Below are 144,179 nucleotides of genomic sequence, written 5' to 3' on the forward strand. Positions count from 1 at the left end.
ATACAGGTCCCTGGTGTAACCCCTCAATACCAACTACTTTTGGACTGACTCAGTCCAAAAGTAGTCAAAGCCAAAGTTCTTCTGATTTGCTTTCCCACAAAAAAAGAAGATTTGAACAGCAGGTAGGTTTCTGCTTGAGATACAGTAACATCCCCTTTTGTTGGTAACACACAGAGCTAGTATTAAAAAAAAGTGTTTGAAGCTGCTTTAGCTTTAAGCTCGAGGGATTGTTTTTGCATATTATGTCATTACTGGAATCTTTGCCCATCTTTAAGTGGAGCTATTATGGAAAAAAACAATCATATTTGAGTTGTGAACACTACGTTTAAGATACTTTTGTTAAACCTTTAATAACTAAAAGGATTTACTGCTTGGTAAATCCTTTTAGTTATGAAACCCTGAACCAAATTGCTGGCTTACGTCATCATCAGAGGTCCATGTGTGACAAGAAATGTTCTAATGCTTTTATCCAGTGTTCTCAGTAAAAATATGCTAACGTATAAAACCAATGTGTAAAATTAGCTGATTGCCCTGAATGCTGTCATTCAGGTTGCTGGGTAGAAGAATTTCCTGCTATCACTGGCAAACTCACATCAGAGTGTATCACATGTGTTTTGTAGTTTCATGTGATTCCAATTTCGTATCAAAATATAAACGAATAAGAGGTGATTTAAGACTTTTGCACAATATTGTAACTGAGATTTAGTTATTCAGCCCATTACCCATAATGAGAGAAGAAAGTAGCTACACAACAAATAAGATCCACTCCATACAAAATTTCACTAGTGGATGTAAGAGCTAATACAAAATTACACTAGAATGATAAGATGCAAGCTTAAAGTTGCTTTTTATGTTTTTCCATTCGTCCGTCAGAAAGTCCACCAGCAGCTGATTTGTTTGGAGAGTTCCAAGAGCAACACCACGTGATCGTCGATTAGCGACATGACCACTAGATGGTGCACGGTGCGTTACAAATAACCGAGTGTAACACCCTGAACAGAAGCTCTGCTTGTACACTGACATTGTTTATAAGGGATTCAAAAAATTGAAAACCTTACATGAAATTATTATATATAATTATTATATATATATTATTATATATAATTTTCAGTGAAATTATTATATAAAATTTCACGTATCTATATATATATATGTATATATATATTCTAAACCCAGTATAGTAGTTATTTAATTCACGTTTGCTTATTTTGTTCAATTCGCAAAATCCACTTTTCTCTAATTCATTAATTCACTTTAAACAAAAACACATCAAACACCCGCTGGTGAGCTGAAGAGCACTCCCTCGTGGTTTACGTGGAAAGATAAATGGGCGGAGCTGTTCTGTATAGCCCCTCTTGGATAACATGACACTTCTGATACCTGAATCTTGTAACAACTCCTGTAGTGTAAACACTACGCAGGGCTTCCCCCGCATGTCACTGCAAGTTCACACCGTGCGGGTTCTCTCTCGTGTAGACTCGTTTACTCGCACTTCACTGGAAAGGCTATCCATCTTATCGTGAGCAGGAAAGAATCCGCCTGTAGGCCAAGGTCAGGCCTTCTCAGTACATAGGAAGAGAACAGAAGGGCTTAAGATCTAGTAATCAGATCCCTGGCTGGAGAAGGAGGAGTGACATCTGCAAGCAGGAGACTTAAGAAAGCTTTACAGCCCATACCTCACAAACTTAACAGTAGTTAAGTCAGTGCTGCTGTTTGCGGAACAATTAAAAATGCCTTTACTACACACAAATCTCCCTTTCTTTCACTATCTCCAAAGCAGTGCTATGAGCCAAAATAAAGCAGAGCTCTGGGCTTATGTTGACTCTGACGTCTATAATTTGACCAGAACTGACCTGCTGGAAATACACTGCATGACTCTGGTATTTTAATCAGTTTTGACAAAAACATTAGCTTACACAGCTTAATCAGAGGTGCCACTAGCAGAATTCATATATTACTGAGTGGAAAAAAACTAAACTGAAGTTGGCTGTGTCTGATGTGGTGTGCACATTTAAACACGGGATCCAAAGGGCTGAGACAATTAAGGATAATTTGGTAAACAAAAAGGGTGGATGGATTGACAGCTAGTTGTTTTTCTATAAAGGTTGCAAAAAGTTTAAATTAAAGATTTTAATTTATTACAGTGTGGAGTTACATATACTCCTGGGTGTGTTCAACAGATTGACAGGTGACAGGAATTGATGTATGCTGGTGGTTTTAACAGAGAACTTCACAGCTCAGTATCTCAGCATGACCAAACACTACAAATTTTAAACAAGAGACTCGTGTGACTTTTTCCATCATAGTGGTACATTTTCATGCTGCAGTATTTTGTTTTGTTGTTTTTTGATTTTATCTTTCTTTACTTTTTTTTTTTTTTTTTTACAGTGTAAGAAAAACTCTTGTTGTAAAGACAGTTGGGAGTAATGAACACTGTTTCAAAAAAAACTTTCAACCATAGGTAGCTCTTACAAATATTCAGAGGCAATAAAAGCCACCTGGCCACGCTGAAATGCCGTTGAGTGGGTTGCCATGACAACACCAGAAGCTGGTATGTGAAATCGTCATTTTGATTTCTGCTTATTTTCTTTTTGTTTATTTTACATTTGTGTACAATTATAGTGAAACACCACAAGATAATTTACAAGTTTATTGATGCATTTCTTTAAATAAATTTTTTCTGATAAAATTGTTGTCGAATAGTCCCCGCCTCCGTGATTCACAGGAACCGGAAGTTGTGAGCGGGAGAGACAGATAACGCGGCAGACTTCAACAGTAGAATTGTGCGCATTAACTTTGCTAAGCACTTACGTACTCTGTTAAAGGGAATACGTTTCTGAGATGGATGTCATATGTAAAATTGAAATGATTTTATTTGTCTCTGTTTTTCACGATGCTCGAAGGCGGTCGCACTTTCTCCTCTCCTGTCTTTATCTTCTCTGCTTAGCTTCTTGTGTCCTTGTCTTGTGTTTTTACTTCCTTTCCAAACGCCTTCGATGCTTGTGCCCTACCGGGGAAGATGGCAGTCGACCAGCGCAGACATGCTGCAGGACCGGATGCGCTGTGTACACCGGCTCTCTCTTACCCTTTACCCGCCCGTTGCTTGTCTTGTGTTTCTATGGTGTATTGATAGTCATGTGCTTTTTGTGCTGAGGTGTTTTTTCTGTTATCAAACTGTTCTCCCACTAGGAGCTCAGTCTGAGTGGAGTTTTTTTTTCTCCTCCTCTTACCTCATGTTATGTATTTTCGTTGTTTTTTTCCTATCAGCCTACCTTTCTGACATGTCTCCCCAATGTGATGTTTGTGTAAAGTTGGTCAGAAGGTTCCTTTGTAAGTGCGCATGCGCCATTAGCGTGCTGCCTGCTGTAACCCTAATTTCCTTCGGGATTAATAAAGTATTCTGATTCTGATTAGTATGAAGCGTGTTTTTTTTTGTGTGTGTTTTTTTTTTTTTTTTTTTTTACCAGAGTAGATACACTAGCAGTGTTTGATTCTGAGGTCAATTCTTAAGGCACAGAGGTGCATCTATTTTTATGTGGCGAACCAAATGTTGGCGTGGAGTGGATATTCTGAAGCAAAATCTAGGCTCTGATTGTTCACACACAGCAACACTGAGCAGCAGAGGAAATATTCAGGCATGCTCAGTAGCTGTACTTCTGCAAGGAGCCTGCTTTTTTGGTACGTATTTGTTAAAGCTTTGATTCCTGTAAATAAGATAACTGCAATATTCAGTAAAAGTATTTTGACTTTCACTTTCCTTTCTTTGACTTGGCTCAGAATGCAGAAATCCGCAAATGAGCAGAGTGTAACTGCACAGAAGGGACGTTCAATTCATTTTTGTGTAGCTAACGCTGAATCGCACCAGCAGTTGCTTCAAGCTGCTACGTACTTTAAGGTAAAGAGTATACTTGAGAAAATTCCAGCAATCAGTTGGCCCCTTATGAGCAAGCACTTTGTCACGGTAAGAAGGAAAAACTCCCTTTTTACAGGAATAAACATCAGGCAGAACCAGGCTCGGGGATGGGCATTCATCTGCTATGACTGTTTGGGGAGTGAGGGGAAAAAGAAAAGAAGAAAGCAAGAACATTCTGTACTGATACAGAAACCACATGGCAGTGGTATTGAAACCACATCAGAGTACCACAGGAGCACCCACAGCAGTGTGAGCCTATAGTGCTAAGGGACGATTCAGGGATACCCAAGTCAGCCAAAGCTGTATCAGACTGTTAGGTACAAGTATGCACTGTGCACATAATTTAACTGACGCTGAACCACTCTTGATATACAGTACATGCAGTAACGCAATCAGACAGACAAACTGATAAATAATGTGGTATGCTTCAGATCATGAACCATTTCTCTGGCCTTTTTGTGTGTGTGTGTAATCAGTGCTTTGCAGCTTGTTCTAAATCCTCAGGAAGTATCTGTGGAGTTGGACAATGAAGCAATCACGCTTCAAACGAGTTTTATAAGAGAACATTTGAAGACATTATGTCCCAGGTGGTTTATACAGAGCTTGACATGTTTGCCAACAGCTGCATACTCCATCACAGGGCCATACATAGGTAAAGCTGAAACACTTTTCGAGATTGTCTACCTTTCAGTTCATTTAACAACAGGAAGAACATCCTTTTAACAAGAAGGCCTTCAACAGAACCAGGCTTAGGAAAGTGCAGCCATGTGCCATATCCGGTTGGAGATCAGAAGAAATGTGAGAATGACAGAATACACTGTAAAATCGAATTAGTTCCCAGAACTCAAAAAAATTGAGGAAACTCGTTGCCTCAAAAAAATTGAGTAAAGCTTAGCTAAAAATGACTAAATTAGGATAACTTATTTATTTTGAGTACTCTGTACAAGCTCATTTGTTCCCAGAACTCAAGAAAATTGGATCAAGTTTACGTAAGATGACCAGGTTAGGGAAACTTACTCATTTTGAGTACACTGTACGGCCTTGTTAGTTCCCAGAACTCAAAAAAATTAAGGAAACTCGTTGCCTCAAAAAAACTAAGTAAAGCTTACTTAAGATGACTGTTAGGACAACAGCCATCATTGCAAGTCTGCAGTATTAAGAATAACTTGATCTTTCTGACTGTACAGTACTAATTGTTTACTTACTGACAAACATTTCAAGTTCAACTAAATGAAAAAACAATTTGTGGTAACCTGAATGTGATTAAAAATAATTAACAACACTTTTTGTAATGATGTTAAAATCAGCCCAACTTTTATTTTCAAACACAACAAAGTATAACAGCCAACATACTGGACACTGTTCTGCTGAACAACAAACAATTATATTGCCATCACGGTTATAATCTCACAATGAACCAAAGTCTCAGATGTAATTATTCTGAAAATAAGTTTAGGCCTACCACAAGTTTGTTTTGTACTTACTTATATAATCAAAATAAAACATTTGTTGTTCTGTCACAAGTGCAGTCTCTGATTTAAACAACACATTTGTTTTGCATTCCAACACAGGAGCTGGAATGTTGTAATGTTTTAAGGATGGCTTGTTTACAGTCCAGGCATTACTGCCTGAATGACTGTCATGGATCGAGGTGATCCAAATGTAGGTGCAGAAGAAAGTCTTTAACTTCCCTTAAGTACAGTGGCAGTGGATGTGGGTTGGAGATGCAATGAGCTTGAACCTGCAGGCGACCATCTTCACTGACCACACCATCTGTGACGGAGGACTCATCTCTCCTGGTGTCCTGCAAGCAAACAATCATATTTTTTGGAACATGAACTTAATTGCTTTCTTAAAACATTTTTTCTGCATTTGGCATAAAACAGACTCCAATTTAGACAATCTCAGGCCCACTCCCCACCAGAGAGGTGACATTCAATGTCCCACTTGTCAGTCTGGATAGCCGTGACCACCACCCAACATACAATAATGTCATGAAAGCATCATTTTAAAAAGGGCTGTGCAAACATGGCCAATAACTTTCATTCTAATGATGTGCAAAATGATTTGGGCACAAAACAAATTTTGTTGTTAGAAAACTTGCAGACTTCACTATATACAGTGTAGACCCTCTAAACTAAGTTTGGGGGATGTGATCTTTCAAGAAATGTAGACAAACTGTTATTGTTTGTTTACTTACACAGCATGTCTTGTAGAATTAACTGGAGTCAACAGCAACAGCATCGCACAGTCATATCAACTTCCCCAAACCAAAGCACAAATAAAACAATAAGTAAAACAGGCTGATCTAAAGTATGATTAAAGTTCAGCCTGATTAATATAAATGTCACTGACAGTTGCTAATATATTGGAAAACCAAAATACTTACTGATGTCTTTCTGTCCAACAACAGGAGTGCTGGTCCCGAGCCTCAAAGGCAGTAAGAAGCAAGCAGAGGGAGAAAAAGCAGAACATTTTTCAGAAACTGATTTGATCCTTAATGGCTGTGCAATTATTGTAACATAGAGTTTGCTTATGTTGTTAAATAAAGACTAGATTTGACATTAATAGATGCCACAGATGTTCAAAAGCTGCCACAAAAACAAAAATGGATGACTCTGAAAACGTTGGAGCATTTTTGCAAATATGTGATGTCTTGATAAATTGAGCAGATATTTGAACTTTACACAGCTACATTGTCGCCTGAAAATATCTTAAAAGTTTATTTTGTGACCCAGAAAAAGTAATACCTTTTTAGCCGCGCTCCGCCATCGCTGCGCTTACAAGTATGCACAGGCTCCGACAACCAAGATCCTCCTTTCCCCCAGACTACCCTTTCTGGGTCACAAAATAACCTTTTAAGATATGTTCAGGCGAGAATGTAGCTGTGTAATGCTCAAATATCTACTTAATTTATCAAAATATCACATATTTGCAAAAGTGCTTCCACGTTTTCGGAGAGCTCTGTTATCCACCAGCGCGATAGCTGACCGGGAGGTCAGGGCTTGATAGAGTCCACGAGCACAGCTAACTCCTGGCTTATTGTTTTCAACCCCCTGCGGTCTTTTGCTACTCAGGTTAAACACACCACACCCCTAACGGCTGCACCTCCTGAAGAATTTCGTCTGGGCTCTTATTTCACTTTTTTATTTCAAACAATCAACAGAAAATTTCACAGACATAGTGTTATGTAAGGTTTTTAAGGCTGTGGTGTTAATTTTTAACTAACATGAGCCCAGCGGCAGCAACGCTAGGCTAACACTAACTAGCTAGCAAGATTATAAACCTGGTGCTAAACTAAGAGAAGCCACAAAATCAGTTTGAATAAGAGTAAACATTTACTCACCAAGTCAGTGTATGAGGTAAAGATTCACAGCAATGAAAACAATAATATCTTGAGCTGACACTTTTCCAGGTTTGCTCAACATATTCCATAACAAATACTGGCGCCATGAACATGCGGACTGATCCGAGAGGGAGGAGGACAGTAGTGACGGGGCATTTTCAAAACACATCTTTCATCCTTCCGCACTAAGAAGCAAAACTTCCAGCTTACTTAGTTTCTCTAAGTTAAGACAACTCAAATAAATTGAGTTTATCAGCATTTTTGCATAAAAAGTACTGGTAACTTATTTAAATCGAGTTCTGATAACAAATTGATAAAAACTGAGTTCAGCCTATTTAATATTTTTAATTAAACACAATATTACATTTTACAGTGTACTTGGACTCACTGATTTGACAGGAAAAATGTATCTTATAATAACCTTTTAAGCATGTGGAACCACTCCAAGAGGAAGTGTAACAGGTTTACGAGGTGGAAGGAAGATTTAAGGACTTTCATTTAAATACCTTTCCAGTCATACAGGTTTGAAGATATATTTGTTAGGTGTGGTCCTACTGTATGTTCTCTTTAAGTGTATGTGTCCTTATGTAACCAAGCATCACCGTCACAGAGCTGTGCCCTCCAGCACACATCCGTTTTCTGAAATACACCATTACTTGAGGCTGCTTTTAAAAACAAGTGTTTATTTACCATTCATCAATTTCACATACAGTGCACTAAAAGGACTTAAATATTTTTATAAACATCTCGAAGAGCTTGCTTTGTGTGGATTTAGGTTGTCTTCACTCTCTTCATCTAATAGCCTGATGTTGACATCAGAGCTCTGTGTGGGCCATACCATCTGTTGCGGGATACGATTTTTATGACTCTTGCTGCATGTTTTCTAGTGGTTGTCATGCTGCAGAATGAATGCGGGACCAGTCTGGAGCACTTCACAATATGATCTCAGTGAAGATAATGTGAGCAACCCAAGCCCTCTTATCCTGGCCACAAAAAAATCTAAGTCAAAGCCTTTTTTTTAAAACCATAACTACAAACTGTTATCGCATGTAAACCCTAATGATCTGACTCGGAAGCTAAGCATTATTCAATACTGTCGAGTCATGTTGACCGTGCACGGTAAAAGTGAGACAGAGAGCAGCAAAAGGGGGTGGAGCTCCGCAATATGTCCAACCTTTTACTGTCACTAAAACCTCCAGCGAACTACTTCTTGAGCTGACTCTGGATGACTTCTCTCGTGGCAGTGCGGAAGTACCAGAGCAGTAACTGCGCGAGTCGGTCCACGCTGTGGAGAGAGAGGGGAGCGCGGTACAGACACCCGAACCAACTCCGCTACAGTGCTCTCGTATGTGTGGCATGTGACGGTTAGAGGGCGTCCAGTTACGAGAAGGAACAGGAAAGCAGGTCGTTTGGCTACAAAGAGCTCGACCTGTAGAACGTGCACGCAGAGCTCTCCGGTGGTTCCCCGCCTCCCGTTGTGACCGAGATGGAGCGGTTGTGCGGACCAAAGCTTCCCTTCTGGGTGAGTTCCCTTCCCCTTCTGCGCTCGGTGGTTTGTCACGAACAGCGGGGTATACTGCAGAATACTCCCCTACCCCGGTGTATAGTTCGTTCACTACCAGGTGGTTTTGAACAGTGTTATGTCACCGGCTGCTCTTGTTTTCTTTCCGTCGCAGCTGTCTATAAATAAGCTTTTTCCCACCTAATAGCATTTACCGGGTTAATAAGCTCACAGTTAATGACACGGCGAACTGCGTGTTTTCGGTTTAGAGAAGTCGGTCACTAGTGCAAAAGAACACCTCATTGGATAAGTACCTGTCAACTTCTGTTTAATGGCTCTTGCGGCACTCCTTAGACATGTCGGGGTCTTTAAACTTCTCTAACAGTCCATAAACAGTAGCAAGATGATCGAATGGGCAAGAGCTGCTAAATAGCTTGCTACATTAGCCTCACTGGGAATAAAGGAGGGATAAACTCACAGTTAAGCATCAGCAATCATTTTCCCACTGGGAATATTTTGGTGACTCTGTTTTTTCCCCTTGTGCTGTTGATGATGCGACACTGAGGAAACTGAGGTCATGCTCGTTTGTCTTATACTTGCAGGTTTAATACCATAAAACATGATAGCAGCTCCTAATGTAAACACGGTTCAGTTTCATTTTCCCCGCTTTAATGTTGAGAATGCGGATGGGGCAGAAGTACAGACTTTCTGTACTTAAGTAGAAGTACAGGTACTGTTAAAAAAAATACTCTAGTAAAAGTAGAAATAATGATTCATCTTCTTTACTCAAGTAAAAGTGAAAAAGTACAAGTTCTGAAATGTACACAAAATAAGAAAATAAAAGTAGCTCCTTAAAGAATATTTTTTCCAACTATTTGTACACAAAGCTAATTGAACCTTGTGTTATATTAATAGTTGCCTGAAAAAAAAGTTGCCTGAATTTTAATTCTAATAAATATACTCAGCTTGAATCAGTAAGTGTAACACGAACAGAGAAAAAGAAGGAAATGTTATAAAAAAGTGGCGTTATTTTATGTTGCCTACATTGAAGGGGGGACTTTGCCTCTTAACAGGAAAATGCGTAGAGAAGAGGTTAAAGCAGTTTCAGCAGGTGGAGAACCCAATAAATCTGTTGTAGTGGCTCAGTGTGAGGAAAAGAATCACAACTCTCAATAATTTCTATTGAGAGCTCCGGTAGATTTTCTTAGTGTACAGGCTGTGATCAGCTGTGGGTTTACACACCTGAATTAAGCAGATGTTTCATGAGCTGTCCTGGTTGATTTCCATCGTCTACACTGACTGTACACTGTTTATAATGTCTTTATACCCAATAATTCTCAGCATCATCAGCTTAACTTCAGATTCTCCTCTGCTACACTTGATGTAACCTAACTCTGATCATGGAACCACCGCTGCTGCGCACCAGTCCCGCACTGATCCATCACAGTACAGCAAACTAACCTGTTTATCCTGTACAAAAGAGTATTTCCGCGCATAGTTTGTTCCAGTGTTGTGCCAAAAAAATACTACACTTAATACACTTTAACCTCTGACTATGGCACACAGTTTTTTATTGGTGATCAACACATGAACATGATTGCCTTTCATGTGTTACGGTTCAGGCTTAAATCGGTTTAATGTTTGAAGGCCTGCAGTGACATGACAAAAAAACTCCCCTCAAATTAAACCAAAAGTATTGAGTCTTGTTTTGAAAATCTGATTATTAGTATTTGTACTTTGTTACTTCCCACCTCTGTGAGATTGCAAACACCGCCTACAGAGTGTCATCATTTAGCTTTGACTACTATGACTGTCTCTGTTTGGGGAAGTCTGTTTTAAAGAAGTGACATTGCGGCAAATGAGTATTTCCCAGGGTGGGTGACGGTAAGAGAGTAGAAAGTGTATATGCTGCTCTCATGGAGGTTACAATGGTCACCTCACTGCAGAATGCAGATTCCAAAATGACCACATTGCAAGGTGACCGACAGCCACGCTCAGTCGCTAACACTAGATTTGCCTGGATGCTTTTTGTCCACATGTACTTCATAGTTATGGCCTGCCTGGCTTCCTGTGGTTGAAAGACCATTTACAATGTGCTGTTTTAATTTTAATATTTTGCAGCCATATTGTAAAGCATTAAACGAATAGCTTCTTAAGGCTTTAATTTCATGGTTTAGCCACAAATTGTGTATTGATGACCAACAGTTGCGCATATAAACATCGATCTGACCCATTCAGATAAAAATGATTCTTTTTGTTTGTTCGCTTTTGGCGGGGTTGTCTGGCTGTTTAGTATGGATGTGTGCCAGCAACTGCTAAACAGCACAAAGCGAAGAAGCTTGTGAACCAGCAGCTGCTGGACTGGTGAATCAAGTCAAGTGTAGTTACACTAGGTGCGATATACACACAAAGGAAGCTAGAGAAAGCCAAAGATGACCACAGACCAAAGATAATGAAAACTAATTTTAAAAAGAATAAAATCCAGAATTTTTGAATCTCACACAATGAGCTCCAAGTGAATATCAAATATCAAATTTTGGCTTGAAACGGCCATTCTCAGTGTTTAGCACCTGGATGCTGCAAAATATTCAAAGTTAAGCGACCTTACAAAAAGAAAAGTTCGCCTTTATTTGTGTTAAAGCTTTAAATCTGAGTTTGGTGTAGTTCACTGAGACTGAACTAGTTAGCGTCATGCGGCGGCTGTGTGAAGGCAAGAGAGGACCCAAATGCACGGCTCTAGACACACGGGGGTGAACTCAAAGGCAGGTCTTTATTAACAGGAACATAAGAAGACATACAAAACTATACTGGGAGAAACTAAAGCTGAGGCGCTGGGAAGACACGGGAAATGCACACAACCTAGAGGGACGACGCAACACGGAACAACAAGGAACAAAATACAAAACCACAGGAAAACTGAGAACACTCGGTCAAAATGACCCAGGACCATGACAGTTGGTGATTGTACAGAATTAGTCAATAAGTGTCTTCAGTTGTAAAATATTTTCTCTTTTTTTTTAATCAGTTGTTGATAGGAAGCTCTTATTTAGCACCTGAATGTACAAAGACACCGATTATTTGGCTTTATTTCAATTTTTCTGTGGGATCTTTTGAAGTTTTGGAAGGTTTTATCACAAAAGAAACCAGAATATGAACCAAACTGTGCCGCTGACCTGCATCTGGTTGGATCTTACATTAAGTGCCGGCTTGCTCTTGAGGCCTATTTGCCTATCCTATTTGCTGCTGTCCGCTTTAAACAGACCGATGGCAGCTGTAATCCCCTTGCACAGTGCAAGTCAGGTTAACTACTAAAGCTGCCGTTCACATATAAAGCGATTCGCTTGTAGATGTGCTCCTGTAGGCAGCCTTATAATTTGTCACCATGTGGCATCCTTCCATTCCACCGACGGTCATTTCAATCATTCACTTTAAAGTTGGTAATAGTTCACCAGTTATTACTAAAGGTTATTTTGCCTGTCGTCGCTCCAAGTCATCGAACGTCATTGTCGTCCATGGTCACTAGTTGTCCCTTTACTTTCCTGACTGTATGCCCCTTAGCACATGGGAGAGGGCTTTATTTGTTCCCTCACTGTTTGCAAAAGGTGTAGTGTGCACATTTCCCCTTTAAATGATTGCTCAAACATGGCTGTAGTAAAATCAGCGTTTGCACTGCTCATTTCCTTGTCGGGTGATTTATGAATTAGCCTTTGTGTGAATGAGCGTGTACTCAGCATTTATAAAAGGGGGTTTTGAAGTACTATGCAGGGGAATCTTTTGCTTTGAAACCTCACACTGACAAGATTTGGATGGTAAAACAGCTGGCTTTGATGTTTGGTTCTGACCTGTTTACTTCTATCATGAAGCATATAAGAGTCTATAGACAAGCTGCCCCCGTATTTAACATTTGTGTCAGTGTGACACTGGGTAGGCTGTCTGTAATGCTGCTACCTCTGTGGTAAATCAGCGTGAAGCCACATTAGAGAAAATGTGCTCTGTGTTCTGTGGTGAGTTTTAATTTTGTGACTCTGGTTTCTGAATATTTATAAAGACAAAAAAAGGTTGTGTTTAATAAAAGGGCCACAATCCCACTTTTTGATAATGCCATATGGGTTTCTAAATGAGTCGTTTAGTGTATAATATTAAATAATCATCAAAATATCTTTTACAGTTTTTCACGAAAGTTTTAACAGTTTCAAAGTGTAAAGAAAAATGCATTTTAAAAAAGGCCCAGAAAATTATTGTTGACTAAAACAATTAAATAGTTATTGGAGCGTTTGCAGACTGTGAAATACCAATGATTTGATATCGACCAGGAAAGCCGATGTCAACCAATACAGATATCAGCTAATACCAATGTTGAGCCAATGTTTGAAACACTGTCATGTGACATAGGTGGTTCCAGTCTTATTGGTTTGGCTTTGCAGTGACCGAGCAGTACAAAAAGGCTCAAAAGACATGCAAATCGTTTTGCACATGCCAGCCCTGCGCACCATCTGCCAGAACTGTCTCCATAAAACTATCTGACAGCTGCTTTTTGGGGGCTTCCCCACATAATCTTCCTTTATGGATCAAGTTCTCATTAGATTGCAAATTTTAGTTCTTCTGAGCTTTTTAAAGACTTCCCTGTTGGTTTCAAAGTTGATGTTGAAAGTTCAGTCTCAGCACTGGACTCAGCAGTTTGCTACCACCTTCATCATCGACTTGCTGTGAACAGTGTCATGCGAAATAAAAAATGAAAATCACGTCTTTTTTTTATAAAGGGAGAAATGTTTTATATAGATGTATTTACAGGAAATTCTAAACACTTTGATGAATATAATGTGTTAACAGTGTTGGGAAGGTTACTTTTAAAATGTATTCCAGTACAGAATACAGAATACATGCCCCAAAATGTATTCTGTAACGTATTCCGTTACGTTACTCAATGAGAGTAACGTATTCTGAATACTTTGGATTACTTAATATATTATCATGCTGTTTACAACTACGTGAATGTACTATTGCTGTGATTTATTACTGTTACTGAAGGTCCGCGGCTCCGAACCGTAGTAAAGGGACCTCTGGCTAATACGGTGGGTTCTGTGTCGGGCTCTTAGCCGAAAACTAGCTTTACTTTGTTGTCTGGGTCAAGTTTGCTAGTGAGAGACAGAGAGAGGCGTTGAAAGGCTGCTCCAACAGAACTTATTGTTTTTGGAGGAAAACACGAACACGGTGTACAGTCGAGTCTTAATAGCTTACTTACAACTGGGCTCGTCAGGCACTCTTCTTGGCTGCAGTGGTTATTATTATATTTACATGCTTCCAGCTCCCGTTTTTGCTCGATGACAGCTCGTACTTTTCCTTTTTCTCCCTCCCTCGCTCACAGAGACATAACGTGTATGGCAGTCCATTCTCCCTGCAGCACGGACTACACTGCCCATGATGCTACATTCTTTAGAGCTATACCTGTAGCATTCTGCCTATTAGCTTAGCACAACAACAACAAAGGCCTCTCTCACCCAGGAAACACGCAGAGAGAGAGCGTCACCATGTAACCATGGCAACCGTAACGCTGCCGCTTGAACAGAACGTAGCTGTCAAACAAAACCCAAACAGTCCTGACCCGCCACAATATGAAACAGGGAAGTACCGCCGTGTAATCCATTTATTTCAACAAAGTAACTGTATTCTAAATACCACCTTTTTAAACGGTAACTGTAACGGAATACAGTTACTCATATTTTGTATTTTAAATACGTAACGGCGGTACATGTATTCCGTTACTCCCCAACACTGTGTGTTACGTACTATTTTGATAACCTCCCTTGTACCCTTGTACAAAGTCTGTGTTGTGTATCATTGTGAGAATACAGCTGCTAACTGTCGAGTTCTGTCTAGTTGTGTGCTGCCTCTTCATGCTCAACCCCGGCCTAAACACTTAAACCAAATGGAGTATTTCTGGAAGCTCTGACACAGACTGTCTCCTTATTTGTACTAGAATAGAGAAAGGAGGACTGCAGAATGTTCCTGAACTTTTCTCAACAGTGTTTGAAGTTTGAATGTGGAAAATGCTTTTTGGGTACACATAAAAAAGAAATATAGATAATAACTGTATGTTTCTGTTTAAAGTAAAATAGATGCATTCCAGTATTTACTGTATTGGCTGCTAATAAGAAAAAAGCTTTTGAACTGATTACTTGAAAGATAATTGGAATTGATCACATTGATTAGAAAATGTCCATTAAGCCATTTAAGCTAAGTATGCCATCTTCATGATTAAGTTATTTGTTAAAAGCCAGCGTTGGGAGTGACCATGAGGGGCAGGATTGTAAATGAGGACATCAGAGGGACGGCTCAGGTTGAGCAGACTGGGGACAAACTTTGAAAGGCGAGGCTGAGATGAGGGAGCTGCTAGACTGGAAAGGTGGAAGAGGACAGAAAGATTCATGGATATAGCAAAGGAGGACACGAGGAGGGATAGTGTGATGGAGGAGGATGCTAAGGGTAGGGTTAGATGGTGGCAGATGATCTGCTAAAGCAGCGGTCCCCAACCCCCAGGCCCCGAACTGGTACCAGTCCGTGAGTCGTTTGGTGCCGGGCCGCGAGAGTTGAGGTTCAGGTGTGAAATGTATAGTTTTCGGGGTTTTTATCGGTTTTCAGCGTTATTTTGTTATCGTTTTTATTGTTTACTCGGTTTTCCTGGGTCTTTTCACGTGTGTTATGAATAAATTTTCTTTTTTTTCGGTACGGGTACTAGTTTTATTTTGTTGTATTTATCCGCGACACCTTAAAGGCCGGTCCATGAAAATATTGTCGGGCATAAACCGGTCCGTGGCACAAAAAAGGTTGGAGACTGCTGTGCTAAAGGATACGGTAGCACGGTGGTGGATGGTGAATTTCCAGAGAAGCAGCTGAATTAATTTCAGGGACCACCACAACAATGGTAAATGGCCTGTATTTATATAGCACTTTACTAGTCCCTAAGGACCCCAAAGTGCTTTACATATCCAGTCATTCACACACGCATTGGTGATGGCAAGCTACATTGTAGCCACAGCCACCCTGGGGCGCACTGACAGAGGCGAGGCTGCCGGACACTGGCGCCACCGGGCCCTCTGACCACCACCAGTAGGCAACGGGTGAAGTGTCTTGCCCAAGGACACAACGACCGAGACTGTCCAAGCCGGGGCTCAAACCGGCAACCTTCCAATTACAAGAGGAACTGCCAACTCTTGAGCCACGATCAACAACAATGACCTGACCAGACGGCCAAAAGGACTGGAGCTAGGTGGTTATCAGCGACTGGATGTTTTCAAGTGTGAGTGTTCTTGCAGCGCCCAGGTACAGTGTGTGTGTGTGAGAAACTCTGCAGTTTCCCCGAGTTCAAAGTATATTTAAATAAAAGAAAATGCCAGAACATTTTCAGCAGTGGCAACAATAACTGATTAAGTGTGAAGAACTTTTCTGCCTCACAGCACTTTATTAAAACCTCTGTCAGTTTTATTAAAGTATGCATCAAAGCTGAGGTTGGGCAGGTTTAAATGTGCATGTAAAGGTTATTACACTAATGTCACCCTGATGTGTATTCGGCCAGAATGAAGAAATGCCCACTTATTGTAACCCATACTCATACAGGAGGGCGTAGCACAGTCAGACAGAATGCATGGTATGCAGCGCACACATTATCAGACTGATCCAAAGCCTATTTATCAGCAGCCTTATATACCAACAATTCAAACTGTCAGCAGCAGCTTGGATTACAGTTGAGTGCCGTGGGGAAGATCAGCCGTGCAGGAGCTGAGCGTCGTCTTCTCAAAGACTTTAAAGTGTAGTGTAAGCTGTTGTGTAAGGCTGGAATAGTTTGTCTCACATGCTGTTCTTAGGCAGAGGTTGGATACGACGTGGCTGAAGCTGAATTGAAATCGAAAAAGAGGAAGTTCCTGTATTGGAAAAGCATTTGGTGGGAAAGTTGGTATTAAACTGTACACGTCGAATGCGTAGCGGTTTTTGAGATTTTAAACCCTTGTCACACGCTGCAGGGAAGTGAGAGTACTGATGAGGTGATGAGTCTGCAGATGTGCTTAGTGCGTTCAGTGTTTCTTGACAAGACAAACTTACTGTACACATTTGTTCTTGTTTCATTTTTACATTATTTATTCTTCATTATCCATAAAAGTAAAGTATTGGCCTTTATGCTTTCTATCCTCCATCTCATTTGGCAGCCTTTTATAGCTATATAGCAGCTGACAATCTTAACAGTAGTAACCAACAGTTTAAAATGACATCCTATTAATATTTAATCACCTTATAACTGCAATCTTTAGATCAGCCTGCAATCCCTTCAGGTTTGCTGTGCAGATCTGTCTGCCACCAGTTGCACAGACAAAAGAAAGACTTCTGTTTTACCTCATAGCTTGTTGTTGACGTTGGTGTGCCTGCTCAAGGCTAGGAAGCCTCAGGACGAAAGAGTTTAAGTATCTCAGCCACAGTGGACTGGGAGATTGACAGATTGTGGTGAGGGTGAAAGTGAATCTGTTGGTTTATTGTATGAGATCGCCCACTCTTTAAAGGGTGGGTGGCCTCTCCTTTAAAGATAGCGTGAAGCACTCGGTCATTCAGGAGAGGCTGAGAGTGGAGCTACTACTCCTCCTTGTTGAGGTGTTTTAGGCATGTCGCAATTGGGAGACGGGGCAGACACAGTGGAGAAATGGCATCTCTCGGCAAGCTTGGGAACATCTTTACCTGGAAGGGCTGGTGGAGATGACCAAGGAGAGAGGTCTGGGCATCTGTTTCGACTGCTGTCCCAGTGACATGGACCCAGACAAGCAGTAGAGGTTGGATGGTTGGATGGACGTAGCCCTGTGGTAACACATGAGGGCCTCCTAGCTATATTGCCAAAGTCTATGTGACAGCACATTTGTGCCTTTTTTACTTTTGGATTAGTCTGAGGAAATATGTTATCCTTAGTCGATTTGCTCCAAACTAATCATCCCTCCTCAAGTAGTTGCTGTACAATAGAAATTGATCTAAACTTTGTGACAGTGGTGCCCAATGGAGTGGAAGTTGCTTGTTGCTATTTGAAGTCTGATTTTTTTTTAAAATTCCTTAAAAGTCTAGCAGTGTTGCCAGGTCTCGACTGACTCGAGCCGCTGTTAGAGGTGATTGTGAATTGACATTCAGGCGGACCACCTTTTCACAGATGCTCTGTCATATCAGGGAGTGAGCTTCTGGAATAGTCTTCCACTGTCAGTGAGGGAAAGTACAAGTCTACCCATCTTTAAGAGTCACTTAAAAGGGCGGCTGAGGGACACACAAACATGTGATCATGTTTAATGATCATGCTTTATATTGGACGGGAAAAAGAGTTAGTGTATTACAAAAAGGGAAACAACTGTTAGTGCAATGGGTGAACGCAATATCACGACAGTCAGGGCATGTACGATACTGGGGTTTGTGCAATATAATTGATGTGTTTCCGTTATTGTTATCTATACTGTCCTCTGTGTCCACTCCTTGTCATTGTTTGTTCTAGTATAATGTGATGACTGTTTTTGTCCTTGTCACATGACCTGTAAATAGTGTCTCTGTATGTTTTTACTAACTTGTGTTTAACACCAACCTGCCAGAGGGTCTGCAGATGGAAATTAGCCCAAGGCTATAATCTGGCATATTTACATTTGTTAAAATGTTCATTAATATGTATTGCCCCTCTTTCTAAAAATAAATAAATAAATAAAATAAAATAAATTCTGCTTTTTTGTTGTAGGAAAAAAAATGTAGTTACATGTGTATTATGAGTTCCGGTATTTTAATGTCAGTTTATATCTGTCCACTCTGGCATGGAGAAGTAATGATGCCCTAGGAAAAAATCCCCCGATGCAGTGTCTACTTCCTGAACCGAGAGACTGCTAAGTCAGCAAAAGCTGGTAATCGAGACTGTTGTGACATGTCTTGATTAACAGCTCTGAAAGAGTAAGGGAGGTTACACCATGTTTTAATAAATGTGGTTCTCTGCGTGAACCCATAACGTTGTGGGTTTAAAGTGTAACAGCATTCTTTCTGCAGTTCAGACTTTTTCATGTTTTCAGTTTTCTCTCAGCCAGCTGGTCCGATTTATCTCTACGGTTTGCTGTATCTTCTTTAAGGCCTTTTGCCCCCCAAGTTACGCAACAGATCTGTAAAGTATCATCTTTTATCTGCTCCAAATATGAAAATCTATACTGTAGTCTGCATTTAAGTTATTTCAGCAATGCCCACTATAAAGACCAAAGATCCATGGGTAAAATGCTAATGTTTTCCATGCGTCGGTGTAAGCAAACACAGCCAGCAGCAGTTCCTGTGCCCCTGCAGTCTTTACTGTCGTCAGCCTCCCATTCATACCGCTGGACAGCTTTTCAGTGTAACAGAGAACAGATGGAGAGCCTGATGATTTTCTCAAACCTCTAGATACACTAGAAAGCATAAGCCTGACGAAACTGTGTTGGTTGATGGTAATTCATTTATTAAGACAGACACTATAATAGAAGCTGGTACAAGTTAATACAATTCCCCTGCACAACAGTTGCAGTGTCTCAGTACTGAGTAATTCCCTTGCTATGGCTTTCAGTACTCTGGTGTATTGTATTAAACCACATGTAATTAAAGTATGAAACTAGAGCCACAACATTATATTTACAGTCATTAGCAACAAAATGAGGTTAGTAAAACAGGCCTAATGCATTTGCTATACAGAGTGCAATTTTGTCTCTCCAAGGCAAAGTGTACCAAACTGTTCATACACATCTGAAGTGCAGTTTCATAACCACAGGAAAACATGCAGAGTGCTTGATCAGAATTACCACCACATCAAAATGGGCCGAATGCATTTAAAACTCACTGGTTACCATTTGGTAACTAATTCTTTCATACTCATACAGTATGAAAACTAAACTGAAATAAGCCAGGCTAAGTCCAGTCTTTGTGCTAAGCTATGCAAACGACAGTTTTACAGGTACAGATGTCTAAGATTTCCATAAGGAGATGAGCATGCACCGCTCTGCTGATAAAAAGCAGTCTAAGGATTAAAATTCATTGTAAAATTGAAGGCTGGATCTTAAACGCATGTGGTTGCGTAAGAAAGTTAGATTGTGCTAAAACAAATCATATGATTGCATTGCTTTGGGCATGTCGCTACAGGTACTTAGAAGACTAGTGTGCCAGAGGCTTGATCCTTTTTTTGCCGTAGATAATTGTATTCTGTGTATCACTGTAAGTTACCTGATCAGGCTTGTTGATAATTTTATGCTTCTGAAAATCAAATGAACACTAAACCATAAACCAAAACACTGCATGTATATAGTACATGAGATTCACCATTTTCATAAATGTGTTCAAATGATGTCATTGGTTAAAAAATACACATGGGGAAAATGGAAAAACATCTGGGAATGTGGAGTTAGAAGGTAGGCATATTCAGTTATTTGCTACTAGCATAACATGTACTGTAAGCACCAGGATTAAAAAGGATGAATTAAAAAAATTAATTCAATTCAATTCAATGTTATTTATATAGCGCCAAATCACAACAAAAGTCGCCTCAAGGTGCTTCATAGATACAGAGAAAAACCCAACAATCATATGACCCCCTATGAACAGCACTTTGGCGACAGTGGGAAGGAAAAACTCCCTTTTAACAGGAAGAAACCTCCGGCAGAACCAGGCTCAGGGAGGGGCGGGGCCATCTGCTGCGACCGGTTGGGGTGAGAGAAGGAAGACAGGATAAAAGACATGCTGTGGAAGAGAGACAGAGATTAATAACAGATATGATTCAATACAGAGAGGTCTGTTAATACATAGTGAGCGAGAAAGGTGACTGGAAAGGAAAAACTCAATGCATCATGGGAATCCCCCGGCAGCCTACGTCTATTGCAGCATAACTAAGGGAGGATTCAGGGTCACCTGGTCCAGCCCTAACTATATGCTTTAGCAAAAAGGAAAGTTTGAAGCCTAATCTTAAAAGTAGAGATTGTGTCTGTCTCCTGAATCCAAACTGGAAGCTGGTTCCACAGAAGAGGGGCCTGAAAACTGAAGGCTCTGCCTCCCATTCTACTTTTAAATACTCTAGGAACAACAAGTAGGCCTGTAGAGCGAGAGCGAAGTGCTCTAATAGGGTGATATGGTACTACAAGGTCATTAAGATAAGATGGGGCCTGATTATTTAAGACCTTGTATGCGAGGAGCAAATTAGACACCACCTGTGGCTCTGCTCCATTACTTCTTAAGCTGTTCAGCATTCCACTCTTAGAACAGTGTTTTATTGAATAAACTGACCTAACAGCTCAGTGATAGCACTTTATAATCACCATCGTCATTATTAAATGGTGAACTGATAGCTCATTTAGCTTTAGTTAATAGTTTTGACTGTTAACAGTTTCAGTGGATGATTTAAAAGAACAAATACTTTACCTAAATAATATTTATAGATGTTCTTATGTTTTTAAGTATGCAAAAAGGCAGGTGGGATGCTAGACTCCAAACCTAGAGATGGTGGTCTGTGTCCTGCTTTTTCTTTCTTTTTTTTCCCCCATATTCATTTTGCTATTTGCTTGAGTTTATCTTCAGTTGATCAAAGGTCCTACAAACCTTTGATATTAAATCTCTGGACACCTGAATGAGCAAACGGTGCGTTAATTAAAAGAAAACAAAAAACTATTAGATCGTAAATGGTTACAGAAAATTAAATTGTAACGGAAGTATGTATTTCACTTTAGTAAAGTAATGGCAGTTAACTCACTTTTGGTGAAAAGTTACCTTGAAGTTGGTTTTATCTATTGTAAGTTTAAGATCCTGTAATATTAGACATCATGAGAATGAGCTTAAGTTTGCTAATCAACAATAAAAGCTTTATTACAAAATTAGAGTTTGTGTTAATGATCACAAAGTCAGAATGTAGTATGTAACGTGTGTATGATATATAACTCGGGGATTAAAGTAGTTTGGTAAGAGCCAGAACTATCCATAGGTTGTGTTCATGATTCCACAGCGCTGATGATGTCGATTCACTGACTGAACACACAGTAGCTTTATACTGTCTCAGGATGGGAAATTCGACATGATGGCTTGTGTAACATCTGCTTGTATCTTGTTAAATTCTAATGATTAAATCCACAAAGAGCAGCAGCGCCGATCAGCTGATCACAACCTGTGCAGAAAAGCTGCTTCTCACAATAGAAATCATTATTGTGACCCCATGCTGCACCACCACTCATTTTTCACACCTTCAGATTGGTGGTAGTGGTGCACAGTCACCACTCACCCTCCTACAGTGTAGTCAGAAGCAAACAGAGCGGATTTTCTCTGGTCAAACTAAGTGGATTAGATGTACAATTATGCATAAAATTGTTATTCCTTGTATTGATACTATTTCGATTATGACATGAGGTTTAATCAGTTTGGCAAAAATAAGCTTTTCAGTTTAACTTGAGTGAAGAAGTTGAATCGGTAGTTTCAACTTTTAGCTGAATGTTTTTTAATGCAAGTGTCTGATTCTGCTAGAAGAGGCACACGTGTGTGCTTTTCCCACTTCTGTTATCAGTTTACAGCTGACAGTTTAATTTACTGTCAATCTATAATTTACCAACAGTGGCTATTTTCAGTGTCACTTCAGGTGATGTTCATTTGAAATCTCTTCATTTTTCATTTTAGTCGCAAATCAGTTGCAATATAAACCGTTTATAAATCGCCTCAAGTTTTGACAGTAAACTTTATCAAATTGATTTTGACATGGCGACAGTCAAGTATTTTTTTTTTTAGCAAAGGCCTTAATCATTTAGTGATGTGAAATGTATCGAAAAGCTTCACTTCAGTGATTTTGTGACTCGGATATTTAAGTCACCGTCCTGAGATTTTCAGTTTTGAGGTTGCTGACATGTGTTTGTCTCATTAAATCACTGAAAGGTTGGGGGGCCGATGGGGGTATGCATTAGAATGACTGTCACCATACTGAGTCATCTTAAAAGCACACGTTGCAGCAAGTCTAAACAAATTAGACGAGTCTCAGCGAGCCAAAGAGCAGCTCTGACTCACTGGTTGTATTAAAAGTCAAACTGCCAGCATGTACAGTAGAGATTTTGTACTACTGTAAGCTGCATCGCTCGTTGTATTTGAAAGTGATCTTTTATATTGCTCCATAATTTCAAATATAAAGCTTCATCTGATATTCTGCAAATGATTTATTTGGATTCACAGCGTGTTTTGATTTTACAACATCAAAAGTTCAAGGAAAAAAGACGGGAGGGGGCTAAACTTTTTGTTAAAAGACCTTTTAATTAGAATGTTTATCATTGTGGTTTAGTATTTTTACTTTGTTTATTTGTTCATGTTAATATGGCATGAATACTGTCTTATTCAGTCTGTTCTATACTAGTGTTAGAAAGGAAGCCAGCGTGAAGTGACTTAAACCTGCATTCCTTTAATGGCCACCAGGATCTTGTTACTTGTTGCAGTGTCTTCTGATGTTGTTGATCAGTTTATGGCAGCGGCCAAACTTGTGGCCACGTCACCCCTACTTGAGGCTCATACATTGACCTGAAGAAATAAAATGCAATTTGGCCCTTGAAGTTACTTTTCTTTTTTTTTTTTTTAGGAAGGATTTGTTTGTTGTTGAGTGTAATGTTAAAGTAAGTTCTTTAAAAAGCAACAAAATATTTAATATGGAGGCAACAAGCATGTGGGGAGCACAGACATGTGGAGGGATTGGCTGTGTTAGTTCAGTTAGAGAGTTCTTTGTAGAGAAAACAGTTTTCACTGTCAGTCAGAAACTAATGTGTACACTTAAGTCTGCATTTTTACTTTGGTAAATACGAACAAATTTACAGCAGAAGTGCTGCCACATGTGTGGCCAGAAAGAGACGACCAATTTGTTTATTTGGTAGTTCAATGAAAGGCTTCAGTTAGTTAAGAGTAGAGCCGGGCGATATGAGATTTTTTCATATCACGATATGTTTTTTTCATTTCAGGCGATAACGATATATATCACGATATAAGCCAAATAACTATATTTGTAAGATTTAAATGTGCCATTGCTCACAAGTAAAATGTGAAATAATCAGCAGCTTGTTTTGATTTAAATATTTATTTCCCATAATAAGTTCAACAGGGTAGATGTACTTAAGAAACATGAGACTTTTTCAGATAAATAAAGGCAAATATTGCAAACTACACAAAAGGCAGCCGCTAAAGCGTTTAAGTTTCAAAACAGAACAAAAAAAACAGACTAAATTGTCAATTCCACTTAGAAGCAAAATATTAATTCTAAAAATAAATCTTAGTTTGTTTTACAGAAGAACAGACAAAATTGACTAACTTTTGTCAATATCAAATAAACTGAGAACTAAAAGGAAACTCTCAATCTCTCCTTGTTGTATAGCTTAGCTTTTCAAACAGTTTTAACAGTTACTTTAGTCTGACAAAAGCCGAATGACGAATTAGCGCTTTCAGTCAGAGATTGAGCATGCACCGGTTTATTGTATTTCCAGACTTGCTTTCGGCACAATTTACAGTGCGCGCTACTCTGTTTGACTTGAAATAGCCGAAATACCTTCACACTACGTAACTTCTGTGGCTCTTCCGCTCGACAATCTCTCCGGCATTGGAACCATCATATGTTTTCTCTTCGGTAACCTTCGGTCACGCTCTCGGTTGATTTTTCTCTAGTCGGCACACTCATTTCCTCCATTACCGGGCGGCACGGCGGCTGGCTGCTTCCTAAACAAATACACATGTGCGGCTTGGCACTTGTGCTGTACGTAACAAGTCACGTGACGTGACGCTGCGGCTGTGATTGGTTCGGCTCTGCACTACTTAATTTGGATTGGCTGTTCTTTCTTTTCTTTTTTTTTTTAAGAGGACAAGAGCGGTGAGGTCTATCGCAATAGTTTAATTTTTCTATCGAGAAAAAGTTATTTCGCAATACATATCGTTATCGTCCTATCGCCCAGCTCCAAGTTAAGAGTGAGGGGGAAATTGTGTTTGCATTTGCAGTTTGCAGTTATTTTTGGGCAGCACGGTGGCACGGTGGTTAGCACTGTTGCCGCACAGCAAGAAGGTCCTGAGTTCAATTCCAACATCAGGCCGGGGTCTTTCTGTGTGGAGTTTGCATGTTCTCCCCGTGTCTGCGTGGGTTCCCTCCGGGTACTCCGGCTTCCTCCCACCGTCCAAAGACATGCAGCTTGTGGGGATAGGTTAATTGGATAATCCAAATTGTCACTAGGTGTGAATGTGCGAGTGAATGTGAGTGCAAATGATTGTATGTCCCTGTGTGTTGGCCCTGTGACAGACTGGCGACCTGTCCAGGGTGTACCCTGCCTCTCGCCCTATGACAGCTGGGATAGGCTCCAGCGCCCCCCGCGACCCTGAAAAGGATAAGTGGAAGCGAATGGATGGATGGATTTGCAGTTTTGTCTTCTTAGACAATATTTGAAATTTAAAAAACAAACAAAACACTAAATTTTCTGAAATATTTGTGTGTTTTCTTTGTTTATTTTTTTGTACTACTTGAACAGCAAAGCGCCCTGAAATGAGATGACAGTGCCAGCAGTGGCCCACAGCTCATTTAAGCCAGAGACCCCTGGTTTATGGTCTCATCCACTTGTTTTGGGTCAAACTGATCACTAAATCAGATTTAGTAATTCTAAGATTAAGAAAATAGAATTATGCAGGATATTCTCATCAGCTAATGAGTTCTGATTAACGAGCGTGATTGACATGCAGAGTGACACAATTTTCTTCTTTGTGGTTTTAGTCAAAGATAACACGTTTCCTGATGAGTCAGAGAGCAGCTTCTGTATAAATCAGATTGATTTGATTACCATGAAGCCGATGTACCAGGATGTTTAAGTCAAATGCCGCTATTGAATCTTTCCTGGCTCTTATCGCTCAGTGTGATCGGTATTACCACATGATGAGACTCATAAGGGAGAAAAATATCTGGCTTGCAGTTTAACACTCCGGTCTGCTTCTGCTTCTACTAACATTTTATCTCAGTCTTGTGAAAAGAAATCCTCCTGCTCTCTGAACCTTTACATCTCTCCTTTTGTTAAAGTCTCAGCATTCAGGTCTTTAGTGCGGAGACAACGACCTTGAAAGTCTGTGAAACAGAATGAAGTCTAGATAGTCTGCCTTTAGTAGCAGCTGCAGTGTGTTGAAAGTAGCTTGTCTCTTCCCTTTCATTAATCTCTTGATAGAAGCCTCTGGTGTTTCTTAGGCTTCTAAAACACATTTTGTTAACTTGTTTTTCCTTAATCAATATTAGTTCACACACAGAGTTGTAATATTTTAAGCTTTTACAGTTACAAAAAACAGTACCTAAACAGTTGGGCCATAACTTTGATAGGCAGCAGCCGACAGTTTGTTTACTTTCAGGATCAGCATTCTTTTGTAGTGAGATTTTAGTTTTAATAGAACACCAAGGTTTAAAATAAATGTTAATATGAGCTCTATGGTGTATTCAATGCATTTGTGATGATGATGTTAATTAATGGTCAGTCATTAAACTTGGTATTTACTCAGTGCTTTTTCCACTGTGCACTGTGTGCACCCTGCAGCGGCAATATCTGCTTTTCATTTACCATTTGCCTTTCAGCGCAGTGCTCCATGCTGAGTGAGACCAGCAGTGTTTTACATACTATAATCTGAACACAAATAATATGTTGTCCTGCTGCTCAGGTTGACCTGAAGAAAGGAGAAATGGAGAGGAGGACCTATTAGTTGCTGTGTCATGTGCACATTTGCAATGCAAAGCATGCAGAAGTCACTACTTCATTTAGGTGAAAAGTAGGGCTGCACGATTAATCGTTAGAAAATCGCGATCTCGATTCATACTTATGTGCGATCTCATTTCCAAATGACAACGATTTAAAAAAAACAAACAAAATAAACAAAAAAAAAAGACAACGACGATTGTACCGCATTTTGATCCGGGACGTAATCTGCATGAAAACAAGCGCTCACTCTTCCTGCTCAACAAATGACAAGGGCGGAGCCTTATACCACGTGATACAGAAGCTGGCTTCTAAAATTAGCAGGGAAAAAACAACGGAGAGCACGTCAGGGATGACGAGAAAGTGACAGGAGAAAATCTGTCCCGGTCAACCACCCAAACATCAATAACGGGAACCTTATACAGCGCTTCCCTATACCCGTCGAACTCCCGCAGGTACAAAGAAATTACGGAGGCTATTACTTATCACCTGACCAAAGATATGGCTCCATCAACACTCTGCAAAACGAGGGATTTAGGAAAATGATCAACACCCTAGACAAACGCTACACCAGTGGTTCTTAACCTGGGTTCGATCGAACCCTAGGGGTTCGGTGAGTTGGTCTCAGGGGTTCGGCAGAGCCTCCGCCATGACATGCACGGCTCATCACCAGTAAAAACATATCTATGTCTTGAATTTGGAAAAAAAAAAATCACATTTTATTTTTCACTAAAGAGGGGTTCAGTGGATGCGCATATGAAACTGGTGGGGTTCGGTACCTCCAACAAGGTTAAGAACCACTGCGCTACACAGTGCCGTCCCGCAACTATTTTTCTATTGTTGCACTACCTGCTCTATACACGCAGTGTCGAGCAACGGTGGAGACGGAATTTCAAGCACTACAACATTTTGCGGCAACGTCAAAATGTGAGACATTGTTGTTTTTATGTTTATTTATTGTTTTTATGTTCAGTCTCAACTGTTACGAAGTTGATGTGCAGTTAATAAGCGCAATAAATATTTATACTGGAAAAGAAAATCGTGAGAGAATCGTGATCTCAATTCTAAGCCAAAAAATCGTGATTCTCATTTTATGCAAAATCGTGCAGCCCTAGTGAAAAGTAACATCTGCTTGCAGTAGTCCTCCATGTGTCAGGGAAACCTGAATGGATCATTTAAAAGAAAAAAAAAGTTGTTTGTTCCAGAGAACCAGAGAAGAAGATTGGTGCTGTTCTCATGCCTGTGTGATAAATGTATTAGTCCAGACAGGAGATGGTTAGCTTAAATGGAAAAGGGGCGCTAACACAGTTGTATCCAGAGGTGACAACAGCCACCTGTTGACACTTCTCACTAATTAGCATGCCACACTTTAGCTTCTCTGTGTTATTTTCATAAAAAGGGAAGTTAAAAATGACAACTTGTGTGTTATACAGGGTTAAGAGCTTGGACTGGTTACATCAGTCCAAACTATTGAAGCTAATATAATGCCATTAGCACCCAGTGTTCTTTGGTCTTTGTTAAAACACTGTCAGCTATCACACCTGCAGGGTAAGCTAGACATGCAGTGCTAGTTTATTTTATGAGCAGAGTTCACGTTGTGCATACTGAGCATTTAACAGCATGTTCCCTCTACCAGTTTGTCCTTGTAGGAGCAGCAAGGTGTCCTTTATCTAAATGCTTTATCGAGCAATTTCAAAACCAAAACAATCCCAAACAGATTCCTTTTCGTAGTATTAACATTTTGATAAATCTTCAGCAAATCTGGAACTTTGGATTCTTTGGACCCAGAGCGAGACTAGTTGGGGATTCCTTGGCAACCTCAACTCACTAGGGAAGAAAGTGTATTTCCCCCTGCAGTTTGCAAGTGGTTACTACAGGTTGCTGTCTGTCGCTGGGTGATATCAGTGACAACAGAGTTGCTCCACAGAAATTCTCCTTGTGATTGCTAGCAGATTACCTCACTTATAGCTTGCATAGAAGATGATTGTTTGCAAACATTTGCTAACTAACCACAGAGCGGTTGTGAAACTAGGAAAAAATGTGATGCTGACCTGAAATGGAGTTCGTTTACCTTCAAAGTAAAAGCTGCACCTTTTGAAACATGTTTTTTCAGTAGAAAGGACTGTGTGCGGCAACCAATGCATTTGCAGGGCGGTCTTTAATGCACCAACACATGCCTTCTTACAACCAATTTCATCTAGTAAGAGCTAGGAAGCAACTTGCCAGTTGGTTGGAATTGGATTTTTCCTAAAAGACTGTCAGTTACAGCGATAGGCCTGCATGATTTAGAATAGTTTGTATTCAGGTTTATATTGATTAACCACTGAGTGAAATGTTTTTTTATTTTTAAGATTATTCTTTTGGCTTTTTATGGATAGAGACAGTGTATCTAGGCAGGAAAGTGTCCCATCATACAGCATATGGTAAATGGCCTGTATTTATATAGCGCTTTACTTAGTCCCTATGGACCCCAAAGCACTTTACACTACATTCAGTCATCCATCCATTCACACACACATTCACACACTGGTGATGGCAGCTACACTGTAGCCACAGCCACCCTGGGGCGCACTGACAGAGGCGAGGCTGCCGGACACTGGCGCCACCTCTGACCACCACCAGTAGGCAACGGGTGAAGTGTCTTGCCCAAGGACACAACGACCGAGACTGTCCAAGCCGGGGCTCGAACCGGCAACCTTCCGATTACAAGACAAACTGCCAACTCTTGAGCCACGATCGTAGCATATGGTCACCTGCTCACTCACTGAGCTACACCGGCGCGCTGAGTAAAATAATTTTGCTGAAGTTTTGCTGCAGCTTCTTCCTAAAGTTGATGTTAAACATAATAGATTATTATCTCTATGACAATGTACTGAAGTAAATGTGTATCTGATGGTAAAATACAGCTTATTGTTTTGGCTTGTGGACTTTAACATCCTGTGAGTCAGAAAATGAATTTCTGTTTGGACTGTGAAATGGAGAAACCCTGCTGATAAACAGTACATTCACGGTCTGAGAATTCTTTCAGTTTCCTGTCGTTATTGGAGCTAAAGTGCATACATTTTTTGTGGTAAAAACTGCAAACACACACTGGGAGAAGTTCATGAATTTAGGTTTAAAAAGAACAAGTTCATAAGGCTCACGTTCACGGTCTGGGAAATCGTTAAGAAGATTAACAGAACCACTGGTTTCACTGCTCGCTCTTGAGCAATGTTAAGACTATCTGAAGTGGAGAGGGACATTTTACAGCCACACACACATGCGCAAGCACACACTTAGCCATGCAGACTGGCGTGGCAAGGTATGAAGAGTGGTTAGATGCTGGCAGCTGTGTTTATCTTGGTTCGATCTGTGGGTGGGCCTTCAGCCGTGTGGGAGCACCATAACTGCATTGTCAGAGTTGCGTATCTGCGAATGTTTACTTAGCGTTCTCCCCGGATGTCCTCTGGGCTAATCAGATATTGTTCTTCAGCTGCAAGTAAACGAGTCATCTGTCTTTGACACATCACGCTAAAGGTTTTAATATTTACACATAATCGGAAATGGTGCCCACTTTGTACATGTTTCTTAACCTCCACTGCTACTAATGCAGGTGGACTGCACTCTGCTTTCCCGTCAGTGCAGTGTGTGCACTAGTGTTGGCTCATCTAAAATAGACGCGGACTGATTTATCAATCGGCAGATATTATTGGCCGATAGGCTTTAATCTTAAAGTAAAAAATGTGGGATGAAAAGTCAAAATGACAAGTTGAACATTATCCACAGTATTAATGCACATTTACCTTACAAAATAAAGTCCTGTTGGCGTTAGATAAATAAAACTGAATTGAATGCAGTTTGCCCATATACCCATTATGATTGTGAATATTATGGTAATTTGGAGTTTTTAAATATCCGGTTCAAAGAAATTATTAAAAGCCCCAAATTATCCTGACATTTATTCTCATACTGATTGAATTTGAGTTTGATTATTAAGGAAAGTGATCAACACAATGCCAGATTACTTTCGCTGGATATATCATGTGCAGGTTAAATTCAAACATCAGATATAAAACAAACAAAGAAACAAAACTTTCTTCCGTTAGGTAGCTAACCAACTGGTCACCTTTGAAGTTATAGATTTAATATTATTGCAGGCCAGCACAACATGTTCTCCTGCCCCCCAATTTGTAGCAATGAGCAGATGTTCACAAGATGTTTACTAAGAGTTTTAACTTAAGGAAACTAGTTGGTGTGATTAAATTCTGTGGGTTGTGGACAGTGTTGGGGAGTAACGGAATACATGTACCGCCGTTACGTATTTAAAATACAAAATATGAGTAACTGTATTCCGTTACAGTTACCGTTTTAAAAGGTGGTATTTAGAATACAGTTACTTTGTTGAAATAAATGGATTACACGGCGGTACTTTCCTGTTTCATATTGTGGCGGGTCAGGACTGTTTGGGTTTTGTTTGACAGCTACGTTCTGTTGTTCCAGGTGGCAGCGTTACGGTTGCCATGGTTACAGGGTGACGCTCTCTCTCTGCGTGTTTCCTGGGTGAGAGAGCGCTTTTTTGTTGTTGTTGTGCTAAGCTAAGAGGCAGAATGCTACAGGTATAGCTCTAAAGAATGTAGCATCATAGGCAGTGTAGTCCGTGCTGCAGGGAGAATGGACTGCCATACACGTTATGTGTCTGTGAGCGAGGGAGGGAGAAAAAGGAAAAGTACGAGCTGTCATCGAGCAAAAACGGAGCTGGAAGCATGTAAATATAATAATAACCACTGCAGCCAAGAAGAGTGCCTGACGAGCCCAGTTGTAAGTAAGCTATTAAGACTCGACTGTACACCGTGTTCGTGTTTTCCTCCAGAAACAATAAGTTCTGTTGGAGCAGCCTTTCAACGCCTCTCTCTGTCTCTCGCAAGCAAAGTTGATCCAGACAACAAAGTAAAGCTAGTTTTCGGCTACGAGCCCGACACAGAACCCACCGTATTAGCCAGAGGTCCCTTTACTACGGTTCGGAGCCGCGGACCTTCAGTAACAGTAATAAATCACAGCAATAGTACATTCATGTAGTTGTAAACAGCATGATAATATATTAAGTAATCCAAAGTATTCAGAATACGTTACTCTCATTGAGTAACGTAACGGAATACGTTACAGAATACATTTTGGGGCATGTATTCTGTATTCTGTAATGGAATACATTTTAAAAGTAACCTTCCCAACACTGGTTGTGGAGGTGGGATTCCAGCTTGTGCAGTTTAGACAAGGTGTTAGCTTTGTGGGTCTTTCAGTGAGATGTAGGTATGTAAACTAAACCGCTCTTTTCTTGTGTCCACAGGTATCCAATCAGACATTTAATTCCAGTTGGCCTGACCTCCCAGAGTGTTTTCAGCTCTCTGTTCTCTCATGGGTGCAGTGCATCTATCTGTGGGCCGTCAGCCCAATCTACATCTTCTGTCTCAAGAAGAACAAGAAAGGATACATCATGATGTCACTTTTGAACAGGTTCAAGACGGTGAGAGAGCATTTCATACACTCATCACTTTAGTTTATTATAGTTCAGTGTATGGTAATGTCACATAGTACACATTATTGCGTTTAAAACTAGTTGGGAGGTACTGCAATATGTGAGATTTTGCAAGATAATTCATGTCTATAAAATAAAAACCTGAGGGTCCAATACTGAACCATGTTAGATTCAACATTTATCTTTCATATATTCACGTGTAGTGTCTATAAATTGTACATTGTGTTCATTTATTTAAATAATTACTGAATCATATGTGATCTGTTTCTCATATATGGTATAACCGCAGTATAAAGATTATGTTCTGTGAATGCAGTTTTTAAAGCCTCTTTTATGTGTTTGATTTCTAGTAACGTACTGCAAACTAAGGTTGCACGAGAGTATATCAATTTTAGTAACAGAGTACTTTGTTTCTCCGTTTTAGATGGTTAAATGATTTTCAGGTTATCATACATGTTATCATATATCATCACATTAACTCGAGCAGCAGAGCGTGTCTAGAACTTGAAGTATAAATAAACAAAACTAACTAACTAAACCAAGCACAAGACTGGCCAGAAATCTCCTCATATTTTGATGGCTTTGATTTCTGTGTCTTATTTCTTTGTTTTTATATAATTCAATGTCTGTTTTCTCTCCCTTCGTCTCTCGGTTTGCTCTCAGGCATTTGGCTTTTTGCTGTGGATTGTGTGCTGGACAGATCTTTTCTACACATTGCACGAAGGCAATCAGCCGCCCATCTACTATGTAACCCCACTCGTGCTTGGCATGACCATGGTGAGGATTTTTTTTAAGTCACAGTGTGAAAGCAACATTGATAGATTTGTTTTTAGTTTTTTTTTTTTTTTTTAGTTTTTTTTTTTTAAAGAATTATACAAATTTTTTTTTGCATATTCAAATACAGGCTGATGTAGACCACATATACAAGAGATTAATATCTGAGTGATAAAAGACTCACAGAGACCGGCTTGCCAAAATGACAGCAGCTGTTCGTGTGATGGATAAAGTGAAATAGCAACATTGGCAGTTAGCTTGCCTTCAGTGCTCCAGAGGTGTTTCTACATGACTGTAACAGAAAATCGAAGCTGACATTACACACCCATAACCAGCTGTGGCCAGTTAATGTGCGATCCGAATCTTTGTCCATGTTCACATGCACACACTCAAATACTGTGTGTGGGTGAAAGGCTGAAATCCTTTCTCTTAGCTTCTTCTAAGCAAGTGTAACTCGGCTATGAAGCACAACAAAATAAGTCAGTTTTGTGTAAACAGAAACGTCCACAGAGATGTGGAGGAGCCTGTATAGACAAACAATGTGACTCGGAGCTTAAGGAGCGGGAAACCTCAAACTTTTTTTAATCATCTTAAGTGCAGTTATGGTCTAGAATAATAAAACAAAAGAGGAAAACTGTAATTCTGTGTCCATTTCCTGCTTATGTCTGTCCATGGGTCAAAGCTAAATGATTTGGTCTTTGTCAGGAAATCCAAAGGATCAGTATTTCAGCTATTTATTGTTTGATTTCCTGAAGTAACAAGAAGTGGGAAACATTCCTGTATCACTGAACTTCAAAGACACGGGTCACAAACCCACAAATGTTTCTCCGATTGATACATTTAAGACATAATGCCACAGTAAAGACTTCCCAGTTTTTTGTTGTTAGAAAACCAAATTAAACTATGCAAGAGAAAAGGGTTTCTCACACTCATATATGCTACTTTGATTTGAAATCCCTTTAGGTGATGTTGCATCATTCCACACTCATAAATGTACAGGGTTTGGACTCATGGACACAATAGAAGAGGGGTGTCCAACTCCAGGCCTCGAGGGCCGGTGTCCTGCAGGTTTTAGATCTCACCCTGAGTCAACACACTTGAATCAAATGATTAGTTTATTCCCAGGCCTCTGGAGAACTTCAAGACATGTTGAGGAGGTAATTTAACCATTTAAATCAGCTGTGTTAGATCAAGGACACATCTTAAACCTGCAGGACACGGCCCTCGAGGCCTGGAGTTCCCCCACCCCTGCTTTAGAAGATAAAACAATACAAGAGCTGATATTATAGGTTCAGAGTAATTAGTTTGAAGTGCCGTTTCACCAGAAGAGAATAGAGATGGCCGTAAAAATGCCATTAAAACAGTCAGCTTCAATTGGAAATTCTCTGAACTGATACAATTCACCCAAAAAAATACACAAAACATTGATAAAAGATATGCACAGTGCCCGCGAGACCATGAAATGAATCCTAGACTCCACACTGAAGCCTCTTTGCCATCATGTCAGACGTGCTAGATAACATGCTAGAACTTCACTCACTAACTGCAGCAGTAACTTTGTTGATGGCCTTTTCTATTTGTCAGATAATGCCAATAAAATGCTCCAAAAACCATCAACACCACAGACACGTTTAAAACCTCTCTAAGGCTACGTTCACACTGCAGGTGAAAGCGCATCAAATCAGATTTTTTTTTGACCCTATGCGACCCATATCCGATCATGCTATGACAGTGTGAACGGCACAAATCCGATATTTTCAAATCCAATCTGGGTCACTTTCGTATGTGGTACTGAATCCGATACATATCTGATGTTTTAGAAAGCGACTGCTGTTTGAACGGTCATGTCGCATTAAATCCTTCTTTTACGTCACTGACACAAGACAGACGCCAATTATCAGCGCCGGAGAAGACATCGTGAACGCTTCCTGGCCATCCAGTGTAGATGTCAGTGAAACTGCTGGGAAGACAACGTGAACATTTTATTTGTACTGTGTAATCTGCAGATTCTGACAGAAATCTGCAACTATCCTTTGAAGCACCGCTCCTCTAAAACAGCAATAAGGATCATTATTAGATTATTTACATTATTATGTAAATAACAAAATAACTTAAAGCAAAAATTGGGAAACGTAAAGTCCGAAGTCTTTATATTAAGGCCATCAGTCAAACAATACTGTTGCTCTGGGTCTGAACAGAGCGCGTTGTGTGTGACATCTTCTTTTGCGCATGCGGCCGCTTTGAGCGTTCACACTAGAGCGCGTTTGCGGTCACATTTTATTTGTAGTGTGAACGAGCAGACAAAAAAATCGGATTTGATCAAAAAATCGGAATTGAGCATCAAGACCTGCAGTGTGAACGTAGCCTAAGAGCCTTACCAGCTACAGCTGCCTAACTATATCTGCAGACTTGCAGATAAAACAACTCCTAACTGTGTAAGCCTTGACAAATGAATGGGTGAGTTATACAAAAAAAAAAGACAATGATGCCAAAATAGTTGTTAAGTAAGGGAAATTAGCAGGTGGCCAAAACATGCTTTGTAGTGTTGTAATGTTTTAAAGTTGGGTGTTTTAACACAGGAGTCCATGGGACTGAGCCAGGCTCTGGAGATGATTGTAAGAAATGCAGTTTGTGGTGCAATTTTTAGCTCATTTGGAGCTAATCAGTATCCCAGTAGTGCTTTCATTTGAGCCACAAATCAAGACAGACTGGAGGAGTGGGCATTGAGTTGGGTTTTCAATACCTGATTAGTTTACTAACTCATGTGCTTTATTAAAAGATACAGTTTGTTGTTTATGAAATGTCAAAAATATATATTGTTCAGGCAATGTACATTTTCCCATGTGGTTTAATGTTGTTAATGTCCAGTAAATGACCGATCTGTTAGACTGTTGATGTTACCTCTTTAAATCCCAAACTGTTAAAAACAAAATGCATCCATCAGTGTGATAAGTGCTCAGATGCAGTTATCTAAGATTGGACCGAATAAACCGAGATGCAGAAGTGAAGGTACTCTGGTACATTTCTGCACATGTGCATGCACATGTGCAGAAATGTCCTTGTCCTTGTCCTTGTCACACTGGATACATGTGCAGAAATGTCCTTGTCACACTGGATACAGCTGGCAGTCTTGTGATAAACAGTTTACACCATCGTGAAGTTGTTGCAATTTCAAATGTCACATGTCTTATTCCAAATCAAAACAGTTCTTTTCCAGTAAGTAAAAACAAATCTGAAACAGTTTCTTTAAGGCAGTAAAAGGAGAAAAGTCATAGGCACTCTTTTTATTTTCCTTTCTCCAAACAAATCCATTAACCAGGCCAGTGCTACAGACCTGAGGCCAGATACTGTGTAAATAGTGATAGTGTATTTTTTCCAGGTTCCTCTTAGGCAGGAAAATTGTATTTCGTCTCCCCCTCCACAGCAGTGGAATGTTCCATCACTTCTGTTGTTATTGTTGGCATAAATTTACTGTTTAGACAAAGTTTTCTGATGGAAAAGGTGATGAAATCCTTTATAACCACCCCTGTCTAAAAGTCGGACATGCACACTGCAATGGTTGCCCAAAGTAAAATTAGACAGGAAGCACTGAAATGAAAAACGTCACGCAGCAGCAGGAAATGAAAAGGAAAAAAAGTTTTGGATTTAAAAGTGGACTGAAAAGATGAGAGAATCTTTTAAATCAAAGACATTGAGGTTTTCGGTCTGCAATGGGAAAAAAATCCTGAATGGTGAAAATAATGTAGCTGTGAGGTTTAAAGAGCTGGCCTTGTTGATTTGAGGTGAAAGAATTTAATAAAGGCAGAAAAATCCTTACAAAAGAAATCGACTGCTGCAGAACATTTTAATAATGACTTTGCTCATCCTCTGAAACTTTAGCACGTTTTTTGGTGTAGATGTTCATGAGTCTTTATGACCTTTGTGCCTTTTTTTATCCTGTGATAAATATTTACCAATATTTGCTTGACAGACTAAATTTAGACAGGAAAAAGGAAAAGATTACTTGCTAAACACAGGTGAGTCACATCGGCTAAAAAAAGAAAAGGCTGCTTGTATGGACAGCATTGCAGTCCTAACATGCTTTTTACATCTGGAAATGTGCAATAGTCTACTAGGATCCAAAATTTCATTATTAAAGGGTGAATGAGAAGATGTATGGATGCAGATGCACTTTCCAATTCATTGTCTGTGTAGCTACTGCACTAAAAGGACACCGGCTGTGCATAACTCCTGTAGGCGGACTAGAAAGTAGGATAACAAGAATGAGTAAGTGTACCGAATGTCCTGAATGAGGACATCCTCAAAGGAGCATGCAGCTTATTGGATTCTATCAGAGTTCATTTGCTCATTAATAGCTTAAATACTTATTTACGTTACACTGCGACTTGGTGCAGCCTCTGAGTTCATCATCTGTCTGAAATCAGCTGTTTTAGTTTTCTCCCTGTAAGCCAACTCTCTTCTGATTGGCTGCCCCTTGAAAACAGAAGATTTGAACAGTAGGTAGGTGGAGCTCTGATGTTATTATTTTAAATTTTGAGCATGTTTGATATAAGGATCCACCTCTGAAAAAGTCTATAATATAACAGAGGATGAAAAGCAAGTTCACTCTTAATTTAAAGACAGTACTTAAATTGGTAATTAGCACCAGTTTGATCTCACTGTCTTTTTAAAAAGTCTGTCTTTACCTCTCCATCACCAGAAATAATGTAGCAGACTGACTGAAAAGCCAGATAGGAAAACAGTGAAGCGGTCCTCCTGAAGTAAACTGCCCTGAGTGCTGCGGTTCCACGAGGAGCATATCTAACCCAAAGTTGAAACACTGACCCAGTTTGTGTGCGGTTTACCTCACATGCCCTCAGTTATTCTGTCATGGCTAATCTAATACCGTCTCTCCCTCTGCCCCTCACCCCTTCCCAATTCTTTTTCCTCTCTCTGTGTCTCACCCCCACCCCTCCCTTCCCTCTCAGCTGTTGGCTACATTTCTGATCCAGTTTGAGAGGTTACGCGGGGTCCAGTCCTCGGGGGTCCTCTTCATCTTTTGGTTGCTGTGTTTGCTGTGTGCCACCGTGCCTTTCCGCTCCAAGATCCTACAGGCTTCCAGCCAGGTGAGAACATGCCGTTGCCCTCAAATACCTTTTACTTGTCTGCCATCATCTTCTCTGCCTGGTGCCCTTTTTTCACCCGTCTGAATCTCCTTCCCCCAGTCTTGTTGTCTTAGGAGTTGTTTTGGAGTTTACAGTGGGTGGATGCTCTGGCAGGGGTTAGATCAGGGCACCACTAAGCAAAAAGGCCTGTTGTTCCCAGTGTACTTATCTTACCTTCAGTGTGCACCGCTCACCAGCGGAGCTGCAGCTCACAGCAAACAAACCCTGCAGGGAGTATGGAGCTGCGGTGGAGAAAACATATGCAAGCATTCACAGAGATCATCATGAAGAAAAAATGGAAGGGAATGTTAAATATGCAGACCGATGCAACGGTGATCGGAACGCATGGGGACTGCTGCAGAACAGTTGTTTGTAAGCGCTGCTGACCCAGTAGTTCTGCATAAGATAAGCTTCCCGTCCATTAGAAGGGAAATTGATTAGTGACCCATTAAACCGTTGTACTACAAAGGCTGAAAACTGCTGTTTTTACACAATAAAGATTCATATCAAAGTTGATTGCAAATCACAAGAGGAAGCAAAGTTGTGCACATGGAGGAATGGTGCAGTTTATTGAATAACGCAAGATTTTAGACCTGAGTGTATTTAGTGTTATTTAAAGCAGCAAAAGTCAATATTTGTTCATAATCATGGCGTCATGAATAAGGAACAAAACTGCTCCTAATAAAACCTAGACTGTGCATTGCATTGCAGCATTTTTACTCTTTGTCTTTACTGGTTTTGGTCCAGAATAGTGGACGATTTAGCTGCTGTACAGGCAGATGTTTCAGTTTGTGGCTGCTGTCGTTTAATACTCAAAAAGATGACCAGCCTCAGTGTTGGATATGAAAGGCTTTGATGTCTGATATATGTATGCACTTTATTTTAAATGGTTGACTCAAGTAATTCTTTTTTTCACGAGTTAATATTATTGTGAACAGAGAACGGAATGACTGTCATGTGGAGAATGTTAATCTTGTATAAAATCTTTAGGTGATATACTTGTTTTCTGTTATAAAAAGGTCAAAAGCTGTGTTAACGTGCACGTAATGATGGGATTATAGTCAATAATCAGAGTAAGGCTTACCCCAATTAGCGTGTTTACATGTGTTCATATTCACATTTTTACGTGTGGAGGATAATCAGATTTATGGCTAAATGTGTCCCGCCGTGACCCTCAACAAGGTTCTGTCTCATCTCTGTTTCTTGGTGCCAGCGTTGATCTCTCCTGATAGCTGCAACGTAGCGTGCTTTCTGAATGGTAGATACAAATTCACTGCACCAGACAACATTCATGCATTTGAGATCTTCAGATTCACATCTGTTGTGTCGGTTCATGGCACAACAGATGTGAATCTCCCCAACCAGTTGCAGCAGATGGCCCCGCCCCTCCCTGAGCCTGGTTCTGCTGGAGGTTTCTTCCTGTTAAAAGGGAGTTTTTCCTTCCCACTGTCGCTAAAGTGCTTGCTCATAGGGGGTCATATGATTGTTGGGTTTTTCTCATGTATTATTGTAGGGTCTACCTTACAATATAAAGCGCCTTGAGGCGACTGTTGTTATGATTTGGTGCTGTATAAATAAAATTGAATTGAATAGTGGAAAAAAAAGTGATACTTTCTCCTCTGTGTGCTGATGTTTAGTGAATGGAAATGCCATTCTATTACCTTGTAGGGTTGTTTAGCCTTTGAACCAAATCCTAACCTCAGCACGCTGCTGTGCTCACTGTGACAATGCTTAATTTAGCTGCCAGTAGCATTGTACTATTGTACACACATACAGATCCAACGGTTCTACCTCCATTCATATGTCAAAAGGTGTTTACATACGAATATCCTGCGGTCAGCTTCCATCCATTCATGCGAATGTTCCTAACACCCACACACTTACAACTCATGCTTACCTTTCTCCTGGATGATCATAGCAATGCATGGGTGGGGCTGCCTGCTGCCTGACTGCCAGGGATGAAATTTACATTCATCACCAAAGCAGACATAAAATATAGGACTTGAATAAGAATTCAAGGAAGGTTCTTTTTTTAAATTTCCATTTACTTTAAAAAAAGCTGTAAAATTGCTGTAAGCAGTAACTCATATTCCATCCATCATGTGTCACAAAGAACCTTTTGCACACAATGACAACACCCAGACACACCTGTGAATTCTGATATAGCTGCAGGTCTGAAAGGTGCAGTCGAGGAATAACATTGTTCATCTGTTAGAGGAGGTTATGACAGAGGGCCGGCCCTCCCTGAAGCCTGGTTGCTCTGGAGGCTTCCTCCTGTTAAAAGGGAATTGGACTTTCCAGTGTCGCCAAAGGCTTTCTCACAGGGGGTCGTGTGAATGTTGAGGTTTCTATATAATATTGTAGGATTTAAACGCTCCTTGAGGTGACTGCTGTCGTGGACTGGTACTTCAGGGACATGTTGTGTTTTCCAAAAAGCCATCTCATCCCAAAAACTGATAAAAGCTGATGTCTTGTTTTCAAAAAGAATAGGATACACACTTGTTATAATTAGGATCTGATATTGTGAGCCTTAGGTTTCAGCTTTTATTTTTCATATATATTGGTTTAAGTACAGACCTCATTTTAAAGGAACAATGAAAGCATAATGCAAGAGAAGTTTCCTGCACATGATTCAAATTCACGATGTGTCTGCGTGTGTGTTCTTGTTATACTTTACAGGGCGAAGTCACAGATAAGCTGCGGTTCACCACTTTCTACTTCTACTTCAGCATGGTGGTCTGCGAGTTCATTCTCTGCTGCTTCAACGAGAAACCTCCTCTCTTCTCCAATGTTGTCACTGACCCTGTGAGTAATCGGTCACAGTCCGCTCATAAATAACTTTTGTGTTTTCCTGCTCACACCATAAAGTCAGTGTTCTGAGTAGCTGAAAGTCTGAGCATGCTCCGGGGCAGCTCTGTGCTTGTTAAAGCAGGTCACACAGTCACACACTGAATCCAGTTCTCAGTATGTCCTCTTTATCCTCAATTAACTTCCCTGGTCTCATATTATGCACACTTATCCTCTTTTCCCCTCCCCCAGAATCCTTGCCCTGAAGCTACAGCAGGTTTTCTCTCAAGGATCACTTTTTGGTGGTTCACAAGGTAAGCTAACATTGCTGTCTGCCACCAAACCAACCTCCATAGACCAACAGTTTGTGGTATACACTAAAAGTTTTGGGGCTTTAAAGACTCTGAGGTGTTCGTTTCACCATCTTTAGACCCTGCTATTCATTTTTCAAGCAGTTTTTGTAGTTCTGTGAATATAGTAGGACGTGCTAGTCTGTTAAATCTTCAGTTTGGGTTTTTTTCTCAAGATGGATTAGCCTTCTTAAAAAAAGAAAATAATTTAAATCAATAGGCTAATTTATTTGGACTTATCTCACTTAGCTTAGCCTGAGAGTCATCTGGCTTCATACTGTTGTCGTTTAGATTAGCGCTAGTTTCTCCTTTCCTTTCTCCTTTTTTATTGCAGTGATCATAAACGCAGTGAAACTGAACAAAAAAAGCAGTGTCGACTTACCTCGACCACAGTTGGTGGTAAAATGTAAAACGTTTGCAGTCATAAAAAACAGACCATTAGTGCAGCTTGAATGAAGAAGCGTAGAAAACGCTGTTACTTTTGCTGTTAGCTTGTTCCACGCTATGTTAGCTAATCCACAATTAATAATATATGTCATTATGTTAGTGGCTGTTTACACAGTATTCACTGTGTTCAAACATGCAGAATGATAAAAGTGTGATTTTTGTTCACATCTCTCATAGTGACTGCAGTTGCCATGGTAATAAATAAATGTAAGGACATCATAAACCATCCTAACATTCCTTCATTCATGGTAAATGGCCTGTATTTGTATAGCGCTTTTACTAGTCCCCCCTAGGGACCCCAAAGTGCTTTACACACCCAGTCATCCACCCATTCACACACTGGTGGAGGCAAGCTACAGTTGTAGCCACAGCTGCCCTGGGGCAGACTATTATATTAGTGCTTCAACCCTTCAGTCCTCTTTTTAATGCACACATACTGTGGCTATATTATTTAGTATTGCTTGACCTCAACTTTATCTAAATGTAAGAGTTATTTACTCCTTCATTGTACAGTTTATTGGTTACAGTTTATTAGTTGTTTAATACCTTTTGAAGAAAAAAAAGAAATGTTGCTGGCACCGTTACTCTGTGCTACAAATATTATTTCCTGATAATTTTTCATGAATCACTGTTTAGCCAAACCTGTCACTAAAGAGTTTGTTTACTTACTATATCACATGATGTCAAAACATGAGGGTAGTTTGCACTGTGATTATAATTACGTAGTTTATAATGTAGCTTTTGCTTATTAAATACTGCAATATCATAATATTATTATTATTATTATCTGTTATTTCTGCATAGACATGCAGAGAGACTGTATATGTCTATCTCTGTGGGCGAAAAAAACACGAGGCCAGTTTCCGGTGAAATTCAATCCAGTTATACATAATGATCATTAGCTAATTCAGTAAACTCAATTAAGTGTTTTTGAGGACAACATGTATTCGTAAGATGGCTCTGGGATAAAGAATTTTAGTGTTACATGTTGGCAATGAATCAAAGCAAACTAAACAGAAAAAAAAAGAGGCAAAAATGCACTTTAACCATTTAGATAATGTCTCATTTGTTTCAGTCACACTTGTAGCAATGAATTGCTTTAATGTAACAGATTGAATTAAGCTGCTGCTTCTCTTTCCCAGTATGGCTGTAAAGGGCTACAAAATGCCCCTGGAGGCCAAAGACCTGTGGTCTCTGAACAAGCGCGATAGCTCCAAAGTCATGGTGCCCAGGCTCCTTAATGAGTGGGAGAAGGAGGAGGCCAAGGCAAAGTTAAGGTATGTTAAACTTAAAAGCTTTGAGCTACACTTCATTTCTTTGTGTTTTGCTTAAAATAAGACAGGCTTTGATGTCTTTTAAGGTGGTCTTACACGATAGTTCTCCAGGCTTCAGACTAAACCTGGAGAACTATCTTCAGTCACTCTTAAGGAAGATAAGCTGTGAGAAAAGGCTGCAGACTTATAACTAGGCTGAAAATCAGTGTCCATGGGTCCGATCCATATTTTAAATTCTTGCACTGTCATGGTTTGGGGCTGCTGGTGTTGGGGGTCATGAGAAAAAAAGGTGGTCATACCAAATATGGAGTTTCAAGCTCATCAGAATTGTACAAACCCCTTTTCACTGGGATTCAAACGGCCTGATGAGCTGAGGAAGTGTTGTTCTAAATGGGGAATAGTTAAAAGGCCTTGATCTGATGATTGGAGAGGGCTGATGCTAGAATAAGGTCTTAGCAATTTCAAAATTTTACTGTGACATGACACAGACGATGTGTTCTCTTTGGCTGCTAACTCGCCAGTGAGAGCACGTTCTGAGCCAGCTGAAGATGGGGTAAGATACTGAGCAGTGTCCTCCTTAAGTTCTCTTTGTGGCTTTAAAACTTTTAAATGTTACACAGTCCAATGATGCCGGCGCATACAAACGTATGCAGCGGCTAATATTGCACCTTTTTGTGTTTTTAAAGCCTTTTTACTTTGTCTTCCTGCAACACGCTGACTTTTCTGTTGTGTGCCTTTCTCTTGTTGTGTATGTATTCCTCTAGACCATAGGTGTCAAACTCTGGCCCGCGGGCCGAATTTGGCCCGCAGCCTAATTACATTTGGCCCGCAAAGCCATACCAAATTATTATTAGAGCTGGCCTACTGGTATTATACAGCTAATATATATATTGTTTAGTATTAAGCTTTGCTCGTTCCATTTTTCAGCAAAACTTGTTTGAGTCCATAAGAAGAGATTCATTCTTAAATCTGGAGGAAGATTTTTTTCCAATAAATATTATGTTAGCCCGCGACCTTGTTCCAGTTTTGAATTTTGGCCCACTGTGTATTTGAGTTTGACACCCCTGCTCTAGACCGTTTACATTTCTCCTGTTTGTCATTTATTCCTGCTGTCTGAGCAGTGAGCAGTCAGTGAAAACCTAAGAGTTCACATTTATAAACTAATTTGAATTTCTATAAATGCTTTCTTTGATCCACATAATGTGAATATAAAAAAAGCCATAGCTGATTGTAGCCCCGGGCTCAGGCTTTCAAAGGAAGGGCAGATTTATTAGTTCTTTGTTAGACTAGAAAAGGGAAGGGATGTTGTCGTAGAGGGCAGAGCTCTTTGTGTATGGTTGTGCGCGTGCAGGCGTAGGTTCATTCCTTTTTGCACAAGTGAAACTACTAGCACGTTTCTTTTGTAACCCTAGCAGGAGGGTATCAGTATCTGAAGCTACCACACACCGTTTCTACTTTAAAGAGTTGTGGGGAAACTCCACGCACACAGACTGCAGCAACAACTCACACAGAGAGCGTCTGCAGGCATCAGAGAGGATACACGAAATGCACTGCAACATTATAAAGGAAAGCAGCTCGTTTGTAGTAACGCTGCTCTGATGTTTCCTGTATGTGGAATATCTCGGGCTTTTACTGTCAGAGCTTGTGAGGATTAAGTCCACCTTCCGCTGCTCTGCAAAGTGAATGACTTTTCTCATATTAAGGATGCTGCATTCTATTCTTTTGAGTTCAGATTCATGCAGGAGAAATTACTTTCCTTGGCTGCCGGCTGGGAACAGCATTCCAGCTACACATTGTACCGCTTTAGCAAACACGCTTGACAACTTTGCTGAACTCCGACCTCTGTCAGGCTGCTTCCTCTTTCTGTGCAGTTTTCCTGTCTGTGCATTCTTCTTGTAAAATGAGAGGGAACAGTTTGGTTAGGGCCTTTTCAGTAGTGACCTGGAAACCTGTTTCATGTTAACAGTTGTTTGCTGAACTGTAGTCTCCCTTTACTTCACTGCTGTAATCAGACTCCTGTGCTTTAAGCTTGTATTACACTTTGTGTAGTATGCTGAACAAAAGTTGTCTGAGCTTCTTTTGAGCAAACAATGCCATTATTTACCATTTACGCAAATGCAGCCACAACAACTCTTAATGCTGTAGTTTTTGTTGTTGTTTTCTCCCTTTCCGATGTTTGCATCGCTGCTCGCCACTGGAAGGATCCGGGTTTGCAGAGGAAATCTGAAGTATGATTTGTTTTTGTGGTATAATTTAGAGCTAAAACAGTTTAGCTATTGAACATTGGCAGTTGCTCTCATAGTGTCAATCATCAGCTATGGTAAATTATAGTCAGTACGTGACAGTGATTTACTGCTTTTCTGGGATTTTTTTATTACATTTCCAGGGATTTAGTATCAACAGTTCACTGTATTTTACATTTAAGTCGAATCATTTAATGGGTTACAGTGTCTTTGCAATTTAGGACTGAGTAGTCAGTCGTTTCCTCCAATGTTTGCCATAAACTGGCAAACATTTTTCTCATTTATAAACATCATCAAATCTGCAGCTAAACTAGCTTCAAATTGAAGAAATTTTCCTAGCAACCTGGGATGACGTCTAAAGGTCAATAATATTACCTCCTGTATCTTTTGTTGAACACTTTCCTAAATGCATTTGGTATTTTCATCAAAGGGAAGTGATTGGAAAACATTTGAAAAGTTTGCACAATATCAAACGGATATAATAGCAGTCACTTTGACCAAGAGAACAATTGACTTTAAATGATCTGAGTTTTACGTTAGCATAGGTGGTAACCCTAACCACACCATAACCCTGTATTTGGGAGGCAAAAGGCAGAATTGTCATTTTTTTTGGAACAAATGTGAATAGGGCTGATCGATTATGGCAAAAATGATAATCATGATTATTTTCACTGAAATTGAGATCTCAATTATTTGACGATATTTATTTAACAATAACAATGTATTGAATAATGACTTTAAAGATTGTCAAAAAATAATATAAAATAGTGTGCGAATACTGATAACAGTGCAAATGTTTGCAATATAAAAAATAAATGAAAAATGTAAACATCTATGTTTAGTGAACTTTGCAGTGTTGCTCTGTGGTGCAGCTACGACACTGTAGCAAAGTTTACACACTGTGTCTACTTGATCCACGTCTGACTCCGCGAACCCATAATGTTTCCACTCCACTGAAGTTTTTTTTTACCTCTCTTTTCAACCAACGGCAGTCACTCTCCTCTCCAAATAACTTCTGCTTAGCTTTCCGAGCTTCCTCTTAATAAGCGGTCCCCAACCTCCGGGCCTCGGAGCGGTCCGTGAGTCGTTTGGTTACCGGGCCGCGAGAGTTGAGGTTCAGGTGTGAAATGTATGGTTTTCAGGGTTTTTATCGGTTTTCAGCGTTATTTTGTTATCGTTTTTATCGTTAACTCGGTTTTCCTGGGTCTTTTCACGTGTGTTATGAATAAATTTTCCGTTTTTCGGTACCGGTACTAGTTTTATTTTGTTGTATTTATCCGCGACACCTTAAAGGCCGTGAAAATATTGTCGGGCATAAACCGGTCCGTGGCGCAAAAAAGGTTGGAGACCGCTGCTCTTAATTGTTGTGACACGTGTTCGAAACGCAGAGAGGTGCGCTCGATTTGCCACACGGAGCAGCGCGAGAGTAAAGCACGAGGGAGGGGCTAATAATCGGCTCAGTCATTTTTAATAATCGTTGAAAGCCCAGATCGTAATCGAGATTAAAATTCGATTAATTGAGCAGCCCTAAATGTGAATAGTTTTTTGATGTGTCAAAATTTAAGCATTAACAAATTTCCCACCTGTGGGACTAATAAAGGTCATCTTATCAAATTATTACTATTTTTTTTTTATTTAATATTTAAAAAATCTGGAGACAAATATTTTGCGAGCACAGCACACAAATGGAAAATCTTCTAACATAAGAACTGTAATGCCAAAAATGTATGAGATTTCATGTGAAGCATAGCATCCTCTAGTTTCTGAACTGTGCCGAGCATGTGGCTTTAACGAAAGCCAGCCCTAACCCTGAAAGCCTGCTGAAAAGGTTAGCAAATGTTAAATATTTGGCAGAGGGAGTCAGACACACAACATGCTGCTTTATCAGTATGAGCGTGCCGCTTTGTGCTGCTATAGTTAAACAGTCAGGATATGTGTCATTAAAGAAACTTAAGTTAGACTTTTCCTTCCAAACTTTTTGATCCAAATTGCTGTGCCAATTATCTGTTCACAACTGATGTTATTCAGAAAAAAGCACCTCTGTATCTTGAGTAACATGTTATCTTGGCCTCACATGATTCAGTCACTATGCTTGGGTCCTGGTGAAGGTCCAGTACAACTGCCTAGTTCAGGGGTTTCATCCTGTTACTGGGGAGTCTTCCTCCCGAGTGCTTGCTTCTAGGAGCCATCTGATTGTTGGGGTTTTTTGTATTATCGTAGGATCTTCACCTTACAATACAAATCTTGAGGTGATGATTTGGTGATGATTTGGTGCTATATAAATAAAATGTAATTGTATTGAATCTCTTGCTCTTTTTCTTTCATTCCCATCCTAAATACCCAAATCCTCCCCCCTACAGTGAAGAGAGTGTGGCTAGCCAGGCTACGTACGCTAAGCCCCCGCCGTCAACCACCAACCACATCTCAGGAGGAGGAGAAGGCGAAAGCAGCCCAGAGGAAGTAGAGGTGCTGCTGTCCAGTAAGAAAGTCGCGCACCAGCCATCCTTCCTTCGCGCCCTCGTCAAGGCCTTTGGACCCTACTTTCTGATTGGCTCAGGCTACAAGCTCCTGCAGGATATCATCACCTTTGTCAACCCACAGCTCCTGAAGTAAAGACAAAGATTCTACTCTACTATTGCGTGCTCTCTTTACTACAGCACACAAACAACTATTGTTCCAGCATTGTGGAATATCATTTCTAGGACAGATTTTTGCATGCTGCATTTGTGTTTTTGCATTTCGGTCTTCTTTATGCAGAGCATGTTAGCTGTCTATATTTAAAGGCGTACACTGTCCTTGTTCAGGATGCAAACTCCTCATGTAAATATGTTTCCTCTTTATGCCTTTAGTAGCCCAGGGTGCAAATTCAATGATAGGAGCCTTTCTCAGAAATCCTTATCACTGTGTAGATAAGCTATCAGAGATGGCTTCCCAGATAGTTTTCCTGCATGTGTCTTTTGTTGGACTGATGTGTTTGAACATTCCCTCCTAACGCTGATATATCACTTGCGGCACCGTGGGGGGAAATTTTAATTTCAAATTTTCTGTCCTTTTATTTGACAGTTATCTTTTGATAAGACAGCTTTTTCATTTATTTTTGTAGAATAAATGTAGTATTTTTGTATGTTAAAGTTCCAGCCTCTCCTCTATGGAAAAATGGATCTCAGGATTTAATACGATGCCTTATATGTAAAATAGAAAAACTAATTTTGAGCCATTTTTAGAAGTTAATACAGTCTGAGAAAGAGAGGGAAGAAAATAGTGACGGGAAAACTTTACAGTCCTTCCAAACATTCATTAGAATGTCGGTGGTAACGCCATCCAGAGATTCCTATTTATATTTTATATGTACAGCATGTTTCCTTTCACAGAGATGCTGTTGTTGCTTGTTCCAAATTTTGTCATGTTACAGTCTTTTTCAACATTTAATGAATTCATTGCTCTACTAAAAATTCTACACACAGTTCCCATGATGACAACGTGGGCAAAAACTTTGCTTGGAATTCTTTTAAATTTACTAAAAACGGAAAAAGTGCGGAAAACATGCACATAAGAATTAAAAGCCTTTGCTCAGTACTTAATCAGTGACAGCCTCAAGTCTTTTCGAGTATGATGCCACAAGCTCAGCACACCTTTCATTCTTGTTTGAAGAACCTCTCAAGCTGAATCGGGTTGGATGGAGCGCATCAGTGCCCAGCTATTCACTGACTGGGGCACTCATTCACAGAGTGGTCTCAAAGCCATTCCTTTGTTATCTTGGCTGTGCACTTAGGGTCATTGTTTGTTTGGGTGAAAATCCTTTGTTCCAGTCTGAGGTCCAGAGTGCTCTGAAGCAGGTTATCATCGAGGATGTCTCAGTACATGTCTGCATTCATCTTTCGTTGCCTGGTTTCCTCCAGACATTAACTGAAGAGACCAAATCATTTTGCTTCTCGTGGTCTGACAGTCCTTTAAGTGTCTTTTGTCAGACTCCAGATGAGGTGTCGTGTACCTTTCACTGAGGAGTGGCTTCCGACTGGCCAATCTAACATACAGGCCTAATAACAAGAGTGCTGAAAAACTGGTTGTCCTTCTGAAAGGTTCTACTCTCTCCAATGCTGAAGCTCTGTCAGAGCTCACCGGCATCTGGGTCACTTCCCTGACCAAACTGCCCAGTTGCTAAGATTGGTTGAGCAGCCAGCTCCGTTACCAGTCCTGGTGGTCGTTCCAAACTTCTTCTTTATAGATGATGGAGGCCACTGTGCCCATTGGGACCTTCAGTGCTGCAGAAGGCTTTGTACCCTCCCCCAGATCTTACTCAATACAATCCTGTCTCAGAGGTCTACAGACAGTTCATTAGACTTAAATGGTCTGTGCTCTGATATGCACTGTCAGCTATGAGATCTCATATAGACAGTATGCCTTTTCTCATATCAACTGGATTTACCACAGATGGACTCAAATCAAGTTGTGGAAACATGACAGGAGATGAGTGGAAACAGCAAAGCTGTGAATACTTGTGTTCATGTTACATACACTTGGTTTTGTTCTTTCTTTTTAACACATTTGCAAGAATTTTAGGAACCTTCATCATGGGGTGTTGTGTACAGAATATTGTGGTAAAGAAATGAATTTAGTTCATTTTGGAAGAAGGCTGTAACGGGACAAACTGTGGAGCAAGTAAAGAGCACTCTTCAGATGCACTGTATTTATAATCAAACTTGTAAAAGTAGTTTCTAAGAGTATAACCACAGTAATAACAAAACCTTTAACCAGAAGAAGCAGTTGCCACACACTTAAACATTAAAGACAACTATTTTGTCCCTTATGTTCAGCTTTGACATGCCATTGAGCCCTTTACTGGTTTATATACTATGCTATACTATGAAAAATCTACTGTTACAACAGGATGTACACGTCATTCTAGCTCTGACCTTTAAGCTGCCTTTACATATTGTAATCACCCATGGAAAGAGTCGATAATCTGCAGATTAAGCGTATCTATCTCTGGTTAAACAGGTTCTTTGTCCCTATAGCACGAAATAGCAGTCCTCCTGGAATGTGAAATTAGGGAAGTTTGGGAGTGTCAGGAATAAGTGAGTTTCTGATATATAGTATGTAAAGCTATAAAGGTGACATGCTAAGCTAAATAACGTGTGTCGCTAACTCAAAAAGATACAAATAAGTCTGTAATACTTTGCAAGAGTAATGAAGTAAAATGCATGAAAAGTTAAAACAGACTAGAGTTTTGGTTTAGCTGAGATTTGGGAACGTGACTCGCCTTGAGGGCAAAAGCATGAGCGCAGTTTGAACAAAGGAGCTTCAGGTGATTGTCGGAGGACATTCCAAGTCTCGTGAGCCTCGTGACTTGTGTGTCCTCATAACGGTGTCAGAGGACGGCTGATTAAAGAACATGTTTGATTTGGTCTGATTTGAACAGGCGAGCACAGAAGAAATTAGAGGCCTGGGAAACAGTGGTGTGTTGACACACTCACACCATGAGTCAACAAAGCCGCTAAGGTCTCTGCCAATAGTAACACTCTTCTGTGAATGCCAGACTTTTTTTTAAATCTTTTTATTCAGGTGTTGAAGGTCAGCAGTTCTTCCCAGTATTTTAAGGCCATAGTTAAAGAATAGATGTCTGTCTGAGGATACCTGGATCATAGTGCGCTAAATGACACTAACATTTTGCAGTGTGTGTCTGCATGGATGGAGGGCTTACACAGGAGTTTACACTTTTGGTTATTTCAGCTTCACGTGCTTTAATCAAATTATTCCTCTTCTTTATCTTTCCAGGATGCTGATCTTGTTCATTAAAGCAAAAGATGTTCCTAATTGGTGGGGGTACACGCTGGCCTGCCTTATGTTCTTCACAGCCCTGCTGCAAACCCTCATACTCCACCATCAATTTCAGTACTGTTTTGTCACTGGCATGAATGTGCGCACTGCTGTCATCGGCGCTATCTACAGGAAGGTATGCAGGAAACAATCACATTAGATTTATTTTGCTCTGCAAACAAATTACATTCATATTTAAATTTAGAAGGGAGATATCAATTGCTTCATAGAAAATATTCTTGTGGTGTTAAGGGTTTTTTTCCCTGTTTGTTTGTTTTACAGGCACTAGTGATAACTAATGCAGCCAAGCGTTCATCTACTGTGGGAGAGATAGTCAACCTGATGTCTGTGGATGCGCAGAGGTTCATGGATCTGACCACCTTCCTTAACATGCTGTGGTCTGCCCCTCTTCAGATTATGCTGGCACTATATTTCCTGTGGCAGGTACGTGCACAGATTGTATTTGTGTTACACTGAGTCTTCTCCTTATGCCAAGGGGACTTTATTTAATGCACTCATGAGAATAACAGCTAAAATTTACTGTGATTCGGAAGCTGTCTGACCATTGTCGGTCACTGAGATCATCTTCGTCATCTTCCAAGCTATGACTTCCATTCAGCAGCCTGTCAGAAAAATGTGTGGTTTGTTTGGTAAGAGAGCCTCCTCAACCACCACAAAGGTGAGGAAGGTAGGAAGTGAAGGGCTCAGGAGGAGCTGAACAGGCAGAAGAGCCGCTGCGGCCGACTTTGCTCAGTTTTTATATTTGCTTTTATACTTTTATGACTGTTTATGTCTAAATTTTATCTACCATGTTTGCTATATATATTTTTTTCTTATGTTTTTTATGGTATGTTTACGTGTTACTGTCAGGTGAGGGTCTGAAAGGCGCCTATAAATAATGTATTATTATTATTGTTATTGTTATTATTATTTGGTGTTGGCAACAGCATGCCAATACCATGATGCAACAAAACCTGGGAAGAAGAAAGAACCCAGTTGGTTTAGGAAGGAATCTGAACAGGGGTGGAGGAAACCTGCACAGCTAGAGACAGACTGTGACAGGAAGGGGTGTGGGCTCAGTGGGAGAAGGGAATGGACTGGAAGGTCTCGTGGTCAGAGCTGTGGGAAGCTGAGCCACACTGGATCAAGTTCTTTATCCAGTCAGTCTACAGTTTCCTCACCAGACCGTGGGAGGTAGTGGTTATCCAGGACCTGCCACGTTTTTATTTACACTCAGGAGAGTTCTTCTTTATTTTGTATCATAAATTTAATCATTTGCTGACTCTTGTTTATTTTACAGATCCTCGGTCCATCTGTGCTTGCTGGGGTGGCTGTTATGATCATGCTGATCCCTTTTAATGCATTTATCGCTATGAAGACTCGAGCCTATCAGGTATTTTAGTGTAAAACAAACAGAATGAGACATTTACACAACTGATTTGCTTAAAAATAAGTTGCCTTTGTGTTTTAAGTATCAAAATTCACAAGTAAAAACAGCTGGTCTCACCATCATTGTCAGGTGGAGCAGATGCAGCACAAAGATGCTCGTATCAAGCTGATGAACGAGATCCTGAACGGCATCAAAGTCCTCAAGCTGTACGCGTGGGAGAACTCCTTCAAAGAAAAGGTGCTGGCCATTCGGCAAAAGGAGCTTATCGTGCTACGCAAGACGGCCTACCTCGGAGCGCTGTCCACCATGGCCTGGACCAGTGCGCCTTTCCTGGTAGGCTTCCCCCAAAAAACTCAAGAAACTCATGAAGTAAAGTTGACTACACAGTAAATCTAAACAGGATGAAAACGTGTTCAAATTTGACAGTTTATTATTATGACACCACTACAGGTTTCAGCACTGCTTTTTGTCTATTATGGTTTGTTAGTAAAAGCCTTGACAAAGAGCTTTGTCAGTTTCTAGGTCATATTTTAATAACTTTACTGGCTGGAAGCTGCTTTACATTAACATGACTTTCATTTCCAACTTGTATAAGAATGTCACATGTTGGCATTATTATTAAAAATCTCCTCGTTAGGGGTTTTAGGCCTTGATATGAAAATATTTGGATTAAGATTATTTGCAGATACGATCACACTAACCCCGTTTGTTTATTTAGCATTTACAGTTTAATTTACATACACATAATTTACTCTAATGATTGATGATGATTCTAAACATCTCCCATCAAAGTTTGTTAAGCAGTCTGAAAAGCTCTGGATAAACCTACAATTCAATTCAATTCAATTCAATTCAATTCAATTCAATTTTATTTATATAGCGCCAAATCACAACAAAAGTTGCCTCAAGGCGCTTCATAGATACAGAGAAAAACCCAACAATCATATGACCCCCTATGAGCAGCACTTTGGCGACAGTGGGAAGGAAAAACTCCCTTTTAACAGGAAGAAACCTCCGGCAGAACCAGGCTCAGGGAGGGGCGGCCATCTGCTGCAACCGGTTGGGGTGAGAGAAGGAAGACAGGATAAAGACATGCTGTGGAAGAGAGACAGAGGTTAATAACAGATATGATTCAATGCAGAGAGGTCTGTTAACACATAGTGAGTGAGAAAGGTGACTGGAAAGGAAAAACTCAATGCATCATGGGAATCCCCCGGCAGCCTACGTCTATTGCAGCATAACTAAGGGAGGATTCAGGGTCACCTGGTCCAGCCCTAACTATATGCTTTAGCAAAAAGGAAAGTTTGAAGCCTAATCTCGGTCTGTCTCCCGAATCCAAACTGGAAGCTGGTTCCACAGAAGAGGGGCCTGAAAACTGAAGGCTCTGCCTCCCATTCTACTTTTAAATACTCTAGGAAACAGAGTGACTAAGTATTCTGGTGCACTTGGAGCCACCACAGAAAGTTTGTGTCCCAATTGCAAAAGGCTAAAATATTAAGAAAAGTGTGATTTTGAGACAATATTGGAAGAACCAGAGTGCTTCTAGTGCTTCGACTTTCACCACTCAGCAGCCGTCTTTCTGCAGCGGACTAACAAAACCACAGGAAACTGAACTGAAGCACGTGTATATACACATGGCCTTACCCCGAGGTCAAGTTTCTGTGCAAAGAAAAATGGAGAAAAGTCTTCATATGGCGTGTGAGCAGCGTTTCTTTTCACATGTGGTCATGCCTGCAATTGTTGTCTTCTTCAGGTCACATGTGAGATTTTGTGGACGCATGTTTTATTAGTTGGGTAAATGAGCACTTCAGCAACCAAAACAAGTGTTTATCTGTGTCGATGATAACGCCGTAATGGTGCTGTTGATATTTAGATCCTTGCTGAGTCACCGACTGTCTGGCATCACGGCTCTGCCTCCTCTCTGCACTACACCGATGAACCTTGATGTCTGAGTGGTCTGCTTTTCCCATGTGTTTCCAGGTTGCCTTGACAACATTTGCCGTGTATGTAACTGTGGATGAAAAAAACATCCTGGATGCGGAGACGGCCTTCGTGTCGATCTCGCTTTTTAACATCCTTAGGTTTCCCCTCAACATGCTTCCCCAAGTCATCAGCAGCCTGGTACAGGTGGGAACCTTTTTCACCTCCTGCGCTGTGTTCGTGTGTCGGGTTTTCTTTAGCAGAATTCATTGCATGCATCTGTTTGTTCTGCATCTCAGGCGAGCGTCTCATTGAAGCGAGTCCAAAATTTCCTGAGTCATGATGAGCTGGATCCAGATTCCGTAAACAGAAACAACACAGTCACAGGTGGAATTAAACACTTGGATTAACTTGTCAAAACTTTGCTTTGTCTAGTCATTTAGATTACATCATGCTTGAGTTTAAGTTCACTGCTTTCTTCTTCACCTAGTGACTCCTGCCTGGCCAGTTCTTGGATGACTTGGACTTTTTTTTCACTTGTGTCATTTTGTTGCTCAACAGAGTTTGCAGTCACGGTTGTCAATGGGAAATTCACGTGGGGCAAAGACGACGCTCCCGTTCTACACAAGTATGCTACGAAAGCCACACGTCGTATTTTTATATTCACCGTATTTGTTTTAGTAAAATGTTTGATTGTGTGCTTGCAGTATTAACGTGATGGTGCCCCAGGGCTCCCTGCTGGCTGTGGTGGGCCATGTTGGCTGTGGGAAGTCTTCCCTGATCTCAGCATTACTGGGTGACATGGAAAAAGTGGAGGGAGAGGTTTCTGTTCGGGTAGGAATTCCCCTAGTGTTTTTTGAATAACAGCAGGTGGTTTTGACTAGAGATGGCACGATACCACTTTTTTATGTCCGATACCGATATCATAAATTTGGATATCTGCCGATACCGATATGAATCCGATATAGTGTGTTTTTTAATCAATAAAACGTTTTTTTAATATCTTGCTGCATTTTGTATAAGTTTATACTCAAGTTTAAATAAATAACAACACTAAAGCTATTCTGTTATACCTGCATGTAAAAAATACAACAAAATATTTCATAGTTCAGCAACACTGATCAATCTAATAAACGTAAACCTGCTCCATCCTCCCTATTCTGGTATTTTAAAGAGTACTTAGCAGAAATATTAAGCAACCTAACTAATAGGGTTGCAAACTCCCAGCAAAAAAAAAAAATAGGGAACCACCCCCCACCCTCCAGCTCATGATGCTTAATCGATGTAATCAAATTTAATTTGATGCAGGGGGAAAAATGCACAGAAAGAAATTATTTTTCAAGAATAATTAAATAGATTCAACATCTTTCTTCAACAGAATTGCAGACTGCACAGATGGTATCTTCCCAAAGGAAAAAGTAGTATAGCTTACTAGGGTCTATTAGACTTAGCAGTTACTATATACAGTAATGACTTCTATATATTTTACATCAGATTCAAACTTTGGGTGTAAGAGTCAGATAATTATTAAATAATTAAAAGCTAGATATTTTAAATGAGAATAAGAAAGAAAAGTATGTCTTTGTGCCCCCTTTTCCCTGTTCATGCCCTATCGGCCCCCCTGGCTAAACTTTGCTAGATCCGCCCCTGCACAGTTACCAGCCGTCAGCTACGTAGAAAAAGATCCTGGTGTAGAAAGTAATATTAAATAAATTCTAACAACAGCTTATCAAGCTTAAACGTGCTGCTGTTGTTCAGCCGCTGGTTTCCTCTTTCTGGTGAGAAGTGGGCCAAAAACAAAGAAGAGAGACGGACTCGCGACAGAACATCCGATCAGCTGATCATTAAGCAGTTTCACGATTGAAGTAGCAGCAGGAGAGAGAGAGAGAGAGAGAGAGAGGCAGTCCCTCCATATATCTGTTGTTAAGCTTAACGTGGGAATGCTTTACAAACATTCAGAGATGAACTTACACACTTGCTTTACTTCTCTCTGGGAAAACTTCCTCAGAGATGAAATGCTGGTTTGCTAGCAGGCTACAAATACACACAGCGGCTCTATCACGTGAGGCATACTGCTGCGACGTGCTACGGTTATGAGCCGAGTTACGCCGTGTAGCAAGTTTTTTGAGGTGCTTGTTTGATATTTAATGGATCGGATTACATTTTTTATTTCTCGCCGATATCCGATCCAGTAATTTGGGTCAGTATCGGACCGATACCGATATGTAATATCGGATCAGTCCATCTCTAGTTTTGACCCAGTTATTGCAGTTTTCCTTCCTGTAAAGTTTCGCCATTTGATATTTTCGTGTGAACACTGGATCAGTTGGCCAGACGCAAAATGAAACGGCTCGTGTTTAATGATGGAACCATCAAATAGTTGTCATCAAATCTTTTTGCTCCTTTTGACGCAACTTTGAGATCTTACTTACTAAAAAACTCTGATAAACTCAGTAAACTCATTTTTAGATATTTGTCCTCTGAAAAGTTGCATTTATTTACTACAGCCAAGTGACAAATAAATAAAACAAAACAGACAAAACAAGCATTTTCAATTTCCCGAATATCGCTGGCATAATGAACATTAATATCTGAACTTCTACAAATGTTTTTCATTTTATGGAATGTTGATATTTGCATAAACCTCCAGTTTATGTCTGAAATGTTGCGTGTAAACATCAACACAGATACTCAAGAATGAAAAAAACGACTGTAGCCATTGTGCCTAAAATTAATGACACTCTTTGATCTTTGTGGTTCAGTAACAGTAATGGTGGGAAAATGGACGGTCACCGTGACGACACCATGCAGCTGCTTTAAAACCAGACGTCACGCACGAGGAGTGGCTCTGACAAGTTGCTCTGTTTTAGATAAAGGACACAGAATATACTGCAGCCCATAAAGTCTTCAACCTTTTTACCAAGATTACAAAGCAAATGAGCTGAGGGCTGCTCCCTAAAGGTTTCTCCATAAGGTTGCCCCGTGCTTTTCTTTGAAAATGATGCAGGTTTATGGGACTTGGCTTCAATTTTCTCAATTTTTAAACATTTTTGTTAATTAAAAACAGTCTACATAATACATTTAAGACCATAATAATTAACATAAACGTGTATTTAATGTATGGGTACATTCATTCTTTAAAATATTGCGTTCAAAAGAGTTTGAAGAGTTTGACATTTTGGGAAAAAAATGAGGAGAGCTAGGAGTCTCTTAGCTTAGCTTAACTTAGGGTCAATTCTGGAAGTAATAAAATATAAAATCCAGTTATAGAGCTTATAACTTAGTTATAATAATGGATTGGATTTATATAGCGCTTTTCAAGGCACCCAAAGCGCTTTACAATTCCACTATTCATTCACTCTCGCATTCACACACTGGTGGAGGCAGCTACAGTTGTAGCCACAGCTGCCCTGGGGCAGACTGACAGAAGCGAGGCTGCCATATCGCGCCATCGGCCCCTCTGGCCAACACCAGTAGGGGGTAGGGTAAAGTGTCTTGCCCAAGGACACAACGACCAGGACAGAGAGCCCGGGGATCGAACCGGCGACCTTCCGGTTACAGATACGCTTCCCCTGAGCTACGGTCGCCCAGGGGAGCTCAGGGGGTTGTACTGTACTGTAAAGCTTAGTCTTGAGTAGAATATATGTGTATATTATTATTATTTCAAAAGGGCACATCAGTCCTATTGCAGTGGGAATCATCTCTAGAAAATGTGGCGTGGTTTATTCTGACAATAAAAGGTTTCCTATTTGAGGAAGTGAGAAGAACCTGGTTGTTTGTCTCTATCCTCAGGGGTCAGTGGCTTATGTACCTCAGCAGGCCTGGATACAGAACGCCACCCTGCGGGACAACATCCTGTTCGGGAACCCGTACAATGAGCAGAAATACAATTCTGTCCTGGAAGCGTGCGCCTTAACCCCAGACTTGCAGGTGCTGCCTGGAGGAGACATGACTGAGATAGGAGAGAAGGTACAGAAGCACAGGCAGCGAGTTTAGTCTCCTTGATTTTAATTTTTTATCTCTTTCTGCATCTGTTTTATTTATTTTCTCTCAGCACTTGTTAAAGACTTTCATCAAAGATCTCTCCTGAATTTATTGGATACTCGTTGCTAATGTAATCAGGCTTCCGATTCGAGGAACTCTGATATAAATTCAGCCTCGGCCTTTTTATTTGGTTTTTGTCCTGCAGGGCATCAATCTGTCTGGTGGTCAGAGACAGAGGGTGAGCCTGGCTCGAGCTCTGTACAGTGATGCTGATGTCTATCTGTTGGATGATCCGCTGTCCGCGGTGGACGCCCACGTGTCCAAACACATCTTTGACAACCTGATCGGCCCAGAAGGGGCTCTGAAGGGCAAGGTGAGGAGACTCTAAACCCAACTTCTGTCCTGGTTAGTTTATGATGTAAAGGTTCTCTGCAAACAACACAACCAGTAAATATGACACGAATCTTTGTTCTATTGTGTTGTAAATGAAGTAAATGAGTTTTACTGCTGAAGTCTACTACTACTAAGTGTCATTCACCCAGTCACACACAGCGTTTTATCTAATATTTGCATACACTCACACTCCGTTCAGTAACTTACACGCCGATACTTCCAACACATGGCCTGGAGGAGCTGGGCATCGATCCACCGGCCTTCTGTTGGTGGACATCAGGTGGTTGTCTGGCTCTGTGCGACCGTTAGAGTCTGAACAGTTTCATGTACTTGTATTTATGTACTACTTTCCTACTCTTCCTGACCACTCAAAGTGCTTTAGACCAGCGGTCCCCAACCTTTTTTGTGCCACGGACCGGTTTATGCCCGACAATATTTTCATGGACCGGTCTTTAAGGTGTCGCGGATAAATACAACAAAATAAAACTAGTACCGGTACCGAAAAAAAGAAAATTTATTCATAACACACGTGAAAAGACCCAGGAAAACCGAGTTAACGATCAAAACGATAACAAAATAACGCTGAAAACCGATAAAAACCCTGAAAACTATACATTTCACACCTGAGCCTCAACTCTCGCGGCCCGGTACCAAACGACTCACGGACCGGTACCGGTCCGAGGCCCGGGGGTCGGGAACCGCTGCTTTAGACTACCATTATAAACTTCTGCAGTTCAGTGTGAAATGGACAGCCTCGCGGAGCTGTGATTTTATCAGAAGAGGAAGTTGTCTTATCTTTCTACTGGACAGGAAGTTTTATGAGGTGTGATTACTTTCAAATCTGCTGATTCTTTTATATTTATGACACCAGTTTGTAAAAAGAGTAACTTTGTGTGGCAGAGTTCTGCTGGAAGTAGTCATATTCAGACGTTACTGAACCTGACTAACAGCTGGCATTCAGGTTTTCTTTATTTATATACTGTACACTGCAGTATCTAATATAGTATGTACAGTTGTATCTTTTTCTCCCTCATTAGTAAGATGCTGCTCACTGTTCTCTGCCGGTTCATTCGTTTTTTGGGTTGTTTGTTTGAACTATGAACCAAAAGTGCATTCAGCTAAACTGTAATGGCTGTAGCTTTTAAAAGTAGGAACAAGAACCTAAAAATTACACAGCGGTTCAATATTTTTTTTAAAAAATGAGGGGAAGGGTGTGGAGACCTCTGCCTTTTGGTGAAATTAAATGCAGGTGTTTCCTGTCAGGTGTGAGTGTGCGTCCTGTATTTATTTAAGAAACAGGGATGCATGAAAAGGAGAGTTGAAAGGAAATTATGAGTGCATGCACACATATCTCTGAGCTTCCCAGAAGATGAGTCGTTGTGATAATCTTCTGAGATTCAATCGTCACACATGGCTTTGTCACCTCAGTGCTTTCTAGGATTAAATTGCTAGAAGTTGAGAGAAGTTTATTTTTGGCCTCACCTGCTTCCCATCACCCAGATTCAGCAAATTCAGGATGTTTTTTTTTTTTTCCCCCAAGAACCAAATCTCAAGAAAACCTGAGTCATGCAGCAAAACATACATAACATAACAAAACATACATAACATAACAAAACATACATAACAAAACATACATAACAAAACAAAACATACATAACAAAACATACATAACAAAACAAAACATACATAACAAAACAAAACATACATAACAAAACATACATAACAAAACAAAACATACATAACAAAACAAAACATACATAACAAAACATACATAACAAAACAAAACATACATAACAAAACAAAACATACATAACAAAACATACATAACAAAACAAAATATACATAACAAAACATACATAACATAACAAAACATACATAACAAAACAAAACATACATAACAAAACATACATAACAAAACAAAACATACATAACAAAACAAAACATACATAACAAAATATACATAACAAAACATACATAACATAACAAAACATACATAACAAAACATACATAACAAAACAAAACATACATAACATAACAAAACATACATAACATAACAAAACATACATAACATAACAAAACATACATAACAAAACAAAACATACATAACAAAACAAAACATAACATAACAAAACATACATAACATAACAAAACATAACAAAACATACTTAACTTGCAAGTCATTCTTCATCAGAACGGTCAAATACAAAAGAAATCGAATGTTTTGGAACAGCCAAGTCAAAGTCCTGACCTTGTAATAATAGAAATACCATGAAAGTGAATATTTGGAATCCAGCTTGCTCTAAAACTCCTCTAACCTAATGTCCAGGACAGATCTGCGGTTCCTGCAAATGTGGTTTTCGAGGTATTGTTGCACAAGGCTGTACGCAGAAAATAAGCGCTTTCCCCCTTCCAGATGGACAATATTAATTTTAATTTAATTTTAGTTCTATTTAGAAAGAGGGACAATACTTATTAATGAACATTTTAACAAATGTAAATATGCCAGATTATAGCCTTGGGCTAAATCATATATTGGATGATCTTCCTCAATAATTAAATCACTAAGTCTAATATTTTCATTTTCGGCAGCTTAATTGGTCTTGTTCTACTTTTAGAACTTCACATCATGTTTCAGTTCATATTTAAACAGAAATAGAAAATTGCTCTCAAACCCATCCTGCAAATTGTAATTGTCATGCTGGTTTATTGCATGACAGAAGTAAAAGTTTCTTGTGTTTGACTCCAGACACGCATCCTGGTGACACATGGCATCAGCTTCCTGCCTCAGGTGGATAATATAATGGTGATGGTGGATGGCCGGGTGTCAGAGATGGGCTCCTATCAGGATCTCCTCAAGCAGAACGGAGCATTCGCCGAGTTCCTCAGAAATTATGCCCTGGAGGATAATATGGAGGAGGACGAGGCCAGCGGTACAGCATTTCCTCCCCTTACATATCGCTTCACGTTGGTGCAGAACGGATTGATGGTTCAATAGCATCTCATGCTGGTTTTCTGCTCTCACAGATGAGATCATTGAAGATGACGAATTGTTCCCCGACGACGCCCTTAGCAACCACACAGACATGGTGGACAGTGAACCAATGATCAATGAAGCTAAAAGAAGTTTTATAAGGTAAATTGAAAAAAACTGGATATTTAAACTTGGATGAGATAAAACGGTTGTTGCATAAACTCCAAACTTTGTCTTTTTTTTATCAGGAATTTCTCAAGAATTATGAGCTTTTTAAAACATTAAGCGAATTGAAAAATATGGAGTCATTTTGCACAAAACAGCAGTTGAATAAATGCATTATCGCCACCAGATATCCTGACCCTGTTCAGTAGCGTGAGCTCATTGCCCTGCGCCTCTTTTAACAGGCAGATGAGCATTATGTCCTCAGACGGAGAGAACCCCAGGTCCCGTTCAGTGAGGAGACATGGCTGCAGCCAGCGAAAACATTCAGAGACGCAAGACAAGAAGAAACCGCGCGAGATGGAGAAACTCATCCAGGCAGAAACAGCAGAAACCGGCCAGGTCGGTGCATCATCATCTTTTTAACCTGCAAATATATAATTAAAGTTCTCCACCTTTGATCGTCCGACCCACGACTGCTCAGCGTTCACTGCAACATAGCAACCTGGTATTCACTGGTTGGACCACATCGACCCCTGAATTATCTTTTGTTTTGATCCCAGGTGAAAGGAAAGGTGTACCTGGAGTACGTCAAGGCAGTCGGAATACTGCTGTCAGTGGTCATCTGCTTCCTGTACGGCTGTCAGAGCGCTGCCTCCATCGGAACAAACATCTGGCTCAGCGAATGGACCAATGACGCCGTGACGAATAGCACCATGGAAAATGTTCAGATGAGGGTGGGGGTGTACGCGGCACTGGGGTTTGCACAAGGTAAGACACGCTGATGCTGAATGTTCATTTAAATGCATGTATTGTATGCTGAAATGCAAACAGCTGCCACGTCGGATTGTTGAACCTGAATGCCTACTTTATACTTCCACTTCCACCCTCACAGCTTTTTCTTTGTTTTACTGAAATAATCGGAACAGATTTGCTTTGCAGCCAGTTGAAATGCTTCTCTTTTGTACAGTAAACTCTGGAGAGATGCTGTGAGCCAAAGGAGAGTTAATCTGATTACAGCATCGTTAATTGGAATACACTGAGCATTGTTCTTCTTTTTTTTCTTTAACTGCGGCTCCTTTCATGGTGAACTGCTCCCCTGACTACCTCACATTCAGGACAGAAGCTGCCCATGTCTATTTATAACAGCTGCTTTCTCATTCTACAGTGAAACTTTCCTCTCCCTAATCAATTTTTCTTCTGCTCCTGTGGTTTAACCTAATCCCAGGTATCCTGATCATGATTGCTTCCTTCACATTAGCCATGGGGAACATCGGTGCAGCCAAGAAGCTGCACTTTAACCTGCTCACCAACAAATTCCACACGCCCCAGTCTTTCTTTGACACCACCCCTATAGGACGCATCATCAACCGCTTCTCCAAGGACATCTACGTGATAGATGAGGCTCTGCCGTCCACTGTGCTCATGTTCCTGGGCACCTTCTTCGTTTCTCTCTCCACTATATTAGTTATTGTTTCCAGCACACCCATTTTTGCTGTTGTCATAGTACCCCTGGCTGTCATATACGTCTTTGTCCAGGTACTTGGGTGGGGTCGGGTGGCAGTGTGGCTCACGTGCCAAATGTGTCCTCTCAGTTCTTCTTTTCCTTGAAAATGTGGGGCTCTTCCTCTTCCTCAAGTGGCATGCTGCTTGCATGTTTGCCGCAGCGAAATTTGTAACTTTCAGGTTTGGCTTGTTTCCTCCGTAGCCTGCAATGTTGTCCATGATGAGCACCTCCTGCTGTCATTTTTTCCTTTTCAGTTGTAAATTCACTTTGCTCTTTCTCCACAGCCAAAACACTTCCTGTCCTGCCTGCAGCTTGTTGCGATGCACATGCACACACACACCTCACAGATCACGCTCCTAAACACATTCACACCATCACTTTATCGAACAAAATCAAAGTCAGTCAGTTTTTAGTGATCTATACCCCCCTCTAGTGGTGAAGCACTGTTAACACAACTAAATAAACTTTATTTTTTATCAAAGGCCAGTGTGACCTCACCTTCTTAGGTGAAATGATAGCAGTATCTCACATTTCTCTGTTGAAGTTAATGAAATTTTTAATTATTTAGTCTTTTAAAATTTCCACATCTGCTAGTTTTCCATTAGATATTAAAAGTAAGCACCATGTGCACAAAAGGGAAGCATAAATGAAAGAATATGATGATAAAATGCCACTTATGAGGTGTATAAGTGGCACCGTTGAGGACTGAGTCTGGGAAACCTGCACTGACACTGAAAGTCGCTGTCTCACAGGCTGCTCATCCATTTAACGCAGGCGCTATTGTGTTGTCACACCTGACCCCCTCCCCTCCTGTCTCGCAGGTGCGCTGCTGTTGATTAACTGCCTGCTGTGCCGGGCCTACAGTATGCTGCAGGCAGCCAAGCTCACACACCGCAACTTACTTCAGGGGGTCCTGCGAGCTCCGCAGGGCTTCTTCGAGAGCACCCCTACTGGGCGGTTACTAAACCGCTTCAGCAAAGATGTGGATGCTATAGACTCCCAGATCCCAGACAATATTGACATATGGATGCGCACTTTCTGGTACACACTGAATGTGCTGCTCATATGCTGTGCCCTCACCCCAATGTTCCTCATAGTCATAGCTCCGTTAATGGTGTTCTATTGGTGGGTTCAGGTAAATAGGAAAAGAGTCTGCTAACTCATTAATATAACATGCATGTCTGCGAATGCTGTTGAGTGTGTGTGTGTGTGTGTGTGTGTGTGTGGTAGTAAACAGCTGCATGTGTCTGAGGCAGTGATCGTTGCTCGTCTAGATTTAGCTGCTGTGTGGTTCGGTCTAGTCCAGTAGTCATAAACTGTTGTGGCCTTAGTCGCTCAGTGGCCAGTCTGTAGTGTAAGACTGTGTGAGCCGTAGTTATTTCAGTTGTTTTATGGGTTTAAAATGCAGCAAACCGTCAGTTAAACTGTTTTTTTTTGCTGTAATCGACAAATGTGAACTGGATTACAGTTAGTGCTGGGCAGTATGACCTGAAATATCTATCACACAAGTATTTGCACAGTAGATCATAATACCGCGGAAGCACTAGCTGGTAGTCGGGCCGTACGTGTCTTAGTGCAGTTGAACATAATCCACAAAGTCCGCTTGTAGTCGAAAAACAAACAGGCAACATTTATTTCCACAGTTTTGAAATACAGTGATCCGTTTGAATGTTCATGTACACTGCAAACACGGTAAGAAACTGTTTTTCTCCACAGCTAGTTAAAGCCCCCGTTGCTCCACACTGCCCGTCGCGAACGCCCCCCCGTGCACAGTTACCGTGTGTTAAAGGAACAGTACGTAAAAATCAAATAAGGCAAGAAAAAATACAATTTAACTGTAAATCTTACGCTAAACAAATTATAAAGTAAAAACTGAAATTCCCCGTTATCTTACACTTATTCTTATCCAAAATGATTCAAATTATTAACAAATATACACTCTGTGCAATCTGAGTAAACTAAGAGATGATCAGACCTTTATCCTATACAGATCATGTTGTTGTTCTTGTTATAGTTACTGCATGAACACATCTGACCAATCACGTCACTGCATTTGGCACTCATATCTCAAAGCGCGTATTATGGTAAAATAATAGTACTTTGCGAGAGACACAGCTGTACGCCGCTCCAAGTCAGTCAGCTCTGTGAAATGATTTCTGTGTCGTCAGATGCTGTCCCAACAATGTTCAAATAGCCCCACTGACATGCTGAGATGTGTATGAAAGCTTCAACTCTGGAATCAAACCGTGAAATTCTCCCCGCCGCTGCCTTCTCACGCGAATCGGATAAAACCAGAATCTCAAGTTTCTTCCTTGTCTTCTTCACAAACATCAGGACCAGCTCGTTTCACGTCTACGTTATTTTTTTCAGTGAACTCGTTCGGTTCGGTGTGTATATGTTACAAGTTCATATCTGAAAAATTCAGAATTTCGTGTCACTTTAATGGGCGTAATTCCTAAAATTCCTGTCAGTTCTGATTCAAGAATTGATATGATGCCACTTTTCGTTACTTTAGCAAGTCAAATAACAAAAAGTTTTCATGTTAGTGCTCCTGCATACGAGCTTGTGAGTGAAGCATCACATTTATAAGTTATTCTTCTAAACTTTGTAGCCCAAAAAAACACCTGTTAGCCCTGAGAAACGTCTTTGTGTATCAGATATAAAGGTATACAGCCCAGCACTCATTACAGTCGATCCACGGAGGCAGGGCTTCTCTTAGGGCAGAAATAATATTACTAACTGCAAATCAGATGTTGATAAAGAGCCGTGCATGTTTTTCCTGCTTTTAACGTCGTTCAGTGTGTCAAAAAGAAACGTATCTGTTCCTCTGCGAGGTTTCATGAAGCAGTAAAGAACAGTTTTTAAGGAATTTCTATTTTTCATTTCGCAAAACATATTTGGGCCTTTGCATTTTAAATTAACTGTCATTGTTGGCCTCATATATGTTGTCCCATATACACCACAAAAAAATACAATTGGGGTAATTTTGGCTAAAATGCTGTCAGGTTATTTCAATAGATGTGTTGGCCCCAGCCTTGAAGGATCCAGTATAATTTGGTTCTAGTTTGGGAGCTCGTATTACTTATTAAAAAGCTCATGCATAAACTACATTTCTTTATTTACATCCTGTTTTTTAAACAATCACATGCACAAAAGATGAGTTGCTTCACCGAGGACAGGGCAAACATTTCTGCCGTGAGAGCAGCTCTTTCTAATCTGTTTAGTGGTGTTGGTGGTATCTCTATAGAGTGTTCAGCACTGCTGTGTTAATATACGTTTTAATAAATGCTACGAGATATAATCAACACTAACATTCACAAAATAAATTTCTGCTGATTACGTCGTCAATTTTAAAGCCTCATAGAAAAGGTGGTTGAAGAAGGTATTTTAAATGCAGTTTTACATGTTAGCTTTTTGTCTCAGTGCTCAAGCAACACTTTGTTGCCTATATGCAGTTAAAGGGCAAACTAACAATTTTAACACATGGTGTCCTTTTTGCTTTTCTGGTATCAGGGTTATCTCGGCTTTTTATTGCATATCACAGGTTTATCTAACTCATCGGATGAAATTGTGCAGTGTCAGCCTTTTGTCTTTCAGTTAAGTGTGCAGGCATTTAGTGAAAGGCTCAAACAGCTGTTCAATAACTAGGTGACTAGAATATGAATGAGTATGAATCTCTTTTTGTCAGGTGCCAACTCACTACAGGTTTTTCTTATAGGATTTTGAAAGGCTTTAGGACAGGGGCGAGCAACTCCAGGCCTCAAGGATCCTGCAGGTTTTAGATGTCACCCTGGGTCAAAACACCTGAATCAAATGATTAGTTCATTACCAGGCCTCTGGAGAAGTTCAGGACATGTTGGCTGGTCTGCAGCCTTAAAGTACGCAGTCTCAACGATCTTCAAGGGCCGCGTACTTAAAGACCGCTAAGGCCGGAAGTGTGAGGCTTGTGAAATGGGACGGTCTAGCCTCCGTTGCGCTGCCCAGGTTGCCTAGTAACCATGATACTAACAGCTGGAAACGTTTCATACAGCTTTGTTTGACAGAAATGAAGGAGAAACTCTTTTGTTCATTTGTTTGTTTGTTTCTACATGAGCTTTGATCATTCTCTGATTAAGCTCAGCTATTGAACGGCGTATATTTTAAAGTAAAGGCTTTAAAACCAAGTTAGTACAAACGTCACTAATGTCACATAACTTTGCCGACATGTGGCCAACAGTAATGTTTTAATGTTCTTCGTTATTAAACATTTGCACATAAATAAGTGACATAATATTCAGTACTTACTTAAAGTTTACTCTTCAGGCGCCCCTCATCCGCCGTTTTTTTTCCCGGCAAAATTATCCACACCCACCGCCGTGCTATGCATTCTGGGATATGTTAGGCCACGAAGTCTACACCGCCACGTCCTTAAAATTCAGGGAAATGAAGGACGCATTTGAGGGCCGCGTTTCGAGCAGCCTTTGAATTGGGACAGCCTTCGTCGCGTCGCTGTGACGTAATCGGCCTTAAAATGCGGCCTTTAAGGCTGCAGACCCTGAATTGGGACACAGCAGTTGAGGAGGTCATTTAGCCATTTAAATCAGCTGTGTTGGATCAAGGACACATCTTAAACTTGCAGGACACCGGCCCTCGAGGCCTGGAATTGCCCACCCCTGATTTAGGATAATACAGTTAGGTCTGGAGGTGACTGGGAAGTGACACAATTTTCACAATTTAAGCTCTCTGATGCCACAGAAGATGTAGTAGATGAAGAAAGTTGTCTGTTAAACTTCAATGCTTGGCTGAATCTGAGTGAAAAGCCCAGCAATGTGAGACCGTGTTTACGTAACAGCCTGTCGGCAGAAAATGTAACTGCATATTATCCACAGAAGATTGTAAATGTTAGTGTTAATTTACAGAGTAATCAGACCCAACAGAAGCATGTAGATGGAGAATAACATGCGATTCTGCCAGTGCAACAAAAACGTGAGACATTTCAAGGACAATTCAATTCAATCCAATTCAATTTTATTCATACACAAATTGGAGCAACAGTGTCAAGGCGCTAGATCCTACAATAATACATTCAGAGAAAAACCCAACAATCATATGACCCCCTATGAGCACTTTGGCGACAGTGGGAAGGAAAAACTCCCTTTTAACAGGAAGAAACCTCCAGAAACCTCAGGGAGGGGCGGGGCCATCTGCTGCGACCGGTTGGCTCCAACTCAACCTGTGATTTAAACCAGTGCCCAATTCTTTTTAATGTTGAGACTGATCGCTGGTTTGCACCTTGTGGTGAACCCTCTATATTTACTCTTGTGGCATCTCGATTTATCATAGGTGTGGATAATGATTTACGGACATCCTAAAGAGTGTTATCCACGTTTTGTTTTTTTTAACCATGGAACGAATCCTGTAATCATTCATCCATTATTTTTGTTTTCTGCAGATGTCTTTTTTTTTTATCTTAGTAAGTACACATTAACTCTTTTAGAATGAACTAAAATGTTTATTAAGCCATTAATCTTCCTACAGTCCATTGTAGTCAAAGGGAAGCCTGATTAACCTAAAGTGGGCTCATTTAGCCACATGTTGTGCCATGACCACATCAGGTATATACGTCTCATATTCTAACCTTTTCCTGTGTAACTAATAAAAATATCTATAACATAGGTTAATTATCAAGTCACATTTCACATCATGAACATATAAAACTGTCTATACAATTTATTTATTTTTGAATAAATAAAATTGCATCTTTCATTTCAAATGTGGCATAAAGGGCAAAAATGATAAAAGTTGCGTCACTGCCCAAACATTTGCTTACCCAACTATCAGTTTGTCTTTAAGGGAATATTCTGTGTCCTCACTACGTGATACTAACTGCACACTCACACAACTAATATGAGCTTAACAGTAACACTAAATGTTGTTCCTGCAGCTTTGTCATGTCATCCACTTTGCATCGCTTGTCTCTCTGCCGTATTCGTCTTTAATCTCACTGTGCTCAGAAACTACCAAATACTCAGAAAAGCAGAACTATCGCTTCAAGCTTCTAACACTTATAATATTACGGCTGTTTGTGTATAAATTTGATTTGGATGCAGATATATGTGTAATGAAAAACAAAACACCTGCAGATCAAAATCACCTGTTCTGTCAGCTTTGTGGATTTTATCAGTGAATCTTGTTATTTGTATTAGTTTAATATTATTATCAGTGCTTAAAAGCTCAGGGTCAAATATCTGCAGTTGCTTTGTTAACATAGGCTTTCTTCATTACTGTGTGTGGGTGTGCGTGTGTATGCGTGTGAGCCTGTATTTGCATCATATTTAAACATATCTAAGCACATGGAAAGCCTTGTTGTGTTTTAACATTGTCTGTTTTTCTCCCCCTCAATGCTTGTAGAGATTTTACGTTGCCACGTCTCGGCAGCTAAAGCGTCTGGAGTCGGTCAGCCGCTCTCCCATATACTCCCATTTCTCTGAGACCATCACTGGCTGTAGTGTAATCCGAGCATATGGCAGGCACTCTGCCTTTGTTCTGATGAGTGATATCAAAGTGGATGAGAACCAAAAGAGTTACTACCCTGGTATAGTGTCAAACAGGCAAGTATCCTGCTCCAGCAGAGAAGCAGCTGTGTTCCAGTCTTGAGTTCTTGTGTCGCTCTGTGCACCGCCACTGCATGTAAAGATTCTGCGTCTCTGTTTGACTCATTCTTTCTGCTTTGAATTTTGTTTCAAATTGTCACAATTATGGCTGCACATAATCTGTTACTTATGGAGCCCCTAAAGTTCTATAAGGTGGGTTTTTTAAAAATCTCATTGTCTCGTGTGCATAAATGGCAAATATCTTGTGTTTATAACTATAGGAAGGTAAGGAGTACTCATGCTCAAAGACTCTTCTCTTCTATTCAGCCTTAAATTTGAGTGACAAGATGAGAAAATCAATCCTGCTCGTGTCTGTAGGTTTATTATGGTTGACTACAATGACTGTTTGAACTCAAAGTGCAAAGTGAAATTTTGTTAGCTTCTAACAAAGCTTAGCAAATCGTTTGCACCTGTGTGCAGCTTTTATGATAAGCTAAGCTAACTGGGTGTAGCATAGATATTCAACTCAATTCAATTTTATTTATATAGCGCCAAATCAACAACAATCGCCTCAAGGTGCTTTATATTGTAAGGTAGACCCTACAATAATAGATACAGAGAAAAACCCTATGAGCAAGGACTTTGGTGACAGTGGGAAGGAAAAACTCCCTTTTAACAGGAAGAAACCTCCAGCAGAACCAGGCTCAGGGAGGGGCGGGGCCATCTGTTAGGGTGAGAGAAGGAAGACGGGATAAAATACATGCTGTGGAAGAGAACCAGAGATTAATAACAAGTATTATTCAATGCAGAGAGGTCTATTAACACATAGTGAGAAAGGTCAATATCAAAGTTCTTACCTGATCCTTTTTAAAAAAGCAGATTTTCTAACATCTGTCCATCTTATTGGAAAGATGGCGTTAATGTGAAACACTGTCTGAGTGCAAAGAGTGAAAAGCACAAAAGGAATTCACACACTGTCTATACACACATAAGAAAATATACTGTGCTTACTATAGTGTTGCTCCACAATAAAGAATATTTCTAAAGCTTGTGGCTCTATCAGTGGCACTGCCCCTTGTATCCCAGTAATGAGTATAAGTCATTATTGTCGTAACACAAGGTGCTGAATTATCCCGTGTTTTAGTTTCTCAGGTGTTCTTAAGGTCAACTGCATCTGCTGTTTTACAGGTGGCTCGGAGTGCGAATTGAGTTCATTGGAAACTGCATTGTGTTGTTTGCTGGCCTGTTTGCGGTGACAGGAAAGGACAGTCTTAGTCCCGGCCTCGTGGGTCTGTCGGTGTCCTATGCTCTACAGGTACTACTACAGCTATTGCAAGAATATGATCTAGATATCTCATTTAACCAGTAATAATGTCACTTTATAGCATTTTTTTTTTATATTTATAATGCTTTCTCAGTAAAGCTGCAGTCACTGGTATTTTTACCATGGATCAAATCTGTGTTTTATCCTCTTTTAGCCTGTTGTTTGCTTGAAATATAGAGCGCTATAACTGTTCTCAGTATTGCCTCTTATCACTTTATCAGTTACTTTTAACTTTATGAAAACTCATGTTTGTTGTTTAGCAAAGAATCGTAATTTATTTTACACAAGCTATTTAAACCCCTATTACTTCATAATTAGTTTCTATTCAATTCAATTCAATTCAATTCAATTTTATTTATATAGCACCAAATCACAACAAAAGTCACCTCAAGGCGCTTCATAGATACAGAGAAAAACCCAACAATCATATGACCCCCTATGAGCAGCACTTTGGCGACAGTGGGAAGGAAAAACTCCCTTTTAACAGGAAGAAACCTCCGGCAGAACCAGGCTCAGGGAGGGGCGGGGCCATCTGCTGCGACCGGTTGGGGTGAGAGAAGGAAGACAGGATAAAGACATGCTGTGGAAGAGAGACAGAGGTTAATAACAGATATGATTCGATGCAGAGAGATCTATTAACACATAGTGAGTGAGAAAGGTGACTGGAAAGGAAGCATTTATCCTTTTAAATATTTGATCATCTGTGCCTCACAGTTACTACTCTTCTGATCTATAATGTGCTTGAGAAATTTCAGTGTTTACAGACTGTTGTTTAGAAGAGGGGGTGTTGCACACTGGTAAACATGAATCTGTCTCTGTATTTTTGAGATATGTTGCTGTCATCAAATTAAGAATGAGCTTCATTTAATGGCAGATTGTCTCACTTAAAGCAGATCATTGCTTTCTGAATGTATCTGCATTTTACTCTGTATCACAGTTTTATTGGATGGGGTTGTTTAGTAACATCATTTATCCTTTTGCTCAGTTTTAGCTAATAAACCTTACTTTACTTGCATGCTAACGCTTTCCTTGAACTTTACCAAATATTTAATTGAATGAAGTTATATGTGAATAAGTCTTCATATTGTAAGTTCAGCTCTTTAGTATCTAGTTGAGCTGCTTCACGTTCATGTGAAGGGCCTACTTGTTTTCTGCTCAATTTAAAACTTTTTCCTTTTCATTTTGTCTTAATGTCTTTTATGTAAGTCATTTTTATTTACAAGGCTCTGGAAGTTGTTTTGCTTTGCCTTACTTTGCTGTAGTGGATACACAGCATCCCTTATTGTAAATTTCTGGAATGTTTCATAATCATTGTTTCAATAGGTGACCATGTCTTTGAACTGGATGGTGCGGATGACTTCAGAACTGGAGAACAACATAGTAGCAGTGGAGAGAGTGAAGGAGTACTCTGAGACCAAGACAGAGGTATGTCATGAATATTTCCCTTTAAGCACATTTCTAATACTCTGTGAAGATGGGACTGTTCATGTGTTTGCTTTTAAAGTGGTGTTGGCTTTGTGCTACGGTTAAAATGTAGGAATTTAGCCACGTAAAAAAAACAAAAACCTGCCTTGTTGCTCAACTCTGCAACACAAGACCTATAAACTGTAACTAGTTCCAGAAATGTTAGCTTACCTGCTGCCAACAAGGGCCCCTCTGTTGCAGAGAAACAGGGCACTTATACTGTACAGAGTGTACTTTTTCAGTAGCCATCACAGAAAGTGCCCCTTCTGTGCATTAGTTGGTGTAGTTGTTATTGAAAGCCTCTGTTTGAAGCATCCGGTGCATCCCAGAGGTGAAATAAATATTTGGCAGCTCCGAGCGGCTGTGCAAAGAAGTACAGCTCTCTGACTTCTTAGCCTGATAAACAAATCCGTTCTGGTCCAAGCCAAAGAGGCTAATGAGTTGCTCAGAAAGTTTTCCTACCATGAAGAGCTGTGTTTGTGTTTACAGGCCCCCTGGGAGGTGGAGGACAAGAAGCCCCCACCTGAATGGCCCATGCAGGGGAACGTGGAGTTCAACGACTACAGCGTTCGGTACCGAGAGGGACTGGACCTCGTTCTGAAGGACATCACGCTAAAAGTCAAGGGAGGAGAGAAGGTGTGGGGCGGATATGCCGAGATGATTTATTTATCAGTGCAGAATAATGGCTCAGTGGGGTGTTCAACACAACTCCGTGTGTTTCTGCGCAGATCGGTATCGTAGGTCGTACGGGGGCCGGCAAGTCTTCGATGACGCTCTGCCTCTTCAGATTGCTGGAAGCTGCAGGAGGCGAGATCACCATCGACAACGTGAAGATATCAGAGATAGGCCTGCACGACCTGCGGTCTAAACTCACCATCATTCCACAGGTACGACTGTCAGATTCTGCCTCAATGAAGCACCTGTTTGTTTGAAAAGGATTATATGTCAGTATTTGTGCGAATAATCTTAATTTTTCAATGAAATATGTACAGTTTAGATCTCATACATCAACAGGAAAAAAACTAAACTAAATGATTCAGAGTCGTAATTACTGTATAAAAAGCATCCATTTACTTCTACCACTTATTAGGGTCTGGTATAACTCAAGAAACAAATCTTTTAAGCCAATGCGGACATAGCGCAGTTAATATTATTCACTGTGATATCTGCTACTGCTGTCTCAAGCTCTATATTCTGCTATCTCTAGTCGGGAAACATCTGAAATCACCAGTCAAACAACCCCCTGTGAGCAGCCACTTGGCAACAGTGGGAAGGAAAAGCTCCCTTTTAACAGGAAGAACCAGTTATTGTAAAAATTGTTCAAAGATTATGTGAAAACAGCTTGAGTCACATAAACGGGGTTATTTAGATTGTTGTTATGTTGACTGAGGCTCTGGAGACTAATTCTTAATTTAGCTGCTGATCTCTCTGCTGTAAACTAAAGCTAGTGCTTTGCACCTTACCGGTGATACCCACCACCAGTGTTGGTCAAGTTACTTGAAAAAAGTAATCAGTAACTAATTACTGATTACTTCCCCAAAAAGTAATCCCGTTACTTTACTGATTACTTATTTTCAAGAGTAATTAATTACTTAGTTACTTAGTTACTTTTTAAAACCACGATTTACAACCTGAATAGGTGATAAAGCGATAGATCTTTCAGCCCAATTCTACTTTTTCTACATAATCCATCATACAAAATGTAATCAAATGGAAAAGTCTCTTTTTAAAACTTGTTTTATTAGTTTTAACCTTTTAACTTTATGCATCAAGCAAAAATTTAATTATATGCAACATTCTCTGACTGGAAGAAATTTGTTTAATATTTAAACCTATTTTCTGCACATTCCAGCACATAAAATAATTTTTTTGTGTGTGTTTACACTCAGTCTTTCAAATAGATGCAAGTAAAACACAGCAGAAAATAAATAAAATCAAAGACTAGCGGTCCTGTTGCTCTATTTTCACCTGTAAAGCAGGAGTGGGGTAGGCGGAGGTTTACCCTGGTGCAGGTGTGCCGCAGCGGTCAGTGGAAGAATCCGCGAGTTTCTCTGTGAATTTCCCATTACGTCGTAGCTACTCGGTGCTTGCTCGTAAGTTTAGGGGTTTTTTTCGCTGTAAAAAGAAGTTTTCTTCCCACGCACAACGGACACTAATGTTTTTGTCACTTTTTATGGAATCAAACTCAAAGTAAGGTCAGTACTTCCACGCTTTAAACGCTGCACGCTCATACTCTCTCCCGCACTCGATATATGATCCATTGTTGCTCTGTACACAGCTGTTTTCACAAACGTCGCACTCGCTTACGTCACTGTCATGAGACATTCTCGCAAAAAGAATCACGGTTTTAGTAACGCAGTAACGCAGCGTTCCTACGGGAAAGTAACAGTAATCTAATTACCGTTTTTGCAATAGTAATCCCTTACTTTACTCGTTACTTGAAAAAAGTAATCGGATTACGCGTTACTGCCCATCTCTGCCCATCACCACCCTGCACCCACCCAAGTTCACCCTGCCACTCTGTAGCATCGAATAATATCAGAGTGAGAGCCCAGCTGAATGTCCATCTGTCGGTTTTCCTTCCCATCCAGGGTTGTGGTAGCTTCTTCCTGCTCACCTGTGTTTCTGTGTTTGCCTCAGGAGCCTGTGCTGTTCTCTGGGACACTGAGGATGAACCTGGACCCTTTTGAGAAGTACAGCGAGGAAGAGGTGTGGAAAGCCCTGGAACATTCTCACCTCCACAAGTTTGTCAGTAACCAGGCAGCAAAACTGGACCTCGAATGTTCAGAGGGAGGAGAGAACCTCAGGTACGTTCAAAGACAAAGAAGCACGGTGAACAAGGCTTGTCTGTAAATGCTGTTTCACTTACTGGATTTTGGTGTCTCCAGTGTGGGCCAGAGGCAGCTAGTGTGTTTAGCTCGAGCCCTCTTGAGGAAGACCAGGATCCTCATCCTGGATGAAGCTACTGCTGCTATCGACCTGGAGACAGATGACCTCATCCAATCCACCATCAGGACTCAGTTTGAAGACTGCACCGTCTTCACCATTGCACACAGACTCAACACAATAATGGATTATACAAGGTTAGTACCTTACCGATTACTTTGAAGGGAAAATGCACCACCTGCTTTTCCTTTTTTCTGTCATATATTTATATGTACGGTTACAATGGTGAACGCTCATAGACGATGGATATCCTTAGTATGGTCATCTCAGGAACTAAACTGTGGTTGTAGCCGACCTGTTGTTCAACTCTTCTTTTTTGCAAGGGAGAGCCGTTCTTATCATCCTTGGCTTAAAGGGAGGATGCCCAAAGAGAATGTGGCTAAAACATCTGTTATTCATTATTTTGAATCATGCAAAGCTACTCTAGTCAGGTCCCAGGGGCAGAAATGGGCCACTTTAAAACTATTTTAGAAATAGCTGCTCATTATTTTGAAGTACGAATAGTCATCAAGAGAATTCCTGAGATTTTTAGAACCGTAACACACAATACTGATGCTTTTCTACCAAAAGCAAAGTAGGAGTAAATTTGATAATGTGATGTGTGTGTAAAAGAAAATAAGAATGTTCTGATTTAAAACCTGTATAGGTCTTGTGAATGAATCACACTCTCTTCCTCTCTTCTTACAGAGTGCTGGTGTTGGACAAGGGACGGATAGCTGAGTTTGATACTCCTACAAACCTTATATCTAAGAGAGGAATCTTCTACGGCATGGCTAAAGATGCAGGACTGGCACAGTAGAACTGCCTTTTTGTCCCGATGTTGTAAACCAGAGTCTGGAATTCAGCTCAGTTCACTTGAGTCTGAGTCTGTTTGAAACCTGGCAGTGGAACTGAAGAATACTTTCTGTGTGCACTTGTTATCATTTTCAGGAACCTTATTGCTCTCTTTGAATGACGCCCGAGCTCCTCTGCAGACTTGGGTCATTTAGCACTTGCAAGTAGTTGCAGCGTCTGTCAAAAACACATCAGGACATAAACAAATGTTTCAGTAGGAAGTTTCTGGCTCTGATTGTCCTGCAAGAAAAAAAAAAAAAGCCATAAGTGCAAATGTCATTTGAGCCAAGTCTGCTCTCTAGTGCCTTCTGCCAGTGGGATAAAGAAAGCCAGTGAATGTATCGTTTTCTAATCGGCTCTCTGCTGCAAAACAAACAACACGACAACAAAAAAAGGAGGACCTTTTTAATTTCATATTTTCTACAAAGAAGAATAACGTGCCACTGTACCTTTCACATGAGAAAAACTCTACATTTTTGTGATGAACCCACTTATTTTTGTACTGCACTATTATTTAAGCTACTTTTAAAGAATTGTCTTATCTAGGGAAGTGTGCTCAGTTACTTATGTGATTCTTCTGTGAACCAAATCTATAAAAACTTGAATTATGTACCACCAAAATATGAAATATGAAAATGCCTTTGTATATAAAAAAGGAAGAACGAAATTGTTGTGCTGTCTTTAAATGGTGCTGGCGTATAAAACCTTCTTTTGTTTCTGCTTATTGAAGTCATGGTTCCAGATGGGATTGTCATTTGCATGCCAAAGGGTCAAATATGATGTGACTTTAACTTTTTACAATCAAGATATTTGCTTTTTATGTTAAAGAGGCTGCTTGGGGTTTATTTTGTTTTAGCCATATTAGGGATGCAACGATACCAATTTTTTCAAACCGATACGATACCGATACTTGGATCTGAGTACTTGCCGATACAGAGTACAAAAACCGATACTTCTACCACACACACACACAAATGCAATGAATTGGAAGACAGGTTTTATTTTATTCTCTGCCGATAATAAATAATATCTTAATAAAAATGACCACAAAAAAATTTCAAGTGAAAAATAAGCACTTCTCTTAAATTATTGCAGAGTCTCCACATTGTAATTTAACAAAATATCACTGAACTATTGGCACTGTCTCGAGCTTTCGGAATAATAAATAAACACTTCTGTTTGGAATAAAATAAATACAAATTAGGTTTGAGAATAAAATAAACTTTTAAATTATTGCAGAGTGTCCATATTGTAAACAAACAAACAAAATAACGAAAGTATTTGGCATTGATGAACTCCCCATCTGCCCGTGGATCATCAGTCCACTGTGCCGTTAAACCGAGGACTGACATCGCGCACACACTGCTTGTCTTTACCTCTTCAGAGAGTTTTGGCACCATTAACTCTCTGATGTGTGGGCGGTTGGTTGCAAATTTCATATCGCAGCTCGAGTATGCTGAGAAGACGGTGCAATCCTATGTTTTCCACGACCGGCATTGGTTGGTCATCCAGAGCGATAAAATGAGTCAGAGCCTCTGTTATTTAAACTGCCCGTGGTTTTCTCTTGTCATTTTTAATCGCTTTTCCAAAACCTGAGTTAAAGTTGGCTGTTCCGGTCCACACTGCTGACATTTTGTTTAGCCTAGCTACAGCAGCCTCCAGTTTCTCTTTTTTATCTGGAGCTGCCAGTCTGACTCGTCTAACCCTGTGCCTGTTTAGCGCGGGATGTCCCCCTAGTGGCCAATCTAAAAAACTACAACAGAAATGACAAGCCACCCTCTGATTAATGAAATAAGTTAGTATTGGTTCATGGTATCGGTTACGGAGCCCCGCAGGGGACATGGGAGAAAAAAAAATTAAGACGGACTTTTGCAAAACTTTTGCGAGATCTCGCAAAACAAACTCGGGATCTCGCAAAACTTTTGCGAGATCTCGCAAAACAAACTCGGGATCTCGCAAAACTTTTGCGAGATCTCGCAAAAGTTTTAGCCGCATTCTTCCCATTAGCTTGAAGCTAACGGGAGGTCGAGACGTCCCGTTAGCTTCGAGCTATCGGGAGGTCGAGACTTACTACAGCCGGGAGGAACACCGCTTTCCCGGCACATCGTGCCTCGACCTCCCGGTCGGCTTCGAGCCAGCGTCCGAAGAATGCGGCTAAAACGTTTGCGAGATCTCGCAAAAGTTTTGTGAGATCCCGAGTTTCTTTTGCGAGATCTCGCAAAAGTTTTGCGAGATCCCGAGTTAGTTTTGCGAGATCTCGCAAAACTTTTGCGAGATCCCGAGTTAGTTTTGCGAGATCTCGCAAAAGTCCGTCTTAATTTTTTTTTCTCCCATGTCCCCTGCGGGGCTCCGTAATCGGTTAACTTTTATGAGTATGAGTATGCACATATTTTACAGTATCGGCCCCGATACCCGATACCAGTATCGGTATCGGTGCATCCCTAAGCCATATGTCTGATTTAAAAAAAAAAAAAAAATGCTGCCTTTCAAATGAAAACCTTTACGTTTTTCCACTTGGGTGTGGAACCTTTATCGTAGATGGGTTGCTGTGACCTCGTGGATGCTAAGAGATTAATGTGCTCTGTTGTTAGTTTGGGCACATAACAGGTTTGTTGTAAACTGGTTATTCTAGCCCAGGTGTGTCAAACATAAGACCCAGAGGACTATATTAACTATATTTTCTTAAGAGCCGCCACAACCGTATCTGCAGTTTTACCCATATATTTCTTACAAGTCCAAAGAGCCTTTCTGAACTTCTTTCATTTTCTACAGCAACTTATCTGTGATGCAGAAAAACCTGAATTATAGAGGGCCTTAATTTGTGCAGCTAAAGTTCTTTACACTAACTGGGAAGGGAAGCTTCACTGAATGCTGCGGCAGTTGTCGTTTGGCGCTATGGAAAAGAATGAATTGGTCCAACCCACTTAAGGTCAAAGTGGGCTGCATGTGGCTGAGATGAGTTTGACATCCCTCCACTAACCCAATGCTGAAACTGAACGGCTTGTTGGAAGATTGACTTGTTTTTTGTTTATCTGAAAAATGTATTTAGAATTACTCATATTTTAAGTCCAGCCAATCCTGCTTACCAAGTCTAAAATGTCACACATTCATATCAAGTCTTCTTGTTGTTGGTTGCAAGTCGTCACATACTCACAACACTGAAGAACATTTCATAACAGAAACACGACAACAACAGAAAAACCTGAAGAAAATAAAACATAATGCGTATCTGAAAGGTTACCATCATCTTTTGGGACATTTGTGATAAAGATTTAATAAATGAATGATGAATTTAATAAATGAAAACACCATTGCAAGAAAATGTATCGTATCAGCTTCTGCAGGAGTCTTTGTTTACTGTCTGATTCTAGTTAATCTCAAAACATCCACCAGATTCAGGGTGACCGTCGAGGGCCGGTGTCCACCTGAATTCAATTCAATTCAATTTTATTTATATAGCGCCAAATCACAACAAAAGTCGCCTCAAGGCGCTTCATAGATACAGAGAAAAACCCAACAATCATATGACCCCCTATGAGCAAGCACTTTGGCGACAGTGGGAAGGAAAAACTCCCTTTTAACAGGAAGAAACCTCCGGCAGAACCAGGCTCAGAATCAAATGATTAGTTCATTACCAGGCCTCTGGAGAACTTCAAGACATGTTGAGGAGGTGTTGAGATCAAGGACACATTTAAAACCTTGAGACCTGAAATTGCCCACCCCTGGTCTAGGGTTAGGGGTTGGGTTAAAGCCCACCCCTTTAAACAACCAAACAGAAAAGCCTTTAAAAAAAACAAATATTAATAGGTTTAAAAAAAAGGGATGCTTTAATTCTTGGGTTTTTCTACCAGATGATAGTTCTTTGAGGACCTTATTTGTAGAATTTAGGAGTAGTATGTAAGTGGGAACTTTTTGTGTGCACATACATGCAAATGTACCAATTATATACTACTCACATGCGTTGAAGTGTGCAACTATTTTTTCTTCCACATTTTTGTGGGGATATTTATTGGCAAAGATAATAAAAGACACCCAAAAAGTTCTTTTAAAGTTACCAGCACCAGGGTCAATCTGTTTGGAACTCGGGAATACAGGTGTAGAATGAATTATATGAAGTGAAACTTGTTAGAGTTAACCTTTAACCAAAGGTTGCATTGACCTGATAAAAAGGGATGCAGATGGGACTTTCAGAATATCTTACACAGCGGCCTGAAAATCCAAATGGGGTCTCAGTGGTCACGGGGATTACTGCTTTGGAAGGCAAATCAGTTCTATAATTGGTTATGTGACTCTGGAGGAGCCTTAGTTTAAAAAATGTATGCTGATGATGTCCAGAGGGTTGTTCCATTCAAGTTGTGGCTAATGAATCATTCCCATGTAGCCTTGTAGTCAGTACAGATTTCTTAAATTAGATCTTTTACATATTTGGAATTTTTTTTTCAGGTAAAACAAAACAAGACTTTTTCAGTTGTGCTTTGTGTGAATGTCATTTATACAGTGATGCAGCAAAGTTTTTATTTTATTTTTTACAATTAAGAAGAGACAGTGTTGCAAATCACCAGTTTTTTGGGGGGAAATCTACCTAACGTTAGTGCCAGTCATTATGTAATTATTCCAACCATCCACTAGAGTGTGCTCACACTCAGTCAGCAAGCCAGGAAAGTGACTGTTGCCCCAACTTCTTCACTTAAAACTGAAGGAACTTGTGTGTCTTCCTTGATAGGCAGAAATATGGTAATTTTACTACATTGCTGGTAGAAACTAGTACAAAAATACAATAAATTAAAATCTAAGAAGACAAGAGAGTTAATGTAAGAGCTTTCCTAACTGTGGATCGAGAGGGATTTGTTGCTTTTTCTATTGTTTTATCCATTGATTTTGTGGATATGTTATTGGAAATTGGGTTGGCTGTTCTCAGAACTGATTGGGGATTAAGAGAAAGTAGGAAGAGAGACCATGACAGGGCAAAGAAGAGAAGTTCACCTTAGATTCCTTATAGCAAGATGTCTCTTGCCCCACACAGAAACACTGCAGATAACATTCCCTGGCACACACCTTTCTTTGTCTCCAACATGCTAAAACTGATAAATGTTGATAGGGCGGCATGAATGAAAGCTGTGCTGCCAGCTTCCTTAATAAGGTCCCTGCCTATTGGCACAGATGTACAGAATCGGACCCAGAGGTGAGAGGAAGATTAAAAACAACTTTAGCACAACAGTGACACAGCAAGAAGGTTTGAGTGTTATTTTTTGATGCCTTGTCAGAATGTTGCTCAGTATTGCTCAATATCGGAGTACCAGACAGAGCAAGATGTTCTTTTGATATGTCTAAGCCACCCACAGATGTCGGGAAATTCATAGAAGAGGCCTAGATTTTTGAGAAATGCATGACTGGTTTTAAATTGAAAAATGAATAGGCTGGGATTAGTCAGATTTTACTGTAATATAAAGCTAGAGTCAGTTTCCTGGTAGCTTCCTTTGGCATATACACTATAGGTGTGTAGGTGGGGGTGGCTGCATATATAAGAATCAGTCCATTTACCATTTGTAAATGAGGGGCCACAACATTAAACCACTGAAGGGGACAAGCACTGATAATCTTGTTGCAATACAAAGTTTTGGAAGAAAACCTTGGGTCCTAGTGTTTGTGTCGGTGCTTACACCCTACCTAAACATTTTTGGCCAAATTCCACTCGTTACTCGTTGCAACGTTGCTACTCGGGGTCAATGCAGACCACCACTGCAAAAATATACCCAGAAACTGTTTGAGGTTTGCCAACATATCAGCCCAGCCTGCTGTCAGGACGGAGTAGACATTACTCTCTGACTCAACTCATCTTGTGACACGGACGGAGCCACAGCCTGTTGCCCTGGTTCAACTTCACCTAATATTGCCGCAGCACAATGTGTAGACTCCTTTGATGTAGCATCACTGCTGTTGATATTTCACATTCTGTTGACAAGTTTAGTTAAGTGCTTTTTCTAATCACTGTCCAGAGATTGCCGATCTCTTATTTCCCTAAAGGTCGCCCAAGCAGATGGATGATGATATGAGATAATGTGTAGATAATGTGTGTGTATATATATATATATATATATATATATATATATATATATATATATATATACTTTTTTTTAATGCCATCAGCTGATATCTCTTCAACCAAACATGCAGATGTTTGCTAAAGATGCTGAAGTCAAAGTTGTTTCTTTGGATTTTGTTTTACTTCACCAGCCTGTTGCTAAATTCTTCAAAATACTTTTTAAAATTTTTGTACAAACCAAAGGTCTAATGTCAGCCAGCTGATCTTCATTACTGGGGTAATCTCAAAAACTATGATGATGTTTTGTCTCTTCAACTTTGACAGGTGTTGACTTTAATAGTCTAAATAATAAAACTGATATCAAAGCTTGTAATCCTCACATAACCTCTCACCCGAGGGCGTGCCATTTCATGATTTTGTAATTTTCCTGACACCTGGGGAATTTTTGTGATTCTACAAAATAAGCTTATTATTTGTAGCCCCAAGATGTGTCTGCCCTTCCCTTCTTCCAATCCTCCCTCATTATGAAACCTCTCATTTGTAACTCTTTCTGTCCTGGGGAGAGCGACAGGTATTTTCACCTGTGTACACGCACACATTTTGCTCCTAGTGAATATCCAATAACAAGAAGTACAGTTAGCTGCTCCAACCACAAACACATATCCAGTAAACAATAAATGAATTGAAATGGACCTAAAATAATCCTTTTACAGGATCCGGAGCATGGCAAGATCCAGATAAACAAGGCTTTATTTATTAGCTTGTCATACACACACGCACACAGGTCTACACAAAAATCACCACGTCTGCATGAAGAACAAACAATCTCCTGCACACACATACTTAAACACAGCATGAGTCCACCGTTATTGCACTGGAAGGCAGTCTAATAGCTACCCTGTCCTCAGCTGAACTGTGGAGGAAACTAGTGGAAGCGGTTTACACAGAAAAGGACTGAAGAAATGATAATAACAACTTCATTCATTAAACATGGTGTGCAGAGCACACCTTCAAAGTATTTTTTTTCCCCCGTTTTTGAGTTGCACTGTCCTCATCTCACCTCTGTTGGTTTGCCAGTCGGACTTGTTAAGGAACGGAAAGCTGGATTCATGTTTTCTATTTTAAGTCTTGGATATGAACCCAAACCAAAATGAGTACTTACGTTCTGGGTGATAACCTGTTTCAGTGCTCCAATTAAGCTTTGTTCTTGTCAAATAATGTCCTCAAGCCAAGATTCAGAGACGTTTTTTTTTTTCTTTTCTGGAATTTGAGAACAAGTCTGTACATTTGCATAAATTCAAAGTAATCCTGTGTACAAAAACTGTGCTACGTGGAAAATAGAGATTGTTGTGCAACACCAGTCAGGTATCACAGATTGCATGCATTTACAGAGACAAGATAAAGTCCACTGAGTGTGCACTGTATGAAGCAGGTAGAAGCATGAACTTGTACATGGCTAAAATGGCTTTATTGAGCTCAGGCTGCAAGTTATCATGTTTTACACAGTGCAGAAAGTCTATTAAAGTGAGGAACAGTATATAATCAGCTACGTCAGTGTGTTTCATGGAATCCCAATGAATGCAATCACATTGAAATGGATTCTGTTTATAATTGCTGTTATCGACATTATCATTATGTCTAACCTGAAGGAAATGTACTGCATTTATTAGTGCTGATCACAAAGTACTGAGGTCACAATTTCCCTTTATTTGACCCATTATAGATTTTTACAAACAGTTGTCTTTAATATTAAGTAATGAAAAATTAAGCATATTAGAATAATTTATTACTATTACTTTGTTGTCTTTAAAAATGCTGCATTTTCCAAGAGCTTATTGTGTTTGTTAAAATATGAGTTTCAACATCTGTAAAAAAAAGAAAAATCCTCTAAATGATTTCTCCCAGATAAATTTAGCTGTTGCAAATATGCTTAAATGATTAACAGTTAAAATATGAATCGTTTAAATTTGCTGTTGTTGTTTTATGTTGTGCAAAAGTGACTCATTTTTCTTATATATATATGTGTATATATATATATGTGTGTGTGTGTGTGTGTGTGTGTGATATAAGTAATATTCTATATTCATAGTATGTAAAGGCAAAATACATCACTTCTTGTTACCTGTAAAAACCGAACACGCAGCTTTAATTCAAACAGTCTGAATGTGTGTTAACATGTGTTTTTTGTTGTTTTGCAGTCGTTAAATAATAAGAACTACATTTTTTGCAAGCTGAAAAATGCCTTTGAGACTATTTTTATTCCGTGCGTCATAGCGCACGGTGCGCCCTGGCGCCGGCGGGGACCGCAAAGGGTTAAACGGGGTTACCAGCAATCCTTTTCACAGGCAGGTGCCCCGCCAGCTTTTCGCTTTTTTTTTTTTTTTTTTTAGCTTCTTTCAACATCTAAGGAGAAACTCATAACTGTCATTTTGCGAGTTACTTGGCGCGTCTTGTTAGCAGCGATGGCGGCGGGTTGGTGGTATAAATAGAGAAGTGAATTTATCAACTGACACACATCGCGCGGACTCTGGAGACTGATGCGCTTTGACTCGTTTGCACACCTGCCTTTATTTCGAGAAGAACTGATTTACAGCCGGATCACAGAAACACACATTACTTTGTTCGTTTGGTTGTTTTAACTTTCAGCGCTTGTTGAATTGCGCGCCGCTCTGAAGATGTGGTGGATGCTGTTTCCGCGCTGGATCTGGTTCCTGACGTGTGTGTCAGTGTGGATGGAGCTCCAGGTCGGAGTTTTGACCCACATTGACTATACGCACGGGGGGATCTGCCCCAATGATATGAACCCAAACCTGTGGGTAGACGCCATGAGCACCTGCACACGAGAGTGTGAATCTGACCAGGTAATGTCACGGAAGTAACTTGGAATGAAGGCTTATCGTGGTTTGTTTTATCTTTTGTTAATAGTGCATGTGGGAGTGAACAGAAAAGAAAGAAAGAAAAGTCAGGGTAACTATATTATTGTGATGGTATTGTGCCACATTGTTTGATGTTCTTGGTTTTGTTTTTTATCAAATTGACTAAACTCAAAATACAAGTGCACGAAAATGATGACAGACTCTGTAATTATGACTGTAGAAAAAGAACAATTACACATTTATTTACTTTATTAGAATATGTGCCTTACTGGTGCAATATTTCTATTTTATTTCTATTTAATGTGTAAATATCATATCATGCATGACTCTTTCTAGTTGTAGTTATTTTTCAGCTGCTTCTGTTTTAGGTATGTAAGTTGCTTTTGACTTTTTTAACTGTTTATATCCCACATGGAAAGTTTAGTTTTGTTCTATCTTGGATTCAAAGCACTTTTTTTCCCCCCCTTCTCCTCTTGCAGGAGTGCGAGTCCTATGAGAAATGTTGTCAAAATGTGTGTGGGAATCGAAGCTGTGTGGCAGCCCGTTATGTGGATGGAAAGAAGGGCCCCGTGGGAATGCCAAAGGAAGCAACCTGCGCCAGTTTCATGTGCACCCAGCAGGGCTCTGAGTGCGACATCTGGGATGGTCAGCCGGTGTGCAAATGCCGGGACCGCTGTGAGAAGGAGCCACATTTTACCTGCGCCTCTGACGGCATGACCTACTACAACAAGTGCTACATGGATGCAGAGGCGTGCTCCAAGGGCATCACCCTGACTGTTGTCACGTGCCGCTTCCATCTGATGTGGCCCAACACGAGCCCTTCTCTCCCCCAGGTGACCACTCTCCGGCCAACCACTGCGACCCTTCAGGCGACTATCCCACCCACCACCGAGCCTCAGCCACCTGTACTGATCAGCAGCCCCACTCCACAGACTGTGAATGTCGGGGAAACGGCAAGCTTCCTGTGTGACATCATCGGTCGCCCCCGGCCTGAGATCACATGGGAGAAGCAGATGCCTGATGGGATAGAGAGGGTTCTCATGAGGCCCAATCATGTTAGGGGTAACATGGTGGTCACAAACATCGGTCAGCTTGTCATCTATAACGCCCAGCTGCGTGATTCAGGGGTCTACACCTGCACGGCTCAGAACCCATCCGGTTTAGTGCAAGCCAAACACCCATTCACTGTGCTGCCCACAGAGTTACACAGAACTCCTGAACCCAAGAACCAGACCCGCTGCCTGCCTGACGAATGTCTGAAACCCCTTGACAGCGCAGAGGATTGTGGGAGTGAGCTGCAGAAAGTCAGCTGGTACTACGAGTCCAAATCCAACAACTGCTTCTCCTTTATGCACTGCCACAACAGCAGCCAGCAGCCCAGGAAGGTGTTCCAGACATACGAGGAGTGCATGCAGTGCTGTGGTCCAGAACTGTCGGGCCCCTGTGGGCTCCCCACCCTGCAAGGCCCCTGCAAGGCATACGAGCCGCGGTGGGCGTACAGCACCACCCTACAGCAATGTCAGTCCTTCATTTACGGAGGTTGTGAAGGAAATGACAACAACTTTGAATCTAAAGAAAGCTGCGAGGAGATGTGCCCCTTCCCCAAAAACCAAAACTGCAAGGCCTGCAAGCCGAGAGGCAAGATGGTGACGAGCTTCTGCCGCAGCGACTTCGTCATCCTGGGTCGCATGTCTGAGCTGACAGAGGAGAAAGACTCAGGCCACGCCCTCGTGACTGTGGAGGAGATCTTCAAAGATGAGAAGATGGGTCTCCGCTTCTTTGGCAAGGAGCCCCTTGAGGTCACTTTTATCAACATGGACTGGAACTGCCCATGCCCCAACATCACAGCTGCTGCTGCAGAGGGCCAGGTCATCATCATGGGCAATGTCAGCGATGGCATGGCCATCCTTCAGCCTGAGAGTTACGTGGGAGCATCTAGCCCTCGTCGGGTACGGAAACTGAAAGAAGTCATCTCTAAGAACACATGTGACATTCTCAAAGCGATCACCAACAGCCCTCAGTAGGGCTAATATCTGTACATAATGTTAAGCTGTTATATTCTGAACATTGCCCACAGTACTGTCGAGATCTTTTGAGCTTTCTAGCTACATTTGGAGTTCTTAATGTTTCACTATGATGTTGTTTATGTTTTGTGTTGTCAGTTTGCAGGGAAGCATTTCTTTGTCCAGTCATTGGAGTTATTAACCCAAAGGCCATGTAAGTGAACACAGGAGAGTTACCTTACTCTGCCCTCCCTCATATCCTCTTTGACCTATGCAGAAATATAGCTTGTAGACGTTTGGCATCAAAGCATGAAACAATTTGAACTCTCCATTTTAAATAGTTGTTATGTGACCAGGAACTTTTAACATCCTAACATTTACTCGGTGTGGCACACCAGGACATGTGTCATACTGCATATGCAGTATGACTGCATAGATTTCATCCAAAAGAATGAGTTGTAAAATATTCTATTTACCACATTTTCTCCAAAGCAGCTGCTCATTTTATATCGTCCTTCTCTTATTTCTTGGGTATTTATTACCATGGAAGCTTGTCTTTGATTTTGTACCTCACATCCTCTCTGAAATCAAGTGGACTTTTGTATTTTGTGTAATGTATAAAGAAAATAAACATTTGGGATCTTCTCTTTCCTCCTCATTTCTTGTCTTGTAACACCATATTATGAGGGATTATAGAGCATAGTCACAGCGATCTTACTTTTTAAGGCTAACAGGAGTGCAGAACCAGATTACCTTTTCAGCTCAGTTTTGGTGCCTTTGTACCTGTTGTGATGACAGACAGCAGCTGCTCTGTGTGCTGTACCTGTGTAGCTCCACTGACAGGTTGTGATAAAAGAGACTTGGGAATAGCATATCCACAGTCCACCCTGCCCCCCTCCACATCCCCGCAAACCTCCAAACAGAACCCATCCATTCCAAACACCCATGTGGCATTGTAAAAACTTCACCCTATTTTGTTTTGCCTCCATGGTCCAGCCTAATTGGGTAAGGATCCCAGGCCGTAAACCTCAGATCCACTCCCATACAAGAGTTATGTGTTTCATGCCGTGCCAGCCGGCATCTCTGGGTTACTAGGAAAAGGCCTTGGTGGGCTTCGACGAGGGTGTTCTACTTCCCAGATGAGATTCTGTTTCTCCCATCCAGAGCAGTGATGGAGGCAGAGATCAGCCCATGTATGGCGTTTCTTTACTGGCAAAACCACCCGGGAGGTCAGACCTGCACTTCAGCAGCTGTTGAGTCTCTAGACTCTGAAAAATATTAGATCTGCAGCACCTTGGATCACATCAGAAAGTGATATAAACAACACAAACACAAAGTTTGCCAACCTTTTATTGCTCTCTGATACACTGTTAATTCATTTTAGAATCTCTCAATCCCTCATCCCATCCACTGTGGACGGGATGACATTACAGATAACTCCTCAGGACACTGAGGTCTGTGGGTTTGACTGCTTCATTCACATAGCTGATCTAAAGATAGTTTAATCTTTGGTATGTTTTTGCAGATTCTCCAGATTTTGACAACTAAAAGCAAACTAACTGTATGGATCAAAATGCTATTTTGGAAAGATGGTCATTTAGAAATACAAGTTAATTATATATACCTGATAACTGATTAAAGGACTTAATTACGGAGATTGGGGCCTCTATATGCAAGTATAGCTGTAGAAAAAGGGTGTAACAGGGGAGTGCAGGGTGTCACCTCCACATCAATTCAAAACAAAATACTTTTAAGTTTTGAAACATGGACTCTCATAAGCTACAAACTGGTTTTGCTTACTCTCTATAATTCCCTAACTTCTGCACATTGCAAAGAAGGGCTTCAAGACACAAGACAAAACAGCCATGTATATTTAAGGAGTCAAGCAAAGCTAGCAAAAGCTGTTTTTAACTGTATTGCTCGATTGCTTGGTGCACAAGTTTTAAATTTTGGATTTTCTTCAATCCACATAAGGTGAAACGCAGGATTTGGTTAAATTTCCCTTAGCAAGTCTCACCTTGACCACATTCTTTTAGTAGCCATCAATGAGGTTCTGGGATAATCCTAGTTAGATATTCGACCATTCTTCTTGACAGAATTGGTAGAGTTCATTTAAATTGGTTGGTTTTCTTTGTTCAGACTTGGCTTTTACGCCTAGTCCATACATTTTCAGTAGAGTTGAGGTTGGGGCTTTGGGAAGACCATTGCAGAAACTAAATGTTGTTATCTATTCCAAACCACTTTTGTTTGTTTGGGATCATTTTCTGTTGTAACACCCAAACTGAATCAAACTTTCAACCAACTAGCTGTTGATTTGACATAAAGTTGAAGGACATGGAAGTAGCCCCACTTTTTCATTATTCTAACAATATTCAGTACAACTGGCAGCAAAACAGCCCCAGAGCATGATGCTACCACTACCATGTTTGACAGTTGGTCTAATTTTCTTAGGTTTGAAAGCCTCAGGTTTACTCATCCTCCAAATATACGTCTTCTCATTGTGACCAAATTGCTCACTGTTTGTTTCATGTAACCATTAAAGTTTTCTCAAGACGTTTGGCTCATCCATATGGGCAGCTGCACATTTTAGTCACGCTTGAAGGTGTTGATTTTTGGCAGGATTGAGCCATGGTGGTTCCTTGGTTGTTCCTGAACATCCTAACCAATTTATTCTCATCTGAGGGCAGCAGTTAAGGTTTTTGTCCAGAACTTGGTTAAGTGCTGAATAACTCTCAGAAAATGCAGTTATTAAGAAATGGCTCCATTAAGCTTCTGGAATAGCTTTCCCAAAGCTCCTGCTTCAACCCCACTGAATTTTTTTTGAGTGTGCTAACTGTAAATCAAGTAATTAAAATGAGCTCTACAAATTCTGCCAAGATGAATCCAGCCCGAATTATGTCAGACATTCCACCCAAGAAAAAGACTAATTCAAAGAAGTCACTGAAAGGTCTAAATTACCATGATATTCAAATCTTTTGTTGGATTATTCTGTATGTGTGTGGTTGTCACCAGGGTATCCGGTCGTTAAGTGATGACGTGACGAATCCTACTTCTGGGCCTAAAGTAGTTTGCGTTTAATATGGCTTTTGTGTTGTTAACATGTTTAATGATTTGTATTTTCTTCTATTTAATCTTAAAAAGCTCCTAAAACAGTCAGTGATCACTGTTGACCTCCCTCGGCTTTTATTACCGCTAATCATTTATTTAAGCTCAGTTTTTAAAACCTTAGGATGTAACTACAGCCCAGCCCATGCAGCAGTATATGAATGACTAACCTCGTATTGTGGATGGATTATCTCAGTTGTTCTCCTGGCTGAAGTTTGGTCCTTTTACAGCATCCTGCCATGCGATTACATTTGTTCCTGACCACCGAGAACACTCACGTTAACTTTTATCGAGTGGAAAAAAAAGTTAGCTTGTTTATATTATGCTAACATAGCTGTGTCGCTAGCGGTCACGTAGCACAACATTATATACCAGCTAGCCAAACTTCAGTAACCCTACAAACGTCACCGCTGTTTAGTTTTCTGTCTTCATTTATGTTGGAAGTGATAACAGAGCTGTACGTTTTAATTTGTTTCCAAAACCCCGCAGTCAGGACATGCTATATTGTATTTAGATAGAAGCTAGCGAGCTAACTTCCTGCTAACTTCTAACTCCGTTAAATGTCATAAATTCTGTTTTCATGGATGCCTGGATGTTAAACTCAATTGTTACACCTGGTAGAGCAGAACGCTGATCATTTTATTAAAGATGAAAGACTTTAGACAGTTTTTCAACTCTCAGTAATGCCATAGTGATCGTTTGATATATGGACCTGCAGTGGAGTTTAGGCCCAGACACGGCTAGTGACGTCAGACTTAACGACTGGATAGTGGTACTTGCTTGTCTGCATAGTTTTACATCAATGACCAATTCTACATGGGCAAAAAGATAAAGGATGAAAAGCTGCCTTAAAGAAAAGGGTTTATCATTAAAAGAAAAGTACTCATATAAATTTAAATGATTGCATAGTGAAAGAATGAGTTAGAATGCTAAAGTTGATTTCACAGCTATCAGCCAGAACCACTTTTCACCCAGTAATGCAAATTCTTTTAATATCTAAGGCAGTTTTTAACGCTCCAGAACTTTACATAGAAAGGTCAGGGTTTGAATCATGAACCTTCGCAGAGCTTGGATACAATGCACAAACCAGTTAACTACATCATAGTGTCTCCAAAATGGGAATGCTTGTGCGTTTTTCACAGTCAGTAGTGGAGGATCCTGTAAGTGAAGCATATCAGGGTTTTGTGCATGAAGATTTGAACCACAATAGCTTCATGCTGACAGGTCAAAACTGTTTCAGTGGTGCACAGAAGACCAAGTATAACAGTCAGGGTTCTTCATAATGCTTTCCTCATGAGTGCATACCCACACTACTGTCCCTTTAATTTAGTTTGGATTGAGGCCAAGCAGGTAAAACCAACAGTTCATCTGAGGAAACTAGCTCAACAAGCAAACAAAAAATCCCTTAAAAGAACCGCAAAAGCCATCAATTATTTTTCTTCTCTTCTCATTTTCCAACCTATGTGCATTAAAAAAACACCTTTAACTACTTCAATGCATCGTCTGAGGTCTACAAAAGCACAATTTATTATCAATTAAAATTCAGCATATTTGAAACATGTGTGATCCTAAGTTTTCAGGCACTCGCAGACTTTTATGCTGTTCTAATTTGAGCTGGGCCAACTGAAAGGGTACAAGAGTTATGCTTTGATATGCTGTGCAGAATTTTCACTCACGTATTTTTTTCTCCCCCCTTTGCTTTCTCTCTGGCTTTGCTGATTTGACGGGGTCACTGCGTTCACAAGCTCGGTTCACACAAGGCCGGAATAGTCGGTGTGGTCTGCATGAGTCTCAGATGTAGACTTGCATCAGGGAGAAAGGACAGCACAGGGAGCGGAGACTAGGACAGCAGGGCCGGTTACACTCTCTGTGTGTACATCTATGCGGTGCCTTCACGTTGTCTATCCAGAGCAGATTTGGACAGTAGCACCTGTGGAACAGATCAGCTAGCCGGGTGGTTTAAGACCTTTGATTCATGACCTGCATCTGTTATGGTTATATCATTTCGAATGTCTATTGAGAAGATACAGTGGCCACTCACACGCATTGACTGGAGATGAACGGGCTCTCCGTGGCAGTATATCATCTTGGAACAGGAGCAGCTGAAAGGTCTGAAGCTGGTAGGTGGTAGCTGGTCTAAAGCTGAAGCGACTGTTAAATGCTGTCACTACCCTGAATCACAAACATAGGTGGCCTTGAGCGAAGTGTTTCACCACAGGCCCTTCTTTGTCAAATGTGCCAGACTCTCTGATGATGATGTCTGAAAAGGCAATCACCGAGTCCAGGCCAGGAACAGATTACCTCACATCATGGCATTTGTCAAGTCTTCTGCTTATATTCTTTTTTTTAATCTCGATTTAAAAATGCTCTCCCTATCATTGTAAGGTTTTTACCCTACAATATAAAGTGCCTTGAGGCAACATGTCTTTTTTTTTTCCAAGGTCACGTAGGGACGACCTAGTTGACAGAAGTGTGGGGATCTCAGTGTGTTGGCCAGGTTATGTGGTTCTGTATTTGACGAGGTTGCATGCACCACAGCATCCTCTGGTGTTGACTGCAGCTTCAGATTTTTCCTTTGCTACCAACACAAAGTCCAATCTAAACTAAATATATTAAATGTATGGAAATATGACAACACATTTTCTCCACACATTCTGTACTTTGATGTTGTTTAATCTAAACGCTCGAGTTGTTACATCAGGATTCTGCTGTAGTCACTTAAATGTTTCACAGCAGATACCATTTCTCTGTAATCTGACATTTTTGTGCACAATAAATGGAAAACTACATTCCCTTGTTAAGGGTCAATAAGGGAAATGTGACTCCATTCAAGCGCAATGGTGGCATAGAAAGCAATGTGATTTGCTCCTTCTTCCAGTCTGCATGTTTACTGTAATCGCCTTTAGACAAGATACTGAACTCCCGACATGTGAGTGCGTGCCTAGCTGTTAGACTTGGGAACAGAATAAAAGTGCTGTATGACTGAGTGAATGAGGCTTGTAGCAAAAGGTTCTGGTCCTTTGCTTTAATTACCGCCACAAAGAAGGTTATGTTTTTGGTAGCAGTTGCGTGTGTGTGTGTGTGTGTCTGTGTGTGTGTCACCTCTACAGGGTGCAGAGTGGGGTCATGTTAACGTTCCATTAAATTTATCTAAGTTTTCAAGGTTGACTTAAAAAAGCCTCATAACACAGAAATAGAGTCCTACAAGTGTGGTGTGTATTGTCAACATATAGAATGTAGTGTATAAAGATCTTAAATATCGTGTTACATTTGACCTCTGACCTCGCCTTCAAGGTCACAAAAGTTGAAACTTTCATAAAATATCTTTACTGCCTGTGTTTGTGTTTAGGAAATAATACTGGTATATGGTATGATCTAAATATCACATTGCACGGTCAAATATCATGTCATATTTGAACTCCGACCTCACTTTTATATCACATGTCTGCCTTTCTTTCAAGTTGACCCCAAAATGCATTATATCTTTAAAAAAAATTACTTTCAAGAGAAAGAGAATGAGATGCCTATTTAGTTTGAAATATACTGTGGTATAATATGAAAAGTTATATAAATAAGTTCAAGTTATTCATGTCAAGATTTTTCCACAGCATGTCTTTATCCTGTCTTCCTTCTCTCACCCCAGCCGGTCGTGGCAGATGGCCCCGCCCCTCCCTGAGCCTGGTTCTGCTGGAGGTTTCTTCCTGTTAAAAGGGAGTTTTTCCTTCCCACTGTCACCAAAGTGCTTGCCCATAGGGGGTCATTGGATTGTTGGGTTTTTCTCTGTATGTATTATCGTACAGTCTACAGATACTGCTATTTAGTGTTTTTTTTTAATTATTGCTAATATATATTTTGTAACATATCTATATCATGGCTAAAGCACTTCTGGATGGATGCAAACTGCATTTCATTGCCTTGTACCTGTGACATGTGCAATGACAATAAAGTTGAATTCTATTCTATTCTATTCTACAATAAAATATAAAGCACGCTGTGATTTAGCGCTGTATTTAAAACAATTGATTTGAATTGAATGCCACCCTTATTTGATTTTTAGTGCACTAAAAACTTATGAAAGTGTGTTTAAAAAGAACAATGAAAACAAAATTAATATACAGAAAATAAATTCTGCCCAGAGAGTTGAGTTAGCACTATCAGAGTGCTTCTTGTTTACTATAAAATGTCCAAAAAGTCCAGGCCTTCTCACGTGCAGCTTGGTGTCTTCTTACTCATGAAATGAGTTAGCCAGTTCACAAGAATGAGCATTTTTCAAATCTGAATACTAAATGATAAACTCAGTAGCTGCGCAAGAAGTAGATGCTGAGATTTTCATTGATTGTGACCACAATTAGAAATGAGTAAATAGGATGGACAGCTCAGGTCCAGCGGTTAGGAGACAATGTTAAAGTGGTAAGGCTGACATGGTTTGGACAGGCACAAAGTAGGGACGAATGGATACACTGGACAAAGAATGCTGAATATGGAGCTTCCAGGCAGTAGGCAAACAGGAAGAGCACAGTGAAGATTGATGGATGCAGTGAAGGAGGACATGCAGAAGGCTGCTGTGACAGAGGAGGATGCTAAGGACAGAGTGATATGAAGGCAGATGCTTCTCTGTGGTGACTCCTAAAGCAGCTAAAAGAAAAAGGGGTTGAGTGAGAAAACTTAGAGATCACAGATTTTGAATTTTACCTGTACCAGACTGCTCAGCTTTATGACACCAACCTAAAATTTATAGTGTTCATTTTCTCAGAAAAACCCTATCTGAGCTTTTTCTATACTGTGATATGAAGAAACTTTCATTTACAGATCTGTCCCTTTGCTTTGAAGAACAATATTTTGTTTCAGCTGCATGCTGCTTTTGAGTTCAACAACTTTCTGCCTGCTTCATGTGTCTTTGTAGCTCAGCTTATGACTATAATTGAAATCACAAATTATATTCGTCTTTGTTGGTGCTGAGGCATTTCTTTTGCACTGTAAATAAGTTTGCAGTTACCAGCCTCTCTTAAAATTGCCTGCTTCCCTGTGTTTTGCCTTTTGGGGAGATCGAGCTTGGAGGTGCTTGAAGCTACAACCAGGGAAAAAGTATTTTTAGAACCAACAATGACGTGCAGGCTGGATTAAAATCTGAGTTTGACATGTGGTTTAACAGTGGTGGATGACATAATCAGATCCTTTACTTAAATTAAAGTAAAAATAAAGTATAGGGCTACATTTGTAACACTGAAAAAAACATCTTAAATATCAGAAAACCTTACTAAAAAAACAAACAAACTCATTTATTAACCTAAAATTTAAATGTAGTTCAAAATATTTATTTTTTTATAAGAGTAAAGTATGTGAACACTGGGATACGCCGATCTGTGAAGCCTGAATCATAAAACAATTGCCAAAAAATTCAAATCTTTGAGAATGTGTTTATTAAACCCTTTGACAATTCAAATTAATATTAATTATTATTATTATTATTATTATTATTATTATTATTATTATTATTATTATTAATAATAATAATAATAATAATAATAATAATAATAATTGCCCAATTATTATTATTATTATCCAATAATATTATTATTATTAAAAAAAACAAATGCGCATACCATGCAAATAAAAATCAATGACAGAAGTTGTCCTGTGTCTGTTTCTAGCTGTCATGCAACCAAAAGGTGCAGCAACCTTTCAATTCCACTAGAGGGAAGCACAAGCTCATGTAACCTGTTACCTCTAACATCCATACTGAAGCATAGTGACACAACACTGTGAGCATACATCAGTTCACTTTCTCTCAGTTTGCACATTTTTCCTATAATTACATTTAAACAATTTCAGAGGTCAGTGGTTTGTTGTTGGAGTCTTATTATCCACAATGCAGGAACACGTTCAGGAAAAGTAGTTTGTCTTCTAGAAGAAAAATGTTGTTATCTAAAGCCCAGATTATTGACCATATAATGAAGACATTAAAGGGAGCTATTCAAATGGACTATCGGCTTCTGTCTTCCATCCAACTGCTAGATTACACTTTTAACTACCCCATTCTGTAAACCAGTTACCGAGCCTAAGGTCACATCTGTTCTACTACTGCTGTCCTTATGTAACAAAGGTTGGTAACGTATACAAAACAAACACACGTATACACATTCGAGGTCATTACATCGATTTACCATCTGCTGTCTACCCCTGTGCTAACCTTAAATCAAGTTATCAGCCTAAAATATAAGGATGTAGCCATGGGGGGTTGTTTGTCTTCAACATAAAAGAGACACGTCCCCGCAATGTAACTATACCAAAAATGCATGTCCCCACAATTTTAGTAAGACAAGCACACACACACACACACACACACACTGCACACTCAGCATGTTTTGATGCTTGAAGCAAAACAGTGAGTGGCTGGTGGAAAATGAGGGGAGAAAGTGCGTCCTCCTTTCATTTATTTTCATGTCATGCTGTGACAACATCAGCAAATGACACTTTCAGAACCAGTTTACTCTCCTTGATTGATGGCTCCTGAATATTTAATGGGTTTCATTTGTTTTGGGGATTTTTTTTCTCATGCATAATGAGATCTTTGATACTGATTTAATGACACAAAACTCCCCGGAATAGTAAACATCAGTAAAGATTACGTAACAGCAATGCGTATTTCATATTAAACATTTACATATCAGCGACAGATGGGATGAACAAAGAAAAAGCAAAGCGGCAAGTGGATGAAGCTATGGTACCGTAGCATTTGTTGGATACAGTAAAGGAACGCTTTATCAGTGGAAATTTCCGTGCCAAGCTCGGCATTAGTTACAAGCTAATGTGGCTATGTTTTTAAAAAGTGCACAAGAACATATGCGCTAAAATATAGCCAGTGCATTCTGGTTTTTATTTAACATTAGCTAATGGTGTCAAATCAGTGACTGTAGAAAAGGGTCAGTCATGGTGTCAAATACAGAAAACGAGCATTAGTTTGCTGGCTACGTTTCTGAACCTTGGAGATTAACTTTTTTGCCTTTGCTACTATATGTTATATATGATACGGGCGATCGTGGCTCAAGAGTTGGGAGTTCGCCTTGTAATTGGAAGGTTGACAGTCTCGGTCGTTGTGTCCTTGGGCAAGACACTTCACCCGTTGCCTACTGGTGGTGGTCAGAGGGCCCGGTGGCGCCAGTGTCCGGCAGCCTCGCCTCTGTCAGTGCGCCCCAGGGTGGCTGTGGCTACAATGTAGCTTGCCATCACCAGTGTGTGAATGGGTGGATGACTGGATGTGTAAAGCGCTTTGGGGTCCGTAGGGACTAGTAAAGCGCTATATAAATACAGGCCATTTACCATATGTTGCTTTAAAAAATGGACATGACCAGATTTGGCCGGTGGAAGCAAATGCTAGCGCTACCTACATTGCTGGTTCCTACAGAATTACCTGTGATATTAAATCAAATGCTACGTTTGAAGAGCATGCTTAAAACTCCTTAAATTACCTTTAAGAGCAACCAGATGACCCAGCCGCCCATTTTTAATCTCTTTATCCAAGGTGCAAGGTTTCCATAGCAGTAGAAGTACCTTTAGGTCCAGCAGAGGTGCATTAATTCATGAACTACTTCATATATGTAGCTCATTAAGTATTAAACCTCTAGTGATGTGCAGGAAATGTACAGTATATAGAACAGCCGCAGTTTAAGAGCTAACAAACAAGCCTAGATGCTTCACCCTTGCTTCTACTTTTCATGCTAATTAAACAAGTTTTCCTCTACAGACGTATCAATATCATTGTTCTGTAATCTCAAACAGAAAGGTAAAAACTGACAGCTTGTGTTTAGAGGCAGAACTTTATCCTGAAACAATTATATTTATGTTGTCTCACTGACTCATCTCAATGTTTAAATATGATATAAAGCTTCAATTAAACCAGAGAAATCTAATAAAAAAGGGCAAATCTAAAAGGAAGTGTGGGGAAACTGAAGTTTACACAATGATGTGGCTAGAAAGTGTGTATATATCTGTCGGGGGAGTGTTGCTGCATATGCATGTGCTCGCCCACTCCTTCATGGTGTTTTATTTTTGGAACAGCACACACAGGCTGGTCAGGAACAGAGCAGCAGTCAAGTGGAATGGGCTGACAGGCTGGTCTCTCTCGGTCTCTCCTTCACTTGCATCCATCCCTCCTCTCCAGACACTGAGCAAGCTCGCCTGAGTGTGTCTGGTCTAATCACTCACGCTGGCTCCCAGAGCCACCATGACCTGAATCCATCCCTTCTCCTTTCTTATGCAATCCCTTCATCAGCGAGAGAGAGAGAGGGTGCTGTTCTAAATCTCCACTGCCCCGCTTCTGTTGCACGTATTATGCAATCTGCTTTAGAAGTTTAATCAGGGTGCTGGCAGACCACAAAGACACAGAGTGTGTGTGAGAGAGAAAGAGATCAATACAGGATCTATCAGGGACGTTATATACTAAGCCCACTGTTAACGGCCGACCTGCAGCGATGGAAACATCAGAGCCATATGGACATAGCCTGATTTAGTTTCACATGAGAGCTGTAGCAGATGCCGTTTGCAACCAAACTAACAGAAGAAATCTATTTTTAGCTCAGCAGAGTTGATTTACCTCGATCTAAATCTTTGTGACATAATTGTGATGTAAGTTGCTGTTGCTGATTGCATAAAGAAAATGTTTTATGAGGACAGAAAGACTTTAATTACTGCTTTGCTACTTTTTCCTACTCATATAAAACTACTGGTCTTGTTTTTACAGCTCTCTTTTTAAATATTCTGTTTCTAGAGCTAATCAAAATGTATGATCGGCTGTGCATCGCATTAAAAATATTGGATGAGCGTACACAGTATGCTGCATTTGAAGAGACAAACTGTAGGTAGGACCTGAAATAGAAAACGCTGCCCAGGTTCCCCAAGCTAAACATTAGAATAGAGTTATTATTTAGAAAAAGGTCATTCTAAAAGATTAGTATTTCTACTTTAGGGGCCAAAATCAGTAATTTAATTAACCGATTCATTAAATCGACATATATCGACATATATCGACATGTCTCATTTGTGTCATTTGCCAACAAATCAACAGATTAATCATTGAATTAAAAAAAAGTCTTTCTAACTTCCATACCTCTACTTAAAGCTTCAACTGGTTATTTTATTGTAATAGATTTTGTCAGGGGGCAAAATCTGTGTAGTTGTATGGTAAATAATTGGCTTTTATTTTTTTAAATAACCTAAAAATGTTTAACTTTTTTTGAGTATACCAATATATTTAGATGAATTCAATACTTTACTATAGTAAAAGAGCTGCAGTGTTAATAAGTATACAACCTTATGTTTTAACAATCACCCTGAATGATAACACTCACAAAATCACCACAGGAGTCTCAGTCATGGTGGTGTGTTAGCTCAACTTTATGCTGGAACACTTGGACAACATCCACAACAATTAACATCCAATCAATAAAAGACGATTGAAATAATATTCACAACACAACTACATTAAGGATTTCAGAGTAAACATGAGTCATAAGTCTTTGCAGTTGCTACTGTGTGAAAATATTAACTTACACAGATATGCACAGTTATTCTTTTCAGTACAGTTTTTCTTTTTTAATTTAAATTTAATTAAAGGCGATTCACGTTTGTTGAATGCTAAATGTGTCTTTCTGATAAATGACTGATTCTTAATGTAGAGTTTTGATTAATGTAGAGTTTTCAGAGTTTTGTTGTTCTTTATAAAATGGTTGTTTGTTGCTGCTGCAAATTCAAACAAATCAAGTTTATCTGTTACAAAACCAAAACAAGGAGCTTAAAGATACTAAAACTCTGACGGAAACTGTTTTTCCCCTCCCACACGTTTACCTGATCCATAGATTTAAATCTTTACTGCTCACTTACATACAGCTACAGTCAGTGTTGGTCAAGTTACTTGAAAATGGTAATTAGTTACTAATTACTGATTAGTTCTCCAAGAAAGTAATCCTGTTACTTTACTGATTACTTATTTTGAAAAGCAACTAGTTACTTTATTACTTAGTTACTTTTAAAAAACATTACACAACCTGAATATGTAATAAAACAATAGACCTTTCAGCCCAATTGTATTTTTTTCTGCATAATCCATCATATAAAGTTGAATCAAATGAAAAAGTCTCTTTTTAAAACTTGCTTCATTAGTTTTAATCTTTTAACTTTATGCACATTGCATCAAGCAAAAATGTAATTATATGCAACAGTCTTTGACTTGAAGAAATTTGTTTAACATTTAAACCTATTTTCTGCATATTCCAGCATATAAAATGAATTTTTTTTGTGTGTTTACATGCACTCTTTCACTAAGTCCTGTCACTCTTAAGTCTATCTTCACCTGTTTAGCAGGAGTGGGGCGGGTGGAGGTTTGCCCGGTGCTGCAGCGGTCATGTCAGTGGGAGGATTTCTCTGTGAATTTCACATTCCTGTGGCAGCGTGCTCGTTGCTTGCTCAGATCTGAAGTTTAATTTTTTGCTGTTGAAAGAAGTTTTCTTCCCACGCAGAGTGAACAGCAAACACTAACGTTTTTGTCACTTTTCACAGAATGAAACTCAAAGTAATGTCAGCACTTACAAGCTTTAAACGCTGCATGGTCGTACTCTCTCGCGCACTCCATATTATCCGTTGTTGATCTATACACGTCTGTTACCACGGACATCGCACACGCTTACGTCTGTCATGAGACACAAACAAAATAACGGTTAAGTAATGCAGTCATGCAGTCACGCAGTCTAATTACTTTTTGCAATAGTGATCCCTTACTTTATTCGTTACTTGAAAAAAGTAATCGGATTACAGTACCGCCCATTGCTGGCTACAGTACAGTACAGCAGTGCAGCTGCTTCTGGTTCAGACACTTTTACACAAACATATATAAAATATCTAAAAACACAAGGATTCAGTACAAATGTATATAGATGGAGAATCAGAGGGAAGCAAAGTTTTTGCTCAATTTATGTTAATTGCCTGGAAAATTGCCAGAACAGACAAAAATCTCTCCGTCTTTATCAGTGCAGCAGTTCTAATTGGAAAATGAAGTATGAGACATTTCTGTTTTGTCAAAACACAATTAGGAGAGCGTCTCCAGCCTCCAGACTGTAAAATCTCTCGGCTGTGTGTTGGCGGAGAACTTCATTAATTCCTACATGGTGTTGATCTCAGCTGAGTCCTCTTCCCCTCTTGGCTCCATTGTTTGCAGGCTCTGAATAATTTGCTCGTGTTAAAGCGGAGCAAAGCTCTTAAACCCAGATTTCCCTTGCTCATCCAATTGGTTCCCTTGTTCCCTCGTTCATCTACCCTCTCTTTCAGTATTGCTGTTTCTCTATCTTTTCAGACCCACCTCCCTTCTCCCTGATCTGGGAAAGAGTTATCCAATTAGACTGCTGAAAAAAACCCCATCCATCTTAAAAAGTTTTCTAAAATATGTGTTTGGCGACATTTGTCTCTCTGCCTGTCTGTTAATCTTTCAGCATCTTGTGAAATTTCATGAGATGAAACTTCAGACTCTCAGCTTCTGAGTGGGAGTTTTAGGGTTAGTCGTGGCTCAGGTGGCAAAGCATGTTGCCTACTAATTAGATGATTGGCCCTTCCATGATCATTTTTTTTATTTTAGTCACTAACAAACTTTAAATTTTATAATGAAGTAGAATCACTCTGTCGTGCATGTCCTCCCTTTTTGCAGTCTGCATGCTGAAGTTTTGTTGTTTACTTTGAAGTGGACGACGTAGAGAGCAATAAAGTTGTTAGAAAGAACCGTGCATCACCAGAGCAAGAAAGTAGGAGAGTACCGTGAGTAAAGACTGAAACAAACTGTGAAACCACATGCCTATTAGTTAAAGACTTGTGATTGTCCATGACCATACTTTGGATGTAATCATGATGAGGGTAGCTCAACTGACCACTGAACAAACTGGCAGCAAGGATTCAGCGTGCCAAGCTTCTCTGGTCATTCCTGGGAAAAATACTCTGGCACTCGACCTTTCTTTTTCTTTTGTTTTGATAGGACGGGGTTGGACAGAAGAAGAACTGTGGTCAGAAAATTCAGTGTCAGAAAGGTGTTGGCCACAGATCAAAAACACCACCTTAATAATTGCTTAGCACGAGATATGTTCCCAAACTAAAAACAAGAAGCTCTCAGTTGCCACTTTAAATTCTCAGTGCACGTGCTGCTGTAGCCCTTTAGAATGTGACTGCATGTGTGTGTGTGTGTGTGTGTGTGTGTGTGTGTGTGTGTGTGTGTATTTTAGAGGGGTTCTGTTTTGTCTTCATGCTGCTGGCGCCAGCCTGCAGGCTTGGCACAGGAGACGGCATTCACCTCACATGACCAAACTCTACTCTAAGCTTCCAAAGGACAAGTGAAAGGTAGCGAGGGATGAAATACAAGGAGAAAGGGAGAGAGAACGAGGAGAGGAAGTGGTAGGGAGGCGGGGTGTCGAGGCCATTAAAAGGCTGCTGAAGACCGTGAAAAAAGGTTTGGAGGACAAGGGCAGGAAGGAGAGGGAAGAAGTGTGATAAGACAGGAAGTCAGGGGCACTGGATGGGTATCGGTGGCAGTATGTGTTTTGAGGTGGGGGGTAAAGTGAGGTCACAGGGGTAGATCAGATTAGGACTCAGACAGACAACAGGGAAAAGGGAGGTGAGAGAGGAGGTGTCCCCAAAGTACATAGCTGTGAGCAGTCTCCTACAGTTGGACACGGTCCAGGAAAACTGTGCCTGGGTACATCGTGTTCACTCTCCCCTTTCTCTCCCTCTCTCAAACACATGCACTCAGCACACACAGGCCTGCGCACCAACACTCCCACGCTCAAATTTGTTCAGAATTGCTGAGACATATTGACACAAATAACAGCCTAAACACAGAAAACAATCTGTTGAACCACACACGCACAAGGGAGACACAGTAAATGTGTACCTCGTGTACTGTGTGATCAGCAACCAAAGAGTAATTCCAAACTGAATAAGTAATTCTGCAGCTAATCTTCTAACTGGCCGTAAACATCAGATTACGATTGGAAATTACTGCAACAGATCTGAGGGAAATATTTCTACAGTACTTTTGGTTAAAAGGAGCAATGCGTGATCAAAATGTTAATAAAAGGAACAGAACGAGACGCGGCAATTGCCTCTTTCATTTTTATTCCTGGCTGTGTTAGCTCACACAGTCAGTCAGTTTTCAGAAGTCATTTTAAGTTACAGTTTTATTCACTTAGCTTTGATACATCTGTGTATCCTGATGTTTTCTCGTGCTGATTGTTTACACTTGCAACACCAACCCTGCATTCTTAGAAAATCATTGTCGTCCTTGTCTACATTTCTGATGAAATTCCAACATAGAATCATACGCTGAGCATCACATCCATGCAGTTTGCATGCTAACGTGCTGTATAAAATACCAACATGTTAACTGCATCGATTTCTGCAAACAACATGAGCTTTATTAATTCATTTTGTCCTGCAGTAGGTAAAAGAACAAAACTGAATGTGCTGCAGTTTTATCTCAACTTGCAAACAAGTTTGCAAATTTCCTCAGTGGTTATTTTAAATAAAATGAAAACTATGCAAACAACACAATGGAAAATACTCAGTTTATGTCCTTAACTTTAAATCGCATCCATTATTTTATTTACAACATGCATACAGGCCAGCTGTGGCCTTCCTGTGTGGAGTTTGGATGTTCTGCCTGCGTATCTTCTCTTCGGGTACCCCGGCTTCCTCCCAAAGGCATTCATGCTAAGTTAATTCTAAAGTCTAAAATCATGAAGAACTGGTACATTTAAGTCAGGGGTACACATTTAAGGTGTGTTGATTTTTAGCTCATTGTGCAGACACATTTCTTTTCATGCATCTTATCACATACTCACACAAATGCAAAATACAAGCATGCAAGAATAACTTTTTCCCCTTTGACTTTGCAGTCATCGACATTACTGCTGAACAGAAACTGAAGGACTTTGTGTGATATGTGACATTATGAGAGCTTTAAGGTGGCCCCTGCATTATTATCTTTGTTTATACTACTGAAGGGAAGTCAAGGCAGGGAGGGGGGGAGAACCATAGCTCACTTTTGCTTTGGGCCCCAAATCAGGTTCATCTAGCCCTGCTGTGTATTTATTGGCTTCCTTTGAGCAGTTGTAAAGAGAAACAAAGAAAAAGTATTTAGTTGTTTTTATGTGAGGAAGAGAAGTGCAGAGGTGCAGAGGTGAGGAGATGCACTACTCTGCTTAATTTGGCTATCAGATGCTACAACAGCTCTCCTCCTCTCCATCGGCTTCAGTCCATCCCCTGAATCCTCAGGAGCAGCCTGATGAAACTTAAATGAGTCTTTAGAAAACATACACTATGCTCCATTAGAGATTTGTGGTTACACAGCACATCCACTTGACAGGGAAAGCCTCTGCACAAACAGTCATGTGTAAATTCACCAAGGAGTGGCATTGTGGATCCACAGACAGATTCACTGCACGGCGGCTGCTCTACATGAATATAGAGAGACACGGTGTTAAAGCAAGAAGGGATGACTCAGTGCCTTTTTGTATTTATTATCTTGCATTCTCAAGGTTTAAGGTTCGTCTCCAGAGAAGCAGCCAGTATGATTTTTCCCCTCATTCTTTTCTCTCAATCTAACCTCGAGTAAACTCTTCAAAGGTCTTCTGATGCATTCTGATGCATTCTGGTGCATCTGTTTCAGCTCCTTTACAGGTGATGCTTTAGGTGTTGGAATCATACAGGCTTTGCTGTATTATATTCTTGTAGTCTCTGCATGTTAAAAATGTTCATCTGATCACTATTATATTTAATGAGGTCACCCAAATTCCAAAAAACAATTTTTTCCTTTAAAGCTACAGCGTGTGAAACCTCACCACTAGATGTCAGTAGAGTGCAGATTGCGCTGAACTCGATTCTATACAAATGTTAAATGGTCATGAGAGAGCTATTTGTAATCTTTAAATTAAAAGTGACTTATTAGGTGTACATATGTGACTGGTTGGTTGCCACATATATAAAGTGCGACTGTATGCAAGGTGACAACATGACAGCTTCCAAAACCAGTGCCTGTGCCTTTGTAATTTCAATGGATTAATTGGAAGTTTATGAAAATGTATCAGTTTGTTGTAAGATGTAATTACAGGATTGGTCTATATGTATGAGTACAGTATTCTCTTGTTCTTTTAAATAATCTTAAAAAATTACTTTATCTGTAACTTGCTAAAATCGCCTCTTCCCTTTACTCAGAATTACCCCATGAGTCATTTATAGAAGCAGTCTGTTATAACTCACAGTAACATTTTATTTTGAGTCTATTACAATTTTATCAAAGTTAGGGTAGATCAGGGGTGGGCAACTCCAGGCCTCGAGGGCCGGTGTCCTGCAGGTTTTAGATCTCACCCTGGGTCAACACACCTGAATCACATGATTAGTTCATTACCAGGCCTCTGGAGAACTTCAGGACATGTTGAGGAGGTCATTTAGCCATTTAAATCAGCTGTGTTGGTTCAAGGACACATCTAAAACCTGCAGGGACACTGGCCCTCGAGGCCTGGAGTTGCCCACCCCTGGGGTAGATGGTACAGTTAATTTCTTTCAACCATATTTTTTCCATAACTTTAGCTACATATATTTTTTTATTTTATTTATTTATTTTATTTTTACAGTGATGATGATTCCTAATTGTTTAACCCCAAATTTAACCATTTCCTAAAATTCTACACTGTGGCACAAAATGTTGGTGCTACTTTTCCTGGTTAAGGTGAGGAAAGACTCCTCTGACAGAGTATGAGATACGCACGGTCTCTCTTCTGTAGGATCTAAAAGTGGTCAAGTTAGATCTGGTCTTAGCCCAGTTCATTCTGTGGTACTGCTGCCACCTGTAATAAGACGAATCCTTAAAGAGTGATTGCTACCTTCAGATTGTCTCAGCCAGCTATCTGTTTCAAAGCCTGTGTAATTGCCTGAGAATTCACAATTAAAGAGTGGGCACCATGCATGCTGTGACCTGCATGCTTTACTCCGTCCTCACTGCTTCCCTAAGCCAGATGTAGTATTTCCAGTAGAGAGAATAATAGAAAGAGGAAATTATACAGGAACAAGTTGAAGTGATTCGTCTACCTTCAATGCTCATCACGACTGTACTCCTAGGTGATCCTGTAGAGACCAGAGATGGGCAGTAACGCGTTACTTGTAACGAGTGCGACGTTCGTGACAACAGCTGTGTGCAGATCAACAATGGATCATATATCGAGTGCAGGAGAGAGTATGAGCGTGCAGCGTTTAAAGCGTGGAAGTACTGACCTTACTTTAAGTTTAATTCCATAAAAAGTGACAAAAACATTAGTGTCCGTTGTGCGTGGGAAGAAAACTTCTTTTTACAGCAGCGGGAAAAAAAAACCCCTAAACAAGCACCGAGTGCGCTACGACGTAATGGGAAATTCACAGAGAAACTCGCGGATTCTTCAACTGACCGCTGCGGCACACCTGCACCAGGGTAAACCTCCGCCTACCCCACTCCTGCTTTACAGGTGAAAATAGAGCAACAGGACCGCTAGTCTTTGACTTTATTTATTTTCTGCTGTGTTTTACTTGCATCTATTTGAAAGACTGAGTGTAAACACAAAAAATATTTTCTTTTATGTGCTGGAATGTGCAGAAAATAGGTTTAAATGTTAAACAAATTTCTTCCAGTCAGAGAATGTTGCATATAATTAAATTTTTGCTTGATGCATAAAGTTAAAAGGTTAAAACAAATAAAACAAGTTTTAAAAAGAGACTTTTCCATTTGATTACATTTTGTATGATGGATTATGCAGAAAAAGCAGAATTGGGCTGAAAGATCTATCACTTTATCACCTATTCAGGTTGTAAATCGTGTTTTTAAAAAGTAACTAAGTAACTAAGTAATTAATTACTTTTGAAAATAAGTCATCAGTAAAGTAACTGGATTACTTTTTTGGGGAAGTAATCAGTAATTAGTTACTGATTACTTTTTTCAAGTAACTTGACCAACACTAGTAGAGACACAAGTCTATGTTGAGAAATGCTGTGGAGTGTTATATGGGTAATATTGGAATATGGCAAATATGACATGAATAGTCAAAAGTTATGGCTTTAAGTTGCAGTGACCTGGCTGCAAATTGCCTGGTGCTTTCTATATTGGTTCTAAACAAGAAAAGTCATGGAGCTTGGGCGTGTAGTTCAACTCCACCCATTTACAGCTCTGGATACTGAATGCTGAAATGACTGTTACATAAGTCAGAACACCCCCCAGCTTTAACACGTTTGGAAAAGCAGGCTTTAGTCTACAGTTTAGTTTACTCTTGCTCTTAGCACCACAGACTGAGCATAGCTTTGGTTCAAGCAGACTATCAAGTCAAGCACAGTGACGATCGAAGCAGATCGGCTGATCTTAATGGCAGCCCACATCAGCTGGTGGTTCAGCCAATAGCCAACTCTTACACATGCACACTGTATTTAGTCTGCCTACAGTTGTGTATCTGCAAACAACTTTGCAACCCACCAACAGCCCAGCTCCTCTGACTTCATATCTGTGACTAATGGAAGAGCGATAGTGTCGAATACCAACTACTGCAGATAGAAATAAAAATCTGAAACATTACAATACTTTATCATTTACAATAAAATGTAATATTATTAAGCATGTAAGGCAACTCAGAAATTCATGAAGCCACGCAATTCTATTATGCATGTGTGAGTTTAAATGTATTCATGCTGAACATGATAACACACACACACACACACATTCAGTTGATCTTGATGACTCACTCATCTCCCTCCCCTGCTATATTTGGAGGGGGAGAGTGAATGAACTGACAGCTGGGAACAGTTCATGCTGTGAACGTCATGTAAAGTGTGTGACGTCAATGCATTGAATTCCCAATAAAATATATAACTTCTCCTTTTGTTTTTGTTTTTTGACGCATAAAGCATCTGGTGCCAAGAATGGAGGCAGGGGGATGTAATGCAGCTCATTGTGTAATCTTAAACACCTTCTCCAGCTAATTATACTGTGGTTAACTCACGCTCTCCACAGCTACAACAATAAAGGCCTCGGCATTTAGTTTTCCCTCCCGCTGCGTTCCGGCGCTTACTCTAATAATTTCTCTGATCCTATGTGGTAATTAGACGGCTATTTCTGAGAATCAGCATGCTAGCACCTCTTTAATGTGACCAGAATTCATGGAGGTCGCCACCCCTGATCTCTCACCCAGCATGATGATTGCACGAGGACTTAAAAGAACTACAGGAGGGAGTGCATTCTGTGCGTGTGCATATTTTTGTTCACAGACCTTTTTCTCAGTTTTTTATCCAGCTGAGCCTTACCATACTAACACATTAACATCTGCACTGGCTCGTGAGTTCTGTTGGAGTTTGTTGCTGCACTTTTACTCTAACAAGTAAGAAAAAGTCAAAGCTGAGAGTTCAAAATAAACTGCACTGGTTGTACTATATGCAGATTTAAGCAGTGGAACTTGACTACATATACTCAATAATTCCATAATTTGTTGGTAACAGAGAAGCTTGTCTGAGACGAATTCCTGTAGCAACATCAAAGTTAAATGACATCCCAGTCTAAACTGTAATGCACCAGTATCATATACTGTAACACTATGATTGCACCAGTAATAGAAATAGTAAAGCATTAATGTAATGCACAAAGAAACCTCCAAAAAACAAAATCAGACACATTTGCATCAGCTGAAGAAGTTTCCTAACGGCACATCCACTAGAAAAATTAAGAGAGTATTTCAGGACTTGATCAGCAGCAGTGCAGATGTTACAGCGCTTTTCAGGGATGATCTGATATCGTCGTGTTGGTGTTGTTCCCAGATCATCATGAAAATGTTGTTCCAGGTTCAACATTGCAAGTGACCAATCACATTGTTGTGACGTTATTCTTTTGGGCGCTAAGCCATTCCTGCATTTATGAAATTCCGATGTTGCAAGGACAATATCAATTCTGCTTACAGTTTATTAAAGGGTTACGGTTAGGGTTAGGGTCAGGGTCCGTTGATCGGCGGACAGAGGTGGTTTCTTGCAGCTTAAGTACAGTTTTTTGTTTTACAGCGGTTTTTCCCAAAGTCGCAAAAGTATGACGTCAGAACATTCGGATTGGTCACTTGCAATGTTGATCCTGGAACAACATTTTCATGATGATCTGGGAACAACACCAACATGACGATATCAGATCGTGCGCTTTTCAGACACAGAAACACTGGCTATAAACTGGCTATATTTCACTGATTCAGCCACTGGAAAAAAGTAACGCTTTCTTTACTCCACTACGGGCTAAAAATATAAGTTTATTCATTAAAACATCAGGAATGTACAATCCAGAAGCACAAGATATGAGTTAATGACACTGTGACAAGGGATCTGAATTCTACTGCTGCAGTGAGCTCATATTTATACTTGGCCTGTGACACTGTACACCTGCATAAGCCTGAGGGATAAGAGAGAGGTGACAATGATGAGTTTGTATGACACACTTTTTTCTTAATTCTAAATCGAAGTCAACATAGGAGGAAGACGTGAATACTGAAAAACTGAATATACAGCATCCCCATCCATTTGTAAGGAGTGCCTTTTTGACTTTATATCCTTTACATTCAAACCACCCTACGCTTTCTCTCTCCTCTACCTCTGCCTCAGTCCCCCGCGTGCTCATCTGCTCCACTGCCCGTCAGCGTCACTTGTTACCGTGGGAAGAACAATGCTGACATCACAATCATTATGCAATTCTATCAGCGTCGGAGCGGCGAGAGCTTCTTTTTTTAGCAGCAGCTAAGAAACGAGGGGTTATTCAAGCCCGCACATCTGCCCTGTGCGTGCCCCTGGGTGTGAGTGTGTGTGTGCGACTGCAGTTTGTGATTGTGATAAAGGGAGAGAAAGACTGCAGTAATTCAAGGGCAGCTTGCTGCTCAAGTGAAGGGATGATGTGCCTCCTACTAACACACACACACATATACCAGAGAGCCCCAAAACAAACAGCACCTCTGACAAGCCAAGGTTAGCTGTGGCGCACTGAAACATACGTTCCTCATAAGGGAATTGCATTCTCCCTCTGCTATAATGCCGCAGGCTCTCAGACGCTGTGAGTGCAGCAGTGTGGCTCTGAAATGCTCATACACTCAAGGCATGGAAAAACTAATGCCTGTCCTCAAACACAGGGCTGGTTTGAATGCGCACATCCAGACGAGAAGCTCCCCATGTGATGGAGAAACTGTTGGAAACTTGTCTCTGCCTGCCATGTAGCCCCTGGAGTGCTGATACAGAGAACACTCTATCTCTCCTGCTTCTCTGCTTCACACTGACAGAATAGAAAACAGAGGAAGAGAGCTGGAGCTGAATCTCAATGTAAGCCCTGAGCTGGCTCCTTCCTGTGAAGAAAGGTAGACAGAAGGGAAAAAAACTTTCAGCATGTCCGTCCTCATTGTCTTCTCTCATTTTTTCCTCCCATTTCTGCTTTTTTGGCCACATCGGATTCATATATCATGGCAGCTGATCGATGACTATTCTACTCACATCACTACATGATCTCTACTCAAAGCTGGATGCTTATTGATGCCCATAAAACAGAAACTTGTATTTCTTGCTCCAGTCAACCAGTCAAACCTCGTCGCTAAAGTGCTAGAAAGTCTTGAAACATCTGAAATCCAGATGTCTCCATCAATCAGGCAGCGAATGCTGAACAGCCTTCAAAGTGACGGAGAAGTCGGAGACACAAAGTGGCATTGGTGCCGTTGTGAAATGGGCCTCTCACTCCAAACTTGTAACATGCGGGTGCTTGGAAGGTCAGAGGTGAGCCCCAGTAAAAAAATCCAAAAGTTTATTAAAGTTATTAAAGAAAAAAAACACCCAGGGAAATCTGTTATAAAGGCGAAATAATGTAAACACTGCAATCTATGGGGACTAACTCGCTTTTAGAAACAGTCTCAAGTGGCTGTGGGAGGAACTGCAGCTTCTTTTGATTCATTTTTCAGCCTGAGAGGTTGATGTTTCATGAAAGTGACAAAAAAAAGAAAGTGCAAACCAGCGAGAGAAAGCAAAGCAAAGAAATGCCTCAAATTGTGAATCACCACGTCTGCTGGCCTTGGCCACCATCTCTCTGCATCCTGTATGGCCATATAGCAGTGTGTTAGCGTTGGCAGCTTCTCGCTATGACCACGACCTGGTGCATATCTCTGCCACTGACATCTGCCAGGAAATTTGAAGCTTTCAGATGGGAATATTCTGACTCAAATAGAGAAGGTAATCATTTATAAGAGGATACCTTTTCATTTTTAGGGAGTTGAATATATATAAAATCCATAAATTTATAAGCAAAGTCTTCTTATAAATACTAATAAATCGCTTAAAATCTCCTTGTACCTCACTGGTGTACACTGTGACTTTACCTGTGTTAGTTGGACTATGTGTGAGTGATGCAAAAACTCTCTTATGAGAGAGAAACTTTGTTTTGTCTCTATTTGGGACCACCAGTTTAATCCAGTGTTCCTTTAAAGCTCTGTATGCTCTGATAGGGGGCTGATACGTCCACAGCTTGAGGGACACATAAAGCCCATACACAACCATGCTTATTCACCCAACCCTGTTATTGATAACTTCATTCCAACTGCTCTAAACCAATGCCTTGGTCATCAGTTAGATACACTCTGCCATATTTAGGAAAGCCATCAGTCCAACTTGCCCTTGGGGTGAAACGACTTCCAGAGGAGACTGCTCTGTTTTGTAGCCTCTGTTAATGAAAGCTATAATTATCACAACAAAATCGATGCTCTTAACTCCTTTTAGGGAATGGGTGGGGAGGAACAGGGGGAGGGGGGGGGGATGAACTCTGGCTGCAGTCCGAAAACAAGATTTATGGAAAGACTGTGTTCATGGCTGATTGGCTCTAATTGTCCCCCAGCTAAGCAGGAATCGCATTCTGCTAAATGAGCCAGCAATCAAATTCAAATTCATTGATTGTCTGGCAAGCTCACAGAATCTCGTCACTGTTCAGCAGAGATAGTTTGTCTTTGTTTTGTTTTTAAGAGGAGTGGTGGGTGGGTGGGGGGGGTTAAATTTAAAAGGAACCACCCCCCCCAACATTAGAACAGCTGTGAGGCTGAAGATTATGGAAGAGCAATTAACATCTCCCTGGTCAGAGCTTCTAACACACACCGCAAACTTCAGCTGTTGGTGGACTACGCTGGTGTCTGGAATTGTGCCTGTTGGTCTTTTTAAATTCACGACAAGCAAAAAGTGACCAACATCATTGTTGTACCTCGCTAACTGAAGACAGTTTCAGACCCGCCTTTAGCTCTAACAAAAACCCGAGGAGTCGTGATTCATGACCTTTTTAAAATATAGTAAGAAATTACAGGTTGGTTAGAAGTTTTTGCCAGAACAGAAATGAGGAAACATTGTTTGAATCATTGGACCTTAATCTGTTCATTAATAAGTCATGCGTATTAATTAGCAACATTTTATCAGCAAGTGAGAACCCCTGGGCATTTATGGAATATTAAATACAACACTTATAGAGCTTTTTCCAGAACTTATCAGCACAAAAGTTAATCTTGTTAATGGATTTAAACTCTGTACCTAAATGAACTGAAAAGTATTTGTAAATGATTTTTTTCATATATATATGTATATATATATAAGGCAGTGTCCATTCTAATAAATACGGAGCCCCGCAGGGGACATGGGAGAAAAAAAAATTAAGACGGACTTTTGCGAGATCTTGCAAAAGTTTTGCGAGATCTCGCAAAACAAACTCGGGATCTCGCAAAAGTTTTGCGAGATCTCGCAAAACAAACTCAGGATCTCGCAAAAGTTTTGCGAGATCTCGCAAAACAAACTCGGGATCTCGCAAAACTTTTGCGAGAGCTCGCAAAACAAACTCGGGATCTCGCAAAAGTTTTAGCCGCATTCTTCCCATTAGCTTCGAGCTATCGGGAGGTCGAGACCTACTACAGCCGGGAGGAACACCACTTTCCCGGCACATCGTGCCTCGACCTCCCGGTCGGCTTCGAGCCAGCATCCGAAGAATGCGGCTAAAACGTTTGCGAGATCTCGCAAAAGTTTTGCGAGATCCCGAGTTTGTTTTGCGAGATCTCGCAAAAGTTTTGCGAGATCCCGAGTTTGTTTAGCGAGATCCCGAGTTTGTTTTGCGAGATCTCGCAAAACTTTTGCGAGATCCCGAGTTAGTTTTGCGAGATCTCGCAAAAGTTTTGCGAGATCTCGCAAAAGTCCGTCTTAATTTTTTTTTCTCCCATGTCCCCTGCGGGGCTCCGTAAATAAATGATATTTCTAGAATAAAATAGTTTCTAAAAGAAATACCTTCTTTTTCTTACTACATTTCCACTGCAGTTCACCACAAAGATCTAAAGAAAACTCTGGAAGATGACTCTTTTGACTCAAAATAAGATTTTATTGAGAAAAGCTCCAATCCATCACTTCCAGGATTTTATCCTCCATCACTTACACTGGAAGCACAATGAGAGCAGATCTCTTAATGGCCATTAAGAAGAGTTTAGGGACCAGCTTGCAATTGGATCACACAGTCTATCAGAAATCATATACCCAAAGATATATCATCTGGGAAACATGGATGTAGCCACCAAAATGTCAACTACTGGTTTGTGAATCTTTTTAAGCTTCAAGATCAACTATGTTGTTGTTTTGTTTTTGTTGTTTTATGACATAAATGACCTTGGATGGATAAAAAGGATGGACTGCTAAGATGTCAACTAATGCTAGCATCTGTAGTTAGCATGCTGCAAAAGCACCAATAAGGGTGAAACTGAAGCTGAAGCCTACTTCAGTTTTTCTTGGATAATCTGTTTTACATAGCAAGCCATAATATTTGTCACATGAGCCATTAAAAGGATCCAAAAGAATCCAGCACACACAAAATGAAGAAGACCAGTTTAATGACTCCCAAGAAGATGACGAAGCCAGGCTTTGATTGGGACACCTGCCAATCAATGTGGCCTTGTACCTAAATCAAATATCCAGAGTGATGAACTATAAAAAAAACATTCACCCCACTCAGACTTGTTATGAAGTACGAGGCCATCTAAATAGGCTGTAACTGTTTTGTTACCAGGCTTTAAATGCTTTTAAATGCTGCTTTTAAAATGTTAACATGGGAGACTGCGGAGACTGACTTCCTGTAGTATCGCCTCTAATTCGCACCTAAAGGAACTCCAGTTTCTGCTACTTCCATGTTGGCCTCATTATTCGTCACAGCACCGAAACTGCCCTACTAAAAGTTTTCAATGACCTCTTTCTAATCGCTGACTCTGGGTGCTCTGCGGTCTTAGTTCTATTAGATTTGACTTCAGCCTCTAACACGGTTGACCATGATATTCTTTTGGCAAGGTTAGAACAAGTAGCAGGCCTTAAAGGAAATGTTCTCTCATGGTTTAAATCATATTTCTCTGAGAGGTCGTTTCTTCTGCCCTTTTTCGCTGTGGTGTGCCCCAGGGCTCGGTACTGGGTCCTGTGTTGTTTTCTCTGTACATGTTGCCCTTGGGCTCCATTTTTGAAAAACATAACGTCTCTTTTCACTGCTATGCTGATGATATTCAAATCTACCTCCACTTGACTGGGGATGTTTCATCTTCACTACATCCTCTGTTTGATTGTCTGAGGGATGTCAAAGACTGGTTATCACGTAACTCTCTTACTTTAAATAAAAAGAAGACAGAAATTATTGTTTTTGATAGAAATATGCCTCTGGGACAACTGACTGGTACACTCGGGCCTGTTGCTAACCACCTCACTGATGCTGTTAGGAATCTTGGACTTTTCATGGACAGGTCCTTCAAACTAGATAAACAGGTTTCTACTGTGGTAAAAACCAGCTTTCACTAACTACGCCTAATTTCTAAGGCTAAACCATATATACCACGCAAAGATCTGGAGAAACTCATTCATGCATTCATCACTTCAAGACTAGATTATTGTAATTCTCTCTACTTGGGCCTCCAGTCTTCCCTCCTTCAGCGATTGCAGTTGGTCCAAAATGCCGCAGCACGTCTCTTAACTGGCATTAGAAAGTATGATTCTGTCACCCCTGTTCTAGCCAGCTAACATTGGCTTCCTATTAAATATCAAATTGATTTTAAAATGTTATTGTTTACTTATAAAATCTTAAATAATATGGCACCTGACTACCTAGCTGATCTCCTCTGTCTGTATAGCCCTAAAAGAGCACTAAGATCATCGGGCCAACTGCTCTTAGTGCAACCTCGGCTGAAGACCAGAGGAGACCATGCCTTTGCTGTTGCCGCACCCAGGTTATGGAATATTCTTCCTCTTCATATTCGCGCATCAGATTCTATTCAATCTTTTAAATCACGTCTAAAAACGTACTTGTTTAACCTGGCATTCAAGGCTAATTAGGGTAATTTACATCTGGCTTTGCATTTAGATTATGTAATTATTTTATATTTTATATCTGTAATTTATATTTTATTTTGTGATTTTTATCTGTATCATGGTTTTACTGGAAAGCACTTTGGTGTACTTCGGTCTTTAAAATGTGCTATATAAATAATTTTGATATTCAGCTCTGGGCTTACACCTTAGTAGTATGAGTTAAAAAGACCCTACAACAACGGGAGATTGAGGAAATGCCTCTTTTACATACGTCCAGTGCAGCTCAATGGTCAGGGGATATCGCACACTCATGTTTAAACCTGACCGTTCACCTTGTAAGACTAAAGGACTCTATCTTTCACACTGTTATGGCAAAATGTATCTAAATCCAGACGGACATATAAGCACCTGCCAAAGTACTCAAAATCACACACATATGCACACACCCAAGCTCACAGAACTGCAAAGTTATCCTTCATACCTTCATACCTATGTGATCCTATTACTTCCAAAAGCAAGCCACACATTTCAGGTACAACTTCAGGTATTCACTTAGCACATTTACATGCACACTGGGTGTGGTGTTTGTGGTATGGGTGTGTTATGGGCTTTGACTACCACAACACTACCTCAACGCCCAAACAACAAACAAATTTCTTTCCTTTTTATTTGGTTCAAACACCCAGACGTGACTGATAAGACAAACAGTAAAAAAGGCAGCAGGATGTGCAACACACTTTAACAGTGCCTGCAATTTGAGGGTGATAACACATGTTATTTAATGTCATAAAACCAGTTATTATGCAAGTAAATAGCTATGTGTAGGAATATTATATGTGAAATGTAAATAAAGAAACTCAAAGGTGGGGAATGGATTTTGTATCAGCCAATAAAAGCTCACCACTGGTAAGTAACCTTAGTGTACACAGTCCATTTGTACATTAACACATCTCCTCCTGACACATTCAGAATACAGAAATATTCATCTCACTCAAATGTCATACTTCATCATTATCTCAAATGACGAGGTAATGGAATTTCTTAAGTTAGCCCACTTTAGAAAATACAGTGAATTAGCCAGTCTGAAAGCATTAGAGAGTTTGTTTTGTTGACTGTGGACCCCCCTCGCTCTGTCAGCCATGTTTGTTTTGTCAGTATGGTTTGATGCCATTGGGCTAGAAAGAGGCAGGGTCCACCCTGGATAGATTGCCAGTTTTTTGCAGGTATTAAAATATCTCAGGGATTAATTGTGTAGTAAAATCTGCAGTAGATGATTGCTTTGTGGGCTGTTATGAGGACGTTTGATAGACAGTCGCAGTAAAGGAGCTAAATCAAGCAGAAGAGGGGCAAAGACAGGAAAACATCCAAGAAGAGGTGCTATGAGAAAAGTGCGCTTTGACCCAACGTTTTGAGTTTTATTCTGTGTTTTTGAGTTTCTTATGTTAGGTTTGTGAATTTAAGTTCACGTGTTATTCTTATTTAGACTTAAGTTGAGTTTAGCCATTATTTATAATCTGTCTCCTTGGTTGTTGTGTTTGGTTTCTTGTCTAGTCTGTCGTGTGTTTTAGGTCTGTCAAGCTTGTGTTTTCATGTCTGTCTCCATGTATCCTGGTTTATTTTGAAAGAGTCTGGTGTTCTTTGGCTGTATCCCAATTCAGGGTCTGCAGCCTTAAAGGCCGCATTTTAAGGCCAATTACGTCACAGCGACGCGACGAAGGCTGTCCCAATTCAAAGGCTGCTCGAAATGCGTCCTTTATTTCCCTGAATTTTAAGGACGTGGCGGTGTAGACTTCGTGCCCCAACATATCCCAGAATGCGGTGGGTATGGATAATTTTGCCGAAAAAAACGGCGGATGAGGGGCGCCCGAAGAGTAAACTTTAAGTAAGTACTGAATATGATGTCACTTATTTATGTGCAAATGTTTAATAACGAAGAACATTAAAACATTACTGTTGGCCACATGTCAGCAAAGTTATGTGACATTAGTGACGTTTGTACTAACTTGGTTTTAAAGCCTTTACTTTAAAATATACGCCGTTCAATAGCTGAGCTTAATCTTACAGAGAATGATCAAAGCTCATGTAGAAACAAACAAACAAATCAACAAAAGATTTTCTCCTTCATTTCTGTCAAACAAAGCTGTATGAAACGTTTCCAGCTGTTAGTATCATGGTTGCTAGGTAGCCTGGGCAGCGCAACGGGGGCTAGACCGTCCCATTTCACAAGCCTCGCACTTCCGGCCTTAGCGGTCTTTGAGTACGCGGCCCTTGAGGATCGTTGAGGCTGCGTAAGGCTGCAGACCCTGAATTGGGATACAGCCTTTGTCATTATGTTTAGTTTCACTTCCCCTTGTGGCGTCATTATGTTCATTCTAGTCTGCTGTTTCCCCATGTGTTTCCACGCCCCTGATCACCTCCTGTGTGTATTTAAGTCCTCCTTTGTTCATTGTCAGGTCATCTGTTTATCTCCAGGTTTCGTCATAGCATTCATAACCTTCAAAGTAATCATAGTGTCGTAGTTGTTTTGTAGGATCACAGTTCAGTTATAGTTACATTATTTTAATTTTTTCACTGTTTGCTTACGGTTTAGTTGTAGTTCCTGTTTCGCCTTTGTGTTTGTTTTTCACTCCTGCCATCAGCTCTAATAAAGGCTGCCTTTTGTTTAAAGTTGAGTTCTGTGTCCTGCTTTTGGGTTGGTTTACAAAGCACCCCAGCGTACCCCGCTGTGACAGGTGCTTTCTGCAGACTGAAGTTGGTATAAGCAATGAACTTTGCAACCATGTGCCTGCATTTTGTTGTTGTGTACTGTCAAATACATGTGTAATGCAGGATTTTCTTGTTCATGTTTGTGCGGCTGGTAGGCCTTTAGATTAGTCCCTGTAGTTTAAAACACAGATGTCATAACATACTGCAAAAGTTTTATTCAGAACTGTGGCGCCCTGCTTAATTTCAGATGTGTAATTAATTTTCAGCTTGGGTAATGAACTAGCAGTCCAAGATTGGCTACAATGATGATCGTAAGCTCTCTACAACTTACTGTATATTCCAAGTGGAGATCGTGGACTACTGTAACATTTTAATCCGAGTGTGATCTTTGTAAAAACAAGCACTCTTTGATGAAGGCGGTTCCTCTGCAGGATTGCATAAAAGCTGTTTCTTGGTTGCCAGTTAGAGCATTCGAACTCAGTGTTGAACCAATTCCAAACACTCTTCATACAAAAATTTAGACTAAAAAAAGAGAAAAAAATAGGGCCAGACTGAAAACAGACGCACACGTCTGGTGTTGCTATCCTTGTGGGGACATCTCATTGACATAATGCTTTTCCTAGCCGCTTACCCTAAACCTAACCATCAAAAATGAATGCCTACCCCTAACCCTTACCCTAAACCTAACCATAACCCTAATGTAACCTTGACACTAAAACCACATTTTGATTGTGAAAAATGCCTTCAACCCCGTGGGAACCTGGATTTTGGTCCCCACGAGGGCTGTTGGTCCCCACCAAGATAGTAAGAACCAGAACACACACACGCATTTCTTTTAAGAGACAAAAGCTAATTTTAAAACTAAAATCCAGCTACTTTTTTTTAACATTTTCTTTGCTGGTTTTGCTGTTATGTTTCTCAAATTGATGAGAAATACAAGAGATTTCTTAGAAGTCAGTTTTGGCATAAGATTTGACTTATATGAAATCCCAGCTAAAAGGCCAGTGCCAGACTAGTGCGTGGTTGTGTGTCACAATCAGAGATGGGCAGTAACGCGTAATCCGATTACTTTTTTCAAGTAACGAGTAAAGTAAGGGATTACTATTGCAAAAACGGTAATTAGATTACCGTTACTTTCCTGTAGAAACACTGCGTTACTAAAACCATGGGGTTTTTTTGCGACAATGTCTCATGACAGTGACGTAAGCGAGTGCGACGTTCGTGACAACAGCTGTGTGCAGATCAACCATACTCTCTCCCGCACTTGATATATGAAGTGCGGGAGAGAGTATGAGCGTGCAGCATTTAAAGCGTGGAAGTACTGACCTTACTTTGAGTTTGATTCCATAAAAAGTGACAAAAACATTAGCATCCTTTGTGCGTGGGAAGAAAACTTCTTTTTACAGTGAAAAAAACCCCCTAAACTTCCGAGCAAGCACCGAGTAGCTACGACGTAATGGGAAACTCACAGAGAAACTCACGGATTCTTCCACTGACCGCTGCGGCACACCTGCACCAGGGTAAACCTCCGCCTACCCCACTCCTACTTTACAGGTGAAAATAGAGCAACAGGACCGCTAGTCTTTGACTATATTTATTTTCTGCTGTGTTTTACTTGCATCTATTTGAAAGAGTGAGTGTAAACACAAAAAAAGATATATTTTATGTGCTGGAATGTGCAAAAAATAGGTTTAAATGTTAAACTAATTTCTTCCAGTCAGTGAATGTTGCAGATAATTTAATTTTTGCTTGATGCATAAAGTTAAAAGATTAAAACTAATAAAACAAGTTTTAAAAAAAGAGACTTTTCCATTTGATTACATTTTGTATGATGGATTATGTAGAAAAAGTAGAATTGGGCTGAAAGATCTATCACTTTATCACCTATTCAGGTTGTAAATCGTGTTTTTAAAAAGTAACTAAGTAACTAAGTAATTAATTACTTTTGAAAATAAGTAATCACTAAAGTAACGGGATTACTTTTTGGGGGAAGTAATCAGTAATTAGTTACTGATTACTTTTTTCAAGTAACTTGACCAACACTGGTCACAACCATCCAGGTGTCCTCTGCCAGTGAGAGCCAACACTGTATGATCTTTACAGATGCTGTGTTTGATAAATCCAACTAAACAGCAGAACAGAGAAAGGAGGGATTCTGGATGTCATATTGAATTTTAAAGGAGGGTTTCTTGTGATAAACTGTACAAAAGCTAAGTTACTGTTCTGGGAAATTCATTCTTATTTCACCAATTCCACATGAGAGATTTGAGAATTTTACTAATACACAGAACGTAATTAGAGCGGGACTAGATCTGCGTTTTTATGGGGTCTTTGAGCATTAGAAATCTCGCTGCATAAACGCTGAATAGTCATAAATGTGCTCCTAAAGAAAGTGTATAGGTATAGTGCTGTATATGGGTGAGAGTGAGCTTGAGGAGATGCACATGTTTAGAAGGGTTTTCACACATTCACATGTCCCTGTCTGGCTGATGTGCAGAGTAAGTGGGCTCCTGTTGCTGTCATCGACGCCCACTCTACAGAGACATTTTTAGCTCCTGGGTATGTGACGTGTGTTAACAGCGTCACACTCCTGCATGCCACGCACATGCAGCGTGGGTGTGCTCATTTGAAGCAGCTCAGCAGGTGTATGCCTTTAAGCGCATGTTGCAAAAGTGTTGTTAATAAAAAAAAACACAGCATATAGTTCAAGGGATTCATTTCCATAAACACAAAAAGTGTTGTAGCTGCTGTGTGGAAAGAGGCTAGAGTGCTCTGATTCTGTTTTGATTCTTTAGATTAGTCCCTGCACTGGGAAACACAGATGTCATAATACACAAAGAAAGTCTTTGTAGTGGAGTGAAATTAAGTGTTGAATGCATTAAATATATTTTAATTTATTTTTTTTTAAACAGCCGAGATTTGTGCTTCTTCCTTTTTCTTTAAGATGGAGTATTACGGAGGACGACTGCCAAAATAAAAAGCAAAAAGCAAAATTGCCCCAAACTCTACAGCCTATCCTGCAGGTTGTGGGGCCACAGGAGGCCCATGTAAGTCTTGCCGCTGGGTCTGGGCTGCCCCACATTGGGCTAAGGTCTCTAGTTAGTCTCTACCAGATTCCAGATCTGAGCCTGTCCCTGGAAGGGTAAACAGGTCCCTTGACATCATGATTGAGCTTTCGGCATTCATTTATATTCGGTTCCCTGGACAGTTACTAGGTGATGTGATTCAGGCATAAATAACTGTTGAAGGCCCAGGACAGACTGGAGAGACAGTCTCTTCATTGGCTTGGGCCTTTGTTTCCCTCCAGAGGAGAAGGAAGTGGTTGGCGAGATGGATGGATGGATGGATTTGCCCGTGCCCGACCTTTTTGATTTCATTGTTTTTATTTTACATTCTTTCTGTATTTGTGTGCAAATCTCATGCTCTCTCATGTGTGTGCTAATGAGAGAACTGTCACACAAGTCTAATAACTGAAGCTTTTAATCTTTCTTTATTTAATGGGTGTAAGATATGTTTGCACTGATTGCCGATCACGCTTCAACTGAGTCGTCCTCGGTCAGAAGGAATGGGTGTCATGGTCCCTGTGCCTCCCCGGCCAGCCCAGTGTGGCCACAAGTGTTGTTGTTTTTCTCTCGCTCTCTCTCTCCTACCTGTCTGCCTGGGCGGAGCTCTGATTGGACTCCTGCCCTTGGCCACGCACCTGCAGCTGATCTCAAGCGATTGCAGTTCTCTGGCTCTTAAGGCTGGGGCTCTGAGCTATTCGTCGCTGGAATATTGAGTAACTCTCGTTAGTATTGCCTGGCTTCTTGCAGTTCTACTGTTCCCGTGTTTGCCTTCGACTTACCCTCGTCTGTGTTAATAGGTTACCTGGATCTGTGACCCCTGGACCCTGTGAGTGAGAGTGAGCTGCTTGTGTGGAGACTGTTTGGACGAGGAGCAGAGCGAGTGTGAAGAAGTGTGTCTCCCCAGCCTGTTGATCCCCGGGACCCTGGTGTTTTCCCCCACCCCTTCACGTGTATATAGCGCACCAGTGTGATTAAATAAGTGTCGTTGAACCGTGCTACCTCCGTCTGCGCCTGAGTCCGTTCCACTCCCGTGACAATGGGACTCCACAGTGATGTAGTTCAAATCACTTTAATAAGGAGGTGGCAGATGACATCAACAGGATGTATAGCGTTGGTAGGGAGGCGATTGCATTACAGTATTCACATGCAGGTAAAGGGGGTGTGAGTGTGTATATGGGTGTGTGTGGTCATACAGGAATGCAAGTAAATACGTTACTCCTCCGACACACCTCTCATCTGTGCAGAACTGCGCTGAACACGTTCGGAAGTACAGATACCGAGGTGCATCATGGGTAACGTAGTCTAAAACAGTTACAGTGAACAAGCGGACGTTTAACAATGGGAAAGTAAATGCACAAAGTTAATAACTATAGAAATAATACTGATTTTCTTAAAAAACAATGCTTTCATTACATTCATTTTACCTTTCAGTCCTGTGGATTAACACATCAATTTGACAGTGAAATATCCAAAATGCACCTTTCCCTAGTGAAACAAATAAAACGATTGATAGCTGAATTAAATTTAACTGCTTAAGTTTTAGAGCCCTTGTAATCTACTCAACATTTTTTACATTTTATGAAATGTGAAATCAAAAGATGATGAAATTTCCTGCCACTGCAAGTAAAAAAACATGCCTTTTCTATATAACACTGACAATAACCAAATTTGTTCTCCCCACTTTGCTTTGTACAGATGTAAAAGTTGTTAATAAGGCTGTTAGTGAAGCTAATGCTTCTAAGAAAGAAGATAATAGAGGAACAGGAAGAAAATCTAGTTTTTAATCAGGAATGCATTCCTTCTCAAACTTCTTAAAAGTATAATTTTTGTAACAGTGCAGCTTTTACAGTCATGTGAATAGCTAGCTGTATAGCTGACCGTTTACCCTCATCATGTGACAGGTTAGTGGCGTCACTGGTGCTGTTTCTAGGGTGCAGAGTTACTGGCAAGTGGAGAGAAGTGACGTTAGAGAAGCAGTGGACCTGGTTGCATCTATTATTAGATGAGTGCTCACACTGAATGTGTGTGTGTGGAGGAGAGCATTCTCACTGCAGGCACACACGATGCCCTGTGTGTGCCTGCAGTGAGAACGCTTTTAAAAGCCAAGCTGAGATGTGCTTATTTCAAGCAAAACTCTTCAAACTGACTTCATACATTTTCTTGAAACTTGCATAAAAAAATCTGTAACATCTACGACAAGCAATACAACTCTGAGGTGCTGGATTTGCAGGAAACGAGAAGATTGAGCTTTTGGGTGAATAAAAGTTGCTGTAAACATTATTCCAGAGGGTGAATGGCTGCATTTGTAGAACTCTGAACACCTTTTGGTGGATAAATATCAAAACATATGATACAGACTTAAGTTAGCAGATGAAGGTTCTGAGTTAAGCAACAAACCTACTTGTATTGTGGTCTCTGTCTGCCAACAACCCTTTGAAAGCTTTTCTGGTAGAAAGTCTTCTCCCTTAAGGGTGGGAATCATAAAGAATAGGCTGACGCCTGAGTTAACAACAGCTGAGAGTGATGGAAAGGCAAGAGCATGGTGGTGAGAGTAAAGACTCTAAGGCTATGTCCACACGTACACGGGTATTTTTGAAAACGGAGATTTTCCGTTTTCATTTTAAAAAATAATCCCGTCCACACGTAAAGGCAGAAATGAAGGAAAACGCTGCTAGGAACATGCCAAAGCAGCAGGTGGCGCTATATTCCTAACCGTGTAGAAATGTTGGCCAATCAGAAGTCTAGAAGCCTCGGTGGGAAATAGTAAACAAAGCTGGGGCATAGAAGCAGAACTGAGTCGTATGTGTGGAGGGACAGTAACTGTGTGTGTATATGTAAGCATTTAAACACTGCAGAGAGTAAAATTAACAGTAACAGTATCGTAGAAATTCATTTCACCAAAACAATAACGTGGCGCACAGTGTGACGTCAAAAAACGTGCACACCTTTGACGCTGCGTTTCCTCCGTTTTTCTCGTCCACACGTAAATGCAAAAACTGAGTTTTAGAAAATATCCACCCTGGCCGGAGTTTTTAGAAATCTCCGTTTTCAGTGACCGAAAACGCCGTTTACGTGTGGACGAAAGGTGCAAACGCATAGAAAAATCTGCGTTTTCAAAAATACCCGGGTACGTGTGGACATAAATATAGGGAATATGGATGGTAAAAGGAAAGAGTTGGATGGAGAGAAGGAAAGTAGATACTGTGTATGCACGAGACCAGTTAGAAGTGAGCTAAGGCTAGTAGGACTGGAGGTGGACTCAAGCTATTCTACCATGGATGGAATGGTAGTCTTAAATAGAAGAGCAGGTGAATAGTGTGGAGGTGAAGAGAGTGTCAGACAGAATCATAAGTCTGAAGATGGAAAACAAAAAGCTGTATTAAAAGCTGTCGGTGTGTATTCCCCACAGGTTGGATGTCAGTTAGGGAGAAAGAGGAATTCTGGAGTTAAAATTGGATGAAGTTGTAGAGTGAGACCAAGGGTGAGAGATTGGTGATCAGAGCCGACTTCAATAGGCCTGTAGGTGCAGGGACAGAGGTGATGAGGAGGTGTCGGGTAGGTTTAGTGTTAAGGGTAAAAGTCCAGAAGGTCAGATGGTGGAATTTGAACGTGTGTTCAGAGAAGCTCTTCTGGATACCTTTTTGTATTGGTTTTTATTTGAGTACTGAGTCACTTATTGATTCTCTTATCAATTCTCATTGTGTCGTCATTGACGAGTCTGCTACACAGCATATCAAAGGTATGAACACAAAGCCGACAGCACATGGCAAAGATAAACGGCTCCATTTTGATAGTAGGCAGCTGTAGAGAAGAATTCACTATTATGACCTATTTCATGTCAGATGAAAATAGCTTAAATATCTTTTTAATAAATATGAATGACAATTACGAAGTTATGGAATGAATACATAGATGCTGGTCATTGCGCAGCGTACTTTTTAGCTGCTTCAGAAAAGCAAGGAGAGTTGCAGGACGCCTTTACCAAACACATGAAGCTCATTAGTGGATCCTGTAAAGAGCGGAGACTATTCTAGTCCTCTCTTCTCACATTCACACACAACAAACACTAATCAACAAGCAAACGTGCACACCTGTGTACCAATTAATCTCCAGGCACTGAAAGGAAATTTCAGAAAACTCTGTGATTTTACACATGCATGGATGCACCGTCTCACTTGCTGCTTTCCTCACTTCAGACTCTGTTCGGAGGTCACATGGACCTCAATGTGAGGGTCCTCTCGAGAGAAGCCAGTGTGTGGTTTATGTCTATCAGAATGGAGGAAGTAGAGGAGCCAAAACTTCAAATACACACCAAGCAACCTTGCCTGAGCAGTCAGCTCAGTCTTTCATTCTGCTACAAAAATTCTACAAAAATTCTGATTTTCTCAAGAGATTATGTTTGGGATATGACAGCACCGGGAGATGGCGATGCATCAAAACAGAAATACCCAGCAAGCCCTGCTGAAAGTTTTATATAGAAAGCAGTGAACACTGAACACCAACTCTAGAACAACAGTGCAGAATTTGACCTGCACTCTGTATCATCGTCTGATCATTTCTTTGTTTGGTTTGGAGACTATAAAAACAAAATTAATTTCATTAGTTTGAGGTGTAGAAATCAATAAACTCTTCAATAACACTCAAACTACATGTGCAGCTGGAAATGAAAAAGCCGAAGTGACTCTTGAATATAATATAGTGGAGTTAGTTTTGCCAATTTCACTGTTTCAAGTGAAGTGCTGTTAAGTGACGCTATTTCACATGTTGAATATGGAGTCAGGCCAGGTAAAATATTTTCATATTTTGATTTAAAAACTCTTGGATCCAGACAAAGCTGAAAACTCTGGTGGACCTGGTGACCCTGAACACTCCCTTAGCTACTAGGTTTCCCATGATGCCCTGAGTATGACGTTTTTTCACTTTCTGTGTGTTTATATAGCACTCTGCATTTAATCGTTAGTTAATTATAAATCTCCAGCTCTTTTCCACAGTATGTCCTGTTTCCATCCCCTCAGCCCGAACCGTTCATGGCAGATTCTTCCTGCTAAAAATGAGTTTTTCTTTCCCACCGTCACCAAATATGTGATGGTTGTCTAATTTGGGGGGTTTTCTTACCTTACAAAATAAAGCACCTTGAGGCAGCTGTTGAATTGTGAACATGACAAAAATAGATTTGTCTGGCATCCAAACTGTGGGATGCAACAAAACAAGCCTGATCCACGGAGCCCCACACCACCCATAACTAGGGATGGGTACCGGTATCCGGTGCCATGATGGCACCGATTCTGACATAAACGGTAGTAACCAGACCGAAAAGCAGCGCACATTTCGGTGCTTTTTATCGGTGCTTTTTTTTCCTGAGCTGTGATACACTTTGAATTCTAGCCAATCATTTTACCTTTCCAAGGATAGTAGGCGGGTCCAGGTACGTACGTTCTTTTAGAGCAGAGCTACAGATTAAAAATGCCCAAGGCGAAGCGGTCAAAGTCTGGCTGTACTTCACAGCAAAATATGCAAACTCAGCAGCCTGCAGCAAGTGCTTTAAGCTGATACTGTGATACTGTCAAAGGAGGTAACACCTCGAATCCAATGAAACACCTGGCGACGCATAGCGTTTTGTTAAAAGCCAAAAAAATGTGCCGTATTTGATAGCTTGCTGCGAGACCTCACACCGAGCGCATCTACTGCGGGTGGGTTGCCTGTTATCGGACCCGGAGTTAGCAACATCCCCCAAAAACCCGAAGAGGAGAGTCCTGGCCCCTAGCCCTGCCAGTGTAGCAGAAATGATGAGGATGATGATGCAGCAGCAGCCGTTCTTCTCTGCGTGAGTAGCTTAATGTTGTTCATGTGTAATTCACGTTGAGTAGGCTAACCACGTTATTACATTAATGCATGTAAGGTGAACTAGCAAACATCATCATAGCTACATGCAGCTGTCTTCTTGTTTGATGGCAGATACTCCCTTCACCCTGGCCAAAAAGGCTAAAATGACCAAAGAAAAAGTGGAAAACAGCTAAACATGAGAGGTTTTTGGACAAAGTTTGTGTTTTTTCCATTGTTTAAGCACTGCTTCCAGCCAAGAGTGATATCATATATTTATGTTGTTTCTGGCAAAATATTTTTTCTACAGAACTCCTTCAAAGTAGGCAAGAGGTGGTTTGTGTGGGCATACTAAGTGTCCGTCTCTCACACTGAGACATTCAGACATCTGGATTTTGTTGCCTTCTTTTAAGCAGATCATAATCTTCCTTTAATCATAAGTATTGCAAACCTAAACATAACATAAAACTAGACATTAAACTGCTAGAGATGTGAGAGTGAGTATTTTGGCTGAAAATATATGCATATGCTTGTCAAAGGTGCCAGTTCACATTTGATTACTTTAATGGAAAATTGGATGCAAATGCATTTCCTTTGAAACATAATTGCTGTAATTCAGTTGTACAGAAATGCTGTTTGTGTGGGGGAAACTGAATTACCTGGAAACCATCCTGAGGAACTCACAGACCAAATCTAACATTAGATAGGATGGAGGATAGAGAAGATAACTGGCTGTGAAAAACACAGACAGACATGAATATTCTTCTGTGAATGTAAAAATAATAAAACACTGCATATTTTTTTTTAATTTAGTAACATTTAACTAAATTGTTGAACCCCCTATGCAATTGTTATGAAGGGAAGTAAATTAGCTATAGCCAACCTCAAGTGGTCACTCCAGGAACTGCAGATTTTGCTACTTGGCTACTTTCAATGCATTTTGTGAGCCTTACAACTCATGAAGAGAAAGCAGCTTGCAGCACATGTTTATGATTCCATTTTATTTTTGTTCGAATCATCCAATTACTTCGCTTAAAGTTCATTTGTGTGGGTTGATAATAGTGAGCGGAAGCTAAATGTTATGTTTTGTAGAAACTTTCAGCTGCTGCTGTCAGTCACTGGAGCCCCACAGTGGGTGTTATCATGGCCTCTCATGAGTCAGTGGTCGTCTGGGAGCACATGGCTGCTTGTCGATGGACTCTGAGATTGCGTTTGGTGTGGGTTGTGTTATTGTAACCTGTCCTTTTTGAAATAGGATACTTGTTTACTGTAGAGATGATATTGTAGTGTTTATTCATGAATATGACTCAGATGCAAAATCACCTTCTGGTTCCTGCATATGCAGTAACAGGTAAAAATGCATTTGTGTGCGTTGCTTAGATCTCGTTGTTCAGCTTACAGTTGCGTGCCTCTCATCTGTCAGCGGCACACACATAAAAGGAAACCCAGATAAGTGGACGTGTGTGTGGGGCTTGTGTCAACCTTGGGCTTCCCAGCACCTGCTGGGTTTCATATTTGGCGAGGAGTCTAATCAGCTACGTGGTCTCCGAACTGGGAAAAACAACCATGAGAATAGAACATCTATTTACAACCTGAGCCCCGCCATCCAATTAATCATCAGGCAGCCAACAGGCCTACTAAAATAAAAAAAAAGAGCAACTACAGCTGCCACAGCAAATACGAAGAGGCAGAGGAGGAAAAGGGGAGAAATCTGTCTTGCAGTTGTAAGACTGAAGAGGAAGAGAAAGAGGAGGAGGAAAACAAGCAGATGAACATGATATGCATTGCTGAGACACTGGTGATCTTTTACCCAGAGACAAATTCATCAACAAGAGGTCAATACGAGTGCCTACTTATTTTTGGACACTGGCAGAAGTACACGGGGACATGTGTGATGTCCTCCACCTCCAGCATACTCAGGCACTTTCCCAACTCTGCAGCGAGGGACACACACACAGCCGCACTCACAAAGCCCCTGAGGCTGCCATCGACTTTGCCCTCAGGGTGCAAACTAATTTGTGCACAATCTAACATGGTAACTCCCTGCAAACTCCTCTGGACAACTGTCTAAATACTCACCCTGCTGCAGGGCACAACTGAGATATAATGAGATACTGTTTGTTTCTGAGTGTGTGTGTCTGTGTGTGCATCTGCAAGCACGACCGCGTACACGCACGTGTGTTAGCCTGTTTTCCTGGGAGCTCTGAACCCTTTGAATCAGTGAGCGTTAATGTCGTTTGACTTTCTTAGACATGTCGCAGAGTGTTCTAGGAGTTTAGAAGAAAATGATCAAAATCTTATGTCTTTTTCTTTCTCACGGTTTGTGCCATCACTCGTTATAATGTATGTGCAAAGACAGACACATTTGAAAGCAGTAGCACTAATACCTTTACCTCTCTGAAATCAAATGGAATACAAATAAGAGCAGTAATTATTAACTCAACTATGCCATTTCTGGAGACATTATGGTGGGACTGTTGATAGACTTTGTTACTCGCTGACATTAAAGTTAAAGCTCGCTGCAATAGGCTGACTAAAAAAGCTGAAGGTAAGATAGAGTTCTCAAGTTTGTGCAAATAAGCAATTGACTGAGACAGAAAGAACCCTCTATTCACTGACAGACAGTAACACTGACAGATATAGGGAGAAATTGATTTAAATATGCTGAAAATGTGTTTAACTCCATTTCAAGAGAGATAAAAGGTTAAGTTGTCAAAAGTTGGTCTTTTGACAGCAATCAGAAACCAAACACCAAACAGTCGAGTAACAATAACTAATTAGTGGATGCAAAGGCGTGTTTAAACACGCAGACAGTGAAAAGAGGTGATGAAGAGGAAGCACTCAGTGCATCATGGCCTAGGCTTATCTAAGGGAGGGTTCAGGGTCCAGCCCTAACTTTAAGCTTTAAGCCTAATCTTAAAAGTAGAGATAGTATCAGTCAACTTAATCTAAACTGGGAGAGCTTTCAAGCCCCTCCCATTTTACTGACTCCCTCCCACTTTACTTTGAAAGACCCTACTCCATATTTTTCCCATAGCTGCTTATTCATTTAAGTAAGCATTGCTTAAGAAAGTATTTCAAAGTTCTTGCAGTTTTCTTTGTTTATTCTATTTCTGCAAAAAATTTGTTAGATGGTTCATGTGTCCCAAAACCCCCCACAAAAGACATTCTCTTCTCAAGCTCAATGTTTCAGGTTTTTCTGTAAAAGAAATGCACAATTCTCATTTGTTCAGCTTATCAAATATATACATATTTCTCAAGCTTTGTATGTTTTGGGCAGTTAAAGAGAAGCCAAATGCAGATCTGAAGGTTTTTAAAAAACAAAACAAATTAGAGCAGTAAAAGGAGGAGAAGAGAGAAACTAGAGCAATAAGAAACGACAGATATGACCTGCGGGTGTCTCTCAGTGTGTCTGACTGTCATGTCTCCGTTTGTTTACTGCTGCCACCCTGGGCTTTTTGTGCCAGCAAAAGTGACTTCCTCCTGTTTGCTTAGCAAGAAATTGTCTGCATAATCCATATTAATGCATCCCTGTAAAGATCCATGGTAATCATCCCAGTAGCGCAGGTATCAGTTTCTATATGATTTTTTTCAGTGAGCGAGGCGTCCCAGGATAAACAAAGAGGCAGACAAACCCTCTGTGAAGGCATAGACCCAAATATAAATACTGTATATTTTACTTATTTTTTAAAAAGATAAAAGATAAACAACTGTTAGATAGGCCTAGTATCATATTTACTTACTTCTTGGAAGCAAATCTTCTGTATAAACAACTTGTTCAGGGCTAGTCTGTCAAGGGATGGTGAGGTGTGAATGGAAACACTGACCCAATCTACCTGAGCCAGTGAGCCCAGTGTCTGTTGACCTCCTCGTCTCTGGTTTCTCTCCTGTTCACCTGAAACCGGCTGTCAGTCAGTGTAGAATGAGAACGTACACATGCGTGATCCCCATATGTTCCACTGTCAAGGAGGCCGCTCTCATTCATTTCAAATGGACTGCAACCACTATCTCCGTCACATCCTCCTTCCTCCAAAACAAGGGATCAGCTTACTTTTTGATTTTCTGTCCTGTATTATTCTTCAGGGCAACTTCATTTCACTGCTGCAGATTAGACAAGCAGACACTGAAATACCAGCTATATTTACATCTCAGGCAATCTTAGAGGGGAAATCTTATAATAAGAGACCAGGGAGAGAGTTAATGCATTGTTCCAGGTCACTTGGACCGGATGCCAAACTACTGATGGACACTGTGGTTATTACTGCAAGTAGTGGACCTTTGATTTTTTTGCAGCAGAGTAGACAGTCTGACAACAAGTCCAGCATGCAGTCCGTCCATATCATTCATTGCTTATACATTGAGGTCATGCTCAGAAAGACTTATGGTGAGTGAGCAGTGAGAGGTTTATTGACATTTTGACAGGACATACTGACTCAATCAACACAAAGTCATTTTAGGTGGTAGTGCTCTTACTGGGAGGATTGTGCCCAGAAAATGTTCTATTTTCATTTTTGTAGTTGTTTTTTTGGCAGGTGGTTGGGATAGATGGTGGGCATACATACTGCACAACAATAAATGTGCAGGCATACTTGTTAAGGGAAAGATTGGGATTTTGTTACTATTTTGCTTAATTCAGTCATTCCCTGAACTTTTCGGGTAAAAATGTTGCACAAACATTGATGTGGCGCAGCATGATCAGTGTATACGTGTTTTGAAAGGAAAAAACTGATCATTTTACAGAAGCATTTATTAAAAACATATGAAACATGCCAAATGTACCACACATTAAATTTAACGTTACAGTTATGTTTTCTTCAAAATGTGTTATACAGGTAGTTGTATATGAATGCAGGAAGACTCACGGCTGCTCTCTAATCTGTTGATTCTTGCTTTTGTCCTCAGCACAGGTTTTCAGCAGTCCAGTATCGTTTGTCCTGATTCATGTCCATGTACACAAAATTAATATTTTCCACTTTTAAAGACAAAGAAGTCCACATTATTGGGTTCAGAGTGAAGCTAATCATTTTGTATGCAATAGATAGAGATTTTCACACATCATTTGTATTTTCATTATTAATTTAAAATACATTACTTGGTTAGGGTAAGGTATTAAAACTGCTAGTTTAGGCTTACAAAAAGATCACAATTTGGATTAAAATAAAATGACAATTTTTTTTAGTTGCCATAGTGATGCATCCCCTTGACAACATATATGTTTCTTACACAAAGTATACTTTCTACTAAAATATAATCCTTACATTTTAGTATTTGAAATCCATCCATTCTCTTCCACTTTTCCTTTTCAGGGTCATGGTGGCAGGCTGGAGCCTGTCACAGCTGTCACAGGGCAAGAGGAGGGTAACCCAGGACAGGTCACCAGTCTGTCGCAGGGCTAACACATAGAGACAGACAACCATTTGCACCTATGGGCAATTTAGAGTTACCAGTTAACCTAACCACACTAACTGCGAGTCTTTGGACTGTGGGAAGAAACCAGAGTACCCAGAGAGACCCCACGCAGATAAGAGAACCTTATGTATATTTCACAGAGTTGAAAACATCCCAGTTTCTACTAGGTGGTGGAGGCGCAGTGGTTAATCCTGCTGCCCCATGCTCGTATGGGCTTCAGAGTTCCTGCTTCCTTACAGTCCAAAGATGTGATGCTTCAGACTGCTTATTAAGTCAGCTGGAAAAATTGAATACAAGGTGGATAAATTGCTTAAAATTCTTAGAATAAATAAACACGAATGGCAGTCTGCTTTAGTACTTTTCCTCTTCTTCGACACCATTTTCAATTCAGCGGTTGTTGTGTGAGGTAATGAACAAAAGCAGAAGATTTCCATCTCTTGCTTAGAGGGTCTGTGTTAAAAATATTTCACAGAGTAGTCATACACTTCAATGAAAAGCTGGAACAAGCTGGTACAAAAGACATATCCTGCTGACAAAGGAATAAAAGAATTTTACTATCCAGGAAAAGTTGTACAAAGGCTCCAGAGATGTAACAAACAGAGATGTACTCCTCATGAATGAAATCCACCGGGTGGTGCAGGTACAACTGAGTTAATCATGTAAACATATCTTTGCTAATATCTCTGCCACATATAAAAAGACATCCACACAGCCAATGCACCATAACTAGAAGCAGCTGCTGTAAGAGGCCACAGCAAACAGGAAATACTGTTCCCATGAAAGGGAGTACATGATCTGCAACAATGCTTAAATGTGTGGTGGTCAATGTAACATCCACATAGATGGCAGGATTAGTGTTTCCCAGCATCACACTACTTCCGTCAGCTTGCCTTCTTCCCACGGTGCATCCTGGTACCAGGTAAGCAATGCACACACACCCTGCCGTCCCCGGTAATAAAAGAAAGCATGATTCATCAGACCAGGCAACCTTCTTCCATCGATCCATGGTGCAGTTCTGATCCTCACGTGCCCAGGAGTGGACAGGGATCACCATGGGCACCCTGCATTCTGGCACCTTTCTATCAGAACCAGCATGAACATTTTCAGACAGTGGGGCTGTCTGTAGAATTAGAGCACATGGTTTATTCTCCCGATGTTTACCAGTGAGCCTTCCTTGGCCTTCCTCCAGCCTTCCTGTTTCTTCCTTGGACCACATTTGCTAGATACTGACTAATGCAGACCGGGAACACCGCATAAGAGCTGCAGTCGTCTAGCCATAGCACTCTTTTGTAAAAACTTGCTCAAATCCTCACACTTGCTCATTTTTCCTGCTTCTAACACATCAACTTTGAGTACAAACTGTTCACTCGCTCCCTAATACTGCATATACACCCCACTAGGGATGCAACAATACCAATTTTTTCAAACCGATACTTGGATCTGAGTACTTGCCGATACAAAGTACAAAAACCGATACTTCTACCACACACACACACACACACACACGCACACAAATGCAATGAATTGGAACACAGGTTTTATTATATTCCCTGTCGATAAAAAAATAAAATCTTAATAAAAATGACCACAAAAAAATTTCAAGTGAAAAATAAGCACTTCTGTTAAATTATTGCAGAGTCTCCACATTGTAATTTTACAAAATATCACTGAACTATTGGCACTGTCTCAAGCTTTCAGAATAATAAATAAACACTTCTGTTTGGAATAAAATAAATACAAATTAGGTTTGCGAATAAAATAAACTTTTAAATTATTGCAGAGGGTCCATATTGTAAACAAACAAACAAAATAATTATTATTAAATAAATAATAAATAAAATAATAATTGGCCCCCTAGTGGCCAATCTAAAAAACTACAACAGAAATGATAAGCCACCCTCTGATTAATGAAATAAGTTGGTATCGGTTCATGGTATCGGTTAACTTTTACGAGTATGAGTACACACACATTTTACAGTATCGGCCCCGATACCCGATATCGGTATCGGTGCATCCCTACACCCCACCAACAAGTTCCGTCATGAAGAGAAAATCAGTTTTAGTCACTTGGTCAAAATGTTATGTCTCATTGGTGTGTGTCTAATAAAAAGCAATAAAAAGCTATTTTAGGCAGCATAAAAATATGAAATTCGATTACAAAATCACCAGCATGTTATAGTGGAAATCAAAATCATTTTGTTTTTAAATTTGCTCTGCTGGCAGAAAAAGCAAAGTTCAGGTCCTGCTTTGAGAGCTCAACATTTCTCATCACACTGCAGCTGCAGAGCTGATTAACATGCTACAATGAAACGCTAGCAGAGTGAACATGCCTATCAATAGTGGGTTAGCAGTGAGTAACCCTTGTGTGAGTAGTTTACTCCAGGCTGAGCTCAGCAGAAGGATTGAATTAGGAGCGGCGAGAGGCTACGATGGGCTAATTGGGAGCGACAGGGCCTGGCCGGTGTCTTAGGGCCCAGCTGACTGCAGTAGCACAGGTCAGCTGCACAACAAATCGCTACAGTTCAACTCACTCACAGTAGGGTACACTTGAGTCCAGCAAGAGTGGCTGATTATAGTTAGTATCCTGCTGTTTGCCGTATTTTCCTCCAACTACTTCTTCACACTTATACGAATGCCATTCAGGCATGGATGCTTTTAAAGATGAAGTGTAGGATTTCTGCGTCATGAGCATCATGTTATATTCCAGGTCTTTTCAAACAGGTGCTTATTTGATGCCAACACCGTGTAATATCATTATACTTAACACTATACCAGAGCTTTTACAGATGTTGTCTGCCATGACATTTGTGCTCTAGTGCAACAATAGCATTGAGTTTTACATGCACTAGCAATGATTTATTCATGTAAAAGACTGCACCTGCAGCAAAAGACCAGGGAGGAGCCTGAGCTTGCAAAACCCAAGAACTGTCCAAGTAAAGGCTCTGATACTCCAGACCAGGGGTCCCCAACTCCAGGCCTCGAGGGCCAGTGTCCTGCAGGTTTTAGATCTCACCCTGGTTCAACACACCTGAATCAAATGATTAGTTCATTACCAGGCCTCTGGAGAACCGCAAAACATGTTGAGGAGGTAATTTAGCCATTTGAATCAGCTGTGTTGGATCACGGACACATCTAAAAAGTGCAGGACACCAGCCCTCGAGGCCTGGAGTTGGGGACCCCTGCTCCAGATGAAGAAGAAGAGAAAGAAAAACAGTGTCCACAACAAGGACAAGGCAGCTTCTAGTCTCTGGAGTCACATGTCAAAATCTGTCCTTTTCTTCCAAAGAGAACTACTTCGGAGGGCTACTCGATTATAATAACAGACACTTAAAAAACACACTTATTTTAACATTTAATTTAGATCAATATCCTTGTATGTAAAATGGTAAATGGCCTGTATTTATATAGCGCTTTACTAGTCACTAAGGGCAGCACGGTGGCACGGTGGTTAGCACTGTTGCTGCACAGCAAGAAGGTCCTGAGTTCAATTCCACCATCAGGCCGGGGTCTTTCTGTGTGGAGTTTGCATGTTCTCCCCGTGTTTGCGTGGGTTCCCTCCAGGTACTCCAGCTTCCTCCCACCATCCAAAGACATGCAGCTTGTGGGGATAAGTTAATTGGATAATCCAAATTGTCACTAGGTGTGAATGTGCGAGTGAAAGCGAGTGCGAATGGTTGTCTGTCCCTGTGTGTTGGCCCTGCGACAGACTGGCGACCTGTCCAGGGTGTACCCCGCCTCTCGCCCTATGACAGCTGGGATAGGCTCCAGCGCCCCCCGCGACCCTGAAAAGGATAAGCGGAAGCGAATGGATGGATGGATGGATAGTCACTAAGGACCCCAAAGCGCTTTACATATCCAGTCATCCACCCATTCACACACTGGTGATGGCAGCTACATTGTAGCCACAGCCACCCTGGGGCGCACTGACAGAGGCGAGGCTGCCGGACACTGGCGCCACCGGGCCCTCTGACCACCACCAGTAGGCAACGGGTGAAGTGTCTTGCCCAAGGACACAACGACCGAGACTGCCCAAGCCGGGGCTCAAACCGGCAACCTTCCGATTACAAGGCGAACTCCCAACTCTTGAGCCACGAACAATGATTAGTGTTAAACTAAGTTAGCGTTAGCTCCATCTGTGTCATATACTATGAGAGTCTGACCAAGTTTCTTGTTGCAGTGGCCGACAATATAATTTAGCTCATTCCTGACAGATGTCTCGAAAGGACCCCGACTTCTCTGGTCCTCTGCTTGTCAATATTCATATGTATATCCACTTCAACCAACCAATCAGTTCATCTGCTTTCATCTGCTACCCCTCACATGACACTTTTCATCTCCTCCTTTTGTCCTTTCAGAGCTTGCTCTGTGACACTTTGACTCTTTACTCTTTCATGAGAAGCAGCAAAAGCTTCTTTAGTTCTTTTTTTTTTTACTCCCACAACAGCTTTCAGCACTTGCACTGGAAATTGTGGCATTGCAAGTAAGCCAACACTTTTCATTCATTCAACACTTTTCAACTTTTTTCAGTGGTTCAGTTGACTGTTCTTACTTGTGTCCGATTATCTGCCACAAGCCATGAAATGTGGGGGGAAAAACACTCCGCGGATGATCAGCATTACAGTGAAAATTGAGCAGACTCCGCTGCATCTGTTAGTGGTGTTAAGAATAATTACATAATAGTTTGCTCAAACTTCTTGTTCCTTTTCTTGCTACCTGGGAGCCCTCCGCTCCACTGGCTCCATGTTGGGGCAGAATGCTAATGTGCTGCTGTTCAGCGTGAGAAAGCAGAAGCTGGAGTTGAATGTAACCATTAATTGTGAATCACAATGGCGTCCATATAGAAAGGGCATGGCTGTGCATAAAGAACACAGTGGACAATGAGCCAAACATCTCTCACAATCACAGCCTGTCGGGGGGAAGCAATCACTACTATAATGTGCAACATGACAGATTAGACAGCAAGTACACATGAACAAAATTACATTGTTTTAAAGAAGAAGGAGAGGAAGAAGGGTGAGGACTGGAGATACGTTTGACCCGAGGAGAGGAAAGGAAGGGAGGAAGTGGAGTTCAGTGCGTAAATCATCCACGCTGAATGGCTGCCAGGTAGGGAGGCAGCTTCTCACACGATGAAAAGACACGAAGGCAGAAGCAGACACAAACATAAGGAGCCCGAAATCCTCAAGCAAAAAAGGGAAGGTGATGCAAACAGTTCACTTTCTTACCTTAAATGGGATTGAAACACTGACACCAACCCTTTATGTGATCCGGGAGAGCTCTCCGCAGCGAGGAGCAGCCCTCAGAGGATCAGCGTTTGGAGTCAGCATGGAAACAAATCATTCCCTGGCTAACGGGCAGAGGTTCAATTAGATGCACTGCCTCGAACGGACTAGAATTCAATTATGTAAAGAACGAGTTACGGTTGAAGGATGGAAATAAACAAGGTGCTCTGATGTTTTATTCATCCCACACCCCAAAATACCTCCTGCATTAAACAGCAGCCAGCTATAGCTTCACAGTCTCGAGTCTTATTTTTTGCCTGAAAGTCAAATTACAGGGGCAGCAGTTTTCATATTTGCTAAGACTGATGCGATTTTAATTATTTTACTGCAAGAAACTAATAAAGTTACACAGTGAATTTTGTGACTGCAACATTCTGATAAGTGAGCATGCTCCAGGAAGATTACTCCAGAGAGTAATTCAATACAGTGACGGCTGAAGGGACTCTAAAATATTCATCAACGTTAATGAGCAGAGTATACATTCAAAACCTGCCATTTTTATTTTAACCCCACTTATAAACACAAGATAGTGAATTAAATAACAGGTTATAACAGTGTCTATTATTATATTACAATCTATAATATTACAAAGTCAGCATTACCCATGACTCTTTCACAGTCACAACACGTTCTCACTCCCAAAGCGGCAACATCTTACGCTTCCGGGCACCCAACACGTCCCTACATTACGAGATAGGAAAAATGAGGAAACATGAGAATCGTTTGGAATGAATCTACACGTGTCCATTCGTTTTACTTTAATCACTTTGGAAAACACTACTAACATTAAAGTGCTGGTTAAGGTTAGAGATAAGGTTAGGGCTGGAATACATGGCTGGAACGTGTATTATCATCCATCATTCTACTAGAAGTCATCCATAACCTGACGTGTAGCATAAGAACGCGGACGGTCACCTTTCGCGTTCCTGAGGAACGTCGCGGGACTTGACAAGTCGTCATTATATTACTCCTCGGGAGTGAGAACAGGCTGCAAAGCATGGATGCAGCCACTGTCGTGTCACTTGTTACCTTTTAAAAATATCACGACCTGAAGTGACCACACTGGGACAAGCTAGCTCTTTGTAAATACCTGTTACTAGATGTGACCATATCTTTAACCACTGATAACTTTACACCATAATACCATACGATTAATCTGCAATGTCAGGTGCAGGGGTTGAGTAGTGAGCACTGCTGCCTCATGGCGAACCCTGGCTCAGTTCTCTCTGTGTGGAGTTTGCATGTTCTCCCTAAAGAGGGTCTCTCTGGATGCTCCAGCTTCCTTCCTAGTCCAAAGACATGACTAGTGATGATTCTAAATTGGCCATTTTTTTAAGTGTTTCGCATAAAGGGCTGTATAAAAGTATGGTTAAATGTGACTTTTAGTCCAAAGCAGCCCTATGTAAGTGCAAGTACATAAAGTTAAGATGGGAGTCTACGGGGATTCGTTCACTTGGGAACTAGCCTCGTGGCAATGCAAGGAACCGAAGATTTTAACACTCTTAAGTGGTTCCAACTTGGGAAGAAACGGCAAACTTAATCAAGAAGAAAATGTGTAAATGTTAAATGAAACACTGCTCTCGCAGCTGTACCGTCTACAGCATTATGAAATCCTATAAATATTTGAGCTGTCTGCTGCACCACCACCATGCAAGCTCACACTGATACTAATTAGAAATCTTTACTTTGCCAAATGGAAATTTAGTATTCTACCCATTTTATGACTGACTGTCTTACCTCAACAAATGTCTGCATGGACAGGAAGGAAAAACACAGGGATAACGTGACCGTAACAATGCAGGGAGGTGAGTCAGTGAGGTGGTCAATAGCCTGAAAATGCATGAAAATACAGAAAATGAGAAACTACGAAATGATGATAATTTGTAAAATACAGCACAGTTGTTGTCGACTATAATTACAGATATTCCTACTAAGCTTCACAATCATAATATAAAAAATAATTTCTGTAGACGTGCTCCTTGACACTTTTTAAAGGGCTTGGGTTTAGTAAAATGTTACTGATCTTAATATAGCAGCTGGCTTGGAGTGTTATTGTCGGCCAGAGGGACAATAATCCAACTCGTCTTTCCCTGAGCTCTGTGCACACTGACCCCCACAGCCTGTGGCATCAGTTTAGCATGCAGGGCAGCAGCTCTCCAAACGCCCACCGCCAATGAATCATGCACACTCACTCACACACACACACACACAAGTGTACACATACATAACATTTAATCTCATCCGCATAGCTGACAGCTCGTTAATTTTACACTCCATAAAGGCGTGAAGAGCATTGCATCAATATCTAACACAATCACTTTGCTGAGACCAGTAGATGAAAACACACAGAGAGAAGTAAAAACAATAATTAATCAGCATAAGCGACGTGTGTTGCGTGTTATAAATTCTCATGTTTGTAAGCATGAACATTATGAGCACCTACAGCCTGGTTACAGAAAATAAAGGGAGCACACTTTTAATCCTTTCCTCTTTGAAATGTAATGCACCCGAGGTGATTCCCAGAACAACCGCAGCAAAACACATAAAGCAATGGTCAAATACTTCCCGCATATACACTCAGCAGGTTGATCAGGTCACAGAATACAAAAGGAAAAATGAAGTGACACCTCTGCTATGAGGAAACAGGGAGACAATCTTGAGAAAGCAGACGTAGGCTGTCACTGTGGTGATATCTTTTCTCACATCCTTTTCAAAAGCTACTGTGGGATTTTCCATGTATGACACAGCAACGTTATTCTCCACTACTCATGCAAAGTCTTATAACAAAAACAAAAGGGTAGTTGGCTTTGCAAACACTTGGTGGTGTCGTCATTGTGCTGATGGGTGGGTCAAAGATTTTAGATTCGTTTTCTGTGATGATCTTCTGTGATTTTCAGTTTTAATGCTGACTGCGACAGTGCTGTTTTTCACAAAACCCTAAAGTCTCCCATAACAATACCATTGGTAGCACATTAAGTTGTAATGACCTGAATTCTTGCAGCTCCTACAAGGTCCCCCTGCTCAAGAGCTCACATGTCCAGGCCCATCTTAAGTTTGCATCTAAATTATTCAGAGAAGGCTTGGGTGAAAGTGCTGTGGTCAGATATTTTCTCTCTAAAATAAAATTACATCTCATCTTTATGCTAATCGCAGCTAACCGTCCCAGGTATGCACATATCACATCTAACAGGTGTTCCAAATAGTTCCAGCTCACCTTATCCCAGCATCTCCTCTGTAAACCTTCCCTTTCACTCTTGCTGCTTCCTTCTGTCACCAATCACCCCGATCTCTCCACCCTTTTTCTCCTCTCTTGTGCACTCTCCGTTGCTTTGGATTAGCTGACCCCAGGTATTTAAACCTTCACTATCTCAACTCTTTGCATGTTCATCCTTCCACCTGTATCGCTCGAACTGATGCATGTGTATTCTGTCTTGCTTCAACCAAGATTCATTCCTCTTCTCTCCATTGCATACCTCCACCTCTCCAGGCTCTCCAGATTGCAATGTAATCTGCAAAAATCAGCAGTGGACAGAGCCTGACCTCATCTGTCAACCTGCCCATCACCAATAAAAACAACAGATCCCTGATCTAATCCTAGCTCCACCTTTTAAACCACCTTTCCTACTGCACACCTCAAGACTATCTTGCTGTCTTCGTACATGTCCTGCACCACCCTCACATACTTCCCTGCCACTCCTGACCTTTTCATACATTACCCCAGTTGTCTAAGGAGGTTGGAAAGAAAGCGTCCCGACTTCTTTAAGCTGCTTGAAGATGTTTCACCTCTCATCTGAGAAGCTTCAGTTCTAAGGTCGAATGGTGGAGAGTCCCACATTTAAGACCTATGGGAGTGTCCCCCCAAGAGGGACAATGGACCCCCTGATGATCCTCTACCTAATCACATGAGGCAAGATGTGAAAACGGGTGTAGGTCACAATCAGCTAAGGTTTCAGGTGAACTCATTGTGAAACCTAACCCCACCCCATCATGTGATTTTCGTCACCACTGTCATTTCTCTTTAACCTGGCTTCAACAGTTCTTTCCCACATCTTCATAATTTAATGCATACTTTATTGATCCCTCACTAATCGTCTCCACCTGTCTTCCTCTCTCTCTACATTTATCAGCTCCTCAAAGTACTTCTTTCAACATCTCAGCACATTTCCATCTGTATACTTAATCACCCTTACCTGCTGCCTGTGCTTTCCTTTTCTGCTTCCTTAGTGTCTGATGACTGATGACAGCTGCATTTCTTCCACCTGACATAAGCACACACAGAACAGAACGCTGCTATTTCTAATACGAACTAACTTTTAAAATAAACTGTTTTCTTCATGTTTTCATCAGTTTTACCATACGCATGCTGTTTGAAGGGCATATAAAAATCTTGACAAATGAAAAACAAACCGTCCTAGCTTTTTTATGGTAAATGGTCTAGTTTTCACAGCACTTTTCTGCTCTACTGGAGCACTTTCAAACTGCTTTATACAACATTCAGCTTCATTCACACCTGAACTTTTTTTTTCTACATTCAAGTGCTTTCTATCTACCATTCACACAGCAATAAATGCATCCCAGAGCAAGTTCAGGTTCAGTATCTTCCCCAAGGACACTTGAGCACACAGATCGGTGGAGCCAGGAATTGAACCATCAAACTCACAGTTAGTGGAAAAACTGCTCTGTTGTTATATATACATGAAGAAATTTTATGCGTATAGCAAGACTGTGAAACGTTTTTGTTTTCAAACCTACAGTTTTTATTTTGAGTATTTCTGGAGGAACTGGAGTGTGAGATTTAAACCTTGTATGAACCTTGTGGCCTGATTGAAAACCTGCAGTTGACAGAATCATGACAAAATTGACCTTCTCTCGCTGCTCTCGGTATCTCAAAGGCGTCTCAGCAGCCATCGCTGCTAATGATTCATTGGCTCACAAGGTGAGAACAACATTCACTCACACACACACACACAAGCTTAAATGCAGGCCCAAGCTGAGCGAGACACTTCAAAAGGTCAGTCTATGGAAAGATGGAAGATGACACCTCCTGACACGGACCCCCGCCCCCTTGTCACCGCCCTCTATCCCTGTTCACTAAAGGAGTTCGGCAAAGAGTAGGAGGCGGAGGAGGCCGAGGCAAAGACACACACATCTCTGTATGAGTCCCGATCAGTGGCCACGTCGCATCACAACATCTTATCATGTCTCAGATTGATGTAAGGCTGAAATCCCATCCACTCCGTTACATTGTCGGGCAGATGTCAGCATCAGCTGCCAGCAGAATGAAACTATTAATTTGCTATACTGTGAACTAATAAGAAGAGTAAATATCTCTGGCCGTGCAAAAAAAAAAAAAAAAAGCCAGCAGCACAAGTGGAGGAGAGGAAATAAAATCAATTTGATGCAAACACTTCATATGCAACGTGATCTCACCAAGCTGCTGATGAAAAGCCCAGCACTGAGAGAGCGGCCGGAGTGCTCAGAGCAGGCGCACTGAGTGAGTAATAGAGTCATACTGTGTTGCATCTCAAACGCCTCTCAGTCGGTGTCTGTCCTTTACCAGCCGACGACTTAGCAAGGGAGCATGTGCATTAGCACAGACTCAGACCCCCATCCCCATCATTCGAGTTACATAATCCCGAAACTGCTCCTCGTCTAACATGGGCACCTGCCTCTACCCCACCTCCCACTTTTAACCCCTCTAGTAACCTCCACAGGACCTCCCCTTGTTCTTTGCACCTTGCATTCCTTTTTCTTCCTCTCTCCTCTGTCGTGTCCCTGTACTCCCCTCTGATCTCCTGTTCTCCTCCTCCTCTTCTCCCTCCATCAAATGGTAATGCATATCTGCTCGCCCACTGCCTTTGGCTAGGGCGGCACTTTGAACCCCAGGATGAAAGAGCTGATCCTGTAATGAGAATCTTAATACCAAGAATATGTTTGGCTCTAACACGCACGCACGCACGCGGACATACACTCGCCAGCTTTGAACAAGCGAATTTTACAGTGCTACTCTACATTTCTAATGCGAGCTATTTTAAAATTCTGCTGCCGCGTGGAAGTGGAGTTAAAGTGTTATGCCGTCAAAGTATCACTCTAGCGTGTGGCGGATGGGCAGCATGCACATGTTAAGAGCGCAGGAGTAGATGTAAACAAGTGACATGGGTCTTACGAGTACTTGCACAGACT

General features: G+C 40.6%; 2 protein-coding genes across 4 annotated transcripts; both read left to right on the forward strand.

Annotated features, from left to right (window-relative positions):
• Positions 1–8,468: 8,468 nt before the first annotated feature.
• Positions 8,469–77,021, forward strand: abcc3 (ATP-binding cassette, sub-family C (CFTR/MRP), member 3). 3 transcript variants are annotated; one of them, XM_087845273.1, is made up of 31 exons: positions 8,469–8,781; positions 31,801–31,977; positions 32,653–32,766; positions 37,731–37,868; positions 40,587–40,712; positions 40,947–41,008; positions 42,634–42,768; positions 47,369–47,617; positions 50,784–50,961; positions 51,108–51,269; positions 52,126–52,218; positions 52,345–52,548; positions 54,196–54,342; positions 54,435–54,522; positions 54,697–54,763; positions 54,843–54,969; positions 57,928–58,104; positions 58,325–58,492; positions 61,259–61,442; positions 61,537–61,645; positions 61,891–62,047; positions 62,209–62,416; positions 62,874–63,184; positions 69,543–69,742; positions 70,913–71,039; positions 72,372–72,473; positions 73,002–73,148; positions 73,241–73,399; positions 75,153–75,319; positions 75,401–75,595; positions 76,146–77,021. In XM_087845273.1, exons 1-31 carry the CDS (start codon positions 8,746–8,748, stop codon positions 76,255–76,257), a joined length of 4,626 nt encoding a protein of 1,541 aa, XP_087701399.1. In that variant the 5' UTR covers positions 8,469–8,745; the 3' UTR covers positions 76,258–77,021. The 3 variants fall into 3 exon arrangements, with proteins under 3 accessions (XP_087701399.1, XP_087701398.1, XP_087701400.1); XM_087845272.1 differs by lacking the exon at positions 62,874–63,184 and adding an exon at positions 63,974–64,287; XM_087845274.1 differs by lacking the exons at positions 54,196–54,342; positions 54,435–54,522; positions 54,697–54,763; positions 54,843–54,969; positions 62,874–63,184 and adding an exon at positions 63,974–64,287.
• A 7,989-nt stretch (positions 77,022–85,010) lies between these two features.
• On the forward strand, positions 85,011–87,333 carry wfikkn2b (WAP, follistatin/kazal, immunoglobulin, kunitz and netrin domain containing 2b). Its single transcript, XM_006796949.2, has 2 exons — positions 85,011–85,196; positions 85,691–87,333. The coding sequence occupies exons 1-2, from the start codon at positions 85,011–85,013 to the stop codon at positions 87,233–87,235; spliced, it is 1,731 nt and encodes a 576-aa protein (XP_006797012.2). The 3' UTR covers positions 87,236–87,333.
• Positions 87,334–144,179: the final 56,846 nt, after the last annotated feature.

The sequence above is a fragment of the Neolamprologus brichardi genome, chromosome 8 (assembly GCF_056152115.1).
Source record: "Neolamprologus brichardi isolate AB-2024 chromosome 8, ASM5615211v1, whole genome shotgun sequence".
NCBI lineage: Eukaryota > Metazoa > Chordata > Actinopteri > Cichliformes > Cichlidae > Neolamprologus > Neolamprologus brichardi.

What these genes read in the sequence shown, in the direction of transcription:
- abcc3 (XM_087845272.1), top strand. Translation starts at nt 8,746, where the DNA reads ATGGAGCGGTTGTGCGGACCAAAGCTTCCCTTCTGG. An exon ending in AGGGAGAGGTTTCTGTTCGG is followed by an intron (nt 54,970 to 57,927) that starts GTAGGAATTCCC and finishes CTCTATCCTCAG; the next exon opens with GGGTCAGTGGCTTATGTACC. An exon ending in ACTCTGAGACCAAGACAGAG is followed by an intron (nt 72,474 to 73,001) that starts GTATGTCATGAA and finishes TTGTGTTTACAG; the next exon opens with GCCCCCTGGGAGGTGGAGGA.
- wfikkn2b (XM_006796949.2), top strand. Translation starts at nt 85,011, where the DNA reads ATGTGGTGGATGCTGTTTCCGCGCTGGATCTGGTTCCTGACGTGTGTG. An exon ending in GAGAGTGTGAATCTGACCAG is followed by an intron (nt 85,197 to 85,690) that starts GTAATGTCACGG and finishes CTCCTCTTGCAG; the next exon opens with GAGTGCGAGTCCTATGAGAA.